Below are 144,179 nucleotides of genomic sequence, written 5' to 3' on the forward strand. Positions count from 1 at the left end.
TGCACTAGAGGCTAAAAAAAAAAAAAAAAAAAGAGGCTAGTGACCCAAAAATGCCACAGTGACCTGGGACTACCAAACTAAATTCAATTAGTCAAGAAAATTTTCTCCCAGAGATAATGGGTCACAGGGGGTATGTAAAAACGGAATCTTTAAGAAAACCAATCTCTGCCTTTTTTTTTTTTTTTTTTTGCCATTTTATAATCTTGTCATGATAAATGAGAAGATAATGATGGATAGGAATTTGATAATATTCACTTTGCAGGGAATTTATGCAAATTATGTGGAAGAGCCAAATAAATATCCATTTTCTCCATGCAGAAACAAACTAGGCAAATGAAAGAATAAACTACAAAATCTATTTTTTTAAGTCGATAGTGTAGGTAATAATTTAACACATTCAAAAAAAACTGGAAATATTAATATTTATCCCACATGAAAAGTTTTCATTTTTATATCAAGTGAGTTTCATTTTCTATTGTCTGTTGTGTGGGACACAGTGCTTGACATTACTCCATACACGGTAATAAACGAAGTATTAGGCACATTAAGAGGACACAAAATTCAACATTTGCTTGTTGTGCAAAATATGTTTTTGTTTTGCAACAGTTTCTGAGTTTGTCTTAAAGAAAGCAACAAAGGACTTTTATCAGACCATTACATTTATCTTTTATCAGAATATTCACATATCTCTGTGTAAAGAAATTGAACAATTCCTCTAGGAAATGAATTAAATGAATATTTAGATAATAAAAGTTAAATTATATAAATGTACTTTATTTTTCTTTTCCTTTCAGGCTAATTTTCTTTTAAGAAATTGAATGATATTATGTCTCACAAAACAACCTTGCTCATCATCAAGAAGTGGTGCTATTGTAACATTGATTGTGTACATCTACAAATATGGGAGTTAAACAATCCCACAAAGAAATAAAATGTACATTTTATAAGTTTTGTATATGATAACAATTATGTTTTCCTTTTCATTTCGAACCCACCGAGTATAAACTCACATTCAGCTCTGTCTCATGGTTCCACATAAGAACGCACCAGCAGCACTGTAATCACATGACTCGTGACGTATCTGGTCCTGTCCAGTGCAAAGGGAACCAAGATATGTCCTCAGATTGAGCATACTGTTGTATTTGCAGTGTGCTCTTTGGGATCACTCTTGCCCTCGCCAGGTATCAGGCATGAACTGTGCAGCCGCAGCACAAAAGGATGGAAAGTAAGTGCACAAGTTTTAAATATTATTTCAAGGCAAAAACTAGTCATGGAGATCTTAGAAGGGCCTGCCAAAAAACGTCAAAAGACAAACGAATAAAATTATTTTGGACCGCCTTATAAGTTTTTTTTATAAGTACTATTTCTTTTGACGATCTCAGATCTGAAGAAAAAATTACATGTTTCAAATCAATTTTTTTTACTTACTATTTTCAAATATAAATTTTTGTGCTAATGTCCAAATTTTAATGTAAATTTTATATTATAAATTTTACTTGTTTCATAATTTTATTTATTTTCGATTATTCAAATTTCTATGGTAGAACCAAATTTAAAGAGTGACATAATTTTCTATCCAGGTAAAATGAAACAGCAACAACTAAGCAGAGCTCAAAAACAAAATCTCACAGAAGATTAAAAGAATTTGTAGTCCCTAAAGACAATTCCAAAATTAACTTCATTTTTAAAACATAATAAACCGGAAGAGATTTCTTCCATTGAATGCTCAAGTTTATTGGGTGCGAATCATTGTACTAGCACTGCTAGTGCTGAAGTTGCTAATAGCAATACAAACATAACATAATTTGTTCCAGATTATGCATCCATTTCTTGCTGTAGGAAAAAAAATAATAATGGTTTAGAAAGTGAATCTGAAATTGTTGCCTCTGCAGACCCCATAAGTAACAGAAATACAGATCTTCTTTTGTGGAATAATTTTTCTTCAAATGATGTAAATTATTGGATCTAAAGAGGGCCAAGTGACTGTTAGCATTACAGCGGAGCATTTGAAAATTTGTGTCAAAAATTTCTGAATGGTAAACAAGCAAATTTCTGTTGCCAGAATATATTTCTAAGGTGCAAAGATAACGGTGAGAATTATAAAAGGAAGTGGCTACTCTATTCTCCATCAGTTGGCTTTGTATATTGTTTTGTTTGTAAATTATTCAGTCCTAAATCATTTAATTCTTGATTTGCTATGCATGAATTTAGCAATTGGTGCAACTCAAGTATGATTGATAAACATGAAAACAGTTCAATTCACAGATATTGTATGTTGTCATATTTAAATTAAAGACGTGGTTTTGGCTTAACTCATGAACTTCTTTCTTTTTTACATGAACTAGAAACAAAAATTAATGAAGAATGTCAGTACAGGAGAGCCATTTTGCAATGGCTTATTGTTGTCCTTATAACAATTTCTTAACGTGGTATACCCTTTCAAGGAAGAAGCGAAGCGTTTGGGTCCCCACAAAATGAAAATGTGGGAGCTTTACTTGAACTTGTTGCTGAGTGTGACCCATTTTTCGAAGGTCACATCTCAAGATGTGGTAATGCAGGAAAGAACAATCCATCCTATATATCTAAAACAACATGTGATGAATTAATAAACTTAATAATGGTAAAGTTCGATCAACTATTTTCAGTGAAATATGTGTAGCTCGATATTTCAGTTTGTTGGTAGATTCCACTCCTGATCTTTCTCATACAAATCAGCTAAGTGCTGTTTTAAGATATGTATCTCCGACAGATGGAAAAACCTGTAGAGTGATTTATCACATTTACCAACTGAAAAAGTCATACTAGTGAAGAAATTACAAACCAAGTACTTCACTATTTAGGTGAAGTTTGCAAAATTGATTTTTATAAGTGCAGTGGCCAAGCCTCTGATAATGTTGCCAATATGTCAGGGCATTATAAAGGCATGGAACAGAAAATTTTAGAACATAATGAATATGCAATTTTCAAACCATGTGCTGCACATTCATTTAATCTTGAAGGATGTAGCGCAATAGATTGTTGTCCGGAGGCAGCTGGTTTTTTTCCCTACTCTTCAGTCACTCTACAAATTTTTGCCACTTCTACTCACCAATGGGCAGTTATTAAAACATATTTAGGCAATGATCAAGTATTAAAATACCTTTCTAATACGCATTGGAAAGCGTATGCTATAACAATGAGTGCAATCCTGGAATCATACACTGAAATTCTAGATGCCTTAGAAAATATTGCTGAAGACCAGACTCAAAAAGGAGGTACCAAAAAAGAAGCTGAAAACATCGACAACAAAGTAGAAACACTAGAGTATGTATTTATGTTGGTTATGTGGAAAATACAGCATTTTCATAGAATGAGCCAAGCTCTCAGAAGTAAATTTAAAGACACGCACAAATTTCTACCTGTCATTAACAGAGTATTTACATAATTTAAGAGAAGATTTTGAAAATGCAACAAAACGAATACTATCAAATACTGATTATCAAGCAGTTCAAAATCACAGACACATTTGAAAAAAATAAGTAGATGATAGAAGTGCTCCAGAAGTTTCACTGAGTGCCAAAGGTCAATTTCGCATAACCACACAAAACATCACCATTGACACACTTGAATCTTGCATTGAAAGAAGGATAAAAGTATATGAAGTTCTTTCAAAAAGATTTTCCATCTTAAACAATGTGGCTATACCTGATGAATTATCCTTGAAGGCATCCAAGAAATTAGTGCAAGCTTATCCTGATGATAATTACAAATCTTTACAGAGAAGTGAGAGAATTTCATTCTTACAATAGAACTAAGTTTACAGAATCATGAATGACAAATTTTACTCATGTAGGCACATGTTGTTGTTGCTGTTGTTGTTAGGTGCCGTCGAGTCTGTTCCAACTCATAGTGACCCCATGCACAACAGAACAAAACACTGCCTGGTCCTGCACCATCCTTACAATCGTTATTATGCTTGAGCTCATTGTCGCAGCCACTGTGTCAATCCATCTCGTTGAGGGTCTTCCTCTTTTCCGCTGACCCTGTACTTTGCCAAGCATGATGTCCTTCTCCAGGGACTCATCCATCCTGACATGTCCAAAGTATGCAAGACGCAGTCTCACCATCCTTGCCTCTAAGGAGCATTCTGGCCGCACTTCATCCAAGACAGATTTGTTCGTTCTTTTGGCAGTCCATGGTATATTCAATATTCTTCGCCAACACCACAATTCAAAGGTGTCAACTCTTCTTCAGTCTTCCTTATTCATTGTCCAGCTTTCACATGCATATGATGCGATTGAAAATACCATGGCTTGGGTCAGGTGCACCTTACTCATCAGGGTAACATCCTTGCTCTTCAACACTTTGAAGAGGTCCTTTGCCCGTGATTTGCCCGATGCAATGTGTCTTTTGATTTCTTGACTGCTGCTTCCATGGCTGTTGATTGTGGATCCAAATAAAATGAAATCCTTGATAACTTCAATCTTTTCTCCGTTTATCATGATGTTGCTCATTGGTCCACAAGTGAGGATTTTTGTTTTGTTTGGGTTGAGGTGTAATCCATACCGAAGGCTGTGGTCTTTGATCTTCACTAGTAAGTGCTTCAAGTCCTCTTCACTTTCATCAAGCAAGGTTGTGTCATCTGCATAATGCAGGTTGTTAATGAGCCTTCCTCCAATCCTGATGCCCCATTCTTCTCCATGTAGTACAGCTTCTTGTATTATTTGTTCAGCATACAGATTAAATAGGTATTGTGAAAGAACACAACCCTGACGCACGCCTTTCCTGACTTTAAACCAATCAGTATCCCCTTGTTCTGTCCGAACAACTGCCTCTTGATCCATGTAAAGGTTCCTCATGAGCACAATTAAGTGTTCTGGAATTCTCATTCTTCGCAGTGTTATCCATAGTTTGTTATGATTCACACAGTGGAATGCCTTTGAATAGTCAATAAAACACAGGGAAACATTCTTCTGGTATTCTCTGCTTTCAGCCAGGATCCATCTGACATCAGCAGTGATATCCCTAGTTCCAAGATCTCTTCTGAAACCAGCCTGAATTTCTGGCAATTCCCTGTGGATATACTGCTACAGCTGCTTTTGAATGATCTTCAGAAAAATTTTGCCTGTGTGTGATATTAATGATATTGTTCTATAATTTCCACATTTGGTTGGATCACCTTTCTTGGGAATAGGCATAAATATGGATCTCTCCCAGTCAGTAGGTCAGGAAGCTGTCTTCCATATTTCTTGGCATAGTCGAGTGAGCCCCTCTAGCGCTGCATCTGTTTGTTGAAACATCTCAATTGATATTCCATCAATTCCCGGAGCCTTGTTTTTCGCCAATGCCTTCAGAGCCGCTTGGACTTCTTCCTTCAGTACCATCAGTTCCTGATCATATGCCACTTCTTGAAATGGTTGAACATTGACTAATTCTTTTTGGTATAATGACTCTGTGTATTCCTTTCATCTTCTTTTGATGGAAAAGAGACAATGGAAAAGCTCAATATCATAGTCAGAACAAGGCCAGGGGCTGACTGTGGAACAGACCATCAATTGCTCATATGCAAGTTCAAGCTGAAACTGAAGAAAATCAGACCAAGCCCATGAGAGCCAAAATATGACTTTGAGTACATCCCACCTGAATTTAGAGACCATCTCAAGAATAGATTTGAAGCATTGAACACTAGTGACCACAGACCAGACGAGTTGTGGAATGACATCAAGGACATCATCCATGAAGAGAGCAAGAGGTCACTGAAAAGACAGGAAAGAAAGAAAACCCCAAGATGGATGTCAGAGGAGACTCTGAAACTTGCTCTTGAGCATCGAGCAGCTAAAGCAAAAGGAAGAATTGATGAAGTGAAAGAACTGAACAGAAGATTTCAAAGGGCCTCTCTAGAAGACAAAATAAAGTATTATAATGACGTGTGCAAAGAGCTGCAGATGGAACACCAAAAGGGAAGAACACCCTCGGCGTTTCTCAAGATAAAAGAACTGAAGAAAAAATTCAAGCCTCGAGTTGCAGTAGTGAAGCATTCCATGGGGAAAATATGTAGGCATGTAGGATTCCATAATAGAAGTGAAAATAAAATGCATAGTTCCCAAGGTTGAAATTGCACAAACTGCACAACAGAATGCTTGTTTTCATACCTAACGAGACTCAAAAACCCTCATTGTACAACAGTGATTCAAGAAAGACTCAATTCATTATCCTTATTATGTATGGAAGCACATATTGTTCAGCAGTTTAATTGTGATTAAATCGTTGAAGAATTTGTAAGAGCAAAGAATAGAAAGAAATACTTTTAATTATATTAGAGATGAAAGATCTAAACATAAAATACAGTAATTTGATGTAATATTTGTTTTCTGATCATTAAATTTTCTTTTAGGACATCTTTTCATTTGTTCGCTTCTAGTTATAGCATTCATTATTTATAAACAAGCATCAGAATTGAAGAATGAACTCTTTAAAGCAAAACTGGTGAAAGTCAAGTTTTTGTTGTGAGAGATCAACAGTATTTTACATTGATTATTGAAACAACTAAGTTCACTGATTCATTTTCTTTGTTGTAGAATATGTGGAATATTCTTTTTGTAGAGAATGTGGTATATATATAGCAAAAATCTTTGTACCTCACATCCACTAAAAATTCTATAATTCAGCTCATCTCATTCTGCTAAAATGACACATGCCACTTTTGAGTTCAATTGCTAATATTATAGTTACATTCAAAAAGAAGTTACAACATGGATAGCTAAGACTCACACACATACACACATGTATATGTATACATGTATGTATACATACAGCTTACATATCGCATTTGAATGTATGAGTAAGCAGTGAAGGGGGCACCACAGATTATCATGTTTAGGGCCTTCACATGCTTTAATCTGGCCCTGCCCCTTTGCCAAGTTTACCTCATCGCTTAAGTGGATACTGAATCTGTAGCCATTATGTTCACGCTCCTGCTAGCAGAAAGAAAGATGGAAAAAAAACTACACTCTTCCATTTTAAGGAGAGATTTTATAGATTTCATACACCACTTCTTTTATGTACCATTTACCAGAACTTGGAGTCACCAGGTGACACAAAAGGTTAGCAGTCAGTTGCTAATCAAAAGGTTGGTTGCTTGAGTCCACACAGTGGTGCATCAGAGGAAGGCCTGGGAATCTACTAAAAAATCATTCATTGAAAACCCTATGGAGTACAGTTCTAGTCTGACATACATGGGGTCATCATGAATCAGAATCAACTCGACAGCAACTGATTTCCCAGAATTTAATCACATGGCCTCACCTAGCTGTAGAGCTGTAGAGAAGGATAGAAAATGTATTAGACAGCCATGTTCTTAGCTAAAGCTTTGGGGTTCCATAACTAAGGAAGACAGGAGAAATGGTGTATTGCAGAACATCTTGTAGTTTCTGCCCCATGGGTAAAATGACATTTTTTAGACATGATAAACCTGTGGTGGCTCAAAAGATACAATATTCTGGTGGGTTGAATGAGATTAATACTCACGAACCACCAGTTTTGCTCAAGGTAAGTGGGAGGGGAAAGTAAAGAGTAGCCTAAAACATGAGGGATGCTTCCTGTCACTTCCTTTTTCACTCTCCAAAAGTGTTCATCCCATCTAATTAGCCACTGCATTTTCATATATGCCTGAAGATGAATTTATTTTATACCTGAGAAAGGATCTTTTCTGAAATGCTTCCTTAGGACAACAGAATTTAACTGGAACGATTGACTTCTGAATATTAGGCAAGTTGCCTTGCCTGATGACTATGACAATGGCTAGCCCAAGAAACAGAAAGGGCCACATAAACCAGAGATTCCATCAGCCTGAGACTGGAAGAACTAGATGGTGCCTGACTACCACCAGTGACTGCCCTGACAGGGAACACAACAGAGAATCCCCAAAGGAGCAGGAGAAAAGTGGGATGCAGAAGTCAAATTCTAGTAAAAAGACCAGACTTAATGGTCTAACTGAGAGAGAGGGATCCCAGAGGTCATGGCCCCCGGACTCTCTGTTAGCCCAAAACAAAAACCATTTCTGAAGCCAGCTCTTCAGACAAAGATTAGACTGGACTATAGGAAATAAAATGATGCTGGTCAGGAGTGTGCTTCTTAGCCATGAGGCTATGTGGCAGCTTCTGTCTGGAGGTGAGATGAAAGGCAGAGGCGGACAGGAGCTGGTTGAATGTACAGGGAAATTACAGGGTGGAGAGAAGGAGTGTGCTGTCACATTGTAGGGAGAGCAACTAGGGCCACATAACAATGTATGTATAAGTTTTTGTATGAGAAACTGACTTGAACTGTAAACTTTCACTTAAAACACAATAAAAAGACTTATTTTGTGCTTATATATCTGAGATTTTAGTGTACTTTCCCTCTTTCTACATCCTCAATATATTTAAGAGATTTTACTATAATTCACAAACAGCATGCATAGTCTTTGCATTGCTGTCTTCATCTCTTTATTCCTGAAAGTATAGATGACTGGATTTAGAAAGGGAGTGAGTATTGCATCAAAGATGGCAAGGAATTTATCCAGCTGTGATGTGGGAAATGGCCATATATAGAAAAAGATCAATGGCCCAAAGAACAAAACCACCACAGTGACATGAGCTGACAGGGTAGAGAGGGCCTTGGATATACCACCTGAAGTTTTTTTCTGTATAGTCACCGAAATAAAGATGTAAGAAATAATCAGAATCAAAAAGGAGACTACAGAAATCAATCCACTATTGGCACTAACCATGAATCCCAACATGAAAGTCTCTAAGCAAGCAAGTTTGATAAATCGAGGAAGGTCACAAAAAAAGCTATCTAATTCATTTGGACCACAGAAAGGCAAGTCTACAACAAAAGCCAGCTGAGCCACTGAATGAATAAGGCCAATAATCCAGGAGGCAAATAAAAACCAAATGCACTTTCGTGGGCTCATGATGGTCAGGTAGTGGAGGGGCTTACATATGGCCACATATCGGTCAAAGGCCATGGCTACGAGCAGCACAATTTCCACGCCCCCAACTGCATGGATAAAAAAGACCTGAACTACACAGCCTCCAAAAGAGATGGTTTTGCGCTCTCTGAAAAGGTCATAAATCATCTTGGGAACTGTGGTTGAGCAAAATATCAGGTCAATGATGGAAAGGTTAGCCAGCAAGAAGTACATAGGAGACTGCAAATGAGGGTCAGAAGTCACAGTTAGCAGAATGAGGAGGTTTCCCATCAGGCTTGCCACATAAAACACGGTGGAAAATAGGAAAAGGAGAAGCTGGATCTCCCAGGAATTGGAGAGTCCCAGGAACACAAACTCAGACACAATAGAGCGGTTGGCTCCATTCATGGCTTAGGTCATCAGTGACAGCTCTCATGCTACCTGAAAAAGGAGAGCAAGGACAAACTCTGATTCAGGAGAAATGGCACTGATCTTGGCAGATTCACGGGCAATTCAATAGTCGTCAGAAAACTAGGCAACACCTTCTCCCCCACCCGCCCTTGGGAGACAATTTCAGCCACAAAGCAATTCATATTCCCCTGTTTTATATTCTATTGCCAAAAATGTATTGCACAGAATAAGGACCCTTTTACTTATTTGGGTGAAAAGTTCTGTTGTATTTTTAAGTGGCATTATTTCATAGTCATATCTCCTACACACGGCAGTAAATTAAAAAGCTTTTTATAAATCATTTAGCTATGTGAAATACTTAAGTGACAGTGGATTTCATAACTTGGACATCCCTCAGCATAACGATGCCATTTTTATAGTCACATTGGCAAGGACTTTCAAAATCCTTAAACATGTTTTTTAAGGCCTGGAAGTGTAAATTTCTCATATTGGGCAGACATGAGTTATTCTGAGGAGGCAAGAAAGATAAGAGTATTGTCCCATGGAGGAAAGATAAGTGCTAGAGAAAGTGACCAAGGAGTAGATTCTGGGTGGAAGCTCTGAGGAGGGGGATGTGGGACATCAGGTAAAAGAGGCCACCAGAATGAGAGTGACAAGACATAAATCCCAAGGAGAAAGAATAAGAGTGAACCTATCACAGGATTTACAAACAGCCCTGTTTACTTGAATAAAAAAAAAAAAAATGCTTGGCCTCATAAATAAACAAATGCATACTAAAATAACAAGGTACTAGTTTTTTAATCAGATGAGCAGAGGTTTCAACATGTGACAAAATTCAGGGTTTGTGGGAAATGGGAAGTCTCATAACTGGTGGTAGGAGAGTAAACTGATTAAACATTTTCCAATTTGGCAGTATTTTCCAAAGGTGTACATGCTCATACACCGTGACCCAGGAAAAAAAAAAAAAAAGCCTGACTATGAGTATGTGTGCATGTAAACGAGGACAAAGAAATAGATACAAAGATGGTTACTGAAGCATTGTTTAAATGAGCAAAAACCTGAAAATAACTTAAATGCCACAAAAGGGGACTAGTTAAATAATTAATATCAGGTCCCTTCCATGGACTACTGTGCAGCCATTTATAATACTAAGGTCAACGTAAAAGTTCTTACACAGGATAGATAGGAGTAGAAGGTGGCTGTTCCTATACTCGCCTTATCCCATTGGGGTTTAAAATAAAATTTAACAAATAAAATAACAGGTACAAAATGTCTTTGTTGCTACACACACATACACACACACACACAGAGACAAACCTGTTAATAATTATCTCTAAATAATTTTTACTGTAAGCATGTATCGATTTCACTTCTACTATGAGGTAAAATGTACGTGAACTTGGAAAATTACACAGTTCATGTCTTCGGATAGTCAAAGCTTCCAAAGATATAACCAGAAACTATTTCACAAATTAAAACAAAGATCAAAGCTATTCCAAAGATGTCCACTCACTTTGTTACTCCACTCCTCCCTAACCCCTACACTGTAAGCTATACTGCTTCCTTTCCCTGGCCATGCCCAGATACAAACATTCTCCCCTCATACAAACCCTCAAATATTTCAGCTCATGTATTCACTCCACTTTCTTCACCCCGCTTGCAATGCTCTTGCCCTCATTATACCTCTCTAATTCCTCCTATCCTTCACCACCCCAACCTGAAAAACTTCCTTCATCAAGTCCTTCTTAATAACCTTACCTTAATACATGATCCAAACCAAAAATAAACCCATTGCCATCGACTCGTTTCTGACTTAAATGACCTATAGGACAGAGTAGAACTGCCCCATAGGGTTTCCAGGGCTGTAAATCTTTACAGAAGCAGACTGCCACATCTTTCCCTCATGGGGCAGCTGGTGGATTCCAAATACCAACATTTTGGTTAGTGATGTATGGTCACAGTGAAGATAAATTTTACCTTTATTGTGGTAACCAAATCAAGAAACACTAATAATAATAGTGTATGATAGTAATTTATTCTTTCATTGTAAATGATGGCTTTTAAATATGTTTTTTAAAAGTTTTTTTCAGTACTTAGTTATGTTAATAGTACAAATGATATTCACCTTCATAAAGAGTAGCTTAGTTTGTAATCAATTATGTTCCTTTCACAGGAATTATCATCGCCACCCTCCACACTGATAAACAATTTATCCAGGCTGGTGACTGAATTCTTAATTACTCTCCTGAAAGCTGAAAATTACTCTAGCAACACTCACATTTCCCACTCAATTCCAAGCCCTTTTTAATTTTTACATATGACTTTTTTTATCTGCAAAAAAAAAAAAAAAAAGGATGACATTTTTAAATATCAGGATATCAGAGATTTAAAAAATTAGATAATTCCTTGTGTTGACAGAGTTGTGCACTCACTGTTGGTGCCACTGCTTCAGAGCAGTCTTTCATATTTTGTCTGTACTAAAGAACTGAGGTCTTTAGGAGCAACCCTCTGCACTAATCCCCATTAAATATCTGCCCTTTCATAAAAAGGGCAGAAAACTAGTTTACATCTCATCTTTCCAGTGAAGATATAAATGAAGCTGTCCACTTAAGACACGACTATAAAGGAAAACAGGTGATGAATGGTAGCTATTCACTAAATTCCAGCATGCATTTAAGTATGTTGAATCCCATAATTGTATTTAACCCATAGCCCCAACATATGCCCACACTCTCCCCACTAAGCATAGAATGTAAGAAATGGGAGATACCTCAGAGATCCTCTGCTGATCAGTTCCCTCTCTCCTCTGCTTGAGTCTGCTCATCCTTGTGCTTGTCAACACAACAGGAAAAGAATTATAAATCATATGGGCTTACCAACAAGTCAAGTAAGGCTGATCAGTAACTTTTAATTTTTTTTTAAGTAGGTCAACCCTTGGGAATGCACAAATGAATATACCCTCCACTTGAAATTTTTTTTTTTTTCTAAACTTTAGCCTGGAGTTACTAATAAAGTTTGAGTTTAACTTGGAGTTACTGGGAAAAAATAAAATTTGCAGAGAGACATCTCAAAATCTAATCATGCTAGAAGGCTATCCACTAGATTGTTCTTACTAATATGGATAGAAAGAACTCAGGACACTATTTATAATACTAGAAAGATGTACAAGAATGGGCACTGGACCACAGAATGCAGAGCTCTGGTCTATGAAACGTTATTATCACGTGGCATGAAAAGCTATATATACCTTCATAGTGAGAAAGGCAGCTAATTAGCTGCACTCAAAATTAAGATCCCTAAATAATGCTGTAGAGACCTGGGGCTGCCATTCTCAGTACATTTGCCCAAGAGAATAGTTTTCTAGGATCACAGAAATTTGGCCAGAGTAAAAAAGAAAACAGCCAGTAATAGCTCACTTGAGGAGAAAGGAGGGAGGGAGACTAGAGATGGTTTTGGTTTTGTTTGCTTTTTCAATTTAGCTTTTAATCTATTTTCCTGCTTATTTTGCTTATTACTGGGTGAATAAACTCCATGCGAATGAAAATAGCTACTTTCAAAAAGTGATATTAGGGAGGCATAACCAACGTGATGCTATAGACAGAAGCACTATGCCGTCCATCTGTAGCAAAGACCCAAAAAACTAAGTAAAACAGATACAAGCATCAATTCTGGGACCCTAAATACCAAATGAAGGAATATAGAACTCAATCAAGCACCAAATGGAATAAGAAACTGACAGAGAACAGAGAACAAGAGAGCTACAAAGTAGAGGTCCTATACCAGCTAACATGGCTGGATTCACCATCTTGGACTTCAACAGCCAAAAAACTCAGACAGAGATTATCAAGAAGGCAACTTCATGGAGCACCCAACAGGAGATAGGTCACCCAGTAGCCAGAGATACACCATTTCCCACCACCCATCCATCTAACCTCTGTGAGGTCACCGCTGCTTGCCAACGGGATGCTGTTGCTCAGAGGGAGAGACACTAGCTCACTGCTGCTGGGGTCCACCCCACTTCCCACTAGCCAGACGTATGTTTGCTTTTTTTTCTTTCTTTTGGTTTATATTTTTGTTTGGGTTTTTTTTTTTTTTGGCTTTTTGTTTTTATTGTTGCTTCTCTAGCCCCAAGTGCCATCCCCTGCCCTTCTTGACAGGCTGTGATTTTTTGGTTCATTTGCTTTGGTTTTTTTTTTTTTTTTTGGTTTGTTTGTTTTGGCCTTTTCTGTTGCTTCTCTCTCTCTCTCTCCTGTCCTTCCTTTCCTTTCTCCCACTCTGCTAGCTTTGTGTGCCATCCCATCCCCTTTTTGACAGGCTGTAAAATTTTGGTTTGTTTACTTTGTTCTTTTTTTCTTCTTCTTCTTTTTGTTTCTTCCCTCCCTCTCATTTAGTCTTTTCCCTTCTCTCACTCACCCAGACTTGGGCACTACCCCCACCTCTTCTGGAGGGGCTGGGCTGCACAGCTCGATTGAAGAGTCACCGTGTACAGCCTCCCTAGGTCTGTACCACCATCAATGACCAGCTTTCTCAGCACCATTTTATTGATTTATTTATTGCTTGTTTGTTTGGCTGTTTTTTTTGGTCTTTTCTTTCTGGATTTTTTTTGTTGTTGTTGTTTCTCCTCTCCCTCTCCCTTCCTTCCTTTCCTCTCTCCCATACATCCAGTCTCATGTGCTGCCCCCAACTTCTTGGCAAGCTATATATACTGTACCACTTGGCTGGAGATCCTCTGGCACATGGCCTTCCCATGTCTAAGCTATCCCCACATGCCAGCTCCCTCAGCACCGTATTTTATATTTTTCCTTTATCTGTCATCGTCTCCTTTTCCTTCTCCCTCTCACCTAGGCCCTTCACTGCCTCCACCCCTTCCTGACAGGCCATGCAGTGCCACCCAGTGAGAGACATCAACTCGCCGCTACCCCAATTCCACCCCACCACCAATGGTCAGCGCACCCACCACCATATTTTTTATTGTCATTGTTGTTTTTATTTTTTTATTTGTTTGTTTGATTGTTGGTTTCCTCTCTCTCTTTCCCCACTTTCCTTTCCTTTCTCCCAACCAACTAACTCTATGGACCATCTATGCTGCTTCTGGACAGGTCTAGCTACACCACTTGGCTAGAGAGCCACCAGCACATGGCCTCACCAGGTCTGACCCCCCCCACCAGCTGAATCCTACTGTACTACCATTTTATTTACTTTTGTCTGATTATTTTACTTCATTTTTTGCCTTTTTTTTTCTTTTTTGCCTTTGCTTCTGGCTCTTCTTTCTCTTCTTCGACCCACCCACTTAGATAGGCACATCACATCCTCTCCTTTCCCTCCTGCTTATCTGTACCACGCACCAAGTGCTATGCCCCTGAGTGGTACCGATGCAGTTCCCTGGACCCACTCTGTACCACACCCTGCCCTATCCCATTGCTCCCAGTTCATACCACAAACTACCTATTCTAACCCCTAAATCACCACTGGACGTTCCCTACTGCACCATAGCTAAGGGATCAACCCTACTCACTTGGACAAAGTGATGAGAAGTATCATGCCACAGGCGAGCAAGCAACAAAACACACCCAGCCTGCCTGCCCAGACATAACCAAATAAAACAAAAAAGCAGTATGGAACAATCAAATCTACAATCAAATGAAGAAAATAATTCTTTAGTGTCCTGGAGACCACAAACAATATCCAAACATATAAAAAAAAAAGAGGGAGAGAGAGAGGATGGCTCCAGAAAGTGACTAAAATAAAATACCAGGTGACCTTCTACTAGAAGAAAAGTTGCTGGAACTACTCAATAGGGAATTCAGTACTCTAATATTCAGGGTTCTCCTACAGATGAAGGAAACTGCAAACAAAGATAGGGAAAAAATGGAAAAAAAATCATGGAAAATACGGACAAAATCATGAAAAAGACAGACAAAACAATGGAAGAATTCAGGAAAGTAATACAGGAACAAAATGTCAAAATAAATAATTAGAAATTACACAAAAACAGCAATTAGAAATCCAAAAGACAAATAAGATTTCAGAAACGGACAGTGCTATAGAAGGTTTTAGGAGCAAATTTGAAAAAATGGAAGACAGGATCAGCGAAATAGAAGACAAATACTTGGATACCATTTTGGTTGAGGAAAAATCAGAGGAAAGAACAAAGAAAAAACCCTGAGAATAATGTGGGATACAATGAAAAGGAAAAATTTGTGTGCAATCAGAGTTCCAAAATTGAGGGAGAAAATGGAAAACACAGAAACAATGATTGAAGATTTGCTGACAGGAAACTTCATTAATATCATGAAAGATGAAAAACTGTCCATCCAAGAAGCTTAATGAATCCCATATAGGATAGACCCCAAAAGAAAAACACCAGGACATATTATAACCTTACACTAAAACCAAAGACAAAGAAAGAATCCTGAGAGTAACTTGAGAAAAAACAAAAAGCCACATACAGAGGGAAACAATAAGACTAAACTTTGCTTACTCGGCAGAAACCATGCAGGCAAGAAGACAATGAGATGACATATGTAAAATCTTGAAAGAAAATAACTGCCAACCAAGAATAATATACACTGCAAAACTCTCACTCAAATATAATGGTGAAATTAGGACATTTCCAGATTAGCAGAAATTAAAGGAATACATAAAAACCAAACCAAACTTATAAGAATTATTAAAGGAAGTCCTTTAGTTAGAGAACAAACAACATTAGACAACAAGCACAATCTAGCACATAAGACAGCATCAGCCAGATACCAATCTAGATAATGAGCTCTCAAGGGTAAAACAAAACCAAAAATTTTACAACAGGGAACCAGAGACAGCAATCTGTAAATGACAACAGCAGAAAAATAAAAGAGGGAATAAACAGTATAGGTATAGATCTTTCAAAAGGAGAAGAATTCAAGGTGTTATCAAGTAATAAATGACTGGTTTAAACTTAGGAAAACCAAAAAAAAAAAAACAAACCCAGTGCTGTCTAGTCAATTCCAACTCATAGCGACCCTATAGGACAGGGTAGAACTGCACCATAGAGTTTCCAAGGAGCGCCTGGTGGATTCGAACTGACGACCCCTTGGTTAGCAGCCATAGCACTTAACCACTATGCCGCCAGGGTTTCCATAAACTTAGGAAGATAGGGGTAAATTTCAAGATACCCACAAAGAAAGTTAATGAACCTACTCATCAAAATAAAGAAGAAAAACACAAAGTAAACACAAAATCTACAAAAAACAAAAGAAATGAAAAAAATGCACAAACAAAGGGATTCAGCACAGAAGAGTAAGAGGAACAAAGAAAACATCAGATCAGGACCACACACACACACACACACACACACACACACAAAAGAATTACAAAATGTCAGCAATAAACTCTCACCTATCAATAATTACACTGAATGTAACTGGCTTAAAAAAAAAATTAAATGCACCCAAAAATAGACAGAGAATGATAGAATGGTTTAAAAAAAAAAAAAAAAATCACGTTCCATCAATATGCTGTCTACAAGAGACACAAAATCCACCATGAAAGACAAAGGGCCTTATATGCTGATTAAAGCAACAATCCACCATGAAGACATAACCATAATAAATATATATGCACCCAATGGCAGGGCTCTAAAATACATAAAACAAACACTAATAGCACTGAAAAGAGAAACTGACAGTTCCACAATAATAACAAGAGACTTCAACACAACACTCTCGGTAAAGGAGAGAACATATAGAAAGAAACTCAACAAAGATTCAGAAGATCTGAAGGCCACAATCAACCAACTTGACCTTATAGGCATACACAGAACACTCTACCCAACAGTGGCAAGGTACACATTCTTTTCCAATGCACATGGAACATTCTTCAGAACAGACCACATCTTAGGCCACAAAGCAACGCTCAACAAAATCCAAAACATTGAGATAGTACAAAGCATCTTCTGTGATCACAATGCCATCAAAGTAGAAATTAACAACAAGAAGAATGAGAAAACAAACCAAATACATGGTAAACCGAACAGCATCCTGCTTAAAAAACACTTGGTAATAGAAGAAATCAAAGATGGAATCCAAAAATTCCTTGACTCGAACAGCAATGAAAACACATCATACCAAAACCTTTGGGACACAGCAAAGGCAGTGCTCAGAGGTCAGTTTGTAGCATATAGGTGCACACATCAAAAGAGAAGACAGGGAAAAAAATCAAAACATTTGTTACACAACTATAACAAATAGAAAGAGAACAGCAAAAGAAGCATACAGACACCAGAAGAAAGATCAGAGCAGAAATAAATGAAATAAAGACTGGAAAAACAATAGAAAGAATCGACAAGACCAAAAATTGATTCTTTGAAAGGATCAAGAAAATCAGCAAACCATTGGCCAAACTGACTAAAGAAAAACAGGAGAGGACGCAAAAAACCCAAGTAAGAAATGAAATGGAGAACATTACACAGACTGAACTGAAATAAAACGGATCATAACAGAATACTATAAAAAACTATACTCCAACAAATTCGAAAACCTAGAGGAAAAGGACAAATTTCTAGAAATCCACTACCAACCCAAGTTAACACAAACTAAAGTTGAAAATCTGAACAAGAGAAAAGATTGAAAGAGTAATTAAAAAAAAAAAAAAAAAACTTCCCCTCCCAAAAAAACCCCTGGCCCAAATGGCTTCACTGCAGAATTCTACCAAACATTCAAAGAAAAGCTTACTCCAGTATCACTCAAACTATTACAGAACACAGAAAAGGAAGAGATACTTGCAAATTCATTCCATGAAGCCAGCATAACACTGATACCAAAACCAGGCATAGACACCACACACATACCAAAAAAAAAAAAAATTACAGACCAATATCTCATGAATATAAATGAAAAAATTATCAACAAAATTCTAGACAATAGAATTCAGCATCCTTATCAAAAAAAAAAAAAAAACACCACAGCGAAGTGGGATTCATACCAGGTACGCAAGGATGGTTTAATATTAGAAAATCAATCGACATATTCCAGCATATAAAGAAAAGAACCACATGATCATCTAAATTGACACAGAAAAGGTATTCAACAAAGTCCAACACCCACTCCTGATTAAAAAAAAAAAAAAAAAACCGCTCAATAAAATAGGTATAGAAGGGAAATTTTTCAATATAATAAAGAGCATCTACACAAAACCAACAACCAACATCATTCTTAATGGAGAGAGGCTGAAAATATTCCCCTCGACAACAGGAACAAGGCAAAGATGCCCTTTATCACCACTCCTATTTAACATTGTTCTGGAAGAGACCTATATAAATGGAAAAAAATAGCAAGCTCATGGATAGGTAGAATCAACATTGTGAAAATGTCAATTCTACCCCAAAAAATCTACAAATAAGTGCAATTCTGATCTAAATACCAACAGTATTTTTTAAAGAGATGCAAAAAAAAAAAAAAAATCATTAGCTTTATATATAGGGAAAAGAGGCCCCAGATAAGTAAAGCATTACTAAGAAGAAGAATAAAGCAGGAGGACTCGCACTACCTGATCTCAGAACCTATTATACAGCTACAGTAGTCAAAACAGCATGATGCTGATACACTGACAGACACATTGACCAATGGAATGGAAATGAAAACTCAGATGTAAATCCATCCACCTACAGTCACCTGATCTTCAAATGGGCCCAAAGCCCATCCAATGGGAAAAAAGACAGTCTTTTTAACAAATGGTGCTGGCAAAACTGGATGTCCATCTGCAAAAAAATGAAACAAGACCTATACCTCCCACCATATAACAAAAATTAATTCAAAATAGATCAAAGACCTAAACATAAAACCAGAAACTATAAAGATCATAGAAGAAAAAATAGGACCAACTCCAGAGGCCCTAATACACAGCATTAACAGGATACAGGCCATAACTAACAACATACAAACTCCAGAAGATAAACTAGATAACTGGGATCTTCTAAAAATTAAACACTTAGGCTCATCAAAAGACTTCACCAAAAGAGTAAAAGAGAACCTACAGACTGGGAAAAAAAAAATTTGGCTGTGACAAGTCCAATAAGGGTCTAATCTCTAAAAAATCTACATGAAAACCCAATAGCTCTACAACAAAAAGACAAATAATCCAATTAAAAATGGGCAAAGGAAATGAACAGACATTTCACAAAAGAAGACATTCAAGCAACTAACAGACACATGATGAAAAGTTCATGATCACTAACCATTAGAGAAATGCAAATCAAACCCATAATGAGATACCATCTTACCCAGGCATTATTGACACTAATCAAACAAAACAGAAAATAACAAATGTTGGAGAGGCTGTGGAGAGATTGGAACTCTTGTGCACTGCTGATGGAAATACAAAATGATATGACCATTTTGTAAAACCATATGGCACTTCCTTAGAAAGCTAGAAATAGAAATACATAATCTAGCAATTCCACTCCTAGGAATATATTCTACAGAAACAAGAGCCATCACACAAATAGACATATGCACACCCATGTTCATTGCAGCATTGTTCACAATTGCAAAAAGATGGAAATGACCCAGCTGCCCATCAACAGATGAACGGATAAATAAACTAGGGTACATGCACACAATGGAGTACTACGCAATGATAAAGAACAATGATGAATCTGCGAAGCATCTCACAACATGGATGAATCTGGAGGGCATTATGCTGAATGAAATAAGTCAATCACAAAAGGACAAATATTGTATGAGACCACTACTATAAAACCTCGTGGAAAGGTTTACACACAAAAAAGAAACAATCTTTGACGGTTACCAGCGAGGGGAGGGGAGACACAGAAAAACACTAGACAACAGATAAGTGGTACCTTTGGTGAAGGATAAGACAGTACACAATAGTGGGGAAGCCAGCAAAACTCATCCAAGGCTAGGTCATGGAAGTTCCATAGACACATCCAAACTCCCCGAAGAATTGAATTACTGGGCTGAGGGTTGTGGGACCATGGTCTTGGGAAACATCTAGCTGAACTGGCATAACATAGTTTATAAAAAAGTGTCCTCAATCCTACTTTGGTGAGTAGTGTCTGGGATCTTAAAAGCTTGTGAGCAGCCATCTAAGATGCTCCACTGGCCTGATCCCATCTGGAACAAGGGAGAATGAAGAAAACCAAAGACACGAGGGAAAGATTAGCACAAAGGACTAATGGACCACAACTACCACAGCCTCCACCAAACTGAGTCCAGCACAACTAGTGCCCAGCTACCACCACCGACTGCTCTGACAGGGATCATGGCATAGGGTCCCAGACAGAGCTGGAGAAAAATACAGAATAAAATTCTAACTCACACACACACAAAAAGACCAGACTTACTGGTCTTACGGAGACTGAAGAAACCCCAAGCATATGGCCCAGAGACACGCTTATAACTCAGTGATGAAGTCACTACTGAGGTTCACCCTTCAGCCAAAGATTAGGCAGGCCCATAAAACAAAATGGGCACACCAGCCCAGGGGCAAGGGCAAGAAGTTTGGAGGAGACAGGAAAGCTGGTAATGGGGAACCCAAAGGGAGAGAAGGGGAGAGTGTTGACACGTCATGGGGTTGGCAATCAATGTCATAAAACAATATGTCTGTTAATTTTTTAATGAGAAACTTGTTTGCTCTGTAAACCATCATCTAAAGTACAATAAAAATAAACAAATAAAGTTGTTAAAAATAAATAAATAAAGGACTAGCATAGGGACCAAAGTTTATTAGTGGTTATCAGTGGCAGGTAGGCCGGAGGGAGCGGAAAGGCTGATGCGTTGCTTGGAAAAATTTGGAAATGGAAGATGATGATGGTTGGATAAGCATAATTCATGTCACTGAATTGTGAAGAACGTTGAAAGGACAAAAGTTTCTTACATACTTACCACAATAAAATAAATATTTTTTTAATTGATAATAATGCTTATCATCTCCAGAAAGAAGGAAGAGAAACTGAGAGGGAGGGAGAAAGAGAGGTTTTTATGTGGCATCTAGAGTGTGATCCATGACCCATTAGAAAGGACAACTAAATTAGAGGTAATAAACAGTTGGTCAATCATCTCTTACTGCTTTATGTATGTGTCAAGTGAAGAAATGAATAAGGTATTACAAGAGTAGCATAGAGGATGAATGCCAGTGGAGCAGAGATGAGGCAAATCACCTAATGGTGTTAATCTCTCATGTTGTTGTTTTTCGGTGTCGTCGAGTTAGCTCCAACTCATAGCAACCTTATGCACAACAGAATGAAACACTGCCCGGTCCTGAGCAATCCTTACAATCGTTGTTATGCTTCAGTTCATTGTGTCAATCCACCTCGTTGAGGGTCTTCCTCTTTTCTGCTGACCCTGTACTCTGCCAAGCATGATGTCCTTCTCCAGGGACTGATCACTCCTGACAACATGTCCAAAGTACAGAAGACACAGTCTCACCATCCTTCCTTCTAAGGAGCATTCTGGCTGTACTTCTTCTAAGACAGATTTGTTCGTTCTTTTGGCAGTCCATGGTATATTCAACATTCTTCACCAACACCGTAATTCAAAGGCGTCAATTCTTCTTCAGTCTTCCTTATTCATTGTCCAGCTTTCACATGCATATGATACAATTGAAAATACCATGACTTGGGTGAGGCACACCTTAGTCTCCAAGGTGACATCTTTGCTCTTCAACACTTTAAAGAGGTCCTTTGCAGCAGATTTACCCAATGCAATGCATCTTTTGATTAATCCCTCATAGGTCAGCTTTTTAAAAAGAAACAAACACTAATAGGACAGGACATCTCCTCTAGTTATGTGCAGAGTGCAAAGAACAAATGAAAGGGCAGTTGAGTATTTATTCAGAGTATAAGTACTATATCGGTTGTCTATTGCTGTATAACAAAATGGATTAAAGTAATAACATTTTACTTTCCCAAATCCATTGCTGTAAAGTTGATTCTGACTCATAGCGACCCTGTAGGACAGAGTAGAACTGCCCAGTAGAGTTTCCAAGGAGCACCTGGTGGATTTGAACAGCTGAACCTTTGGTTAGCAGCCTTAGCACTTAATCACTACGCACTAGGGTTTCCTTTACTTACCCATGAGTATGCAATTTAGGCTAAGTTCAGTGTCTTAGTTATCTAGTGTTGCTATAACAGAAATACCACAAATGAATGGCTCCAACAAAGAGAAATTTATTCTCTCACAGACTGATAGGCTACAAGTCCAAATTCAGGGTGCCTGCCCCAAGGGAAGGCTTTTCCTCTCTGTTAACTCCTTGTCATCAATCTTTTGCAGTAGGAGTTTCTCCATGCAGGAACCCCAGGTCCAAAGGGCTCACTCTGCTCCCGGCACTGCTTTGTTGGTTGTATGAGTGGTATGAGGTCCCCCGTCTCTCTGATTGGTTCTCTCTTTTATATCGCTTGTAAGATAAAACATGATGCAGGCTACGCTCCAGGGAAACTCCCTTTACATTGGATCAGGGATATGACCTGAGTAAGGGTGTTACATCCCACCCTAATCTTCTTTAACATAATCTAATCTTGCCTCATTAACCACAGGCAACTATAAAGAACAATGATGATTCTGAGAAGCATCTCACATGGATGAATCTGGAGGGCGTTGTGCTGAGTGAAATAATTCAACCACGAAAGGACAAATATTATATGAGAACACTACTATAAAAACTCATGAAAAGGTTTACACAGAAAAAGAAACAATCTTTGATGGTTACAAGCGGGGGGGGATGAAAGCAGAGATTAGGATTTACAACACATAGGAAAATTACATCAACCACAAAATGGATGACAATCACACAATACTGGGAATCACGGCCTAACCAAGTTGACACATATTTTTGGTGGACACAATTCAATCCATGACACTCAGCGCATCAAGTGATTTTAAATACTGTTTAATGGTTTTAGATATTGAAATTATCAAACTAAATCCAGCCTTCTAATTATAATCTAACTTTCTACATCACTATTTCGAGAGACAGAGAATGGACTAACCAGAGGCCTCTAGCATAGGATCTCCTTTGGAATTTTTTTCTTAATACAAATTAATACTATAAATTATGGGTTATACATTAATACCTTATCAGTTTGATTATCAGAAGTTATTCTCTCCAAGAGAGGTTGCTTCTGAATAAGCTGAGAAAATTAAGGTTCTAGGCAAGCAAGTGGAGATTCAGTTATTAGATTGTAATGAACCACCGAAGTCCACGCAGAATTTCTAGATAACTTTCCCATCTCCCGACACTGTAATGTTAGATCCAGTTAATTACTAATGAGAAATTTCTCGTCTCCCCTCAGCTCTTTCCATTCATACATATTTCAGGATTCACAAGACAAATAAAAGCAGTGATAAATATTACTCTGTCTCCTATTTTTTTCTCTTTACTACATTCTGTGTAATTGGGCAGTTGTACTCTGTCCTATATGGCTGCTGTGAGTCATAGTCGACTCGGTGGTGATGAGTTTGGTGTGTGTGTATATATATATATATATATATATATACATGCATAGTCAGGAGAAATTGGATCTCTGCCATTATTATTGAAATCATAGGTTCCATAACATACAATGCTGATACAATTATACCGTGGTCACCTTGGCCAAAATAGTCCTCTAAGGTTAGTCTGTCACAGTGGAATACTAAAAGCATCTTCTCTGAACCATTTGATACTCAGCTCTCAGCTGTACTCTTGAAAAGCCAACAGATGCACAAAGCTAAATAAGTAAATCTCTGTTCAGAAGCTATTGAAATATAGGCCTCTATTATTTCAACACCTATGATGCTAATATGATGCAGAAACCACCTCAGAATAAGTTCCTACTAGTTAACTGTATTATCTAAGGAGGAAGGAGTTTGCATTTGCCAGACAGAGTTGTGCTTGAAGCTTAGTGTTCGTTTTATCTGTAAGTTTTTGTTGGAGTACTTTGGAGGAGCTTAATGGTATAGAAATGAGGCATCATTTGTTCAATCATTTTCAGCTGTCAATAAAAGAGTATTATTAAAGTGGCTCGAGCTCTTCCTGGAATGAGAGAACCCCATAAGACGTCTGCTCAGGCTTCGATCTTCTTCGATAAATAGCTTTATCTAGGACTAAAATCTCCAAGGAGTCGATGACATGCTGTTCACCATTAACGCAGACCTCTGCTGAACATGAGAAGGTTGTAAGATTATTTTTTACATACATTTCTTCTGAGTCTTTACCCCTTTGAATGGAAAATAAATGACTATTTTAATGATACACTACAATGACAGAACTGAAATCTTGAATAGCATTATATTTTATTTAATTGATGCATGTTTTGTGCTTATTATTCTATGCTGTTTAATGTAGAGAGAAAAAGATTTTCATACTTTAAAAATACAGGTTACAGGGATCCACTAGATTTCAGAGGTCGTGGTGTGTGGTGATTAAGAGCAGGGATGCTGGTGCACAGACTGCTTGTAGCCCTATCCCAGCTCATCCATTAACAAGCTTGTGTCACTAGGCTAGATACTTAATCTTTCTGTGCCTCAGTTACCTCATTTATAAAATGAGAGTATTACCTACTTGATTGCTATGAGAATTAAATACATATAAAGTTAATATATGTGAAGAGCTTGCATAGTACCTATCAAACCATAATCAATACATCTTCATGGTGGTGGTGGTTGGACAAAAGAATTGAATAGGCTTTTAAAATGCTGTGAGAACCCTGATAGATGAGAAAGGAGCTATATATAGAAGTTGCAACTGGGCTTATAAAGAAAATGTTTAAGAGTAAGCAGAACCCACTGCCGTCAAGTCAATTCCGATTCATAGTGACCCTACAGGCAGAGTAGAACTGCGCCATAGGGTTTCCAAGAAACAGTTGGTAGATTCAAACTGCCAACCTCTTGGTTACCAGCTGAGCTCTGAACCACTATACCACCAGGGCAACAGAGCAAGCGCAGTGATGATAAATCTGACCTGAACGTGCCAAATTTGATTTGGAATGATTGCGCTTCTAAATTTCCAGTTGTTGAATAGAAAGTCAGAAAAACACAGGATGTTGGTAAGGCTATCCAAAGAGATTCTTTCTGGATTCATCAGGAGAAAGAGAAGCATAAATAAAGCTTACCAACAGGGAAAAGGAACAGTTTGATACATAGGACAATCCTTAGAAAAGTCTGGTTTTGCCAAAAAGAAAATTTTCTGTCTGATTAAGATAATGTAAGGATAACGTATAATTTTTCTAAGAAATATTTACTTTACAAATGATTTAGCAATTTTTAAAGAAGTCTAAATAAAGTAGGGAGAAAAATTAATATAAAGAAGTAAAATAACTTCATAAAAGAAATCTGAAATCTGTCAGTAACTTAAGAATTGATTTCAAAGATCTGTCGAAACCATTAATCTACTAGGATATGAGTATATATATATATATATATGTGAAAATTTTCAATAATTTTTAAAATAAGTAATCATTAGTATAATTTTATAATGGTTTTATTAGTTTATCAATAGTTTGTCAATAGCTTGTTTATAGAGCAGAATGATTTTGTCTCTGGCTTATATTATCTTTGAGTTTCCAAAAGTTCTAAAGTGCTCCAGCTATTCAGTCATGGATACCATAAGCCACAAATAGAAGTAGATAAAATAATATAGAAATGTTCATGCTGAAACTCTTGAAGTTTACTTAAAATAACTGCCAACCTTGGTATCAATAAAAAAAGTGACCGTGAATGCCATTTAGGGTGTTCATTAAAGCAGAAAGCAATATAAACAGAGAAATATGGTTTAATTGTGGATATTGTGGGAAGTGACATCAATAAAATTCATGAATGAAAAGTTCAGGAAGTGTTTGTATAATCACCTGGTATTAAAATAACCAGGACGTGGTTCAAGAAATTTCTTGTTGGACTGAAACTTGGAAACAGTAAATAAGCATAAGAAATTAATGCCAATAAAATGACACCTCACTGCTGTCACTTCTGCTTTAATGAGTCAAGAACATAAAGGCAATCAAAGATGCAACCTTAGTACAAACTCCAAGAATTCAAATCAACAAGTGAGCCTAGCAATTTTTTTTTTAATTTATTAATCTAAAAGCAAGGAGACCTGATTCTCATCCTGAATCTATCATTTAATATCTCTGTGCCTGAGTATTATCATCTTTAAAATTCCTGGATTGGAACAAGTTGTCTCTCCAATTCCAGTTCTAAAAATTCACACTCCTATTATATTCCGATTGTTCCTCAGTAACCCAAGAATATATAGGGCAATAGGAAACAATGGACACTAAACTAAGAGGAAAAAAAATGAGATATTACAGCAGTTTAAAAAATAGTTTGAGAGAAGTAACTTTAACCCATTCAAAGCAAGTTAAGTGTCAACACTGAATTGTTAAATACATTCTCTGTTTGGCACCATTTGAGGAATAAAACAATTAGAAGTGGTGACTAAGATGAAAATCAGCTTTGGTTTCAAGTTTTAAGTATTAGCAATAAAGCAGAAAGAATTTCCTAATTTAAGAAAAATATTTATCAACATAAAATACTCATGATTTAAAGTTATTATGAATATTGAACAAAATAATATATATAAAACCCCCAGAAAAGAGTCTGAAACATAGAAGTTTCCAATGTTAGCTCCCTCTGTCCTTACATATTATACTACTACACAACAACATGGTAAATATCTAAAAGTAAACTAGTACACAAAATTAATAGAACTCTAAAATTTTCATTATTTTTTTCCAACATCATCAAATAGAGTGTAGACCAATATATTTTTTTTAATCTTTAAAGTATTTAGGACAACTTCCTGTAACTCACAAGCTGATGGCACAGTTTTTTCATTGCTGCCTTCATCTCCTTGTTCCTGAGTGTGTAGATGACTGGATTCAGAAAAGGAGTGAGAACTGCATCAAAGATAGCAAGAAACTTGTCCAAGTGTGATGAGGGGAAGGGACATGTATAAAAGAAAATCAATGGCCCAAAGAATAAAACCACCACAGTGACATGAGCTGACAAAGTGGAGAGGGTCTTGGATAAACCACTTGAAGAGTGTTTCTGAACAGTGACCAAAATAAAGATATAAGAAATGACCAGTATAAAGAACTGTTGGCTGTGACTATGAATTCCAGTCTATTGGTGTCTGTGCAAGCAAGTTTAATGAGCTGAGGCAGGTCACAGTAAAAGCTGTCCAATACATTGGGGCCACAGAAGGGCAAGTCTACAACAAAAGCCAACTGGGCCACTGAGTGGATGAAGCCAAGGATCCAAGAAGTAATCAAAATCAAAATGCACATTCGTGGGCTCATGATGGTCAGGTAGTGGAGAGGCTTACATATAGCAACGTATCTGTCAAAGGCCATGGCTGTGAGCAGCACCATTTCTGTGCCTCCAATGGCATGAATGAAGAAGATTTGGGTTATACAGCCCTCAAAGGAGATCACTTTGGGAGTTCTGAAAAGATCGTAAATCATTTTGGGGGCTGCAATAGAGCAAATTCCCAGATCAAGAAAGGAAAGATTGGCCAGCAGGAAGTACATGGGGAAGTGCAGGTGAGGGTCATAGGTCACAGAGAACACAATGAGGAGGTTTCCCATCAGGCTTGCAACGTAGAACATAGAGGAAAAGAAAAAGAGGAGAAGCTGGATCCCCCAAGAATTGGAAAGTCCTAGGAACACAAACTCAGACACCACAGAGTGGTTGGCTCCATCCATTGCCTCTGACAGCAAAGCTGAATATAAAAATTACCTGGAAAAGAGAGAAAAGAGGAAAACAAATTTTTTCGAGAGTCACTGGCAGCATAAGTTTAAAGTTTTAAAGAAAAAAATATTACCTTACCATACACAGCCAGAAAATCCCTGTATAACCCCTTAACCCAGAGTTGTAGAAAACAGGCAATAACTCACTGCCACAAAGCACTGCTTCTGACTAACTCCCAGCCTCTCTAAAATTCTCCAGGTTTTGATAAGAGAAGACTATGCAAAAACAAATCCCGAATCAGAAAAAGGGTTATAGAGGCAGTCTAGAAAAACCCTGGAATAACATGAGAAAAGAAGGAGGAAATAGGAAAGAACTCATTGATTTCTCCTTCACAGCTTGTTACTCCTGCCCATGGAGTTCCACAAACCTCAGGCAATTTCTGGTGACTTTATTTTTCTGACTAGTTTATTGCCTCCTAAATGCAACACTATCAATTTCATTAATACTATCATATTTAGCCTCAAGCTAGTGCAATTTTATCAAATTGTAGTCACCTTTATCCCAAAAAAAAAAAAAAAGATAATGCACAAACTCTAAATATATCCAGCTTTTGCAGCTCAGCCCAGGGAATGGAAGCAATCACAAAACTGGACCTGTGACAGAATTATGGTAGACGAAGGACAAGACCAGAAAAGAGATTTAGGCTGCAGAATCTAAACATGGGTAAGGCTAAAGTAATATAGCAAACAAAATTCTATTTCATTGGTATTTTTAGACCATTTACCATGCCATGTAAACTTTTCATGGTTCCTGGAAAGGTGGAAAGAAAACCGCACTTGGAATCAGAAGAGTTGTGATCAAGTCCTAGCCTTACACCAGTGTGAAATTAAGTCATTTCACCCAATCCTTCCACACACCACTCACTACTTGAACTCAGTTTCATCATTTGTAAACAGGCTGAGGTAAGTGATAGTAAGTAATCCCTCCAAGTCTAACATTTCTATGATTTTATAACACAGTGATAGCCCAATATGTAATACAGCTCACCGTAATGATGGTATTCTCTACATTGGGTTCCTGTCATATTCACCTTCTTTTCCCCAATCTGTGGTTGGTTATAAGTTCCATATTCCCATGAAAGCCCTCTCTTTACATTAATCTCTCTCTTCACTAATTCCTTTTGTACTACTTAAGTCATTCAACTAGCATATAAATGTAAATTCATGGTTTCGTTACTTTCCCTTTGCCATAACCATCTTTAATCAATCAACAAACATGTATTCAGTGCATACCATGCATAGTGCATGGTTTCAGGACTTCTCGAAGTATCATTTAGAATCACAGGACTTGTTGAAGTACTCAAATATTTGCTATCTTAAAGCTTTAACATTTTAACACATAAAAAAGCTAATTAATTAAAAACTTGCTATATAAAGAATCTCAAATAAGTTGTATGAACATAGGACTTTTGAAGCAGAAAATATACCTACGAGCCAGGGTATCAGGGCTGTCTTCAGAGAAAAAGTAGAACTTATGATATACTTTAAAAGATAGATATAATTTACTTGAGGAGACAGCTTCCTGTCTCAGATCAAAGAACTATGGAGACATAATCAGGGAATGTCTTCCAGTCTGGAGCAGCGATTAGTGAGCTATCTCTGGAAACAATTGATAACACCAAAGACAAAACAAAAAATGTGGCTACCATGTGCAGTATAGCATGATAACTCCTTTATGCGTACCATCTTGTTTGATATTGAAAAAAACACTGAGAAGTTGGTATTACTACCTTCTTTTTACAGTTGACTAAATTGAGACCAAGAGAGAGGAAGTCAATTATGCAAGGTCACAAGCTTGACCAGTAATTTGCTAAGCTATTGGTACTCAGGTCTGCCTCTTAACCAGTTATGTAGGGAAGATTGCTTTTTTCTCATGACTTTCTGATTGTATGATACACACAGACTTAGTTCTTTTATGGATTCCCATGTTCTACTCTCATCACCTTAGACAGATCTAAGTAAGAGAGAAGAAGACAGCTTTGTCCTCAGATGTTTACAAGCTTCTGGGATTATAAACTACATCAAAAACATCCACAATTTATCCAGGATATTTAAATGACGGTGGTAGAAGAAGGCAAATTCATGTAATACCTGCAGCTCAGACCATCCTGGTTGAGTTCCTGGACTGCCGTTGTCTGGATTCACATGAAATCCTTTAGCTTCCAATAGAAGAGACTCAGCTCTTACCATTCTCTAATGGAGAAACCAAGGTGTTCTCTCTTCACGTCAAGAAGTGAAATAAAGCCCACAACTAAACCAAGTCAGGTATTATTCCCACATATAAGTCTGATTTCTATCCATTCTAATTCCTTTATCTTAGATACAAACCTCGGATTGCAATGGTTTATTAAAATAAAAAATAAAGTAATTTCAGTTTCTGACTGCAGGCCCTTCTCATTTGTATTGATTCTTGCTCATTATGTTCAGGCAGAGTAACATTAATTGATTTCTACCCAGAACAATTCTGTCACGCAAAGTACCTGTTCAATACTGGACCTTAGGAATCTCAGTAACGTATACCAATATCCCTAAACTATTTCTATATTTACCACCTACTCACTTATTCAAAGACCTACAATGTGACTGTTTCCGAAGTGTAAACCTCATTCAACATTTCCCTGGTTAGAACCAACATTACTTCACGCACAAACAGCTCTAAGAATACTAATGTTGTAGGAGATGCAGCTAATTAGGACACAGGAGAGTACTGACCAAATGGTGCTGCAGAGACGTGGGTCGCCAATGTGAGTTCATTTTTCAAGGGAATTGTCACCTGGAATCCTGGCAAACCAACGAATAAAGCTATTAATGAGTCACAAAAGGAGAAAAAAAGGGAACAAAATTTTTCCTAAGGAAGCACCATTTTCTTCCCTTAATTTGAAATATTTATTTATGAATAAGGTTAAAAAGGGGTCTTCAAGGAACTTTCTTATATTTATATTAAATCCACTCTATCAAAGCACCTTGGTAGTTAAAACAGATAACTACATAGAAATCCTCAGGATTTGTGTGGTTGTTTGTATGCTTGTTTTAATTTCTGTAAATCTATTTTTCTGCTCTATAATAAAAAAACTAGCATATTCATGATCCTCATGGAATTACTTAGCTATAGATTCTATAACACGACCCACAACTTAACTAAAAATATACTCAGAAACAAGGATACCCTTTGCTGTTGAGTCAATTCTGACTTGTAACGGCCCTATAGGACAGAGTAAAACTGCTCCGTAGGGTTTCCAAAGAGCACCTGGTGGATTCAAACTGCCAACCTTTTGGTTAGCAGCCGTAGCTCTTAACCACTAAGCAACTAGGGTTTCCAAGAAACAAGGGTAGTGTGCTAGAGTTGGTAACATTAGGATTCATAAGAAACCTTCAACTCCAGTTCAATCGGTAACTTACTCTGTAGCTTTGGGTAACTCACTTTATATCTCTATGGACTTTTTTTAATCTGTAAAATAAGTAGGCTATTGAAATTATTTTCATAATGCCTTCCAGTTCCAAAATTTCCTATATCATATCAAGCACTAATATTCTTATTAATTTAAGAGAGACAGTGAGTACAAAAAAAACAAATAAACATTAAATAACAGCATTAGATATGACTTACTTTTGCATACATGGCCTAGTAAAAAGAAAAAGACAATTTAGAAAAGTAACCACAATTCAATCATATTATTTCTTACTACTTATCATAGAAGTAGTAATTTGTGTGATCATAGAAGTGGTAAGTATAATTAGATAACCAAGTAATTTGAATGAGAAGAAATAAGATTTTGCGTAAGGACTTTGCAGTCAGAATAAGTGGATCTGGAGATATTATAGAAAGAAATCTCAGGTGATAGCTTGGAAATGCTACTCCACTGCCTAAAATCCTTCACTGGAAAGGTAAAGTTCAACTTTACCATGACCAGCATGGCACAAAAAACAAAAATATGTCTTGACTCCTGGTATTAGCACTTGCTGTTCCTTCCTCCTGGAATGTTCTCTCCCTAATCCGTGTGTTTGTAGTGAAGCCTAAACAGATAGTTTTTGAAGAACATAGAAGACGATTATTAAAAATCAGATTGCACCATGACTTAACTACCTGAATAAAGTCATTCGATGCAACAGTTGTATAGAAAATATTTCCTTCAATTCTCTACTCTACAGATGATTTTTAGCTCAACAAAATGTATTGAAATTCTCCTGTGTGCTGGGTCCCTGCTAGGTTACAGGCTATACAGAAATCTGTAAACAGTCAAAACAGAAAGAAATAAAAAAATCTGTAAACAGTAGAAACAGAAAGAAATTGTAGGAAGAAAATCCATCGCAGATATTAAGGTAAAACTGGAAAGAGAACGGGGAAAACAGACACTGCTGAAAACACATTAAGAGAGATAAAGGTCAGTGATACACATGGGCCTAACCCATGAGGAACTTACAACCTAACTGGGGAGAAAGCCATATAAACAGATGCCTTTAAGGTTTTGAGTTTTTTTTTTTTTTTTTTTTTTAGGGTAATATAATTAAAAGCAATATGTCAGTAGGTACAGCATGCTATGGGAACACAGAAAAAGGAATCCTTAGCCCAATCTGGGGATTCGGGGAAGGATTATTCAAAGCCATGATACATGAGTTGAGTTTTGAAGGATAAGTAAAAGTTAGATAACTGCATATTATATTGCAGAGAAAGGGAATAGCAACATCATAAACATGGAAGTGTTAGTGTGATGTATGGAGTGGAGCAGGGGGAAGGAGTGCAGGACACCAAAAAAGTTTGCGGGAAAGCAAGGATGAAGAAGGGGCCCTACAGACGGTCTAGTATTATTAGATTATAAGGGTCAAGAGGGAATCAAAAAGAAGGCAGAAAGGCAGAAAAAAAATGTTATTAATTATTTGTAAATTTATAACATTAAATGTATAAAAGTGGAAAAAGAGTAATGTCTAAATAAATTATTTCAACTTCCACCTTAAAAATCAGATGAAGAAGAACAAATTAAACCCAAGTAAGCAGTTTTTTTTAAGCAGTAGGCAGTGGACAAGTAATAGCACAGAGCAATACAGAATGAAATAAAAAAGAGAAAAACAACACATAAAATCAAAAGCTAGTTCCATGGAATGATCAACAAAACTGATAAACTTCTCAACAGACTAATCAGAAAAAAAAGAAAAGAGAAGAAAAATCGTTATTGTTGTTTGTTGCTGTCTAGTAACCTCCTACTTAGGGCAATGTTATGTATAATAGAACGAAACATTGCCCTGTGCCATCTTCATGACAGTTGGTATGTTGGAGTCCATTGCTGTGATTCCTGTGTTACTCCATCTAACTGAGGGTTTCCCTTATTTTTGCTGACTACCAAACATGATGTCCTTTTCCATTGATTGGCCTTTCAGATGATGTTCCCAAAGAAAGTCAAAGTATCGCCATCCTCATTTCCAAGGTACTTTCTTCTTGTACATTCAGGTTGTTTCAAGAAGGAAGATGAGGAGGCAGAGCCAACATGGGGCCTTAGACAGACGTACCATGCCATCACTCTGCAGCAAAGACCCAAAAAACTAAGTAATACAGATACAACCATCAATCTTGGAAACCTAAGCATCAAATGAAGGGATAAAGAATTAGGTCAAACACTGAATGGAAGAAGAAATTGATGGAAAACAGAGAATGAGGAGAGATATGGAGTGGAGGTCCCCTGCCAACTAACATGGCACAGATTTACCATCTCAGAACACAGCCAGTAACTACCCCAGACAGGGAAGGTAACTTCACATAGCTCCCAACAGGAGACAGAGCACCGCCCTGAATGGCACCTCCACCTACCACCACTGAAATCCACAGCACTGCCATAGCTAGAGAGCCACTGGCCCGCCACCTTCCTGGGTCTGCCCTGATCCCTCCCCCAGCCCCACTGGCTTCCACCATGCCACCATTTTTTCTCTCTTTTGTTTCTTTCCCTTCACACCAAGCCCAAGGAGCCATGTTCCCTCCCTTCTCACCAGACCCAGGGCCACCTGCCCTCCTTGCTGGCACCCACTGTACCACCATTTTTTTCTCATTTTCCTTTCTTACTTTTCTTTCACCCTTCCATCTAGCCCCATAGGCCACCTCCCCCATTCCCTCCAGCACCTGCCACACTGCCACAGATAGAGTGTTACCAGTACATCGGCCCACTGCTGCCCAGGGTCTGCCACACACCTATCTACTGGCTACTCTTTTTTTTTTTTTTTTCATTTCTCTCTGTTTTCTATTCTTTCTCCCCCCAACCCAGCCCCTGACACCACCCCTCTTCCGAAAAACGCGCCACCATGCAGCCACAGCAAAATCATCCCCAACGCATAGTCCCGTCACTGCATCAAACCTTTACCACCCCTCCCCTACCACCACTCAGCAAACGGCTGAATGATGGGAAACGAGCCCATACTATGCCATGTCTGACAACACTGGTTATCTGATGAAGAGCTGTGAACGCACCCACGCCACTGGACCAACATCAGAAGGCAGAAAATGCCCACCTGGACAGCCCTAAGCCACCTAGCCAAACCAGTGTACGGTGAAGCTGGTTTGCACTGCCTGTTATTGCCCTGCACACGTGGGCAAGGCAGGGAGAACTATTGCACCCACAGGTGAGCAAGCAGCAAAGCACACCTGGCCTGCCCGCCCTGACAAATCAAAACAAAACAAAAAAGCAGGATGAAATAAATGAACATAGAATCAACAAATAGGAAAAAAAAATAACACCTTAATGTCAGGGAGACAGGATACAATATCAAAACATATAAAAAAGCAGGGTTAGATGGCTGTAGCAGGTGACCAAGATAAAGAATCAGATGATTTTCCAATAGAAGAAAAGGCAGTGGAACTACCTCATAATGGAACTCAGAAGACTAATATTTAGGGCTCACCAAGAGAAAGGGAATGGGATCAGAGCAAACCAACAAAAAAATAGGCAAAATCGTGGAAAACATGGGCAAAATCAATGAAAAATAGTCAAAATGAAGGAAAACAGACAAAGCAATAGAATAATTCAGGAAAATAATATAAGAACAAAATGTAAAAATAAATGAACAACTAGAAATCATATAAAAAGAGCCACTAGAAATCCAAAAGATAAAAATATTTTCAGAAATAGATAATTCAACAGAGGTTTTAGGAGCAAAGTTGAAACAATGGGAGACAGAATCAGTGAAATTCAAGAGAAATCCATGGGCACCATTTTATTGAGAAAAAATCAGAGAAAAGAGTGAAGAAAACCTAATCATTATATGGGACAAAATCAAAAGTAAAACTTTGCATGTGAATAGAGGGTCCTGGAAAGAGCAGGAAAAAATGGAGAAAATTCAAATTCGCAAACATACACATACACACACACAAACACACACACACAAAGAGCAGGCTTGCTGATCTGACAGAGACTAAACAAATCCCAAGAGTATGGCCCCTAGGCACCCTTTTAATTCAGTGCTGAACTCAGTCCTGAAGTTCAGCCTTCATTCAAAGATTAGACAGGTCTATAAGTCCAATAATAACACATGTGAGGAACGTGCTTCGTGGTTCAATCACATATACAAGACTAACTGGCACACCAGCGCAAAAGCAAAGATGAGAAGGCAGGAAGGTTCAGAAAAACTGGACAAATGAAAATAGGAAACCCAGGATGGAGAAGGGGAAACTATTACTCCATCATAGGGTTGGCAACAGAAGTCACATAACAATTTGTGTCTTAACTGTTTAATGAGAAACTAATTTGCTCTGTAAACTTTCACTTAAAGTACAATAAAAATAAATAAAGGGAAACAGGTGAAAAAACCGCACATGATCAGAGCTCCAGAAAAAGGGGCGAAAATGGAAAATACAGAGAAGATTGCTGGCAGCCTCCAGGCACCACCGTGCACTGCCCCCCAGGCCTACCCTGTCAGCCCCAGTATGTGCCACTAACTACCCATCCCAAACCTCTGCCTCCACTGGACCTGCCCTGCTGCACCATAGCTGAGTGGCAGGTCTTGCGCTCCTGGACAAAGTGGTGAGAAGTATCAGGCCAACAGAGAAGCAAACAACAAAGAACACCCAGCCAGCCTGCCCAGACATAACCAAATAAATCAACAAAAAAAGCAGAATGAAAAAAGCAAATTTACACTCAATAAACAAACAAAATAATTCCAGAATGTTAAATATCAAAACATATTTAAAAAACAGGATAGGATGGCTCCAGAAAGCATCCAAAATGAAACACCAGATGACCTTCCAGTAAAAGAAAGTTGCTGGAACTACCTGATAGGAAACTCAAAGTTCTAATATTCAGGGCTCTCCAAGAGTTAAAGAAAAACAAACAAAAATAAGGAAACAATAGAAAATATCATGGAAAATACAGACAAAATCATGGAAAAGACAGACAAAACAATGGAAGAATTCAGTAAAATAATACACAAACGAAACGTCAAAATAAACAAACAACTAGAAATCGTACAAAAACAGCAGTTAGAAACCCAAAGATAAACAAGATTTCAGAAATGGACAGTGCCATACAAGGTTTTAGATCAAATTTGAAACAATGGAAGAAAGGATCAGCAGAATTGAAGACAAATCCTTAGGTACCACTTTCTGAGGAAAAATCAGAGAAAAGAATGATGAAAAATGAAGAAACTTGAGAATGATGTGGGATACAATCAAAGCAAAAATTTGCATGTGATTGGAGTTTCAGAACGGGGGAGAAAATGGAAAACACAGAGAGGATCATTGAAGATGTACTGATAGAAAACTTCCCCAATATCATGAAAGATGAAAAGCTGACCATCCAAGAAGTTCAACAAGCCCCGTATAGGATAGACCCCAAAAGAAAACAACAAGACATATCATAATCACATTCGCTAAAACTAAAGACAAAGAAAAACCTTAAAACAGCTCAAGAAAACGAAAAGTTACATACAGAGGGGAAACAATAAGACTAAGCTCTAATTACTTGGCAGAAACCATGGAGGGAGGAAGGCAATGGGATGACATATAACCTTGACAGAAAAAGATTTTTCACACAAGAATAATACACCCTGCAAAACTCCTGCTCAACTATTAGAGTTTGAAATAAGGACATTTCCAGATGAACAGAAATTAAGGGAATATGTAAAAACAAAACCAAACTTAAAATAATTATTAAAGGGAGTCCTTCAGTTAGAGAATCAACAACATCAGACAACAGCCTGAATCTAGGATGCAAGACCACGTCAGCCAGATACAAACCTAGGTAACGAACTCTCATAGACATAACAAAACTAAAAAATTTATAACAGAGAACCAGAGAGGTCAATCTGCAAATCACAAGAATGTTAGAACAATAAAAGAGGGAATAAACAGTATAGGTATAAAACTTTCAAATGGAGAGGAAGTCAAGGTGAAATCAAGCAATAAAAGACTGGTTCAAACTTAGGAAGAGAGGGGTAAATTTCAAGGTAACCATAAAGAAAGTTAACAAATCTACTCATCAAAATAAAGAAGGAAAACATAAAGTCTCAGTAAACACAAAATCTACGGAACCAAAAGAAACAGAAAAAAATTAACAAACAAAAGGAATTCAGCACAGGAGAGTAGAGGAACAAAGAATAGGTCAGCAACACACACACACGCACACAAAAGCTACTACAAAATGACAGCAATAAACTAACACCTATCAATAATCACACTTAACATAAATGGCTTAAAGCCACCCATGCATTCATAAAGAGACAGAGGGTAATGGAATGAACAGAAAAACAGATTCATCAGTGTGCTGTCTACAAGGGTCACACCTTAGAAACAAAGACATAAATATATTAAAAATCAAAGGATGAAAAAAAATATATATCAAGCAAATACCAATCAAAAAAGATCAGGAATAGCAATACTGATCTCAGATAAAATAGACTTTAAAACAAAATTCACTTTAAAAGACAAAGACATTATATAATGATTAAAGAGACAACCCACCATGAACACATAAAAAAAAGAGAAAAAAAGTTGCTATAGAGTCGATTCCAACTCATAGCTACCCTATAAGGCAGAGGAGAACTGCACTGTAGGGTTTCCAAGGAGTGGATGATGGATTCAAACTGTTAACCTTTTGGTTAGCAGCCAAGCTCTTATCTGCTGTGCCAGTAGGGATACACATATCCATAATAAATATCTACACACCCAATGACAGTGCTCCAAAGCACGGAAATAAAACTCCAACAAGACTGAAAAGAGAAGATGACAGTTCCATAATAATAGTAGGAGACATCAATACACCACTCTCAGCAAAGGACAGAACACCTGGAAAGAAACTCAGCAAAGATACAGAAGATCTAAAGGCCACAACCAATCAACTTAACGTTATGGACATACATAAAACACTCCACCCAACAGCAGCAAAGTACATATTCTTCTCCAATGCACATGGAACATTTTCCAGAATAGACCACATATTAAACCACAATGCAACCCTCAATAAAATCCAGTACATTGAGATAATACAAATCATCTTCTCTGATCAGAATGCCATCAAAGTAGAAATTAGCAACAGGAAGAACAAGGAAAAAAAAAAATCAAATACACGGAAACTGAACAACACCCTGCTTAAAAACCACTGAGTTATAGAGGAACTCAAAGATGGAATCAAAAAATTCCAAGAATGAAAACACGTCATAACAAAACCTTTGGGACACAGGAAAGGCAGTGCTCAGAGATCAATTCATAGCAATAGATGCACACATCAAAAAATAAGAAAGGGACAAAATCAGAACATTAGCTACGCAACTCAAACAAACAGAAACAAAACAGCAAGAGAAGCCCACAACCACCAGGAGAAAGGAAATAATAAAGACCATAGCAGAGATAAATGAAATAGAGACTAGAAAAACAATAGAAAGAAACAACAAAACCAAAAGATGCTTCTTTCAAAGGACCAACAAAATCGACAAACCAGCGGCCAAACTGACAAAAGAAAAACAGAAGAGGTCAGAAATAACCAAATAAGAAATGAAATGGGGGACGTCACAACAGACCCAACTGAAATAAAAAGGATCATTACACAGTACTATGAAAAACTATACTCCAACAAATATGAAAACCTAGAGGAAAGGGGGAAATTTCTAGAAACACACTACCTAACCAAATTAATACACACTGAGGTTGACCATCTGAACAAACCTATAATAAGAGAAGAGACAGAAAAGGTAATAAAAATGAATACAAATTTTAAAAATCCAACCAAAAAAAGCCCTGGCCCAGATGGCTTCACTGGAGAATTCTACAAAACATTCAGACAAAACCTTACACCAATACTACTCAAACTATTTCAGAGCATAGAAAAACAAGGGATGCTTCTGAATTCATTCTATAGAGCCAGCATAATGCAGATATGAAAACCAGGCAAAGACACCACAAAAAAACAAAATTACAGACCAATATCTCTCATGAATATAGATGCAAAAGCTCTCAACAGAACTCTAGCAAATAGAATTCAGCATCATATCATAAAAAGAACACACCGTGACCAAGTAGGATTCATACCAGGTATGCACGGATGGCTCAGCATTAGAAAATCAATCAACATAATCTACCACGTAAGAAAAAGAATCGCAGAATCATCTCAATCAGTGCAGAAAAGGTATCCAACAAAGTTCAACATCTATTCCTGATAAAAACTCTCAATAAAACAGGTATAAAAGAGAAGTTCTTCAACATAATAAAGGGCATCTACACAAAGCCAACAGCCAACATCTCTCCTAATGGGGAGAGGCTGAAAACATTCCCCCTGAGAACAGGAGCAACACAAGGCTGCCGTTTATCACCACTCCTATTCAACATTGTGCTGGTAGGCCTAGCTAGAGCAATAAGACAAGAAAAAGAAAAAAAGGGCATCCAAATTGTAAGGAAGAAGTAAAACTGTTCCTATTTGTGGATGATATGATACTATACATAGAAAACCCAAAAGATTGCACAAGAAAACTACTGGAACTGATAGAAAGATTCAGCAGAATAGCAGGATATAAAATGAACATGCCAAAAGCAGTTGCATTCCTATACTACAAAAAAAAGAACGACAAAAAGGCAATCAGGAAAACAATACTATTTACAATAATAGCCACTAAAAACATAAAATACTTAGGAATAAACCTAACCAGGGATGTAAAAGATCTATACAGGGAACACGGCAAAACACTACTGCAAGAAACCAAAAAAGATTTGCATAAATGGAGTAACATACCATGCTCAAGGATGGGTAGACTCAATATTGTGAAAATGTCAATTCTACCCAAAACAATCTACAAAAGCAATGCAATCCCAGTCCAAAAGCCAACAGCATTCTATAAAGAGGTGGAAAAACTAATCATTAACTTTATATGGAAAGTTCCAGATAAGTAAAGCACTAATAAAGAAGAAAATAGGAGGACTCACACTACATGACCTCAGAACCTACTATACAGCCGCAGTAGTCAAAACAGCCTGGTAGTGGTATGACAGACACATTGACCAATGGTTAGTAGAGCATCTGGGGGTCATAGTTTCGAGGGTTCCTCCAGCCTCTGTCAGACCATTAAGTCTGGTCTTTTAATGGAAATTTGAATTCTGCTCTATCTACCTTTATCTCCTGCTGTGTCTGGAACTCTCTGTTTTGATTCTTTTCAGGGCAGCCTTTGGTGGTAGCTGGGCACCATCTAGCTCTTCTGGTCTCAGGTTGGTGGAGTCTCTGGTTCATGCGGTCCTTTAGTCCTTTGGGCTAGTATTTTCCTGTGGTTTTGGTTTTCTTCATTCTCCTTTGCTCCAGGTGGGATGAAACAGATAGATGTGTCTTAGATGGCTGAAGACAAGATTTTAAGACCCCAGATGCTACTCACCAAAGTGGGATGTAGAACAATTTCTTTCTAAACTATGTTATGCCAGTTGGCCTAGATGACCCCCAAAACTATGATCTCCAGGCCACAGCCCCAGCTACTTGGTCCCTCAAAGTGTTCGCATGCGTCTAGTAAAATTCTGTGCTTTTGCTTTGGTCCAAATATGCTGACTTCCCCTGTATTGTGTGTTGTCCTTCCCTTCACAGAATTTGACACTTGTCTACTATCTAGTTATGTATTTCTTCTCTTCCTCCCTCCCCACCCTCATAACCGTCAAAGAATGCTTTTTTCTGTATGTAAACCTTTCCCTGAGTTGTTATAATACTGGTCTCATACAATATTTGTCCTTTGTGACTGACTTATTTCACTCAGCATAACGCCCTCCAGATTCATCCACGTTGTGAGATGTTTCCAGAACTCATCATTGTTCTTTATCATTGCATAGTATCCCATTGGGTGTATGTATCATAATTTGTTTCTCCTTTCATCCATTGATGGACATTTAGGTTGTTTCCATATTATTTTTAATGCGAATAGTACTGCAATGAACACGGGTGTGCATATGTCTATTTGCGTGATGACTCTTATTTCTCTAGAGTATATTCCTAGGAGTGGGATTGCTGGATCATATGTTATTTCTAATCCTAGCTGTTTAAGGGAGTGACATAACATTTTCCAAAGTGGTCGTACCAATTTACATTCCCATCAGCAGTGTATCAGAGCTCTAACCTCCCAACAACCTTTCCAATGTTTGTTATTTTGTGTTTTTCGGATCAGGGCCAGCATTGTGAGAAACCCTGGTGGCATAGTCGTTAAGTGCTACGGCTGCTAACCAAAAGGTTGGCAGCTTAAATCCACCTGGCACTCCTTGGAAACTCTATGGGCAGTTCTACTCTGTACTATAGGGTCACTAGGAGTAGGAATCGACTCGAAGGCAGCGGGTTTGGTTTTGGTTTTTTGGTGGCCAGCATTGTAAGGATGAGATGGTATTTCAATGAAGTTTTGATTCGTATTTCTATAACAGCTGAGGATCATGAGCATTTCATCATGTGTCTATTAGCTGCCTGAATGCCTTCTTTGGTGAAGTGTCTGTTGATATCTTTTGCCTATTTTTTAATTGGATTGTTTGTCTTTTTATTGTTGAGGTGTTGCAGTATCTTGTAGTCTTCAGAGATTAGAACCTTATCAGATATGTCGTAACCAAAAATTTTTTCCCAGTCTGTGGGTCCTCTTTTTACTCTTTTGGAGAAACCTTGATTAGCAAAAGTGCTTGATTTTTAGGAGCTCCCAGTTTTTTTTTATACTAACTACAGAGAAACTCGTCAGGAAACAGTTGCAATTGTTTAATATTGGTGCCTGAAAATGGCTTAATAATGGTTTGTGTTGCGACTGTACTATATAAAAAAAAAAAATTATACACAGGTAGATATTGTCACTACTGAACTATCAATATAGATATAGATAGGTACATACATACAGATATTCATTGCTTATGGCATTTATCATGCTATATTGCAATAATTAGTTTCCATGTTCCTCTTTCTTCTACCAGACAGAAATCTGGTATTATATGTTGTTCATCTTTGTATCTCCATCCCTAACTGACATATATCAGGTGGTTTTGCATACTGCTTAATGCCTTTAGTTATTGAGATTATCAAACTAAACCCAGCCTTCTGATTATAATGTTTCTACATCACTGTTCCAAGAATGAGAGAAAGAACTAGCCAGAGGCCTTCAGCATAGGATCCCCTTTGGCATTGTTTTCTTATTACAAATAAATAAAAATAAATAATGGGCTATACATTAGTACCCAATGAGTTTGGTTATCAGAAGTTATTCTCTCCAAGAAAGGCTGCTTCTGGACATGCTGAGAAAATTAAGCTTCTAGGCAAGCAAGTAGAGATTGTCTTCTTAGGTTGTAATGAACCAAAAAAGTCCATGTAGAATTTCTAGATAACTGTTCTGTCTTCCAATAGAGTAATGTCAGCTCTAGTTAATTATTAATTAGAAATTTCTCAAGTCTCCTCTTACCTCTTTCTATTCATACTTATTTCAGGATTCACAAAATAAATAAAAGCAATAATAGATATTACTCTGTCTCAATGTTTTTTGTTCGTTTCTCTTTTTTTTGGCTGTGTACTATGTATTTTTTTTTTTTTTTTTACTATGTAATGGGGCAGTTCTATTCTGTCCTATACGATCAGTAAGAGTCAGAATCAAACCGGTGGCAATGGATTTGTTTTATTGAAATCATGAGTTTCATATCATACAAAGTTGATACAATTGTACCATTGTCATGTTGGCCAAAACATTTCTCTAAGGTTAATTTGTCCCAGTGGAATACTAAAAGTATCTTCTCTAGAACCATTCGGTTCTCAGCCATACTCTTGAAAAGTCAACAGATGCACAAAGTTAAAGAAATAAATTCCTGTCCATAAGATATTGGAATAAAAAAAAAAAAATTACACCCTTTGGCATCTAGTCAATTCTGACTCACAGTGACCCTATAGGGCGGAGTAGAACTGCGCCATAGAGTTTCTAAGGAACCGCTGGTGAATTCGAACTGCCAATGTTTTGGTTAGCAACCACTTAGCCACTGTGCCACCAAGACTCCACCATCTATTATTTCAACACCTATTACTGGGTTAAGATGATGCTAATATGATGCAGAAACCACCTCAGGAAAAGCTCCTACTAGTTAAATATATTTTCTAGGGAGGAAGGGTTTTGCATATGCCACATAGAGCTGTGCTTGGAGCTTAGTGTTCATTTTCTGTAAGCTTTCGTTGGAGTACCTTGGAGGAGCTGAACAGTATAGAATCAACAAGCAGTGCATCATTTGTTCAATCATTGCCAGCTGTCAATAAAAGAGTACTATTAAAGGTGGTTCATCCTCTTCCTGGAATGACAGAACCCCGTAAGATGTCTGCTCAGGTGTCCATCTTTTCCAATAGATAGCTCTATCTGCGACTAAAATCTCCAAAGAGCAGATGACACACTGTTCACCATTAATGCAAAATTGTGCTTGAACATGAAAAGGTTGTAAGATTATTTTATTATATGAATTTCTTCTTTGAATGGCAAATAGAGGAATATTTTAATGATATACTGGTGGCGTAGTGGTTAAGCGCTATAGCTGCTAAACAAAGGGTCGGCAGTTCAAATCTGCCAGATGCTCCCTGGAAACTCTATGGGGCAGTTCTACTCTGTCCTCTAGGGTCGCTATGAGTTGGAATCGACTCGATGGCACTGAGTTTTAAGTTTTGGTTTTTTTTTTTAATACAATGACAGAATTCAAATCTTGAATAGCATTATATTTTGTTTAATTGATGCATGCTTTGTGTTTCTTGTACTATGGTGTTTAATGTACAGAGAAGAACATTTTCATACTTTAAAAGTACAGGTCACAGGGATCCAATAGGTTTTGGACGTAGTGGTGTACAGTGGTTAAGAGCAGGATGCTGGTGCACAGACTACTTGGACTCCTATCCCAGCTTTTCCATTAACCAGCTTGTGTCACTAGGATAGATAGTTAATCTTCCTGTACCTCAGTTACCTCATCTATGAAATGAGAATATTACCTACCTGATTGTTATGAGAATTAAAGTTAATATATGTAAAGAACTTGGATAGTACCTATCAAACCATTATGAATAAATACTCATGGTGGTGCTGGTGGTGGTGGTTGGACAAAAGCACTGAATAGGTTTTTAAAATGCTGTGAGAACACTGATAGATGAGAAACAAGCTATATATAGAAGTTGAAACTGGGCTTATACATGAAAAGGTTAAGAGCAAGCAGAGTGATGATAAATCTGACCTGAATGTGCCAAATTTGATTTGGAATGATTGTGCTTTTAAATTTCCATTTGTCAAAGAGAAAATCAGGAATCCACAGAATGCTTGTAAGGCTATTCAAAGCAGTACTTCCTGGGTTCATCAGGAGAAAGAGAAGAATAAATAAAGCTTACCAATTGGGAAAAGGAACAGTTTGATACATAGGACAATCCTTAGAAAAAGTCTGATTTTGCCAGAAAGAAAATTTTCTCTCTGATTAAGTTAATGTAAAGATAATATAAAATTTTTCTAATAAATATTTACTTTAAAAATTATTAAACAACTTTCAAAAAAGTCAAAATAGGAAGAAAAATTAATATAAAAAGTAAAATAACTTCATAAGTCTGAAATCTGTCCGTAGTTTAAGAAAAAGATTTTATTTCAAAGATCTATCAAAACAATTAATCTACCAGGATATGGTATACATGTGAAAAATTTTAATGACTTTTTAAAATAAATAAGCATTAGTGTAATTTTATAATGTTTTTTAATTAGTTTATCAATAGTTTGTCAATAGCTTAATTTGTTTATAAATCAGAATGATTTTACCTCTGACTTATATTATCTTTGAGTTTCCCAAAGTTTTAAAGTACTCCAGCTCTTCAGTCATGGATACCATAATCCACTAATAGAAGTACATAAAGGGATACAGAAATGTTCATGCTGAAACTCTTGAAGCTTGCTTAAAAAACTGCCTTTATTGGTTATTAATAAAAGTGACGATGAATGCCCTTTACGTTCATTAAAGCAGAAAGCAATAAAAACAGAGGAATATGGTTTAATTATGGATATTGCAGGAAGTGACATCAATAAAAGCCAGGAATGAAAAGTTCAGGGTTTGATGGTATAATCATCTAATATTAAAATAACCAGGACCTGGCTCAAGAAATTTCTCATTGGGCTGAAAATAAAGAAAGAACTTGGGAAGAGCAAATAAGCATAAGAAATTAATACCAACAAAAAGGGCACCTCTCTGGTGTCACTTCTTAGTGGAAACTTCAAGAATCCAAATCAACAAGGGAGCCTAGCAATTTTTTCAAAAATGTATTAACCTAAAAGTGAGGAGACTTGATTCCCATGCTGAGTCTATCGTTTAATATCTCTGTGCCCAAATATTATTATCTAAAAAAATGAATGAATTGGAACAAACTGTCTCCCAAATTCCAATTCTAAAATTTCTTGATTCTATTATATCATCAATTGTTCCCTAGGTAACCCAAGAATGTAGGAAAATAGGAAACAGACACTAAGCTAAGAGAAAAAAAATGAGATATTATGGCAGTTTGGTAAATAGTTTGAGAGAAATCTGATTAATCCATTCAAAGCAAGTGTTAAAGGGCATAATATGCTAACATACAACACTGAGTTGTTGAATACATTCTCTGTTTGGCACCACTTGAGGAATAAGACAATGAGAAGTACTGACTAAGGTGAAAATCAGCTTTGGTTTGAAATTTTACATAATTATTAGGAAAATAAGTACAAAGCATTTCCTAATTTAAGAAAAATATTTATCAAGATAAAAATACTCATAATACAGAGTTCTATTGAATACTAAATAATGTACACAAAACACACAACAAAGTGTCTGAAACATAGAACGTTCCTGTGGTAGCTCCCTCTGTCCTTAATTATTACAGTACTACACAACATGGTGGAAGCCTAAATGTAACCTCACACATGAAATTAATAGGGCTCTAAAATTTTCATGATTTTTTTTATCATCATCAAATACAGTATATACATATATATCTTTAGAGTATATATATATTTTTAGAGTATTTAGGACAATGTCCTGTAATTCACAAACTGATGACAAAGTTTTCTCATTGCTGCCTTCATCTCCTTGTTCCTGAGTGTGTAGATGACTGGATTCAGAAAAGGAGTGAGAACTGCATCAAAGATAGCAAGAAACTTGTCCAAGTGTGATGAGGGGAAGGGACATGTATAAAAGAAAATCAATGGCCCAAAGAATAAAACCACCACAGTGACATGAGCTGACAAAGTGGAGAGGGTCTTGGATAAACCACTTGAAGAGTGTTTCTGAACAGTGACCAAAATAAAGATATAAGAAATGACCAGTATAAAGAACTGTTGGCTGTGACTATGAATTCCAGTCTATTGGTGTCTGTGCAAGCAAGTTTAATGAGCTGAGGCAGGTCACAGTAAAAGCTGTCCAATACATTGGGGCCACAGAAGGGCAAGTCTACAACAAAAGCCAACTGGGCCACTGAGTGGATGAAGCCAAGGATCCAAGAAGTAATCAAAATCAAAATGCACATTCGTGGGCTCATGATGGTCAGGTAGTGGAGAGGCTTACATATAGCAACGTATCTGTCAAAGGCCATGGCTGTGAGCAGCACCATTTCTGTGCCTCCAATGGCATGAATGAAGAAGATTTGGGTTATACAGCCCTCAAAGGAGATCACTTTGGGAGTTCTGAAAAGGTCATAAATCATTCTGGGGGCTGCAACAGAGCAAAGTCCCAGATCAAGAAAGGAAAGATTGGCCAGCAGGAAGTACATGGGGGAGTGCAGGTGTGGGTCATAGGTCACAGAGAACACAATGAGGAGGTTTCCTATCAGGCTTGCAACATAGAACATGGTGGAAAAGAAAATGAGGAGAAGCTGGATCCCCCACGAATTGGTAAGTCCTAGGAACACAAACTCGGGCACCACAGAGTGATTGGACCCATCCATTGCCTCTGACAGCAGAATTGAATTTAAAGTTACCTGAAAAAGAGAGAAAGGAGGAAATCAAACTTTGTGGAGAGTCACTGACAGCTTAAGTTCAGATTTTTAGAAAAAAAATATTACCTTACCACACACAGCCAATACACCTCTATATAACCCCTTAACCTGTAGTAGTAGAAAACAGGCAATAACTCATTGTCACAAAGCACTAATTCTGACTGATTCTCTGCCTCTCTAAAATTCTCCAGGTTTTGATAAGAGAAGATTATGTGAAAATAAATGCCGAATCAGAAAAAGGATTATAGAGGCAGGCTAGGAAAACTCTGGAATAACATGAGAAAAGAAGGAGGAAATAGGAAAGAACTCGTTGATTTCTCCTTCACAACTTGTTACTCCTGCCCATGGAGTTCCCCAAACCTCAGGCAATTTCTGGTGACTTTCTATTTTCCTTACTAGTTTATTGCCTCCTAAGTGCAACGCTATCAATTTCATTAACTCTCATGTTTAGCCTCATGCTGGTGCAGTTTTATCAAATTATAGTCATCTTTACCTCAAAAAAGAAGAAGACAGTGCAGAACCTCTAAATATATCCAGCTTTTGCAGCTCAGCCCAGGGGATAGAAGCAATGACAAAACTGGATAGGATTATGGTAGAATAAGGACAAGACCAGAAAAGAGATATAGGCTGCAGACTCTAAACACGGATAGAGCTAATGTAATATAGCAAACAAAATTCTATTTTGTTGGTATTGGTAGATCATTGGCCATGCCATGTTAACTTTTCAGGGTTCATGGAGTGGTGGAAAGAAAACTGCACTTCGAATCAGAAGAGTTGTGATCAAGTCCTAGCCCTAAGCCAGTGCAAACTTAATTCCTTTCTCCCATTTCCCTCCAAACACCACTCACTACTTGAACTCAGTTTCATCATTTGTAAATAAACAGGCTAAGGTAAGTGACAGTAAGTAATCCCTCCAAGTCTAACATTTCTGTGACTTTTTAACACAGTGATAGCCCAGTACGTAAGGCAGCTCACCATAATGACGGTATTCTCTACATTGGGTTCCTATCACATTCACCTTCTTTTCCCTAATCTGTCATTGGTTATAAATTCCGTATTCCTATGAAAGCCCTCCTTTACATTAATCTCTCTCTTCACTAATTCCTTTTGTACTACTTAAATCATTCAATTGGCGTATAAATGTAAATTCGTTGTTTCATTTCTTTTGCCCTTTGCCATAACCATCTTTAATCAATCAACAAACATTTATTGAGTGCTTACCATGCACAATGCATTGTTTCAGGACTTGCTGAAGTATCAACTAGGATCATAGGACTTGTTGAAATATTATACTATTTACTACCATTACGTCTCTTACATTTTAATATGAAAAAAGCTAAATAATTAAAAAGGTACTATATAAAGAATGTCAAATAAGTGTAGGATTTTTGAAGCAGGAAAGATACTCATGAGCCAGGGAGATCTGGGTTGTCTTCAGAAAAAAAGCAGGACCTTTGATATAATTTAAAAGATGGATATAATTTATTTGAACAGACAGCTTCATGTCTCAGCTCAAAGAACTACTGAGACAAAATCAGTCTGCAGTAGTGGTCAGTGAGCTATGTCTAGAAATATTGATAATACCAAAGATAAAGCAAAAAATGTAGCTACCACGTGCAGTATAGCATGATAGCTCCTTTATCTGTACCATCTTGTTTGATATTTATAAATACACTGAGAAGTTGGTTTTACTACCTTCTTTTTATGGTTGGCTAAATTGAGACTGAGAGAGGAAGTAAATTACTCAAGGTCACAAGCTAGACTAGTAAGTAGTAGAGCTATCGCTACTCAGGTCTACCTCTTAATGTAGGGAAGATTGCTTTTTTCTCATGACTTTCTGACTGCATGATACACACAAACTTAGCTCTTTTATGGATTCCCATGTTCTACTGTCATCACCATAGACAGATCTAGTAAGAGAGAAGGCAGCTTTGTCCTCAAATGTTCACAGGCATCTGGGTTTCTTAAGCTGCAGCAGATGCATCCATAATTCATCTTGGATGTTTAAACAACCAAGGTAGAAGGAAAATTCATATAATACCTGCAGTGACCATCCTGATTGAGTTCCCAGGCTGCCATTGTCTTGATCACCTGAAATCCTTTAGCTTCGAGTAGAAGAGACTCAGCTCTTACTATTCTCTAACGGAGAAACCAAGGTGCTCTGTCTTCTGGTAAAAAAAATGAAATAAACTCTACAACTAAACCAACTCAGATGTTATCCCCACTTATAACTCTGCCTCTTAACCATTCTAATTCCTTATCTTGGATACAACCTTGGATAGCAATGGTTTAAGAAAAAGGGGGGCAAATTCAGTTTCTGACTGCAGGCCCTTCTTCTCATTTGTATTCTTGCACATTAAATTCAGCTGACATTGCCTCTACCGTAGAGAGCAACATTTAATTGATTTCTACACAGAACTATCCTGCCACCAGAAGCGTCTATTCAATACTGGACCCTAAGGAAAAAAAAAAAAACAAACCCATTGCCGTCCAGTCCATTCCGACTCATAGCGATACCCGACCTTAGGGATCTCAATATTGTATATCAATAAACCAAAACAAGTTAAGAGCTATGGCTGTTAACCAAAAGTAGGCAGTTTTAATCTATCAGGTGCTCCTTGGAAACTCTATGGGGCAATTCAGCTCTCTCCTATAGGGTCACTATAAGTAGGAATTAACTTGACGCAGCAGAGTTTTGGTTTATTCCTATATTTACCACCTACTCGCTTATTTAAAGATCTACAGTGTGACTGTTTCCAAAGAGTTAATCACATTCGACCTTCCTTTGGTTAGAACTATCACTACCTCATGCACAGCTGTAAAAATACTAAAGTTGTAGGAGATATGGTTATAGAATTATATAGGTTATAATTAGCACACAGGAGAGTACTGACCAAATGATACTGCAGAGATTTGGGGTCACCAATGTGAGTTAATTTATCCAAGGGAATTGTAACCTGGAATCTGGCAAACCAACAAAGGAAGCTCATAATGAATCACGAAAAGAGAAAAAAGAGATGAAAATTTTTCCTAAGGAAGCACTATTTTCTTCACTAAAATGAAATATTTATTTATGAATTAGATTAAAAAGGGATCTCGAAAGAACGTATAAACTTTCTTATATTTATATAAAAATCAACTCTCAAAGGTCCTTGGGAGGTAAAACAAAATTACATAGAAATCCTCAGGATTTGTGTGGGTAGTTGTATGTTTGTTTTAATTTTTATAAAGCTATTTTTCTGCTCTGTAATCAAAACTAGTATATTCATGATCCTTATGAAATTATTCAGCTATAGCTTCTATAACATGATCCACAATTTACCTACTCAGAAACAGGGGTAGTGTGCTGGAATTGGTAACAAATTAGGATTCAGAAGACAAATTCTACTCCAGGTCAGTCAGTAACTTACTCTATAGCTTTGAGTAACTCACTTTATAGACCTATGGTCTTATTTCTCCATCTGTAAAATGAGTAGGCCATTGAAATGATTCTCATAGTGCCTTCCAGTTCCAAAACTTTTAGGTTATATTTAGCTGTAATACTCTCATTGATTTAGGACAGACAGAGAATACCAAAAGAAGAGCAAATAAGCATTTAGAAATAGCATTAGATATAGGACTCATTTTTGCATACATGGCTTAGTAAAAAGAAAAAGACAATTTAGAAAAGTAAATATAATTCAATCATATTATTTTTTACTATTTATTATAGAGATTTTTTTATTATAGAGGTGGTAATAATAATTAGATAACCAAATAATCCAAATGGGAATAAATAAGGTTTTGCATCAGAACTTCACAGTCAGAAATAAGCAGCTTTGGAGATATTGGAGAAAGAAATCTCAGGTGATAGCTTAGAAATTCTACTCTACTGCCTGAAATCCCTCACTGGAAAGGTAAAGTTCAACTTACCATGACCAGCATGACACACACACACACAGGGACACACACACACAAAAAATGTGTCTTGACTCCTGGTATGAACACTTGCTGTTCCTTCCTCCGGGAATGTTCTCCATAATCCATGTGTTCGTAGTGAAACCTAAACAGATAGTTTTTGAAACACATAAAAAAAAAAAAAATTTTTTTTTAAACAGATAGTTTTTGAAACACATAGAAGGTGATTATTAAAAATCAGATTGCTCTATGACTTAATTACCTGAATAAAATCATTCGATGCAACAAAGTTGTAGAGAAAACATTTCTTTCAATTCTCCACTATATACATGGTTTTTAGCTCAATAAAAATGTATTGAAATTCTCCTGTGTGCTGGCCCTTGCTAGATTCTAGGATGCACAAAAACCAATAAACAGTAGAAATAAAAAGAAATAGTAGAAAAAATACTCATCACAGATATTAAGTTAAAAACACTGCAACCAAAAAAGGGTAGGAGTGGCAATACTAATCTCAGATAAAATAGACTTTAGGCAAAATCAACCACAAAAGACTAGGAAAGACATTATTTAATGATTAAATGCACAATTCACCAAGAAGACATGACCTTAATAAATATCTATGCACTCAACAACAGGGCTTCAAAATACCTAAACAAAATCTAACAGCACTGAAGATAGAAATAGCTCCACAATGATAGTAAGAGACTTTAACACACCACTCTCTGTAAAGGACAGAACATCAAGAAACACAACAAAGGTACAGAAGATCTAAAGGCCACAATCAATCAACTTGACCTCGTGGATATATATAGAACACTCCACCCAACAGCAGCAAAGTATACATTCTTTTCCAAGGCACATGGAACATTCTCCAGGATAGACCACATTTTAGGCCACAAAGAAACCCGCAATAAAATCCAAAATATCAAAATAATACAAAGAATTTTCTCTGACCACAACACCATAAAAGTAGAAATCAATAACAGGAAGATTATGGGAAAAAAAATCAAATACATGGAAACTGAATAACATCTTGCTTAAAAACAACTGGCTAATAGAAGAAATCAAAGAGGGAATCAAAAAATTCCTAGAATCAAATGAGAATGAAAACACGTAACACCAAAACTTCTGGGACATAGAGAATGTAGTGCTCAGAGGCAAATTTATACCAATGAAAACACACATTAAAGAAAAAGAACAAGCCAAAATTCAAAACATTAGCCCTACAATTTGAACATGAAAACAGAAAATGGTACAACCACTATAGAAAACAATATGGTGCCTCCTTAAAAAGCTAGAAATAGAAATACCATAGGACCCAGCAGCAACCCCACTCCTAGGAAAAATCCTAAAAAAATAAGAGCTGTCACACAAATAGACATATGCACACCCATGTTCATTGCAGCATTATTCACAATAGCAAAAAGATGAAACAACCTAAGTGCCCATCAACAAACTATTAGATCAATTACAGTACATACACACGATGGAATACTATGCAAAAATAAAGAACAATGATGAATCTTTGAAACATCTCACAACATGGATGAATTTGGGGGACATTATGCTAAGTAAAATAAGTCAATCCTAAAAAGACAAATATTGTATGAGACACTATTATAAAAACCCAAGAAAAGTTTTACATGCAGAAAAGAAACAATCTTTGATTTTTATGATGGAAGGGAGGGATGCAAAGGGGAAATCCCTAACTAGATAGTAAACAATTGTTGATTTTGGTGAGCGGAAAGACAACACACAATATAGGGGAAGTCGTACAACATGACCAAGACAAAATCATAAAAGCTTCCTAGACATATCCAAACACCTTGAGGGACCTAGTCACTGGGGCTGAGGGCTAGGAACCATGGTCTCAGGGAACATCTAGGTCAATTGGCACAAACTACTTCAAAAAGAAAGTATTCTCCATCCTACTTTGATGAGTAGCATCTGGGGCCTTAAAAGCTTTTGAGCAGCCATCTAAGATACATCTACTGGTCCCATTCAGTAAGGAGCAAAGGACAATGAAGAAAACCAAAGACACAGAAAAATATTAGCCTGAAGGACTAATGGACCACATGAACCATAGCCTCTACCAGCCTGATCCCAGAAGAACTAGAGTGTGCCCAGCGACTATCACCAACCACTCTAACAGGGATCACAGAAAAGAGTTCCAGACAGAGCAGGAGAAAAATGCAGAACAAAATTCAAATTCACAAAAGAAGACCAGATTACCAGTCTAACAGAGATTGGAGGAACCCCTGAGACTATGGCTCCTGTACACCCTGTTAATTTAGAACTGAAACCAATCCCAAAGTCCACCTTTCAGCCAAAGATTATACAGGCCTAAAAAACAAACTTTAACACACGTGAGAAACATGCTTTTAGCTCCATCAAGTATACGAGACCAATCAAAAACAAAGATGAAAAGGCAGGAAGGGACATACACACAATGGAAAACTGAACGAATGGACACAGAAAACCTGGGGTGAAAAGGGGAAGGGGGAGGGTGCTAACACAGTGTTACAAAACAATCTGTGTATAAATTTTTGAATGAGAAATTAATTTGCGCTGTGAACTTTCACCTAAAACACAATAATTATAAAAAGTAAAAAGAAAGGAAGACAAAATCCCAGAGACTGCCTCGTTTAACATGCTCAGTGCTACAAAGCACAAGATCTGGCTTTTGTTTTTGTTGTTGTTACGTGCTCTCGAGTCAGTTTGGACTCATAGCGACCCTATGCACAACGGAACGAAACACTGCCTGTTCCTGCGCCATCCTTACAATTGTTGTTATGCTTGAGCTCATTGTTGCAGTCACTGTGTCAACCCACCTTGTTGAGGGCCTTCCTGTATTCCGCTGACCCTGTACTCTGCCAAGCATGATGTCCTTCTCCAGGGACTCATCCCTCCTGACAACATGTCCAAAGCATGTAAGACGCAGTCTCACCATCCCTGCCTCTAAGCAGCATTCTGGCCGCACTTCTTCCAAGACAGATTTGTTCGTTCTTTTGACAGTCCATGGTATATTCAATATTCATCACCAACACCACAATTTAAAGGCGTCAACTCTTCTTCGGTCTTCCTTATTCATTATCCAGCTCTCTCATGCATATGATGGGATTGAAAATACCGTGGCTTGGGTCAGGCACACCTTAGTCTTCAGGGTGACATCTTTGCTCTTCAACACTTTGAAGAGGTCCTTTGCAGCAGATTTGCCCTATGCACTGTGTCTTTTGATTTCTTGACTGCTGCTTCCATGGCTGTTGATTGTGGATCCAAGTAAAATGAAATCCTTGACAACTTCAATCTTTTCTCCATTTATCATGATGTTGCTCATTGGCCCAGTTTTGAGGATTTTTGTTTTCTTTTTGTCGAGGTGTAATCCATAATGAAGGCTGTGGTCTTTGATCTTCATTAGTAAGTGCTTCAAGTCCTCTTCACTTTCAGCAAGCAAGGTTGTGTCAACTGCATAATGCAGGTTGTTAATAAGTCTTCCGGCAATCCTGATGCCCCATTCTTCTTCATATAGTCCAGCTTCTCATACTATTTGTTCAGCATACAGATTAAATAGGTATGGTGAAAGAATACAATCCGGACGCACACCTTTCCTGACTTTAAACCAATCAGTATCCTCTTGTTCTGTCTGAACAACTGCCTCTTGATCCATGTAAAGGTTCCTCATGGGCACAATTAAGTGTTCTGGAATTCCCATTCTTCGCAGTGTTATGCATAGTTTGTTATGATCCACACAGTCGAATGTCTTTGTATAGTCAATAAAACACAGGTAAACATCCTTCTGATATTCTCTGCTTTCAGCCAGGATCCATCTGACATCAGCAATGATATCCCTGGTTCCACATCCTCTTCTGAATCCAGCCTGAATTTCTGGCAGTTCCCTGTTAATATACTGCTGCAGCCATTTTTGAATGATCTTCAGCAAAATTTTGCTTGCCTGTGATATTAACGATATTGTTCTATAATTTCCACATTGTTTGGATCGCCTTTCTTGGGAATAGGCATAAATAAGGATCTCTCCCAGTCAGTTGGCCAGGAAGCTGTCTTCCATATTTCTTGGCATAGACGAGTGAGCGCCTCCAGCGCTGCATCTGTTTATTGAAACATCTCAACTGATATTCCGTCAGTTCCTGGAGCCTGGTTTTCCGCCAAAGCCTTCAGATAAGCTTGGACTTCTTCCTTCAGTACCATCGGTTCCTGATCAAATGCCACCTCTTGAAATGATCAAATATCAACTAATCCTTTTTGGTATAATGACTCTGTGTATTCCTTCCATCTTCTTTTGATGCTTCTTGCGTCATTTAATATTTTCCCCATGGAATTCTTCACTATTGCAACTCGTGGCTTGAATTTTTTCCTTCAGTTCTTTCAGCTTGAGAAACACTGAGCATGTTCTTGCCTTTTGGTTTTCCATCTCCAGGTCTTTGCACATGTCATCATAATACTTTACTTCATCTTCTCCAGAGGCCCTTTGAAATCTCCTGTTCAGTTCTTTTACTTCATCAATTCTTCCTTTTGCTTTAGCTGCTCGACGCTCAAGAGCAAGTTTCAGAGTCTTCTCTGACATACACCTTGGTCTTTTCTTTCTTTCCTCTCTTTTCAGTGACCTCTTCCTTTCTTCATAGATGATGTCCTTGATGTCATTCCACAACTCATCTGGTCTGCGGTCACTAGTGTTCAATGCATCAAATCTATTCTTGAGATGGTCTCTAAATTCAGGTGGGATATACTCAAGGTCATATTTTGGCTCTCATGGACTTGCTCTGATTTTCTTCAGTTTCAGCTTGAACTTGCATATGAGCAATTGATGGTCTCTTCCACAGTCAGCCCCTGGCCTTGTTCTAATTGATGCTATTGAGCTTTTCCATCATCTCTTTCCACAGATGTAGTCAATTTGATTTCTGCGTGTTCCATCTGGCCAGGTCCATGTGTATAGTCACCATTTATGCTGGTGAAAGAAGGTATTTGCAATGAAGAAGTCGTTTGTCTTGTAAAATTCTATCATTCGGTCCCTGGCATTGTTTCTATCACCAAGGCCATATTTTCCAAATACTGTTCCTTCTTTGTTTCTATCTTTCACATTCCAATCACTAGTAATTATCAATACATCTTGATTGCATGTTCAATCAATTTCAGACTGTAGCAGCTGATAAAAATCTTCTATTTCTTCTTCTTTGGCCCTAGTGGTTGGTGTGTAAATTTGAACAATAGTCGTATTAACTGGTCTTCCTTGTAGGTGTATGGATATTATCCTATCACTGACAGCGTTGTACTTTAGGATAGATTTTGAAATGTTCTTTTTGACGATGAATGCAACACCATTCCTCTTCAAGTTGTCACTCCCAGCATAGTAAACTATATGATTGTCAGATTCAAAATGGCCAATACCAGTCCATTTCAGCTCACTGATGCCTAGGGTATTGATGTTTATTCATTCCATTCCATTTTTGACCATTTCCAATTTTCCTAGATTCATAGTTTGTACATTCCAGGTTCCGATTATTAATGGACGCTTGCAGCTGTTTGTTCTCATTTTGAGTCACGCCACATCAGCAAATGAAGGTCCCGGAAGCTTTACTCCATCCACATCATTAAGGTCAGCTCTACTTTGAGGAGGCAGCTCCTCCGCAGTCATCTTTTGAGTGCCTTCCAACCTGGGGGGCTTATGTTCCAGCACTATATCAGACAATGTTCCACTGCTATTCATAAGGTTTTCACTGGCTAATGCTTTTCAGAAGTAGACTGCTGGGTCCTTCTTCCTAGTCTGTCTTAGTCTGGAAGCTCAGCTGAAACCTGTCCTCCATGGGTGACCCTGCTGGTGTCTGAATACTGGTGGCATAGCTTCCAGCATCACAGCAACACACAAACTCCCACAGTACGACAAACTGAGAGACACATGGGGGAGATCTGGCTGAATATGAGCTATATAATGATCGCCCTGACAGTGGCAAGATGGATCTTTATGGTTATTGAAAGTAAGAAGGCAGTCAAAAAAAAAAAAATTTAACAAGACTGAACTTAGAAAAGAAAGTTCATCTGAGAAAGGAGGCAGCTATGAAGGCCAAAACAATATAGCAGCAGTATCCATGCTGGCTGGATTTTGAAAATCCAGGAGTGATATGGTAGCAACAAACTTGTATTGAAAAGAATGTGGTATGAGGATTCTTTTCATAAAAGTATGGTTTGCACAAATGTACCCCATTTACCTATTTCTGCTCCAGAGTGCAAATAAATTTTCTTAAAGAATGATTTGTCTATGTTCATCTTTGACATGATGTTGTACGTGTAGTCTGGCCAGCTCTCAGTATAATGGGGTTCTAGCTGCCTTGATCTAGCTACCTTGTTCTGTTTACAAAGATAATAGCTAAGATGCTCTTAATTTCTCAAGCTGCTATATGGTTTGGATTACAATGTAATTTTAATAAAAATCAATTTCAGTTTTAAAACAATATAAATATTTACACTAACCATTATTTTATGATTTATATAATAATCTGAGCAATTTTTTAAATCGTTAAAAATAACTAGTATTTAATGTTCATCCAGAATCAATTTGAGGGCACTGGGTGGGTAATATAAAAGTAAAATGCTAAGTCTAATAAAGCCAGCAGTATTTTCATCTTCCAAAAAAAAACTATTTTAGCTGTTAATAACAGTGTCCACTACATCACAAAGTGGATGAAATATATTTGCTCTAAAACTTTTCTTTAGCTTTTGGTCTTGCTAGAGCTGTTAACCATCTTTAAAGAGGAAATGTGTATTTCTGATTTTATTCTTCCTCAAGTTGAGAGCTTTGCACATTCCTTTTTGCCGCTGGTCCTTGATAAAAATATTGCTCAGATATACCCCAATTTTTCTGTATATTTTTCTAATTTTTGTCAATATATTTGTCTTGTTTCATAGTCAGAAAAAAATGCCACAAAAAAATAAAAATCCTCCAAAAAAAAAGCAAAATCCCTCTGAGATACACCAGTGGGACTCTACTGAATTTTATTATCCAATTTGCAGTTTACAGCCTTGTCTATAAAAATATCTTGAGAAATTTTGTCATAAAACCATAAACTCAGGCTCTTAGGATTGAAAAATGTTAGCAATCTTGAAATTCCTTTTCCTCCAAGAATCATGATGTTCCTCAAGTCACAGAGCAAAGTAGCAAAAACAGAATTTTACAGATTCTCAGATGACATAATTGACCTCATGATGTCTGCCAGTGGCATCAATGTGGATGTTAGCTCAAGCTCAGCCCAAAGTAACAGGTTTACCCAAACCCTTCTCCGCTAAGAAGCATACCAAACACCCTCCTAGATTAGCAGCCCACTCACCCAACATCCACGGTGTTGCAATATTGCACAGTAAGCAGTAAAGCTAGTTTTCTTTGTTAGTCTTCCAGAGTCAGTGGTAGTGTAAATATTTATGATGTTTTAAAAATGATCCCTGCTTTGCTATAACATGTACCGGAAGCCTATAAGATTCACATTTGTGCCAGAGATATCAGTTTACATGTTTCACCAAAATACAATACCAAGTTATGACAAACACCAAGATTTTATCAACCCTACAAAAGAAATGTGAGAATTCCAACTCTATATGGTAGATACTCTTATTATATTCACTTTACAGATGTGTACAGTAAGACAAAGAAAGTTTAAACATTTTTCCCAAAACCTCACAGCTAAGTTCTAAACTCAGGCAGACTAATTCCAGAGAGTGCACGCTCTTCACCCACAAAAGGAAGACACCAACAGTCACAGAAATAGTTTTTGGCAAAGCAAGGGTAAAATCTAGGTTCCTTGCCGATATATCTGCTATCATGTCACCAAGTGTATAATAACCAAATGAGGCACCCTAGAGAAGCAGAATTTTCATAGGAATGCAAATCTGGTGGCCACCTGAGGAATTCTAAAACCCCTAAAATGGCTGTCGAGGACAGACGACATTGACATCATGCAGGAATTTCAGTCATTTTCTCAAAGGATAGCCAAAAATAGAGAAAATGAACATAGAGATCATAGTATTAGTTAGCATTTATTAAGCACTTAGTAGGAGTCTCTGTAATCATATTTAAATTTTTTCAGCAAAAATTTACTTGTGTGTGATTCTAATGATATTGTTTGATAATTTCCACATTCCATTTGATTACTTTTCTTTGGAATGGACACATATATGGATATCTTCCAGTCAGTTGGTCAGGTAGGTTTTTTCCAAATTTCTTGGCATAGACAAGTGAGCACTTCTGACGTTGCATCCATCTGTTGAAACATCTCAACTGGTATTCTGTCAATTTCTGGAGACTTGTTTTTCACCAATGCCTTCAGTGTAGCTTGGACTTCTTCCTTCCGCACCATGGGGTCTTGATCATATGCTGCCTCATGAAATGGTTGAACACCCACCAATTCTTTTTGGTACACTGACCTGTATTCATTCTATCTTCTTTTGATGCTTTGTGTGTTATTCAATACTTTGCCCAAGGAATCTTTCAGTACTGGAAGCTGAGGCTTCAATTTTGTCTTCAGTTCTTTCTGCTTGAGAAATACAAAGTATTTCTTCCCTTTTGGATCTCTAATTCCAAGTGTTTCCATATTTCATTATAACACTTTACTTTGTTTTCTAGAGCAGCCCTTTGATATTTTCTGCTCAGTTCATTTACTTCATCATTTCTTCCACTCTCTTTAGCTATTCTACAGTTAAGATGAAGGACATCTCATTTGGTATACTAGAGGGTCAGTGAAAAAGAGGAAGGCCCTCAACAAGATGGATTGACACAGTTGCTGCAATAATGGGCTTAAGCATAGCAATAATTGCGAAAACAGCATAGGATCAGGCAGCATTTACTTCTGTTGTACACAGGATCACTATGAGTCAGGACTGACTAGATGACACCTAACAACAACAACAAAGGAGTCTCTGGGAGCACAAATGGTTAAGTGTTCAACTACCAGCTGGTTCAAACCCACCCAGAAGCACCTCAGAAGACTGGCATGGCAACCTACTTCTGAAAGGTCACAGCCTTGAGAACCCTGTGGAGCTGGTCTACTCTGCACATGTGGGGTCGTCATGAGTTGGAATCAGCCCCACCACAACTAACACAATAAAAATTTCAGAAAATGTACTTGGCATTGATGGCAAAGATGAAAGATATGGTCATTACCCTCAGAGATAGGAAGGAAGTTGTTGTTGTTAGGTGCCATTGAGTTCATTCTGAGTCACAATGACACTATGTACAACAGAATGAAACACTGCCAGATTCTAGACCATTCTTACAATACTTGCTATGTCTGAGCCCATCGTTGCAGCCACTGTGTCAATCCATCTCATTGAGGGTCTTCCTCCTTCGCTTATCCTCTACTTTAACAAGCACGATGTCCTTCTCCAGGGACGTCTACTACAGGGAATGGTCTTTCCTGGCAACATGTCCAAAGTACATGAAATGAAGCCTCACCATGGTTGCTTCTTAGGAACATTCTAATTGTACTTCTTCCAAGACAGATTTGTTCATTCTTTTGGCAGTCCGTGGTATATTCAATATTGCTTGCCAACACCACAATTCAAAGGCGTCAATTCTTCTTCGGTCTTCTTTATTCATTGTCCAGCTTTTGTGTGCATATGATGTAATTGGAAATACCATGGCTTGGGTCAGACGCACCTTAGTCTTCAAGGTGACATCGTTGCTTTTCAATACTTTAAAGAGGTCCTTTGCAGCAGATTTGCCCAATGCAATACATCTTTTGATTTCTTGACTGCAGCTTCCATGGGTGTTGATTATAGATCTAAGTAAAATAAGATCCTTGACAACTTCAATCTTTTCTCCATTTATCATGATGTTGCTTATGGGTTCAGGTGTGAGGATTTTTGTTTTCTTCATGTATAGGTGTAATCCATATTGAAGGGTGTAGTCTTTGATCTTCATCAGTAAGTGCCTCAAGTCCTCATCACTTTCTGAAAACAAGGTTGTATCATCTGCATATCACAGGTTTTAATGTGTCTTCCTCCAATCCTGATGCCCTGTTCTTCATATAGTCCAGCTTCTCGAATTATTTGCTCAGCATACAAATTGAATAAGTATGGTGAAAGGATACAACCCTGACACAAATCTTTCCTGATTTTAAACCATGAAGTATCCTCTTGTTCTGTCGGAATGACTGTCTCTTGGTCTATGTACAGGTTCCTCATGATCACAATTAAGTGTTCTGGAATTCCCATTCTTCACAATGTTATCCATAATCCATTATGATCTACATAGTTGAATGCCTTTGCATAGTCAATAAAACACAGGTAAACATCTTTCTGCTATTATTTGCTTTCAGCCAAGATCCATTTGATGTCCACAATTACATCGTTCATTCCACGTTCTCTTCTGAATCTGGTTTGAATTTCTGGCAGATCCCTGTCAATGTACTGCTGCAACCGCTTGTGAATGATCTCCATTAAATTTTACTTGTGTGTGATGTTAACGATATAGTTTGATAACTTCTGCATTTTGTTGGATCACCTTTCTTTAGAATGGGCAAATATATGGATCTCTTCCAGTACTTTGGCCAGGTAGCTGTCTTCCAAATTTTTTGGAATAGATGAGTGAGTGCTTCCAGTGCTGCATTCATTGGTTGAAACATCTCAATTGGTATTCCATCAGTTCCTGGAGCCTTTTCTTTTGCCAGTACCCTCAGTGAAGCTTGGATTTCTTCCTTCAATACCATCAGTTCTTGACCATATGCTACCTCCTGAAATGGTTGAAAGTTGACAAATTCTTTTTGGTATGGTGACTATGTATTCTTTCCATCTTCTTTTGTTGCTTTCTGCAGCATGTAAATAGTGACAATTCAGGACAAAACATGCAATAATACAGGTAAGAGAATATTACAGCAGGGTGACACCAAGCAAGGGCTTGGGAGTCAATTGAGCCCAGTTTGAATTCCAGCTCCACCCTTATTAGCTGTGTGGTCTTGGAAAATTTACTCAACCTCCCTGAGCCTGTTTTTCTCATCTGTAATGTCAAAATGATAATACCTATTTGACAAGATTTTTCTGAGGATAATCCAAAACATAAGTATTTAATACAGTGCCAACCCATAGCAAGTTCTCAGTAAATTTTAGCATTATAATAATAAAATATTTTGACTATTTGTTAGGTTTAACTAAGCAAAGATGAAGACTCTGTCTTCAGGAAGGAAAAGGCAATCACACCTAACAGTGTTGAGATTAATGTCCTTAAAAATTCTTTGTCAGCCAAGTAAAGCTCATCTGCAGACTGGTATCAGCCTACAAGAATGCCAGTTCATGGCCACTGACCAAGAGATAAATTAGGTTAAATTGGAACATGGAGCATGAAGTTCAAAGGAGTAGAGGTAGAAGAGACAAGCAAGTGCCAGATCACAGACACAGATGCAAATTAGTTCAGACTTGATGCTTTCCAGGCACCTAGGACCCAGTCAAGGGATTTACTAAGGGCAGCCACATTATCAGACTCACATTATATGAAATATCTTTGGTGACTCCATGCGGGAAGCACTGGAGTGGGAGGAAGGCTCAATGCCAAGAAATCAGTTAGGAGGTGAGGAATGAAAGCGTGGAATAAAGAAATGATACTGAAAGGGAAAAAAAAAGAAAGGGAAAGCGGGGGACAAATATATATAATATTAAAACATAAAATAGACAAGATTCTACTGGATGACAAAAGAATCTAAACATCTCCCAGGAGTCTAGCTTAAATGACAATGGGATTGCCAATTCAGGAAGAAATACAGCAGAGCCAGATTTCTAGAGGAAGTAGACAAGTCTAATAAAAGGTACCCACGGAATTTTTCTTTCAAGTGTTGTTGTTTAGAACTCAAGAAATAAGTCAGGAGTGGGGAAAGGTAGAGCAAGATGGCAAAGTGACTGGACACCTTCATGTACTCCCCCAGCAACCAACTCACTAAACAACGGAAAAAAAAAAAAAAAAGCATATACAGAGATTGGAACTCCAGACTGCAGCTGAGGAAGTGGAGAATTGGGGTGAGACCAGGGCAAAGGAGAGGAGGGATGGGGTCAGAGCAGAAACTAAGAGATCCTACTAGCTAACATAGGTACCACTTGCCCAGAGCAGACGTTATGGACTGGGTAACACCCCAAACAGGGAACACAGAATCCTTGATTTTTTTTTTCCTGTGTGTAAACATTTTCTTCAGTTTTTATACAAGTGGTTTCATACAATATTTGTCCTTTTGTGCTAGATTTACTTCACTCACCATAATGCCTTGCAGATTTATCCATGACATGAGGTGTTTTACAGATTCATCATTGTTCTTTATCATTGCATCGTATTACATCGTGTGTATGTACCATTATTTGTTTATCCATTCGTTGCCTACATATCTTCAGTTTGTCATACTGTGGGGGCTTGCATGTTGCTGCGATGCTGGAAGCTATGACACCGGTACTCAGATACCAGCAGGGTCACCCATGGCAGACAGGTTTCAGCTGAGCTTCCAGACTAAGGCAGACTAGGAAGAAGGAACTGGTAGTCTACTTCTGAAAAGTATTAGCCAGTGAAAACCTTATGAATAGCAGTGGAACATTGTCTGATATAGTGCCAGAAGATGAGCTCCCCAGATTGGAAGGCACTCAAAAGATGACTGAGGAAGAGCTGCCTCCTCGAAGTAGAATCAACTTTAATGAAGTGGATGGAGTCAAGCTTTTGAGACCGCAGATCTTTCATGAAGCAAGATGGGTAAGCATTCTGTTGATGGTTTCCTCCTGGAGACTGGTTTTCAGAAACATACACCCTTCCAGAGCAATCTGACACTTCTCCAGGAAGCTTTCATTCTGTATACCTGAATTCTACTTTGAGTACTCAAGATTTATGCTTAAATGACTGTGACTTGATAAGAGAAAAGTGCTGCATTTTTCCATCTGTGACCTGAAAATGTAATGGATGTACATATATTAAGTGTATTCTTACAAATATCCAGGTCATGTTTACCAGCTGGAATTCCTTGACTTTATTTGTGGGTATTTTGTGATACTTAATCAAGACATTAACATGAGCGGAAGGTTGTTGATTTAAGACAAGTTTGAGATCCACTAAAATTAATTGTTGTACGTTTGTCCTTCTGGTGGCTGTGGAAACTTCGTATTTTTCTTTGGACATCATTAGTTATCTTAGCTCTTGAAGTACAACTTTAATGCTATATGAATTTTGCCATTTTGCTAACGCTGATATGCTCTGTGCATCCACCGTTCCACTGGAATTATTTATTCCATTCACATTAATTTTTGTTATCGTTGTTACAAATCTAACTGATGGAGGAACTCCTGGATATTCAGGTCCACAGTCTACTTTCAGGTTATATATTCTGTTTCTATAATTTGTCTGTAGAGTCTGCCATCTTCTCCTGCAGCCCAATGCAGTCACCCTGCACCAAAAAAGACAGTCTTTCAACAAATGCTGCTGGGAAAATTGAGAGTCCACCTGTAAGAAAATGAAACAGGACTCATACCTCACACCGTATACAAAAACTAACTCAAAATGGATCAAAGACCTAAATATAAAACCTTAAACAGTAAAGATCATGGAAGTAAAAATAGGGGCAATGCTAGGGGCCCTAATACATGGCATAAATACAGTATAAACTATGTTGTTGTTGTTGTTAGGTGCTGTCGAGTCAGTTCCAACTCATAGCGACCCTATGCACAACAGAACGAAACACTGCCCGGTCCTGTGCCATCCTTATAATCGTTGTTATGCTTGAGCTCATTGTTGCAGCCTGTATGTCAATCCACCTCATTGAGGGTCTTCCTCTTTTCCGGTGACCCTGTACTCTGCCAAGCATAATGTCCTTCTCCAGGGACTGATACAAACTATAGCTAACAGTAACACAAACACCAGAAGAAAACTAGATAACTGAGACCTCCTAAAAATTAAATACGTATGCTCATCAAAAGATTTCATCAAAAGAGTAAAAAGAAAGAATCTACAAACTGGGGGAAAAAAATTGGCTATGACATATGTGAGAAGGGTCTAATCTCTAAAATCTATAAAACACATCAACATCTCAAAAACAAAAAGACAAATAATCCAATTAAAAAACGGGCCAAGGATATGAACCAACACTTCGCCAAAGAAGAATAGGTGGCAAACAGACGCAGGAGGAAATGCTTGTATCATTAGCCATTAGAGAAAAGCAAATCAAAACTACAATAAGATACCATCTGTAATGGATTGAATTGTGTCTCCCAATAGGTGGTCAACTTTCCTAGGCCATGATTCCCAGTATTGTGTGATTGTCCATGGTTTTATCATCTGATGTGATTTTCCTATATGTTGTAAATCCTACCTCTATGATGTTAACGAGGAAGAGCTCATTCTACAAGTTTAGGTTGTATCTTGAGTCAATCTCTTTTGAGATACGAAAGAGGTAAGTCAGCAGAGAGACAGGGGGACCTCATGCCACAAAGAAAATAGTGCCAGGAGCAGAGCAAGTTGTTTGGACCTGGGGTCCCTGCACTGAGAAACTCCTAGACAAGGGAAAGATTGATGACAAGGACCTTCCCCCAGGGCTGACAGAAAGAGAAAACATTCTCCTAGAGCTGGCACCCTGAATTTGGACTTCTAGCCTCCTAGACTGTAAGAGAATAAATTTCTCCTTGTTAAAGCCATCCTTTGTGGTACCTCTATTATAGCAGCACTAGATAACTAAGACACTATCTTACCCTGACGTTACTGGCACTAATAAAAAAATAATAGAAAATAACAAATGTTAAAGAAGTTGCAGGGAGATTGGAACTCTTAAGCATTGATGAATGTAACTTGGTACTGTTACCGAACCCAGGAAGGTGGGTCCTTGTCCAGTGCACTCAGACTTGCCAATTGTCCGGACACCGGTCTTTGAGAAAGAGAACGTAACTTTATTGCAACGTGCAGGGCAAAGAGCTCGGAGAAAGCTACTCAGATCCAGCTCCCCAAGCTATGGGTTCCAGACCAAAATACCAAACCTGTTGTCATCAAGTGGATTTTGACTCACAGGAACCCTATGTGACAGGGTAGAACTGCCCCATAGTTTCCAAGGAGCACCTGGTGGATTTGAACTGCTGACCTTTTGGTTACCTCTTAAGGCAGAGCTTATATGTGATTTGGGCAGCAACATGGTAGCCACACAGGTGTACTGGGGAGGGAAAACTCCAGAAGTCAGCCAGGAAATAGGAGGTGGCTGGTTCTTGTCACATTTCTCATTTTTGAATAGGGTCTGAATGATGATTTTCCTCCTGATTCATTCCACCTGTTGCTGCGTCATCTGTTGAGGTCAATTAATGGTCTCATCTGGCCCTCTGCACATGTGAGGTGGGCCATATCTGACTTGGCTACTTTAAGGACTGATGGAAATGTAATGACATTCATAGGGTCAGTTTACAGTGCAACCACTTTAGAAAATGATATGGTGCATCCTTAAAAACATAGAAATAGAAATGCCATATTATCCAGCAATTCCACTACTAGGAATAAATCCTAGAGAAATAAGGCCCATCACATGAATAGACATATGAACACTCATGTTCACTGCAGCATTATTCATAATAGCAAAAATATGAAAAAACTTAAGAGCCCATCAACATCTGAATTTTTTTTTAGGTGCCGTCAAGTCGGTTCTGACTCATAGCCACTATATGTACCACAGAAAGAAACACTTGGGGATCTCTTTAAAGTGTGGAAAGCAAAGATGTCACCTTAAAGACTAACGTGCGCCTGACCCAAGCCATGGTATTTTCAATCACATCATATAAATAGATTAGGATAGACCTTGAAATGTTCTTTTTGACGATGAATGCAATGCCATTCCTCTTCAAGCTGTTATTCCTGGCATACTCGACCATACGGTTGTCTGATTCAAAATAGCCAATACCAGTCCATTTCAGTTCACTGATGCCTAGGACGTAATGCTAAGCGGAATGAGTTAAGCAAGTAAGGACAAATATTGTATAATTCCTCTTTTATGAGAAGACAAGAGTAGATAAATATAGAGAAACCAATGGTCATTGGTAGTTACCAGGGAGAAGAGGAAGGGACGGGAAAGTGTGCATTAGAATGTAGAGACTTGTTACTTTTAGTGACGGAAAAAATGGCATCAAGGGTTGAGGTAGTGAATAGTACCACCATAGAAAAGACAAGTGTATGAGCACAAACAGAAGGGTACAGGCACAATTAAAGAGGCTGCTGATAAATTGTGATCAATGCAACTAATGTCAATGAACAATTTGTGTGGAAATTGTAAAAAAAATTCATTGAAGGATGTATGATTTCTCAACAACAGTAATAACTAAGAAATACATGTATAGTTACATAGATAGACGTGTATGCATTTATATGTACAGGAAAGCATATATGAATATATGGAAGTGCATGTATGGGTGTAACTGTAGACATGTATATATGTGTTTATGTGTGCTGAATATAGTTTCAAATATAAAATAAAGCACATAGGGGACACAGTTACAGATACTTACTAGACAAAACCAAACACCTCATGGGATTGATTTACTGGGTTTGAAGGCTTAGGACTACAGTCTTGAGGGGCAGTCAGTTGGTACAATATAGTCCATTAAGACAAATGTTCTACATCCTAGTAGCATCTGAGGTCTTAAAAGCTTGAGAGCTGACATTTAAAACAACTATTAGTCTCTACTCATCCGGAGAAAAAGGGAAAAAAAGACTCAAAGAAGAAACTAGTGTGAAAAACTGATAGTCTACACAAACAATGACCTCAACTATCTTGAGAACAGGAAAATTAGATGGTATCTGGCCACCACTACCAACCATTCCAACCAGGGATTCAATAAATGGCCTCGGATAGAAAGGGAGAAAAATTTAGAACAAAACTCAAATTCCTAAAAAAAAAAAAAAAAAGGCCAGACTTACTGGATCAGTAGAGACTGGATGAGCCCCTGAGATTATCACCCTGGGATGCCCTTTAAACTTGGAACTTAAACCACTCCCAGAGATCACCTTAAAGCCAGGTTACAGATCAGCCCATAAAATAAATAATATCACCCGTGAGTACCGTGCCTCTCTAAATAATCACCTGGATGAAACCAAGTGGTAAACATTTTCCCTACGCCACACATGAGAAGGAAAGGGGACACATGGAAGCTAGATTAAGGGAAACAGAGCAACTGCAATGGAAATAATGAGAATGTTAATATATTGTGAAAACTGTAACCAATGCCACTGAATAACATGCATACAAATTGTTAAATGAGAAACTAATTTGCTGTGTAAACGTTCACCAAAAACACAATAAAATAAAATAAAATAAAATAATATAAAATAAAAAGAAGTCAGGACTGGGGTTAGAAATTTGGGAAGATAGTTCAGAGGCAAGCAACACTTAGCATGAAATTTTTTCATGCAGAAATTCAAGAACTACAAAACTCAAACTTTAGGGCCTCTAATCTTTTAGCTGAGGTTCAGTGGCACATTTTTTTCAGGACAAAGGGTAAAGACTTGTCAAAAACATAAATTTCAGCCTTGAGCATTATTCTTCCAATCTTTTACTAAGGGTCTATTGTTACCATTACAAGGATCATGCCTGGTCACTTGGGTGCTCATGAATGGTAGGCCAGCTTTGTAATAGGTTGCCTAGCCCACACTTGAATAATGTGATCATGCCATATTTGTTCCTACTTACTTGGTAACCCAGAGAGAACAATGAGATATCCTCTTTGAATAGCTGTTTATACTCTTTCTGAATAGTACATTTTTTAATAAATTTATGTATGTTTTATCACAAGGAAAGTTTAATATATTTCATTATAGCTTTATGTCTTCTGTAATAAATTTTCTTTTGTAATTTCTACATTTATTTAGTTCTAAGCCTGGTTCACATGAAATAGAAATCTTTTGCATTTTTATTAATTTATTCATAAACCAGTGTTCTTTTTAGCTCTGAAATATTCAATCCATTTTATAATCTTTTAATTTTCACATATTTTCTTTGCTATATAAAAATAATGATTATTGTTTAGGAAACAATTGGGGTAAAAAATAATTATCATGCACACTGAGCAGTATAAGAATTTAGAACTTCTGGTCTCAAAACATTTGATTAATTAGTAATATTAAAGTTTCTTGAATTGTCTCTCTATGATTTAACCCAAATTTCACCTTCCAGTTCTAACTAAATCTAAAATCTTACTACTAACTAAATTTAAAAGTAGATGGGCAAATCCAGATTTTAAAAGCCTCAGATTCTCAAAGTTACCTAGGTAATTATTTTCATTTTGTTTATTCCTCCAGATGTATACATAAAAAAAAAAATGAATATAGGTGCATATGCAGATAATAGGACATATGTCTTTAAGAATCACTGCCTAAGAGAAGGACATCCAACATTTTGTTTTAGTGAAAAATGTGCCCAGTATGTGAGATTTTGGCCATCTCTAAAGTCTTCAATAATAAACAAGGAAGACACTACACTACAAGACTTGATTCACTCCTCCTCAATATTTTCAGGGTTCTTACAGCAAGTGTTTCCCATGAAGAACTGACCAGGTCAGAACAGGGTCCTTGAGGAGAGATTTCACAGTGGATCTTGAAAACATGAGTTAAACTGAAAAGATTTGGGAAAAGTTTAATTAAAGAGGTTAATATCCAAGAATAGTCAAGAAGAACTTGAATTTCCTAGTCTGTGCATGAAAGAACTCTTCCTGAGACTTAAAACTTTACCAAACAGTCTCCTCATTGCCACCTTCATCTCCTTATTTCTAAATGTGTAGATGATAGGATTCATAAAAGAAGTGATAAGGGCATCAAAGATGGCTAAATATTTATCTATAGGCAAGGTAGGGAATGGCCACACATAGACAATAATGCAAGGACCAAAGAAAAAGACCACCACTGTGATGTGAGCTGAGAGAGTGGAGAGAGCCTTGTATGAACCACCTGAAGAATGTTTACGAACAGTGGCCAGTACGAAGATGTAGGACACAATCAAGATGAAGAAAGTGCCCATGGAGATGAAACCACTGCTGGCAGTGACCAAAAATTCTAGTCTATATGCATCTGTACAAGCAAGTTTGATGAACCGATGAAAATCACAATAAAAGCTGTCCATTTTGTTGGAGCCACAAATGGGTAAGTTTACAACAAAAGCCAGTTGGGCCACAGAGTGAGTGAGGCCGATGGTCCAAGCAACAGCCAAAAGGAAAATGCACATTCTCAGGCTCATAACGGTCAGGTAGTGGAGGGGCTTACAGATGGCAACGTATCGATCGTAGGCCATCACTGTGAGAAGCACCATCTCTGTACCCCCAACTGTGTGAATGAAGAACATCTGGGTAATGCAACCTTTCAAGGAGATAACCTTACATTTTCGGAAAAGGTCATAAATCATTTTTGGGGTTGCAATACTGGAAACACCTGTATCAGTGAAGGAGAGATTTGCCAGTAAAAAGTACATGGGGGAATGTAAGTGATGATCTGAGATGATTGTGAGCACAATGAGAAGGTTCCCTAGCATACCTGCTACATAAAATATCGTGAAAAACAGAAAAAGAAAAATCTGCATCTTCCAAGAACTGGTAAGTCCCAGCAACAAAAACTCAGACACCACTGGACGATTTCCTCCATCCATCAACTTCATGTGCCCGGCTGAACCTGGAGTTACCTGAAGAGCGTGAGGAAGAAAAATATAATTTTTGAGTTGAAAGGGTAGGTCCTGACTACAAAGTGACACAATTGTCAAAAGTTGAGGATCACCTTGCCGTTTTACACAGTTGCTTAGAGTTCACATAGTAGAAGATCCACAGAGCCAGCGCCAGACCTTTCTGCATGCCTAGATCTGTGGTACTATCTCATTATGTAACCTCACGTTTAGTTTAGGCTTGAGAATATAATAAAAAAGGGAAAGTGGAGAAAAAAGCACCTAAAAATTTAAGGAGAGGCTATCAAGAAGTATAGCAATTTATGCTGCCTGATTTCTACGCTGAAAAATGTCACCGAATGGAAACATGGGCAAAAAGGCACAGAGAAGTCTGGAGAGGTACTTGAATTTATTCTTTTTAATGACTGCCTAACATTCACAGTGTGAATAGGTCATTATTTATTAATTCCTGTACTAATAGACATTTTTCTTATTTCTTTTTTTTTCTTCTACAGATAATGCTATAAATAAATATTCTTACACCTATATCTTCACATATTAATGATTTTCTTTTAATGGCATGACTTTCCAGAAGTGAAATTGCTAGATCAACATGTATATGTACTGTGCTTTAGATGAAGGTTTACAGAGCAAATTAGTTTGTCATTAAACAATTAGTATACATATTTTTTTTGTGTGGCATTTGTTGCCACAACCACGATGTGTCAACGCTCTCCCCTTCTCAGCTTTGGGTTTCCTATCTCCATTTGTCCTGCTTTCCTGTCCCCTCCTGCCTTCTCATCCTTGCCCTTGGGCTGTTGTGCCCATTTAATCTGGTGTATCTGGTTGAGCTACTTGTATTATTGTTTTATGGGCCTATCTAACCTTTGGCTGAAGGGTGAAGCTCAGGAATGACTTCAGTACTGAGTTAAAACAGTGTTTGGGGAAATACTTTCAGGGTTTCTCCAGTCTCTCTCAGACCAGTAAGTCTGGTCTTTTTGTGTGAGTGAATTTTCTTCTATATTTTCTTCCAGCTCTGTCCAGGACCTTTTATTATGATCCTTGTCAGAGCAGTCAGTGGTGGCAGCTGGGCACCATCTAGTTGTGCTGGACTCAGTCTGCTGGAGACTGTGGTAGGGTGGTCCATTAGTCCTTTGGTCTAATCTTTCCCTGTGTCTTTGATTTTCTTCATTCTCTCTTGCTCTCGATAGGGTGGGACCAGTGAAGTATCTTAGATGTCCACTCAGAAGCTTTTAAGACCCCAGGCACTACACACCAAAGTAGGATGTAGAACATTTTCTTTATAAAATATGTTATGCCAATTGAGCTAGGTGTCCCCTGAGACCATGATCCAGCCCTCAGCCCAGTATATCTGTCATCTGGGGAGTCTGGATGTGTCTATGAAGCTTCTATGACCTTGCCTTGGTCAAGTTGTGCTGACTTCCCCAGTATTGTGCACTGCCTTACCCTTCACCAAAGTTACCAATAATGTTAGTTCAACACATATATATATTTTTTAGTAGAATTGCCTGATTGTTTTCCAAATGACAGTAACATATATTTCCACAAGAATAAGTGTTTTCCTGGGTGGCACAAACAGTTAAGCACTCAACTATAGTGGAAAGGTTCAAACCCACCCAGAAGTACATCGGGAAACGTGCCTGACCATCTGCTTCTGTAAGATTACCCTATGGAGCAGTTCTACCCTGCACGCATGGGGCCACTATGAGTCGGAATCCACTCAACAGCAACTAACAACCACTACATAGTGAGTATAAAGTGATATCTTATTGTTACTCTGATTTTCATTTCCCTGACAACCAATACGTTTGAACATCTTTACATGTGTTTGTTTACAATTTGGAGTTGCTCTTCTGTGAATTGCCTGTTCATGTTGTTTCCTATTTCCTTCTCTGCTGTCTTTTTCTGGTCAATCTATAAGAGCTTTATTTATATTATAGATATTAATCTATAGATATAGAGATTAAAACTTCATCATAAGTTACATGTATTGTTTCCTATTCAATTGCCTCTTAACCTGTTTAGGGTCCATTTTGCTATACCCAAGCTTTCAACTGTGACATAATTAAACACAGCTATTATTTCTTTTATAGCTACTGAGTTTTAATCTTAGTTCAGATCTCTCCTGCCTCAGGAATGTACATGTACACTCTCAGATTTTCTTTCAATATTTTATTTTTTCATTTAGGTCTGTGAGCCATTGTTTTTGTATATGTTATAAAAGAGAAGTCCAATTTTAATTTCTTCCTGGTAAATAGAATCATGACATCACCACATATTAACTGACCCATTCTTTCCCTATTGAACTTAACCACTACCTTTGTCATATGTTAAATTCTCAAACATTTTGTGTTCTGCATATGGATTCTCTATTCTGTTTCCATTGATCTATTTGTCCATTTCTGTGCAAATGTTATAGTGATTTGATAACAGTGACTTTTCTTACTGTATCTGGCAAGGCAAATTCCTCTTTCACTTTTCATTTTCATACTTTCTTAAATATTCTTGAACAGGTATTGCTCCATATAAACATTATGATCATTTTACTCAATTCCCCCCAAAAAATTCCATTAGGATTCTGATTTGAATTGCTTGAAAATTATATATTAACTATGGAAGAAAAAGCATGGTTATGACTTAAGTCTTCCCATCCAATAATATAGTGCATCCATATGTTTGTTCAAACCTTTTGCTTGTCCTTCAATAAAATTTTATCATTTCTTTTTCATGTATTCTATGCTTTCTTTGTTAAAATTATTGTCATGTAGTTCATAGCATTTTTCTTGGCATTATAAATAGAATACCTTTTCATATTACCATTTTTAGATTCTTCTTGCTAGAATGTAGAAAAGTTTTTGTTTTATGTGTATTTGTTTGTTTTCTTTTGTATATAGCCACCTTACTGCATTCTGTTATTGGGCCTAATCCTTTTTTTTAACTGAAGTTGCTTGTGTTTTCTAGGTTTACAATCATGACATCAGCACAGAGATAATTTGGTTTATTTTTTTAATTTTTGCTGGTTTGATTAAGATACTATTCATTTCACCACACACACAAACATGATTATTAATTTGGAGGTCCTATTATACTTTTCTATTCTTTTCAGGGCTACCTACTCTTAATTTAAAATAAGATGCCAAGTATTTGCCTTAGGAATATGTTCTATTTCCCATCTACTTTTCTAAACATTACTGAAATCCTACAATATACGACATCAGACCTCACTCCATCTAGTCTGAACATGGCTAACAGATTGCTCTTCCTAAGAAGCGTCTTGATTATATAACTAGCCTGACCAAACATGTTCAGGGATTCCCATTGCCTCTGAAAGTGCAAAGTTCTTGTCTAGAATGTACTTCTATAACTTGTCTCCATACTATCTTTCCAGTTGTATCTCCCTCCATGCCCTTACCGTCAAGAAATATTCATTCCCCTTTAATATCTGCTCTACTGTCCACCAGTGACCCCCTCCTGAACTCCTTGCTTTCCTGAAACTGGTCCAGTGAAGATCACCAAATACCTCAGTGTAGCTACATCTTCATTCTGATGGTTTCTGCATCATTTCAAACTCTTCACCATTTCTTACCTCTTAAGAAATAATGTGGATAGTAAGATGTGAAAAGACTTTGTCATCTTTCCCTATTAGCAATTTCTCTTCTATGAGCTGAACCTAAAGAGATACTTCTTCAGATAAGAATTCTGACTAGACTCATTAACCTAGGGAAGGAAATAAATCATTGTAACTTAGAAGTCAAACGGCAGATCATGCCCTAAATTCAGAACGCACAACTTAACTTTAAATATATCCAAATGTATAAATTCTACAACCTGTTTTGGACATTCTCCTCAGCATAATTTACTTAGGATAACTATTTAGGACCATTTACTTCTGATGAATCTTCAGTGGAATTGGATATTGATCTTCTACACGTGTGAAGAGATGCCAAAAGAGCCATTAACTAAATCCCCTTAATCTTATGGTATCCAGAGTAAATAACGTTTTATTATTATTAATGGTGTTTATTTTCTCATCCTTTTTTAACATGTTAGTAGTTCTCCCCTGATCCTCTTCACTATCTACACATCATTTCCTAATGTGCCAACTAATCTTGATTATAAATTTTTAATAAGAACCTGTCTAAATTAAATATTTTACAGTTATTTCCTGAATCTTTCAGGTCATCCTTCTATTAATTCTGATATCTTATTTGCTTTAAGAAAGAAGCATATTATAATATAGTTGTCCTATATCATATTACTACTACTACTATGCCACTACGCTAGTGGCTAAGTGCTACGGCTGCTAACCAGAGGGTCAGCAGTTCGAATCTGCCAGGCGCTCCTTGGAAACTCTTCTACTCTGCCCTATAGGGTCACTATAGGGTCGCTATGAGTCAGAATTGACTCTACAGTGATGGTATTTTTGGGGGGTTTATATTATATAAAGTTATAAAGTTGACTGAAATAAAGTTATCATAAGTTAGAATGATTAATCCTGATGATATTGCTCGCAGTCATATGGATTACATACTCATCTGAATTGATAATTTTCTTATTCTCTCACATAATTGTAACTAAGACTGTTTCTTCAAGTTCTGTCTTACCATAAATGTTGCTCTTTATTTTTATCTTTTTTTGTTAATAATCTCTTCTAGGATAGAAACACTGAAATTAATACCATTACGTAGCTTTTCAATTAGCTTTTTTCCTCTAAAAACCTTTCACAAGCTTTCCTATAGTGGCACAAAAGCCAGCAAAGTATGTAGTAAAGATAATATGATCCATATTATACATATTTAAAAACAAAACCTCAAAGAGGTTAAATGAATTCACTAATTGTGCACAGCTAAGTATCAAATGCAAGCCTAATTCTTGCAATTGTTTAGAAAGATACAAATAAATAGAAAAGAGTACCTGAAGAAAATGTCAAAAATGTTAACAGTTTCTGCTTTTTTATAGGCTGTGGGAGTTTTTTCTTCTTCTTCTTTCTACCTTTAATTTATAAATTTTCTATTGTGTACATGTATTACTCTTTAAAGAAAAAAAAATTAATTTTAAAAAACAAGGTAAGTCCAGATTCTTGGTTTTCTTCACTACTTTGTCACTGACAATCTAAAGTCAAAGATAATTTTCCGAGCCATGAGGAAGTAGCGTTTAATTTACCAGATACTCAATAGAATTTCATAGAAAGCAAAGTGGGTCTTCCATGTTCAACCACCTCATCTCCACATCCGTCTATCACCTCCAGTCATACCACCATCTACTGTGGCTCAGGTACCTACTACCTTCATACTGTCCTCTGGCTGTTCAGAGACTTCCACTATTCATTCTCACCAACATCTAGTCTTCTCTAAGTTCCTAGCCTCCAGAATTATCCTTCCAGACTTCTTCAATTAAACCGTTTAAATGCTGAGCCAGCACTACATACATAACATATTGGGAGGAAAGCATATTATTGAATAAATATCTGACAAATATAACCCTCATGGTATTTTTATATTAATTATATATGTACTTGACTGTGCTTATCCTCCTGACTATTCTTGGCTGCTGCAATTCTCCCATCCTTAGCTTGTCTTCCTTGCACACCAGAAATAGAAGCATCAATAACTTGGAACACATGAAACGTTGCCTCTACCTGATCTTAGCTCTCTATGGCGAAGTTTTCATATGAGAAGTGACGTTTACTGCATCCCACTGTGTGTTCCTGTGTCACTGCAGCAAGAACAACACAGAGGAATCTTCTCTGAGCCTGAGAAACGACTCATGCTCAATGATGAAAATGTCATTAATCTCGTAGATTCACAGATTGATAATTAAAAAAAAAAAAAGACAGTGGGAACCAGAAATCCCCCTTACTTGAGTTAGACCAAAGAATCTATCCTCTTCAGATGGTAGAGCAATTCTCTTCAAGTGTTCTGAGAATAAAAGCTTTAACTGTATGAGACCTATAATTCCTAAAAGAGAAAAATAAGAATTAGTTTGAATGATGCTGAGAAACAAATGGCGAAACTGGGAGTTTAAAAAACACATAAACTGAAAATGTCACTTAGGAATTTATCTACCATGAAAAGCTAAGAGAAGATGTGAAAAAGAAAATGCTGTATGTGAGAAAGGATACAAATAGGCCATTTCCTCCTCCTGGAACACACTGCTCCCCAGATTTTCTGGTACTTATATTACAAGTATGTTGAATAAGAATTAAATTGTAGTTGATGAGGGGAAATAATTACTAAGCATTAGTTGAAGAGAGGCCCAAGGACAAGTTGAGTTAATATTTAGTCAGTTACAAATGTTTTACATACCTATTAAGTATGAAATAGGAGCATTTTTCTAGGTTCAGGGGAATGCAATTTCACATTCTGACTGAGAGTGTAACAATTCCCAAACAGAGAGCTTTATGTTGTTTTTCACAAGTAAAAAAGATCTTAATTAGCAACCTTGATTATCAGTGACCAAATGATGGTGCTGAGTCTCGGGAATAGTCAACCCTTCCTTGATTGGTTTTTCTTGGGATTTATACCTCAGAGTCCACACTGATTTTCACCCAGGGAATAAAAGGGACAAGAGAACAGATGAAAGAAAAGTAGCTTCTGAGCACTAGATTTAATGGTGTCTTAGATGGATGTAAGGTCCCTGAGTGGCACAGTTTGCACTTGACAATTAACCTAAGCGTTGGCAGTTCAAACTCACCCAGCACCTTTGTAGAAGAAAGTTTTGGTGATCTGCTTCTATAAAAATTACAGATGAGAAAATCCTATGGAGTAATACTATTTTATAACAGATGGGGTCGCCATGAGTCAGAATGAACTCCAAAACAACAGGTTTGTTTTTTTTAATTTACATAAATGTACAGAAATATTTTTGTTTTAAAATGAGTCAATAGAAGTAGCTGACTGAAAAACCTGACATTTCAGAATTCTTGAAAAGCAGAACTAAAAAAAAAAAAAAAATACATATATATATATATATATATATATATATAGTAACTACCCTACTGCTAACTAGATATTTTGTGGCAAAAATAACCTCCTCACTGAGAAAAAGAAGGGAACAAGAAATGAGAAACTACAGAATATGAAGCTGTTGTTGCTGTTAGGTGCCATTGAATCATTACTGACTCGTAGTGACAGAAGGAAACAGTGCCAGATCCTGGGCCATCCTCACAATCTTTATGCTTGAGCCCATTGTTGCAACCACTGTGTCAATCCATCTCATTGAGGGTCCCCCCTCTTTTTCGCTGGCCCTCTACTCTCCTTCTCCAGGGACTGGTCCCTCCTGATAACATGTCCAAAGTATGTGAGACGAAGTCTAACCATCCTCACTTCCAGTGAGCATTCTGGTTGTATTTCTTCCAAGACAGACTTGTTCATTCTTCTGGCAGTCTACGGTATATTCAATATTCTTTGTCAACACCATAATTCAAAGGCATCAATTCTTCTTCAGTCTTCCTTATTTATTGTCCAGCTTTCACATGCAAATGAGACAATTGAAAACACCATGGCTTGGGCCAGGCACACCTTAGTCCTTAAAGTGACAGCTTTGCTTTGTAACACTTTAAAGAGATCTTTTGCAGCAGATTTGTCCAATGCAATGAGTCATTTGATTTCTTGACTGCTACTTCCTTGGGTGTTGATTGTGGATTCAAGTAAAATGAAATCCTTGACAATTTCAGTCTCTTCTCCATTTATTGTGATGTTGCTTATTGGTCCAGTTTGAGGGTTTTTGTTTTCTTTATGTGAAGGGGCAACCCATACTGAAGGCTGCGGTCGTTGATCTTCATCAGTAAGTGCTTCAAGTCCTCTTCACTTTCAGCAAGCAAGATTGTGTCATCTGCATTTTGCAGGTTGTTAATGAGTCTTTTTTTTTTTAATGAGTCTTCCTCCAATCCTGATGTCACATTCTTCTCCACATAGTCCAGCTTCTCTGATTATTTGCTCAGCATACAGATCGAATAAGTATTGTGAAAGGATACAGTCCAGACATACACCTTTCCTAACTTTAAACCACGAAGTGTTCCCTTATTCAGTTCAAATGACTGCCTTTTGGTCTAAGGCTTTTTAGACGCTTTTCGGTCCCCAAAGATCAGAAACTCAAGACCTTACACTACCGGAATGTTTCATCAGAGAGCTCTGTCAAATTATAAAATGTTAATTATTGGAGCATAAGAGGAATTGTTATAACAGAATGTCTTAAAATAGATATCTCTTTCCCATAAAAACCTTCACCGATCACATTTAATAAAAGTGTTTCTTATGATTTTCTTTCACAGGCTCATGTTATTTTCCTGTGTTTATATTACCATCATTCTTCTGGATTATTGTCTCATATTAACTCTTAAAAAGGATTATTAGAAATAGAGTGTTGTTACACAATGATAAAAGGTTCAATTCACCAGAAACGTTTCTAAATTTATATGCAACTAATGTAATGGTTTCAAAATATATGAAGCAAAAATTGATAAAATACAGAGATTTTCTTCCAGTATAATAGAATAAGTTGGTATATTTATTACACCACTGTTACAGATTGAATTATGTCCCCCAAAATGCATGTCAACTTGGCTAGGCCGTGATTCCCAGTATTATGTGATTGTCCTCCATTTTGTGATCAGATGTGATTATCCTGTGTGTTGTAAATCCTAACCTCTATGATGTTAATGAGGCAAGATTAGAGGTAGTTATGTTAATGAAGCAGGACACAATCTACAAGGTTAGGTTGTCTCTTGAGTTAATCACTTTTGAGATATAAAAGACAGAAGTGAGCAAAGAGGAAAGAAATCTCATTACCAACAAGCAAGCAAGAAGCGCCAGGAGCAGATTGCATTCTTTGCGCTCAGGGTCCCTGCACTAGAAAGTTCCTAGACCAAGAGAACACTGGTGACAAGGACTTTTCCCCAGAGCTGACAAAGATAGAAAGCCCTCCCCTGGAGCTGGCACCCTGAATTTGGACTTCTAGCCTCCTAGACTGCAAAAAAATTCATTTCTCTTTGTCAAAGCCATGTACTTGTGGTATCTCTGTTATAGCAGCACTAGATAACTAAAACAACCACTTATGTAGGTCAAACAGAAAAAAGAAAAATAGCTATGCTATAGAAGATTTGAACAACACAATGATCATGTTCTAATTAAAATAAATGGAACACTGAACCCAACAATTAGAGAATATACTTTTTTTCTCAAACACACAGCAATACAGAAACTGACCAAGAACAGAGCACATAGTAAGTCCTAACGTATTTCTTAGAATCAGTATAAGGTAGACCTCAATTTCTGATCACAATATATGGACCTGGATTTCTGACCACAGTACTAACAAGTTAAAATCTTATAAAAGAGATAAATTTTTAAAATTCCTGTATATTTGTAAATTTTAAGTCTTCTAAATAATTCCTATTTCAATAAATAATTTGTGAAAATTTTTAAAATACTTAGAACTGAGCTTCTGGGTTATGAAAACCTACAAGTACTTCAATAGAAATACATATATGAGAAAAGAAGAAAACAAAAAAAAATCTATGTTTCAAATTTAAGGAGGTAGAAAAAGAACAAAATAAATTCAAAGAAAGCAGAATAGATAAGAGCAGAAATCAAAGATGCAGAAAAAATATAAAATAGAGAAGACCAACAAAACCAGATATTGGTCCTTTGAAAAAACTAATTAACCAGACAATTCTCTGGTTAAACTGATCAAGCAAAACAAAATTATACAGCCACATGAGAGACAGAGGAAGAGTGAGGAAAAAAAAGGGGGGGGGGGACTATATCTACATGATATAGCAGCTGTTTTAAAAAAGACAAAGAAAATGCTTTTTAAAAAAAACTTCATTTCAACGCATTTTAATACTAAGGTGAAATTCCTAGAGATATTCCTAAAAATATACGGCTTATCAAAATTTACTCAAGAAAAAAAAAAGTAGAAATTCTGGCAAAACCTATAGCATTAAAGAAACTGAATGAACAATTAGAAATATTTCCACCAGGAGAAAACCAGGCTCAGGTAGTTTTACTAAACAGTTCCAGGAAACATTCAAGAAACAGATAATTCTAATCTTATGTAAACTCTTTCCAGTAACAAAATATGTATATATTGTATATATTTTCTATGAGGCCAGTGTAAATTTGATTCCAAGATTAGCCAAAGATAGTACGGGAAAGGAAAAATATAGGACAATCTCAATCATGAAAATGTATAAAAATCCCAACTAAAATATTACCAAACTTTACGCAGTAGTGTGTTTTATGTGTGTATTCACATGTATACAACAGGTTTTGAGTTTATTCTAGTTTAAGATTGATTTAAAATTTGAAGATGTATTAATGTAAGTAAATTTATGTTATGGATTGAATTATGTCCCCCTAAAGATTTTTTTTTTTTAAAGATTTTTTTAAAGATATGCCGAGGTCAAAATTCCCTGGTATCCATGAACATGACTGGCTTGAAAATAGAGTCTTTGAAGATGTTAGCAGTCAACATGAGGTCATACTAGAGTATAATGGGTACTAATTCAATCTGATTCATGTCTTATAAAATAGGAAAAGAGACACACAGAAACAGACAAAGGGAGTACAGTATAAAGCCATGTGAAAATGCATCTACAGGCCAAGGGACAACTGTGGCTACCAGAAACTGGAAAAAAAGGAGAAAAGATCTTTCCTTAGCGGGGAAGCATGGACCCTCAGAGGGAAGATGGCCTAGTTACATGTTGATTTGGACTTCCAACCTCCAGAATTGTGAGGTATAACCACCCACTTTGGGATATATTGTTATGGCAGTCCTTAGGAAACTGATTAAAGAAAGAAATATGATCATCCCATAAATGTAAACCAAAATCATTTGATAAAATCCAGCACCCGTTCATGATTTAAAGGAAAAATAAAATATCTAGTGCTGCTATAACAGAAATGCCACAAGTGGATGGCTTTAATAAACAAGTTTATTCTCTCACAGACTAGTAGGCTAGAAGTCCAAATTCAGGGCACCAGCTCCAGAGGAAGGCTTTCTCTCTCTGTCAGCTCTGGGGGAAGATCCTTGTCATCAATCTTCCCTTGATGGAAGTGAAGGAGCTTCTCAGCATAGTGACCTCAGGTCCAAAGAACTCACTCTGCTCCTGGCACTACTATCTTGGTGGCATGAGGTCCTCCTGTCTCTCTGCTCGCTTCGCTCTTTTATATCTCAAAAGAGATGGACTGTAAATACAACCTAATCCTGTAGATTTAGTCCTGCCTCATTAACATAACTGTCTCTAATCCTACTTCATTAACATGTTGGAGGTAGGATTTACAACACATAGGAAAATCACGTCAGATGACAAAATGGTGGACAATCACACAATACTGGGAATCATGACCTAGGCAAGCTGACACACATTTTGAGGGGACACAATTCAATCCATGACATAAGGTATACAAGGGAATTTCCTTAGCCCAAAAAAGGTATCTACCAAAAATCTACAGCAACATCATCCTTAATAATGAAAAAAAATTATGAATAATGAGGGAAATAAAATGTCTGCCTTGAGCCTTATGCTTTTTTAAGATCTATATGGGACCAGTTTCATAACACCAGCTTGAAACATTAGATAAAAAATTTAGGGGCAGTGAATTTATGTTAATGGAGGAGGAACAACTCGGAAAGGGACGGTGAGAATGGTTACACAACTCAAAGAATGTAATCAATGTCACTAAATGGTACATGTAGAAACTGTTGGATTAGTGCATGTTTTGCTGTGTATATTCTCAACAACAACAAAAAATAAAATTAAGTTTTAAAAAATGAGGGAAATGCAAATTAGAACTACAATGAGATACCATTTTATATTCAGTAAAAAAAAAAAAAAATATTCAGTAGCTTGGCAAAATTAATAAACCTTATACTGGAAAGCTTTGGCAAGAATGCAGAAATCACTAGAAATATAAATCAATGCAAATACAACCACGCTGGAAAATAATCTAATAGTATTATGTAAAGTGGAAAGTTGTCATTCCCTGTGTCCCAGCAATGTTAGTCCTGGGAATATCACCTGGGAAAAACTCTAGTACGTGAACATCAGGAGACACATACAAGAATGTATACTGACATGTTAGGGGGAAAATCTGCAAAATAGCCATCTTGAGAGAATTAATAAATTGTGGTATATTCTCACAATGGAATATTAAACAGAAGTACAATGAATAAAGTACATGTACAACAATCTGAACAAATGTTAGAAATGCAACGTTGAGGAAAAGAAGCAAATACCAAAAGTGATCATACAGAATGAAACTATGTATATAAACTTTACAAATAAACAAAATTATAGAACATATTATTTATGGATTTCTATTGAATAATAAAACTCATTTTCAAAAATGCAAAAAAAAAAAGGCATAAACACAAAATCCAAGATAGTGGTTACTTCTGGGTGGAAAGCAAAGTAAAGGAATAGCAGATGGGAGAATACCGTCAATGATGGACCAGCTCAGCAGTGTTTGTTACGCTTTTTAGTTCAAATATATGTTACATATTTTGAAGTATCAAATATTTCATAACAAAAAGGAAAGGTTTTTAAATTAGATCAGTGAGATAACATTTTACTTTCACATTTGCAAATATTAAAATAAGTTATATACCCATTACTTAAAAGGTGGAGTCAACTAATGCTCTAATTCACTGTTGGGGCTTGCCTCGGGCTGGGTACTCTAGAGGCTCAAAACCAGTGAAGCATGTACATATATAAATATATACAGAGGGACATTATTTCAAGGAAATGGCTCACAGTTTTAAAGGCTGACAAGTCCTAAATTCTTCGGTCAGGCATCAGGCTTGAGGCTTCTGACTCACGTGGTTGCAGGGGCTGATGAACCCAAAATTGGCAGGTCAGGCTGCGGGCTCACAGGGTTGAGGGAGCTGGTGAATCCCAAAATCTGCAGGTCAGATGGCAGGCTGCTGGCTCATATCCCAAGAACTGGAGGTCAGAGGATGTCAAGTAAGATGTAGGATGGAGAGAAGGTGAGCTTAACCAGAATATCCATACATATTGAATGCAGGCTACATTCCCAAGGAAACTCCCCTTTCAAATGATTGGCTGCTCACATCGGATCACAGAATGGAAGATGATTACATAATATCTGCAAACCACTGAGAAATATGATCTAGCCAAGTTGACACATACCCTAAACCATCACAGTCCATCCCTTGTCATCTTGGCACCTGCACATATCTCCTTAAACCATACATAATCTCTACATAAGGACGATTAAAAAACCATACTGGTGCCTAACATCATACAACTAACATGCATGCAACCAAAAGCACACTAGCTCCGTTTACACTTATGTTTTATAATAAGTAATAGAATAAGGGAAGGAAGAAAACTAAGATATTTGCTATATGTATATATATATGTATTTACACACACACACAAAACAAAACAAGGAAGAAATACTAAAAGCAATTACATTCCTCTTTTCTGCAACTGATCACATGGTCATAGCTGTTGTTTAGAACTACCTTCTCCCACCAACCATGTTCCCTTTGTCCTTAGCAAACACCTCAGCTGGTTGTGGTTCTTTGCCTGGTGGAATGACCCAGACCTTCACTGCTGAAGGGTTTGGGCCATTAGTAGTCATGTCGAAATTGAGGTCTGTAGTTTTCTACTGACTTTAATCACAGGGCTAGTCTAAGAGATGTCCTAAGGGATCTCCTGTATTCCAGGCATGCTCTCCCTTATCTCCATTATGTAATATCAAACAAAATTCTCCTTGGTAATCAAGATCAATTACACCAGTCTATACAGTAACCCTATTCTTTGCCTGTTGATCCAGAGGCATGAGGAGTCCAAAGTGGCCAGTTGGCGTTCTTAACTTCCAGTTCAATGGAATCAGTGTTGTCACTCCTGGTAGGAGCATTCCTCACTTTGGACCTGAGACTTCTAGACCCTCAAAGCATACGGTTGCAAGGACAGGAAGCAAAAATTTTGAAAGCAGTTGACTATGGGTAATAGCGAGTGGTACCACTTCCATTTCCACCCCTTGATTCCTGGACCTATGAATCCTGGCTGTGGGAGAAACAGCACTATAGTTTGGATGTGAGCTTAGGGCACATACAGCCTCCAGGAGAACATTGCCCCAACCATGCAAAATGTTGCCACCTAGTTAGCACTGTAATTATGTCTTTGTGAGGCCATTCCACCATTCTAACAAGCCAGCTGCTTCAGGTTGATGGGGAACATGATAAGACTAGCGAATTCCATGAACACAGGGCCATTTCCACACTTCATTTGCTGTGAAGTGAGTCCCTTGATCTGAGGTGATGCTGTGTGGGATACCCTGGTGGTAGGTAAGGTATTCGGTAAGTCTATGGATGGTAGTTATGGAATATGCATTGTATAAGTGGAAGGCAAATCCATATCCAGAGTGCGTGTCTATTCTAGTAAGAACAAAATGCTGCCCTTTCCATGATGGATGTGGTCTAATGTAATCAACCTGCAACCAGGTTTCTGACTCATCACCTCGAGGAATGGTGACTTCGGGAACACAATGTTAGTCTCTGCTGTTGGCAGGTTGGGCACTCAGCAGTGGCTATAGCCAAGTCAGCCTTGGTGAGTGGGAGTCCATATTGCTGAACCCATGCATTATCTCCAGCCCTGCCACCATGGTAACTTTGTTCATGAACCCACTGGGCAATGACAGCAGTGGCTAAGGAAAGAGAATGATTGGTTTCCACAGAAATAGTCACTCTATCCACTTAATTGTTAAAATCCTTTTCTGCTGAGGTAGCCCTTTGGTGACCATTCAAATAGGACACAAATTTCTTCACTTCTTTGGCCCATTCAGAGAGGTCTATCCACATACCTCTTCCCCATACATGCTTGTCACCTATTTTCCAATCATGTTCCAAGTCCTGACCATCTAGCCAAACCATTGGCCACAGCCCATGAATCAGTATACATTTGCACATCTGGCCATTTCTCCTTCGAAGCGAACTGAACAACCAGGTGCACTGCTGGAAATTCTCCCTACTTGGAGGATTTCTCTTTACCACTGTCCTTCAGAAAGGTCCCAGAAATGAGCTATAGTGCCGCCACTGTCCACTTCCGAGTGTGCCTACATATCGCACAGAATCATCTATAAACCAGACACAAGTTTTCTCTTCCTCAGCCAGCTGATCATAAGGAACTCCCCATGAATTCATAGTTACTGTCTGGGAGAAGGAAGGTAATGTGACAGAAGTGGGGACCATGGGCATTTGGGCTACTTCCTCATGTAACTTACTTGTGCATTCGGGTCCTGCTTAAACCTGATCTTGTACATACCACTTCCATTTAATGATGGAGTGCTGCTGTGTGTATCCGACTTCATGACCCTGTGAGTCAAGCAACACCCACTTCATGATGGGCAGCTCAGGCAGCATAGTTACTTGGTAGCCCATGGTTAAATGTTAAGTCTCTACTAAGACAGAATAACATGCAAAAAGCTGTTTTTCAAAAAGAGAGTAGTTATCTGCAGAGGATGGCAGAACTTTGCTCCAAAATCCTAATAATCTGTGCCATGATTCACCAATAGAGTCCTGCCAAAGACTTCAAACAGCATCTCTCTTTGCCACTGACACTTCACGAACCTCTGGATCAGCTGGATCATCTGGCCCAAGAGACAGAGCACCTTGCACAGCAGCCTAAACCTGTTGCAGAGCCTTCTCTTGTTTGGGACCACACTCAAAACTAGCAGATTTTCAAGTCACTTGATAAATAGTCCAGAGTAGCACACTCAGATGAAGGATATGTTGCCTCCAAAATCCAAAGAAGTCCACCAGGCATTGTGCCTCCTTTTTAGTTGTAGGAGGAGCCAGATGTAACAACTTATCCATCACTCTAGAAGAAATATCTCAACATGTCCCACACCACAGGACCTGTAGAAATTTCACTTAGGTGGAAGGTGCCTGAATTTTTGTCAGATTAATTTCCCACCCTCTAGCATGCAAATTTTTAACCAATAAGCCTAGAGTCGTTGACACTTCTTCCTTACTTGGTCCAATCAGTATAATGTCATTAATGTAATAGGTCAGTGTGCCGTCTTGTGGAAGGGAAATGTGATCAAGATCCCTGCTGACTATATTATGACATAGGGCTGGAGAGTTTTTATATCTCTGAAGTAGGTAGGACACTGAAGGTGTATTGCTGGCCTTGCCAGCTGAGAGCAAACTACTTATTGTGTTCCTTCAAAACCAGAATGGAGAAAAAGGCATTGGCCAGATCAGTAGCTGCATACCCAATACCAGGATACATATCAATTTGCTGAAGCAATGAAATCACATCTGGAACAGCAGTTGCAGTTGGAGTCACCGCCTGATTAAGTTTACCATAGTCCACCTTCATTCTCTAAGATCCATCTGTTTCTTGCACAGGCCAAATAAGTGGCTTGAATGGGGATGTAGTAGGACTCACCACTCCTGCATCCTTCAGGCCCTTGACAGTGACAATAATCTCTACAATCCCTGCAGGAATGCAGTATTTGTTTACTATTTTCCTAGGTGGGGCAGATCTAAGGCTTCCACTTGGCTTTTCCTACCTTAATAGCCCTCACTCCACGTGTCAGAGATCCAGTGTGGGGATTCTGCCAGTTGCTAAGTATGTCTATTCCAATTCCGTATTCCGGAACTGAGTAAATCACTACAGGATTCGTTCAAGTACCTACCAGACCCACTGTGAGATGGACCTGCAACTCCATTAATAAGCTGATCTCTATATGCCCCTACTCTGGTTGGCCACAGTGACATTTTGGATCTCTTGGAATAAGTGTCAATTCAGAGCCAGTGTCCAGTAATCCCCAAAAAGTCTGATTATTTCCTTTTCCCCAGTGAGCAGTCCCTCTCATAAAACGCTGTAGATCACTTTGGGGAAAGCTGGTAGAAAGATTAATAGTATAAAATTTTGGCAGTGTACTGAGGTCCTTCCTCGAGGGGACTTGGCCTCCCTTTCATTCAAGGGGTTGTGTGTTTGTAAATGCACTCATATTTGGGAACTGATGAGGGCTTTACTCTCTATTCTGGCAATTTGAGTTAGATTGCCATTCGCTTGACCTAGAATTCTCCCACTTGTACAGAGGAGGTAAATATTTAGTAGATTTCCCATCTACTTCACTTCTAGGGACACCTTGACTAAGTAGCCAACGTCATAAGTCCATATGAGTCAGAGTATTCTGATTACTGCTTTGATTCTGATATTCATTACAGTAACCACACCTACCGTGTCTTTCTCAAGTGCCATTGATTCTCCCCTCCCCCACCATAGGGTTCAATAAGTCTCATTGTACTTAGGTGTCTTAATCAGTCAGGGTAGTTCCCATTGTCAAATCTGACTCACACAAAATAGCAATCACGGCAGGGAGCTGGGCTCCCTTCACAAATGTGTTCCTTACAGTTGTGGTAAAATGTGTGTCCTCTGGGCACACCATGGGTGTGTCTGTGTCTCCAAACTGATAAATGCACTCTAACATGCCAATTTCCTTAAATTTTTGGACACCTTCTTATACAGTATACCAAGGCAGATCTGGCATTTCAACCTGATTTAAGGTAGACTACCACTTTTTTTTTTTTTTTTTACCACTTAATCCATGCTTCAGTGAGCCAACAAAATAAACTATTAGATCCTTTTCTAACCTCTTAAGGTGAAACACTGAATGGAGAATCTGTGCTTAATGGGCCCATATCAATAATTTCAGACTGATCCAACTTTATGTTCCTTGCATCATTATCCCACACCCTCAATAGCCATTCCCACATATATTCCGCCAGGTTTCTGATTGTATATATTAGAAAAATCAAGCCATTCTTTTGAAGTGTAGTGTATCTCCTCCTGAGTCACACTTAAGATTTTACCTCTTGAAGCTCGCTGGGACTTAAGTCTAGTTATAAGTCTAGAAGCAAAATTGGGTGGCGGGGATGAGTTCTTGGGACATTCAGCATTGCCTTCTAAGGCATCTGCCTCGGTGATGCTCCAGGCAACTCTCAGGTGCCACACCAGGCAATGACTCAGACAAAGACTCTTCAGGCACAGATGGGTTAATCTCTTCAGTTGGGGATGGAAGGGATAATGATTTTACTGAGGAGGGTGGTTTAGCATACAAAACCAAAAAACCAAACCCAGTGCCGTCAAGTTGACTCCAACTTATAGTGACCCTATAGGACAGAGTAGAACTGCCCCATAGAGTTTCCAAGGAGCACCTAGCAGTTTCAAACTGCCGACCCTTTTGTTAGCAGCCATAGCACTTAATCACTAAGCCACCAGGGTTTCCTTAGCATGCAAAGATGAAGTAATCTCTTCAGATGGGAGTAAGAGGGCTGGTTCTGTTTGCAGGAGTGATTCAATCAAATTAAGGGGCTCAGTGTCCCCAGCTCCCAGATTTTCTGCCCATATATGTCCCCTGTCTACAGTTTCAGGATCCCATTTCTTCCCAATCAATGCACTCACTTTAACTTCAGACAACATTTGAGGCTGGGAATTCAACTGGAGATATAACTCAGGCACTCTTATGTTACAACTCTGGGTTTGGTTTTCGGCAATATCAGCTCTGTTACTACAAGAAACAAAGCTTTCTTTCAGGGCAAAAATGGCAAATTTCAGATCTTGTATGCAGCACTTGAGCTGTGACTCTGGAACTTTGAGCTCCTCCTTTTCTTTCCCTATTTTATCTACTGAAAGTAACACCAACCAATCAGCTTCTTTATATTTCTCATTCAGAGAAATTGTAGAGAACTATCACATATGCAATCACCCAGAGCCTTGTCTCTCTCAAATATTTGATCCATTGATAATGATATTTTGCTTATTCCAATTGCCACTTCATGCCATGGATTAACAGTGTCCTCTTTACTACTGAAAGCAAAGTCATCAGTGCCTATAAGACTAGCCAAATTTGAAAACCAATTCAGAAGATTGATCCTTACTATTTTGTTCCTCTAGAACCACTCTCAGTACCAAATGTTTAGTCTGGGTCGTCCAGCAGAGTGAAACCAGTGAAGCATATATATATATAAATAGAGAGAGAGAGATTAATTTCGAGGATAGGGCCCACAGAATTGCCAAGGCTGGCAAGTCTCAAATCCATGAGACAGGCATCAGACTGGAGGCTTCTCCAGATTCACATGGTTGCAGGGGCTGATAAACCCGAAAACTACAGGTCAGATGGCAGGCTACTGGCTCACGGAGCTGCAAGAGCTGGTGAATCAAAAAATATGCAGGTCAGCCAGCAAGCTGCTGACTCATGTTCCAAGAACTGGAGGTCAGAGGACGACCAATCAGATGATTGATCAAGAGAGGGCAAGCTTAACCAGAACATCCATATATATCAGATGCAGGCCACACCCCCAAAGAAACTCCCCTTTCAACTGATTGGCTGCTCACATCAGATCACAAAATGGAAAATGATAACATAATATCCACAAAACCACTGAGAATCATGGCCTAGCCAAGATGACACATAACCTTAAGGATCACAGAGTTGGAATTTTAAGTTGGCTCAACCATTCTAAGGGCAGTTTTGCAATATTTAATCAAGCTTGAAAAATGCATTTCACCTAGCAATTTCATTTCTATTAAGTTTTCATGAGAAAGTAATCAAAGCTGTTTGTCTAAAAGGAGATATAGCAAGAGTTTTCATACCAGGAATGTTTATAATTAAAACTCGGAAATAAATGTCCAGCAATGAAGTATTGCTTAAATTAATACGGTTACATCTATAATATAGATTACCATACAGCCACAAAGAACTACACACTGAAAGTATATTTACAGTATGGAAAGACTTATATATGATAGTTAGATGGCCAAGGAGGTTGCAGGGCAATTTGATTCTATTTTAAATAATATAATTTTTTAAATGCAGAAAAAAAAATGTATCAAAAGTTTCAGAGAGTTGAGAGAAATTATGCTCAGAGTTTTTTTTTTTCTCCTTCCTTGTACTTATCTGAATGAACAAATATAATTTAGACCCCAGTAGTCTATTAATCCTGAGAAAGTTTATTTTAACATTTTATGCTAAATCTGCCAGATTTTCCCATTCCTTTCTATTCCCTGAGATTCATGAGGAAAGAGTTGCTTCTTTCTCCCTCTCAGATTTCATTTGTCACTGATTTTTTTCAAAAACAAATTATTTTTGACTTCTTACTGTGCCAGATATCCCTCTAGTTGCAATTAACAAGAAACCATGGTCCCTGTTTTATTCCTGTGGAAAGAAGTAAAAAGAGTTAATAAAACAACCCTAAATAATCTTTCAAATAGAGATAAGACTTGTGAAGCTATTACAACTCTTATCTCTATTCGAAGTATGATAGAGAATGGCTGGGATAGGAAGGCAAGAGGGAACATCTTTAGACAGAAATTCTTCTCTTGAAGGTGACATACCTGAATAATGAGAAAGAGTCAGCCCTGCAAATATCCAGGCAAAGTGTTCTGCATTTAGAGGGAAGGGCCAGCGTACAGGCCTTGAGAGGCCGTGAGCTTGGTGTATTCAAGTAACTAAAAGTTCAAAATGGCTGATCAGTGAGCAGGAAAGAGAGTGGTATGAAAATGGTCAGTAAGGTTGGCAGAGTCAGATCTTGTCAGGCTTTGTGGATCCTGGTTAGGCAATAAGGTAGCCTAGATGTCCATTCCCTATTCATGCTGTGATGTGTGGTATCAACCTGCTCTTAGCCTCCAGTGCTTTCCATGAACTCCTCTCTTTCTAGGACACCTGTTGCCTCAGAAGACTGGGCAGAGTGGGTTCCAGCCCCATTCAGTACTATTCACAAATCCCCTCTACTCACACATTTTCTTGAATCTGTCCACTTTACCACCCCTCTAACTTACTTGCACTGACTGCTCACCTCAGGGATCCACGGTCCATTCCTAAAATCAGTACTATTCATAAATCCCCTCTACTCACACATTTTCTTGAATCTGTCCACTTTACCACCCCTCTAACTTACTTGCAATGACTGCTCACCTCAGGGATCCACGGTCCATTCCTAAAATCAGATTGTATACTTCTAGCATATTTTTTCACAGTGGCTGGAGCAGGAATGAGAACATGAGTATTCAATACTATTTTTTTTTCTAACTGAATTACTACGTATTTCATTTTTTGTAAGCTACGAGCTTGGTAATTTCTTCCAGCACATTGAAAAGCACTAACACATAGCCAAAATAAACTTCATAAAATTGTTGTAACATACAAGAAGACAGTCGAAATATGAGAAGTAAGTGCAAAGAAAATATAGAAAGTAAATTGAATTGTGACAATCTGATGTCTCTATATTTGAGGAGGACACCCTGGTGTCCTAGTAATTAAGCGCTATGGCTGCTAACCAAAGAGTTGGCAGTTCGAATCCGCCAGGTGCTCCTTGGAAACTGTATGGGACAGTTCTACTCTGTCCTATAGGGTCGCTATGAGTCAGAATCAACTCGACGGCACTGGGTTTGGTTTTTTTTTGTTTTTTTTTATATTTGAGAAATTTTATCATTTAAAATTGTTGAAGAATCCTGTAGTCTTATTAGGAAAGCAACAAGTTCTAGATCAAGGACTAATGAATGGAGTTAGAAGGGAGAGGAACAATCTGTAGAAAGCATGGGAGAAGGTCATTAAAACTGAGAAGTGGTTTCATGTTTTATTCCATTTTGTTTAAGGTACATATATAATACCACAGACTAAGAATTGAATAAAGTGTATTTTACAAGTATCAATTCACTTGATCCTTGCACACTTATGAAAAAGGCATATTTGAACAATAAGGAACAGCCATTTTTGTAAGTCAAATGTCAGGAATGTCAGATGGTTTAACCTACTGTCCTTGTTTTACAGATGATGGAACTTATACAGAAGTTAAGCAATTTGAGAGTCAGGAAAAACTAAACTGAAGCTCAGAGTAGCTTGACTCAAGCACTTGTAACCATGTCACTGTAAATAGGGACAGATTATCCAAAACTCAAGGTAAGCACTGTGCTTACCTTGCTTACGAGATCATCTGCAGTGAACAATTTCACATTTTTTTTTTTAACCACGTCATGGATTCTGTTTGTAGGTATGACTGGCATCTACCTCTCTCCCAACCCCACAGCACCTTACTACAGGACCAAAGCTTCTTCTCAAATTTACAGCTCCTTTTTTTTGAGAGGGGGGATTACCCAGTCAACAAGGTAAGCATGGCTTTACTTGTGCTTACTTCTTTATCGTAGCGAACAATTTAACAAGGGTTTCACCACATCTTTGCTAATTGGGTAATTTGCCCCTGATGGTCTGGAAAAGAAAGGAATTAACCTAACTCTGAGGAAACACTATTTATTTCATTATGGTTAGGGCAAGGATTAGCACCAGTTGGAACAGAATAATTAAATACATCATTTGCCACTTACTCATCTCCCATTGTTCAAGTCCTCCAGCAGAACAGAAAAATAGCTTTTAAAAGAACTGTAGTAATTATAAAAGTTTAATTCATAGTTATCATACACACAACCTGAAATGCTTGTGAAACCATAACCCAGTGATACAATTTCACATTCATTGCTGTAACCAGAAAATTGCAGCCAGGTATCAAAAATAATTTCAAAATAACTTTATCTATTTACAGTCATTTATTGAATGGAAATATATATTGAGGAACAAGATGTAGGAAAAACAACGTGCCTTTAAAATCCCTTTTTTATCTTGTTTTCACACATTAGAGTTGCTCCACAGGTCTCAGCCCAGAGTCTCCCCTAACCAAAATCCTCTATCTATAATAGTTGCAAATAACTCCAAAGCACCATCTTCCGATTCTGAATGACAAAAATCAATCTGACAAGGAAGGACACTCTCCTGAATATAGAACAGGGAAAGAGACAGAGTAGACCAATCTAGAACCCTCTTTATCAGGGAGAGACAAGAAAAAGGGAGAAACTGGTGTATATTAATACATGTCTATAGTATGGGCAGAAACACTGGTGGCATAGTGGTTAATTGCTACTGCTGCTAACCAAAAAGTTGGCAGTTTGAATCCACCAGGTGCTCCTTGGAAACCCTATGGGGCAGTTCTACCCTTTCCTGTAGGGTCGCTATGAGTCAGAATTGACTCAACGGCAATGGGTTTTTTGGAAGTACAGGTAGGGAATGTCAGAGAGGCTTGTCTTTGTTGATACCAACATCACTTAAACCAGATCCCTAAAACTCAATATCTGACTTAATAATCTCCTCATTGCCACCTTCATCTCTTTGTTCCTAAAAGTGTAGATGGCAGGGTTCATAAATGGGGTGATAAATACATAAAAAATGGCGAGGAATTTATCCACTGGCACCGTGGGAAATGGCCACAAATACACAAAGATGCATGGACCAAAAAATAAGACCACAACTGTGATGTGAGCTGACAGTGTAGACAGGGCCTTAGACAAGCCACTGGAAGAATGTTGCCAAACGGTGATCAAGATGAAGATGTAAGAGATAATCAAAATGAAAAAAGTTCCCAACGAGATGAACCCACTGTTGGCAGAAACCATGAGCTCCAATCTGTAGGTGTCTGTGCAGGCAAGCTTAATAAATCGAGGAAGATCACAGTAAAAGCTATCCATTTCATTGTGGTCACAAAATGGTAGATTTACAACAAATAATAGTTGGATCAGAGAGTGGATGATTCCAATGATCCAGGCAGCCACCAAGAGTAAAATACAAGTTTGGAAGTTCATGATGGTCAGGTAGTAGAGAGGCCTACATATAGCAACATATCGGTCAAGGGCCATGATTATGAGCAGCACCATCTCAGTTCCCACAGCAACATGAATGAAGAATATCTGAGCAATACAGCCTTGGAAAGAGATTGCTTTTCTCTCCTTGAAAACATCAGAAATCATCTTTGGAACTGCACTGGAGGAAACCCACATATCAATAAAGGAGAGGTTGGCCAGCAAGAAGTACATAGGGGAGTGCAACTGGGACTCAGAGACCACTGTGAGCAGAACGAGAAGGTTTCCTAAAATACCTGCTACATAGAACACAGAGAAAAGTAGAAAGAGGACAAGTTGTATCTCCAGGGAACTGGTGAGTCCCACCAACACAAACTCAGACACCACTGAGTGATTTTCTTCCCTCATGGTTTCGTTCACTTCGGAATCCAAATTTCCCTGAAAGAACAAGAGAAATAACTTTGAATTACTGGATATATCAGGCAGAGTTCCATTACAGAAGCAGAATTACTAGACAATCATATAGAAAGATATTTGTTTTGAAGATTTGACCTTACATATTCATGGAAGCTTCTTCAGCAGTATCTGTAAAAATATTCTCTCCATATCTGATACTGTAGATTGAAATCCACGTGACAGGCAGTAAGGAAGGGAAGGTGGATACAAAGTGGGGGAGAGAAAGAATAAACTGGAACCCACTAGCAAGAGCTAGAGCCCACAAGAACAGACTGAAACCTATGTAAGTTCTCAATCACTCCAACCTTGATGGTGTGGGTGTTCTGCAGAAGCCAAGGCCCTTCATCAAGAAGCTAAACACACACCCAGGCGAGGACTTAGAGAAGCTAAAGGAGGATCCCAAGGAAGGTGGCACAGTTGCAGGTCCATCCACTGTCTTTCACCAGTAAGATGAGCCAGCAGATAAGTAACAACATGTGTGAGCTACCAAAATGGCTGCTGCTTCTCTTCTGCCCTCCAAACTTTTCACAAGTATGTCTCTTGAAGCCTAACTTAATTGGACACGTACAAGGAAGGAAATTCACCGACACATCTTGGAGCTTACTAACAAAAGGTCCAGGTAAGAAAGAAAATATACAAATTTTGAAATTTAACAATTATCTCTTTTTCACTCAGTAAAAGCTTGACCATACAGGTACTTAAATCTTTTTTGACAAAGGCCAGAAAACCACAGCCCCTAATCTCACCCCATCTTCCAACAAATTCCCCTCCTTGTTTACCAGCTCTGTGAAAATTTCACAATGGAATTTCTTCTGGTGTCAAGGAACCACCTCAAGTGAAAATATCAATAGAGTTTGGTGATGAAAGGAAAACGAAGGTACTATGTATTATGTGGCAATAAATTGTTGCTTCTCCTGGTCCACAGGGACATCAAAATGTCAGAGAGTTTGGGGGTTGACCTTTTTTTCTCCCTGTCCCAAGTATTTTGACAGGGTTTCTGGAATTAAGAATTGGTCTAAAGACAATCTAGGCATTCCAATGATGGTTTAGGAATCAGGAATCAGTTTAGTGAGGTTCCTTTCAGGCCACCCTATACATATTTCAAATAGGATTCCCATGTGAAGGAAATCAAAAACTAATCTGATTTCCAAATTTTACATCCAGGACTAGTCCTAAAGAATGTGAAAGTTGATCTAAGTTTTCAGTTAGCATGCTGGAGTTCTCAGAAATTAATACAACTGTTCAAATAAAAAAGAAAAGAAAAATGTACCTTGTTTTCTAGCCATTGAATATCCAGGATGTCCCAGGGACCCCACAAAAATATTTACCAACCCAGAAGATATTTGTGTTCACCAACATTTCTAGTGGATAGAAAACACTCAATAAATATTGTTGAGTGGATCATTGGATGGTTAAATAGTTCTATGCATAGAAAACATGGGTTAATAGGTGGATCAATGAATGTGACATTTTATTTGACTGGTTGATTTTCAATATTTATTTTCTTTCATCAAATTTACTCTGCAATTTCCTTTCTCTTTTTAAAGAGACCTATAAAAAAATTTTTTTTTTTTTTTATTCTCACTCGGAAACCCTGGTAGCATAGTGGTTAAAAGCTATAGCTGCTAACCAAAAGGTCGGCAGTTCAAATCCACCAGACGCTCCTTGGAATCCATATGGGGCAATTCTACTCTGTCCTATAGGGTCACTATGAGTCAGAATCGGCTCCATGTCAACGAGCTTAATTTTTGGTTTTTTGGTTATACAGCTACAGTAAGTAATCAAAACAGCCTGGTACTAGTATAACAATAGACACATAGACCAATGGAATAGAACTGACAGTCCAGAAATAAACCCACATGTCTATAGTCAACTGATTTTTGATAAGGGTGCTAAGTCCATTCGATGGGGAAAGAAGAATATCTTAAATAAATGGTGTTGGCAAAATTGGATTTTCACATGCAAAATATCAAATATGAACCATGCCTCACACTGTTCACAAAAACAAATTCAAAATGGATTAAGGACATAAATATGGAAATTAAAACCATAAAATTGTTAGAAGAAAATGTAAGGGCAAGGCTGTTAGGCCTAGCGTTTAACAATGGATTATCTAATATAATAAGAAAACCTGCAAAAGATACAATAAATAAATGAGACCTCATCCAAATTTTAAACTTTGGCTTATCAAAAGACTTTACCGAAAATATGAAAAGACAAGCTAACTACTGACAGAATATCCTCAAAAACAATATATCTGATAAGAATCTAGTAACCAAAATATACATAAAACTTTGACAACTAAACAACAAAAAAGACAAATAATCCTATCATGAAATGGGCAAAGGACTTGAATACACATTTCACCAAAGAGGAGATTGAAATGGCTAAGAGACATTTGAAAAGATACTCAGCTTCATTAGCCATCAGGCAGATGCAAATCAAAGATGTAGCAACATACCATTTCCCTTTTTTTTTTAAGATGGCTAAGACTGAAAAAAAACAGAAAACCACAAATGTTGGTGAGGATGTGGGGAATTTGGAACTCTCATCCATTGCTGGTGGGAAGGCAAAACGGCACAGCCTTTGTGGAAAACAGTATGGTGGTCCCTCAAAAACTAAAAATAGAACTATCAGATGACCCGGCAATTCCACTCCTAGCTATATAGCCAAAAGACTTGAACCTGGAGACTCAAAAAGAAGCTTGTACACCAAAGTTCATTGCAGCACTACTCATTATAGGTAAAAGGTGGAAACAACCTAAATGCCTGTCATGGATTGAATTGTGTCCCCCCAAAATATGTGTCAACTTGGCTAGGCAACGATTCCCTGTATTGTGTGATTGTCCACCATTTTGTTATCTGATGTGATTTTCCTACGTATTGTAAATCCTACCTCTACGATGTTAATAAGGCAGGATTAGAGGCAATTATGTTAAAGAGGCAGGATGCAATCTACAAGACTAGGTTATATCTTAAACCAATCTCTTTTGAGAATAAAAGAGACAAGTGAGCTGAAAGATATGGGGACCAATCTCACACCACCAAGAAACAAGAGCCAGGAGAATAGCACATCCTTTGGACCCAAGATTCAGACTTCTAGACTTCTAGCCTCCTAGACTGTGAGAGAATAGACTTCTGTTTTTTAAACCCATCTACTTACCGTACTTCTGTTATAGGGCAATAGATAAATAAGACAATGCTCATCAACAGGTGAGTGGATAAACAAATGTGGTACATGCATACAATGGAATATTACTTAGCCTGTAGGAGAAATGAAGTCTCAATACATGCTACAGTACGAATGGAGCTTGAAGACATTACATTGAGCAAAACAAGCCAATCGCGAAAGGACAAATACTGTATGACCTCACTTGTAGGAAAAAGAAAAGGCAAATGTACAGACCAAAGTTTATTAGTGGTTACCAGGAGCTAGAGGGAGGAGGGGAAAGGAGGGTTAACGGTGATGGAAAAATTACATTGTTTAAGGTTAGGGTTGCATAGCTGATTATTTTAATTGCTGTCAATAAGTTCTACAGCTGTAAAAAACTGAATTGGCAAAAGTTGTGTGATAAATATATTTAAAACAACAACACACACACAAACCCAAAAAGTAAAAACAAGTAGCTGTTGAGGCTGCTTATGTACAACCAAACACCTCACGGGATTTGATTCCTTGATTTGGAGATTTAGGGTCATGGTTCCATTGGACATCCCAGTTAATTGGCCTAATAATGTGTTTAGTGCTTCTGTTCTACCTCCTAGTTTGTTGATTCATACCTGGGATCCGAAAAGCTTGCAAGTGGCCATTCAAGGCACAACAATTGCTATCTATTCACCTGGAGCAACAGAGCAAGGAGAGTCAGGAATAGAAGGAGGATATGAAATGTGTGGCTAATTGCCTCCATGAACAACTTCCTCCTGTGCAATGAGACCAGAAGAGCTGATCTTTATCCAATGCCTCAAAGAATTCCCACAGTTAAAGTTTCAAGGAAGAAATAAAGAAGCTGATAAGTTAAACTTTAAATAGGCAAAAAAAAAAAACAAAACTAAGAACCGTAGAGAAAACAAGTAGAAGAAAGAGGGAGGGAGAGAACAGAAAGAAACCTTCAATGTCTTAAGATATTTGAAATCATCAGACAAAGAATTAAATAACAATGTTTAATAAGTCTAATAAAAAGGTGGAAATACGAATATGAGCAGAGAAAAAGAAACTATGAGGACTGAAGAAACAGTCTAAAAAGGAATTAAATAAAATTTTTAGAATTTGAAAATAAAACTTAGAACTCAATAGAGAGCGAGAAAATTGACAGCACAGATGATACAGTTGAAAATAGAATTGGTTGAGTTAGAAATTAGATCTGAAAACACGACATAGGCAGAGTTGGAAAATATAGAAAAATAGACTAAAACACATGGAGAAAAGAGTGAGAAAGCCTAACATAAATCTAACTGGAGTTATAGAAGAAGAGAGAAAATGAGACAGAGACAATATTTGAAGAAACAATGACTGAGAATTTTCCAAAATGATAAAAGGCGCCAGTCCTCAAATTCAGAATTCCCAATAAAACTTAATAAGAGTAACAAGAAGAAAGCATACCTAAACAAAGTATGTGACACTACCAGAGTTGCTATATTTAGCAAATAAAAACTTTAGTTAGGTTTTTAAGCAGATAAATAAAATGATTTCTACCTATTACTGTCCCTTTGTCTATTTCAATATGTCTCCATCAAATGAAAAAAGAGAAAACCCAGAAGACCAGGAAAAGATCATCAGTTATCTTGGAGTTTGAGTGAGAAAAAAGAAAATCAAAATTTTCCGTAGGTTGTCTGGAATCTGGTCAGAATGCGGTGGGATCCAAAAGGCCAGGGAAAAGACACAGAAATAAGAAATATCACAGAATGAACCACTCTATGAGAACTTCAAGATGATACAGTACTGAGGCATAGCCAGACAGACATAGGAAACACGGGGGTCCTACCAAATTCAAAGTTCTCCCAGTTCCCAGCCTCTGCACTCCCCAACTCATTATACAACAGACTAACATACCAAAAATAACACTAGTTATATCTCTCTCCTATCAAAATCATCAATGACTCCTCACTGACTAAAGCACAACCATGATATTCGAGGGCGCTATGTTTTGGCCCCAGCACTATCTCACCCCATCTTCAGCCAAATCTGTCCCCTCACCATCTCTGAAACTTTCTTTTCTCCTTTTGTTCAAACCACCCACTCCACATAAATATCTTGCCCCATCAATCTTGAAATACTGTGCCATTACAGCCCAGTTCACCAGTAACTTAAGAAGGAAGAGTCTTTTCTTTTTCCTCTGTATCCCCAGCACCCAGCACAATGTTAGAAATATGATAAAAGCTGAAAAAGCATTTTTTGTTGACTGAAATAATGAATGTACAAATGACCAAATGAATAACCCTAACTCAGATATTAATGTTCTTTGAATATTTCAGGATGATTGGGCTCCAGTTCAGTAAATTAGAGGGAATATTTGTTCTCAGCAATCACTTCAGATTTGTTCTCCCCAGTCAATTACTATAAATATGTATTAAATGGTCGGTGGGGGGGATATGCAATTCCTGCTTTTTTTGGCAAACACTGCCTTAATTGCATACTTCTGTTTACTTGATCCACTTAGAAGTTGTCTTCCACAACCAAGATCAAATACCATTACCAACTCTGGAGTGAATGGGGGCAAAAAGTAGCAAATTATTGCCAAACTAAACTGAACCCCCCCCCAAAAAAAACTCCATTGCCGTCAAATCAAAGTAACCCTATAAGACAGAGTAAAACTGTCCATAGGGTTTCCAAGGAGTGGCTGGTAGATTCAAACGGCCAACCTTTTGGTTAGCAGTCGAGCTCTTAACCACTGCACCACCGATCAGTGCTCTTAAACTGAACCAGTAGCTAAATCTAAATATCTCATATGCATCCTAACGTTATTTATACTCTGCATGCCTCTTGGCTCGTGCCTGTCTCTCCCACATCATGGTTCTTAAACTGGAGTAACTGAGACCTTCGTGGTCCCTGTTATACAGACTAAGGTGGTTTGCCTGAAGAGCAGTTTTCAAACCCTGCCTGTTGACTTAATTATTCCCAACTCTTTCTCCTCTGCATGTCTTCACCTCCTATACCCAGTGCTAACCTCAAACTGTGATTTAGTCACCAGAAAAACATCTGAGTCAGCAAAACACAATGGTCTGATTAAACCTGTTCTGCCATCCTTCTCACCCACCTGTTCTGTAGCAGATCTGAAATAGCAGCATCTTCAGAGAAATCACTCTTGGCACATGAACTACTTGAAATTCCCCCCGAGTGGAAAAGAGATAGCTGATTAGCAACACAGAGGGTAGTAAAAAGTGGTAGCAAATAGAACAGGGAAGGTCAGTATGATTTGAGCCACTGCTGGGAGCAGTCTCATATAATGAAGTTGATTTTCCCAGGGCAACTTAGGAGGAGGCAGTTAATGGGTCACCTAGGGAGTAAATAAGCTTCTTCAGGTTATTTTCCTCCATGAACACTTGAGGCTAAAAATGATGTCCTCATTCATGAAAATATAATTTGATTTTTTTTTTTTTTTTAATGAAAGCCACCCTTAGTGTGCTTCCCATATACACAAGCAGAGAGACAAACACACATGACTGGGTAATTGTTTTCTGGATTCATGAATTTTGGGCAGATCAGAAAAAGAAAAGTAAGCATATTCTGGAATTTGGCAGATACAATAACAATCTAAGAAAAAGAGTTACCAAAAATATGAAGCCCTCTTGTTCTTGACCCTATCCTGAATTTATCTCTTGATCTATCAAAGGGTATTCTTCAATGGTCTTAACTCTAAATGCCGTGACAATGAAATATTTATAAGATTTTTATGGGATGGTGTGTATTTTGTTTTGTTTGTGACTTTTGCAGTGTCTAGCACAGTGCTCTTGACAAACTATTTTTTCATTAAATATCCATAGAATATTGAACAAAACGGTGGAGAAAAGAGTGAGATAATATGGGTTCAAAACACTTCTACAAGTACTAATTGAATCTCTGATATATAAAGCTCTGTTACACATGAGGAGCCCTGGTGGCACAGTGGGTAAAGCATTCAGCTGCTAACCAAAAAGGTTGGCAATTTGAGTCCACCAGCTGCTCCTTGGAAACCCTATGGGGCAGTTCTAATGTGCCGTATAGGGTCACTATGAGTTGGAATCAACTCCATGGCAATGGGTTTGAGTTGGTGATACATGATAGTTATAAAGAAGAAGAAAGAGAAGTAGAATAAAAAGAAGACGTGATGACACAACTTGGACTCTCCCTCAAAGGTTTCAGTCTAGCAGATGAGAGAAAGGTAGAAAACATTTAAAATAGAGTAATAAGTACTGTATTAAATGGCCCACACAAAAGACAAAGTGATAAACTCTGAAAAGGATAAAGAAAGCTTCTTGGAAGAGAAGATAGCTAGGACATACCTGGGCTCTAAACAGTGACTAAGATTCTCTAGTCTAGCAGACAGATAAGGACGCTTGAGTACAAAGGCATAAAAAATCTTAGCATGGTGCATCGAAGGACTTGTCTCCAGTTTGTGCACAGATGGCTACGGTTTTGTGAAAAGAGCTGCAGATTCTTAAAAATAACTGTAGTCACCTTGGGTTAATGAGAGAAGACATGAAGAAAATCACAGACCAGATTGTTGACAAAGAGCTCAGAGGGTGGTCTACAGGAAGGTCATTGGTCACTTGGTAAACCACAGCAAAGTGGGATTGTGGTTCCCTTGTTTTTTATTAGACAACTCTGTCTTTATAATTTCCCTTTATATAGTTTTGAAGGAAACCCTGGTGGCGTAGTGGTTAAGTGCTACAGCTGCTAACCAAGAGGTCAGCAGTTCAAATCCACCAGGCGCTCTTTGGAAACTCTGTGGGGCAGTTCTACTCTGTCCTATAGGGTCGCTATGAGTCGGAATCGACTCAATGGCAGTGGATTTGGTTTTTTGGGTTTTATAGCTTTCAAAGAAAGAACACTTAATTGTGCTCATGAGGAACCTTTACATAGATCAAGAGGCGGTTGTTCGGACAGAACAGGGAGATACTGATCGGTTTAAAGTCAGGAAAGGTGCTTGTCAGAGTTGTATTCTTTCACCATACCTATTTAATCTGTATGCTGAATGAATAATACGAAAAGCTGGGCTACATGAAGAAGAACGGGGCATCAGAATTGGAGGAAGACTCATTAACAACCTGCTTTATGCAGATGACACAACCTTGCTTGCTGAAAGTGAAGAGGACTTGAAGCACTTACTAATGAAGATCAAAGACCACAGCCTTCAGTACGGATTACACCTCAACATAAAGAAAACAAAAATCCTCACAACTGGACCAATGAGCAACATCTTGATAAATGGAGAAAAGATTGAAGTTGTCAAGGATTTCATTTTACTTGGATTCATAATCAACAGCCATGGAAGCAGCAGTCAAGAAATCAAAAGACGCATTGCATTGGGCAAATCTGCTGCAAAGGACCTCTTCTAAGTGTTGAAGAGCAAAGACGTCACCCTAAAGACTAAGGTGCGCCTGACCCAAGCCATGGTATTTTCAATCACATCATATGCATGTGAAAGCTGGACAATGAATAAGGAAGACCGAAGAAAGGTTGATGCCTTTGAATTGTGGTGTTGGCAAAGAATATTGAATATACCACGGACTGCCAAAAGAATGAACAAATCTGTCTTGGAAGAAGTGCAGCCAGAATGCTGCTTAGAGGCAAGGATGGTGAGGCTGCGTCTTACATACTTTGGACATGTTGTCAGGAGGGATCAGTCCCTGGAGAAGGACATCATGCTTGGCAGAGTACAGGGTCAGCGGAAAAGACGAAGATCCTCAACAAGGTGGACTGACACAGTGGCTGCAACAATGAGCTCAAGCATAACAATGATTGTAAGGATTGCGCAGGTCTGGGCAGTGTTTCGTTCGATTGTGCATAGGGTCGCTATGAGAACCGAATCGATGGCACCTAACAACAACAGCAACAACCATTCTAAGGGCACTTTTACAAAATGTAATCAACCCTTACAAATACATTTTGACCTAGCAATTTCATTTCCGCTAAGTTCTCACGAGAAAGTAATCAAAACTATGTATATAATAGGAGATAAAACAAGAATTTTCAAGAAGGGTTCTTTATAACTAAAACGTAGATATAACTTAAATGTCAAGTAATTGTTATTTAAAGCACTATGGTTACTTGTATAATACAGATTAATATACAGCCACCGAGAACTACATGCTAAAAGTGTATTTACAGTGTGAAAATACTAATGTACTGTATTTAAATAACCAAGGCCAATTGCAGGACAATTTGATTCTGTTGCGAATAATACAATTTATTTTTATATTTGAACAAATTTTAATTAAAAATTGCATTAATTATAAATGATTTAAACCAAGTATTGGCAAACTTGTTCTTTTTTTTAATAATTTTATTGAGCTTTAAGTGAACGTTTACAAATAAAGTCAGTCTGTCACATATAAGCTTATATACACCTTACTCCATACTCCCACTTATTCTCCCCCTAATGAGTCAGCCCTTCCAGTCTCTCCTTTCGTGACAATTTTGCCAGCTTCCAATTCTCTCTAACCTCCTATCTCCCCTCCAGACAGGAGATGCCAACACAGTCTCAAGTGTCCACCTGATACAAGTAGCTCACTCTTCATCAGCATCTCTCTCTTAACCATTGTCCAGTCCCTTCCATGTCTGATGAGTTGTCTTCAGGAATGGTTCCTGTCCTGGGCCAACAGAAGGTTTGGGGACCATGACCGCCGGGATTCCTCTAGTCTCAGTCAGACCATTAAGTCTGGTCTTTTTATGAGAATTTGGGGTCTGCATCCCACTGATCTCCTGCTCCCTCAGGGGTTCTCTGTTGTGCTCCCTGTCAGGGCAGTCATTGGTTGTGGCCGGGCACCATCTAGTTCTTCTGGTCTCAGGATGATGTTAGTCTCTGGTTCGTGTGACCCTTTCTGTCTCTTGGGCTCATAGTTATCGTGTGACTTTGGTGTTCTTCATTCTCCTTTGCTCCAGGTGGGTTGAGACCAATTGATGCATCTTAGATGGCCAGTTGTTAGCATTTAAGACCCCAGACGCCACATTTCAAAGTGGAATGTAGAATGTTTTCATAATAGAATTACTTTGCCGATTGACTTAGAAGTCCCCTTAAACCATAGTCCCCAAACCTAGCCCTCGCTCCGCTGACCTTTGAAGCACTCAGTTTATCCTGAAACCTTCTCTGCTTTTGGTCCACTACAGTTGAGCTGACCTTCTGTGTATTGAGTATTCTCCTTCCCTTCACCTAAAGTAGTTCTTATCTACTAACTAATTAGTAAATAACCCTCTCCTTCCCTCCCTCACTACCCTCCTAGTAACCACAAAAGTATGTGTTCTTCTCAGTTTATTCTATTTCTCAAGATCTTATAATAGTGGTCTTATACAATATTTGTCCTTTATCCTCTGACTAATTTCACTCAGCATAATGCCTTCCAGGTTCCTCCATGTTACGAAATGTTTCACAGATTTGTCACTGTTCTTTATCAATGCATAGTATTCCATTGTATGAATATACCACAATTTATTTACCCATTCATCCGTTGATGGACACCTTGGTTGCTTCCAGCTTTTTGCTATTGTAAACAGAGCTGCAATAAACATGGGTGTGCATATATCTGTTCGTGTGAAGGCTCTTATTTCTCTAGGGTATATTCCTAGGAGTGGGATTTCTGGATTGTATGGTAGTTCTATTTCTAACTTTTTAAGAAAACGCCAGATGGATTTCCAAAGTGGTTGTACCATTTGACATTCCCGCCAGCAGTGTATAAGAGTTCCAATCTCTCTGCAGCCTCTCCAACATTTATTATTTTGTGTTTTTTGGATTAATGCCAGCCTTGTTGATGTGAGATGGAATCTCATCGTAGTTTTAATTTGCATTTCTCTAATGGCTAACAATCGAGAGCATTTTCTCATGTATCTGTTAGCTGCCTGAATATCTTCTTTACTGAAGTGCGTGTTCATATCCTTTGCCCACTTCTTCATTGGGTTGTTTGTCTTTTTGTGGTTGAGTTTTAACAGAATCATATAGATTTTAGAGATCAGGCGCTGGTCGGAGATGTCATAGCTGAAAATTCTTTCCCAATCTGTAGGTGGTCTTTTTACTCTTCTAGTGAAGTCTTTAGACGAGCATAGGTGTTTGATTTTTAGGAGCTCCCAGTTATCTGGTTTCTCTTTGTCATTTTTTGTAATGTTTTGTATTCTGTTTATGCCTTGCATTAGGGCTCCTAACGTTGTCCCTATTTTTTTTTCCATGATCTTTATCGTTTTAGTCTTTATGTTTAGGTCTTTGATCCCCTTGGAGTTAGTTTTTGTGCATGGTGTGAGGTATGGTCCTGTTTCATTTTTTTGCAAATGGATATCCAGTTATGCCAGCACCATTTGTTAAAAAGACTATCTTTTCCCCAATTAACTGACACTGGGCCTTTGTCAAATATTAGCTGCTCATATGTGGATGGATTTATATCTGGGTTCTCAATTCTGTTCCATTGGTCTATATGCCTGTTGTTGTGCCAATACCAGGCTGTTTTGACTACTGTGGCTGTATAATATGCTCTAAAATCAGGTAGAGTGAGGCCTCCCACTTTCTTCTTCTTTCTCAGTAATGCTTTACTTATCCGGGGCTTCTTTCCCTTCCATATGAAGTTGGTGATTTGTTTCTCAATCACTTTAAAAAATGTCATTAGAATTTGGATCAGAAGTGCATTGTATGTATAGATGGCTTTTGGTTGAATAGACATTTTTACTATGTTAAGTCTTCCTATCCATGAGCAAGGTATGTTTTTCAACTTAAGTAGGTCCTTTTTAGTTTCTTGCAATAGTACTTTGTAGTTTTCTTTATACAGGTCTTTTACATCTTTGGTAAGATTTGTTCCTAAGTATTTGATCTTCTTGGGTGCTACTGTGAATGGTATTGATTTGGTTATTTCCTCTTCGATGTTCTTTTTGTTGATGTAGAGGAATCCAAGTGATTTTTGTATGTTTATCTTATAACCTGGGACTCTACCAAACTCTTCTATTAGTTTCAGTAGTTTTCTGGAGGATTCTTTAGGGTTATCTGTGTATAAGATCATATCATCTGCAAATAGAGATAATTTTACTTCCTCCTTGCCAATCCGGATGCCCTTTATTTCTTTGTCTAGTCTAATTGCTCTGGCTAGGACCTCTAGCACAATGTTGAATAAGAGCAGCGATAAAGGGCATCCTTGTCTGCTTCCCGTTCTCAAGGGAAATGCTTTCAGGCTCTCTCCATTTAGAGTGATGTTGGCTGTTGGCTTTGTATAGATGCCCTTTATTATGTTGAGGAATTTCCTTCAATTCCTATTTTGGTGAGAGTTTTTATCATAAATGGGTGTTGGACTTTGTCAAATGCCTTTTCTGCATCAGTTGATAAGATCATGTGGGTTTTGTCTTTTGTTCTATTTATATGGTGGATAACATTAATGATTTTTCTAATATTAAACCAGCCTTGCATACCTGGTATAAATCCCACTTGGTCATGGTGTATTATTTTTTTGATATGTTGTTGAATTCTACTGGCTAGAATGTTGTTGAGGATTTTTGCATCTATGTTCATGAGGGATATAGGTCTGTAATTTTCTTTTTTTGTGATGTCTTTTTTTTTTTCACCTGGTTTTGGTATCAGGGATATGGTGGCTTCATAGAATGAGTTAGGCAGTATTCCGTGATTTTCTCTGCTTTGAAATACCTTTAGTAGTAGTGGTGTTAACTCTTCTCTGAAAGTTTGGTAGAACTCTGCAGTAAAGCCTTCCGGGCCAGGCCTTTTTTCTGTTGGGAGTTTTTGATTACCTTTTCAATCTCTTTTTTTGTTACGGGTCTGTTTAGTTCTACTTCTGATTGCGTTAGTTTAGGTAGGTAGTGTTTTTCTAGGAATTCATCCATTTCTTCTAGGTTTGCAAATTTGTTAGAGTACAATTTTTCATAATAATCTGATATGATTCTTTTAATTTCAGTTGGGTCTGTCGTGATGTGGCCCATCTCATTTCTTATTCATGTTATTTGTTTGATTTCCTGTATTTCTTTAGCCAGTCTGGCCAATGATTTATCAACTTTGTTAATTTTTTCCAAGAACCAGGTTTTGGCTTTGTTAATTCTTTCAATTGTTTTTCTATTCTCTAATTCATTTAGTTCAGCTCTAATTTTTATTATTTGTTTTCTTCTGGTGCCTGATGGATTCTTTTGTTGCTCACTTTCTATTTGTTCAAGTCGTAGTGACAGTTCTCTGATTTTGGCTCTTCTTTTTGTATGTGTGCGTTTATCGATATAAATTGACCTCTGAGCACTGCTTTGCTACGTCCCAGAGGTTTTGATAGGAAGTATTTTCATTCTTGTTGCATTCTATGAATTTCTTTATTCCCTCCTTAATGTCTTCTATAACCCAGTCTTTTTTCAGGAGGGTATTGTTCAGTTTCCAAGTATTTCATTTCTTTTCCCTGATTTTTCTGTTATTGATTTCCACTTTTATGGCCTTGTGGTCTGAGAAGATGCTTTGTAATATTTCAATGTTTTGGATTCTGCAAAGGTTTGTTTTATGACCTGATATGTGGTCCATTCTAGAGAATGTTCCATGTGCGCTAGAAAAAAAAAGTATACTTTACAGCAGTTGGGTGGAGTGTTCTGTATAAGTCTATGAGGTCAAGTTCTTTGATTGTAGCAATTAGGTCTTCGTGTCTCTCTTGAGCTTCTTACTGGATGTCCTGTCCTTCTCCGAAAGTGGTGTGTTGAAGCCTCCTACTATAATTGTGGAGTTGTCTCTCTCACTTTTCAGTTCTCTTAAAGTTTGTTTTATGTACCTTGCAGCCCTGTCATTGGGTGCATAAATATTTAATATGGTTATATCTTCCTGGTCATTTGTCCCTTTAATCAATATGTAGTGTCCTTCTTTATCCTTTGTGGCAGATTTAACTTTAAAGTCTATTTTGTCAGAAATTAATATTGCTACTCCTGCTCTGTTTAGCTTATTGTTTGCTTGATATACTTTTTTCCATCCTTTGAGTTTTAGTTTGTGTCTGTAAGTCTAAGGTGTGTCTCTTGTAGGCAGCATATAGACGGATCGTGTTTCTTTATCCAGTCTGAGACTCTCTGTCTCTTTATTGGTGCATTTAGTCCATTTACATTCAGTGTAATTATAGATAAGTATGTGTTTACTGTTGTCATTTTGATGCCTTTTTATGTGTGTTGTTGACAATTTCATTTTTCCACTTACTTTTTTGTGCTGAGACATTTTTCTTTGTAAATTGTGTGTTCTTCATTTTCATAGTATTTGACTTCATGTTTGCTGAGTCGTTATGTTTTTCTTGGTTTTTATTTTGAGTTATGAAGTTGTTATGCCTCTTTGTGATTACCTTAATATTTACCCCTATTTTTCTAAGTAAAAACCTAACTTGTATTGTCCAATATCGCCTTGTATCCCTCTCCGTATGGCAGTTCTGTGCCACCTGTATTTAGTCCCTCTTTTTGATTATTGTCATCTTTTACATAACGACTTCAACGATTCCCTGTTTTGAGCGTTTTTTTTTTTTTTTAATTAATCTTAATTTGTTTTTGTGATCTCCCTATTTGAGTTGATATCAGGAGGCTCTGTTCTGTGACCTTGTGTTGTACTGGTATCTGATATTATTGGTTTTCTGACCAATTTCCTTTAGTATTTCTTGTAGCGTTGGTTTGGTTTTTGCAAATTCTCTAATCTTGTGTTTGTCTGTAAATGTCTTAATTTCACCTTCATATTTCAGACAGAGTTTTGCTGGATATATGATCCTTGGCTGGCAATTTTTCTCCTTCAGAGCTCTATATATGTCATCCCATTGCCTTCTTGACAGCATGGTTTCTGCTGAGTAGTCTGAACTTATTCTTATTGATTCTCCTTTGTAGGAGACCTTTCTTTTCTCCCTGGCTGCTTTTAAAATTTTCTCTTTATCTTTGGTTTTGGCAAGTTTGATGATAATATGTCTTGGTGATTTTCTTTTTGCATCAATCTTATATGGGTTTCGATGAGGATCCTGGATAGATATCCTTTTGTCTTTCATGATGTCAGGGAAGTTTTCTGCCAACAGATCTTCAACTATTCTCTCTGTGTTTTTTGCTATCCCTCCCTGTTCTGGGACTCCAATCACATGCAAGTTATTCTTCCTGATAGTGTCCCACATGATTCTTAGGGTTTCTTCATTTTTTTTAATTCTTTTATCTGATTTTTTTTCAACTGTATTGGTGTCAATTCCCTGGTCCTCCAGATCTCCCACTCTGCATTCTAATTGCTCTAGTCTGCTTCTCTGACTTCCTATTGCATTGTCTAATTCTGTAATTTTATTGTTAATATTCTGGATTTCTGAATGCTGTCTCTTCATGGATTCTGGCAACTTATTAATTTTTCCACTATGTTCTTGAATAATCTTTTTTAGTTCTTCAACTGCTTTATCAGTGTGTTCCTTGGTTTTTTCTGTAGATTGCCTTATTTTATTTCTGAGGTCATCCCTGATGTCTTGAAGCATTCTGTAAATTAGTTTTTTATATTCTGTATCTGGCAATTCCAGGATTGTACCTTCTTTTGGGAAAGATTTTGATTCTTTAGTTTGGGGAGTTGTAGAAGCAATCATGGTCTGCTTCTTTATGTGGTTTGATATCGACTGCTGTCTCCAAGCCATCTCTAAGATATTGTAGTGATTTATTCTATATTTGCTCACTGAGTCTTATCTTGTTTTGTTTTCTTTCAATATATGTAGATGGGCTACTAGATTTCGCTGTCTTGATTGTTGTAGCCCTTGAATCACTTATGTCCTATTACCAGCTGGTTTGGGCTGTTACCAGATATATAAGCCTGAGTCCATTCACTATTCTTGAATAGAATCTGATTTTGGGTCATCAAGTATGTGGTGCAGACTGTTACCTATCCACCTAGAGAAGTAGTGGTGATAGTTGTGTGCACCAGATTCTAGTAGCAGCAGGGGGTCACACTCCGGGGGGGGGGCAGGATGCTGACAGGCTTCCCCCAAGTGCCAGTGAGGTAGGTGTGTCTCTATTCCTAAAGCACCTTGGTGGGTTGGCTCTGCAGGTGTACCTTAGGCTCCCAATGCAAGTACTTCTACAGATTGTTAGGCGTCACCCTCCTTAGACCCCTAAGGCAGGAGGCTAGGTGGTCTGGGGGGAGCTTCAGCCCTCAGTTCCCTGTTGTGGGTCAGTGAGGGCTCTGCTGAATATGCAGAGATATCAGACTTGGGGAACTTGTCTTTCCAGTAATCTGCTAAAACAATTGCAGTCAGATCCCTATCAGAAATGCCTTTGCATTATAATAGCCACCTTGTTCCCTGTAGGGATGAAAGCCCAAGACTGTGGATCACATATGCTTGGCTGGAGCTGGTTCTGTGTTTTTAGTCCAATTAGGGAAGGATTTTTGGTCCCTGGGTTTTTTGTAGCTGCTTCTCTCAGGCCAGGGGAATGGGTTAGGAAAAGACCAAAAAAAAGGGGGGGGGACAAAAGAAAGAAAGAAAAATCGCAGGGCAGTTCACTCTCTGGCTCAGGAAATTCCAATGTTAATGAAGCCGCCTGGGAAGGGGAGGGAAGTGTTCAGATAAATCGGAGAGAGTAGCACCCCGGAATATAGACAAAGTTACTTATCTTGCTTGGGATGACTGTTTTATCTGAGATTCCCGAGGGGTGCGTCGACTGTGCGTGCTGGCTGGGTAGAGATTGCCCCCGAGGGTCAGACCCGCGTCCAGTGTTTGCACTGTCTCAGAAGCCATGGTTAGTCCCCCGCTCCCAATCCAAAGCCCAGAGCCAAGGTTCCCTGGCTGGGACGCCGCACTCCCAGCTCCAAAACCAGTCGCTGCCTCCCGGTGACTTCTCCTCCTGTCAGCCACGTCGCTGCGCTGCCTGCGTGCACTGACTTGGCTTCCCCCGAGGTCAATTCTGGGGGGTAGGGCTGCTTCCTGTGTTTGCGTCGTCACAGGAAGCCCTGCTCAGCTCCCCTGTGCCCAGTCCAAAGCCTGGCGCCAAGGTTTCTTGACTAGGACGCTGGCTCCAGGCTCCAAAAACAGTTGCTGCTTCCACGTGGTTGTTCATTCTCGGTCTCTGTCACTCAGGTCAACTCTTTAGATCTGTGTTTGATGATCAGGGTTTGTAGATTGTCATGTATGTGATTGATTCACTTGTTTTTCCGAGTCTTTGTTGCAAGAGGGATCCGAGGTATCTTCTACCTAGTCAGCCATCTTGGCCCCATCCCCAAATAATACAATTTTTTAACGAATAAAGAAAATTTCAAAAATAAATGCATCAAAAGTTTCATGGATTTGAATGAAATTATTTTCAGAGTTTTTCTCCCTTGTTGTGCTTATGTACATGTAACCTACAAATATAATTTAGACCCCAGCTGTTTGTTATTCCCAAGTAAGATAATTTAACAATTTTTGCTAAATCTGCCATAGTTTTCCATTCCTTTCTATTCCTTGAGATTCACAAGGAAAGGGTTGCTTCTTTCTCCCTCTCAGCTTTTAAGTACCACAGATTTTTTCAAATATATATATATATATATTATTACTGACTTCCCACTATGTGCCAGGCATCCCTCTAGTTGCAAGGAACAAGAAATCATGGTCCTTGCTTTATTCCTGTGGAAAGAAGCAAAAAAGAGTTAAGTCAACAAAACAATCCCAAATAAGCTTTTAAATAGAGATGAAGGTTAAGAAGCTTTTATCCCTGTTTATAATACGACAGAGAATGTCAGGGATAGGGAGCCAAGAGGGAACATTTCCAGATAGAGGTGACATGCTTGAATGATGAGAAAAAGTCAGCATTGCAAATATCCAGGCAATGTGTTCTGCATTTAGGAGAAAGAGCCAGTGTACATGTCTCAAGAGGCCATGAACTTGGTGTATTCAAGTAACTGAAAGTCCAAAATGGCTGATTACAGTCAGCAGGGAAGCGAGGGGTACGAAAACAGTAAGTAAGATTGGCAGAGACAGATCTCGTCAGGCTTTGTGGATCCTGGTTAGGCAATAAGGGAACCTAGTTGTCCATTCCCTATTCATGATACGGTGCGTGGTATCTACTTGCTCTTAGCCTTCAGTGCTTTCCATGTGCTCTTCTCTTTCTAGGACACCTGCTGTCTTAGAAGACTGTGCAGAATGACTCCAACCCCATTCACTAATATTCACAAATCCACTCTACTCACACATTTTCTTGAATCTACCCACTTTACCACCCCCTCTAACTTACTTGCAGTGATTGCTCACCTCAGGGGTCCATGGTCCCTTCCTACAATCAGATTGTATACTTCTAACACAGTTTCCCACAGTGGCTGGCACAGGAATGAGAACATGGTGAGTATTCAATACTTTTGTTTTTTCCTGACCGAATTACTACATATTTCATTTTTTGTAAGTTACAAGCTTGGTAATTTCTTCCAGCACACTGAAAAGCATGATAGATAGCCAAAACGAGCTCCATAAAACTGTTATATAAGAAGACAGCTGGAATATGAGAAAAAAGTCCAAAAAAAAAATGTAGGAAGTAAATTGAATTGTGACAATTTCATGTCTGTATATCTGAGCAATTTTATCATTTAAAATTGTGGAAGAATCCTGTAGTCCTATTAGGAAAAGAACAAGTTCTAGATCACGGACTATGAATGGAGTAAGAAGGGAAAGGAACAATATGTAGACAGCATGGGAAAAGGACATTAAAACTGAGAAGTGGTTTAATGTTTTATTCCATTTCGTTTAACATATACTTATATACTACCACAGACCAAGAGTTGATTAAAACATTTTACAAATATCAATTCACTTGATCCTTATACACTTATGGATCAAGCAAAGAAGGCATCTTTAAACCACAAGGAACAGCCATTTTCGTAAGTCAAAAACAGTCAAATATCAGGCATTTCAGATGGTTTAACCTGCTGTCCTTGTTTTACAGATAAGGGAACTTAAATATACAGAAGTTAAACAATTTGAGACTTAGTAAAAAGCAAACCTGAAACTGGAAGTCAGGTAGTCTGACTCAAGCGGTAACCATGTCACTGTACACAGGGGCACATTAACCAAAACTCAAGGTAAGCACTTGGCTTGTCTTGCTTACCAGATCCTCTGTAGTAAACAATTTCACTTTTTTTTTTTTTTTAACCACATCAAAGATTCTGTGTCTAGGTATGACTGGTATCTGTCTCTCTCCCAAGCCCACAGAACCTTCCTATAGAGCCAAAGCCTCTTTTCAAATTTACAGTCCCTAAGAGGGTTTTTTTTTTTTTTTAAGAGGGTAGGATTAAAAGAGGGTTTTTTTTTTTTTTTTTTTTTTTTTTAAGAGGGTAGGATTAAAAGAGGGGAGGATTACCCAGTCAACAAGGCAAGCATGACTTTACTTCTGCTTACTTCCTAATCTATAGTGAGCAAGTCGACATGTGTTTCACCACATCTTTGTTTATTGGGTAATCTGCCCCTGGTAGTCTGGTGAAGATAGGAGTTAACCTAAATCTGAGGAAACACTATTATTTCACTATAATTAGGGCAAGGATTAGCGCCATTTGGAACAGAATAATTAAATAGGCCATTTGCCACTTACTCTTTCCTTCTGTTCAAGTCATCCAGCAGCACAGGAAAACAGCTTTTGGAAGAACTGTAGTAATTAGAAAGTTTAATTCATAGTCATCATACACACTACCTGAAATGTTTATGAAGCTTATAACCCAGTGATCCAACCTCACATTCATTTTTGTGATCAGAAAAATAAAGCCAGGTATCAAAAATAATTTCAAAATAACTTTAGCTCTTTACTTTTATTTACTGAAGGGCAACATATATTGCAAGATTTAGGCAAAAAAAATGTGTCTTTAAAATCCTTTTTTTATCTTGTTTCCACACTTTATAGCTACTCCATGAATCTTACCCCTGAGACCCCCCCAACCAAAATCATCTACCTCTAATAAAAAAAATAGTTGCAAAGAATTCCAAAGCACTATCTTCAGATTCTGCATAACAAACTACCTGACAAGGAAGGACACCCTTCTGAATGCACATCTGGGAAAGAGACATAGTGGTCCAATCCAGAGCCCTCTTTATCAAGGAGGGACAAGAAAAAGATAGAAACTGCCATATATTAATGCATGTCTGTAGTATGGGCAGTGAAGGTTAGAGCAGCTTGTCTTTCTTGATATTGATATCACTTAAAACGGCTTTCTAAAACTCAAGATCTGACTTAATAATCTCCTCATTGCCACCTTCATCTCTTTGTTCCTAAAAGTGTAGATGGCAGAGTTCATAAATGGGGTGGTAAATACATCAAAAATGGCAAGAAATTTATCCACTGGCACCATAGGAAACGGCCACAAATACACAAAGATGCATGGACCAAAAAATAAGGCCACAACTGTGATGAGAGCTGACAGTGTAGAAGGGCCTTAGACAAGCCACTGGAAGAATGTTGCCAAACAGTGATCAAGATGAAGATGTAAGAGATAATCAAAATGAAAAAAGTTCCCAAAGCGATGAACCCACTGTTGGCAGAAACCATGAGCTCCAATCTGTAGGTGTCTGTGCAGGCAAGCTTGATAAATCAAGGAAGATCACAGTAAAAGCTGTCCACTTCATTGTGGTCACAAAATGGTAGATTTACAACAAATACTAGTTGGATCAGAGAGTGGATGATTCCAATGATCCAGGCAGCCACGAAGAGTAAAATACAAGTTTGGAAGTTCATGATAGTCAGGTAGTGGAGAGGCCTACATATAGCAACATATCGGTCAAGGGCCATGATTATGAGCAGCACCATCTCAGTTCCTCCAACAACATGAATGAAGAACATCTGAGCAATACAGCCTTGGAAAGAGATTACTTTTCTTTCTTTGAAAACATCAGATATCATCTTTGGAGCTGCACTGGAAGAAACCCACATATCAATAAAGGAGAGGTTGACCAGCAGGAAGTACATAGGGGAGTGCAACTGGGACTCAGAGACCACTGTGAGCACAGTGAGGAGGTTTCCTAAAATACCTGCTACATAGAAGACAGAGAAAAGTAGAAAGAGGACAAGTTGTATCTCCAAAGAACTGGTGAGTCCCACCAACACAAACTCAGACACCACTGAGTGATTTTCTCCCTTCATGGTCCTGTTCACCCTGGAATCCAAATTTCCCTGAAAGAACGACAGAAACAAGAAATTGGAATTACTGGATATATCAGGAATGGTTCCATTACAGAAGCAGAATCAGTAGGAGATAATATACTAAGGGATTTGTTACAGAGATACCTTATAAATTTACGGAAGCTTTTTTTCTTCAGTAGTATCTGTAAGGCAGTGCTCTTTATATCTAATGCTGTAGCTTGAAATCCACAGGACAGTCAGGAAGGGAAGATGGATACAAAGTAGGGAGAAAAAGAATAAACTGGAACCCGCTAGCAAGAGCTAGAGCCCACAGGAACAGCCTGAAACCTATGTAAGTTCTCAATGACTCCAACCTTGATGGAATGGGTGTTCTGCAGAAGACAGAGCCCTTCACCAAGGAGCTAAACACACACCTGGGCCAGGAGTTACAGAAGTTAAAGGAGGATCCCAAGGAAGGTGGCACAGTGCAGGTCCATCTGCTGTCTTTCACCAATGAGATGAGCCAGCAGATAAGTAACAACATGTGTGAGCTACAAAAATGGCTGCTGCTTAACTTCTGCCCTCCAAACCTTTCACAAGTATGTCTCTTAAAGCCTGTCTTAATCAGAAACATACAAGAAAGGAAATTCACAGAAACGTCGTGTAGCTTACTAACAGAAGGTCCAAGTAAGAAAGAAAATACACCAATTTTGAAATTTAACTATTATCTCTTTTTCACACAGTAAAAAGCTCTACCATACACGTACTTAAATCTTTTTTGATAAAGGCCATAAAACCACAGTCCCTAATCTCACCCCATCTTCCAACAAATTCCCCTCCTTGTTTTACTAACTCTGTGAAAATTTCACAATGGAATTTCCTCTGGTGTCAAGGAACCACCTCAAGTGAAAATTATCAATACAGTTTGGTGATGAAAGGAAAAGGAAGGTACTATGTATTATATGGCAATAAATTGTTGCTCCTCCTGGTCCACAGGGACATCAAAATGTCAGAGAGTTTGGGGGTTGACCCCTCTTTCTCCCTGTTCCAGGTATTTTGACAAGGTTTCTGGAATTACGAATTGGTCTGTGGACAATCTAGGCATTGCAATGATGGTTTAGGAATCAGGAATCAGTTTAGTGAGGTTCATTTCCGGCCACTCTATACATATTTCAGATAGGATTCCCATGTGAAGGAAATCAAAAACTAATCTGATTTCCAAATTTTACATCCAGGACTAGTCCTAAAGTATGTGAAAGTTGATCTAGGTTTTCAGTTAGCATGCTGCAGTTCTCAGAAAAAATACAACTGTTCAAATAAAAAAAGAAAAGAAAAATGTAGCTTGTTTTCTAGCCTTTGAACATTCAAGAGATCCCAAGGATCCCACAAAAATATTTACCAACACAGAAGATATTTGTGTTCACCAACATGTCTAGTGGATAGAAAGCAATAAATATTGTTGAGTAGATCATTGGATGGTTAAATGGTTCTATGCATTAGAGGCATAGGTTAATAGGTGGATAAATGAATGTGACATTTTGTTTGACTGGTTGATTTTTGATATTTGTTTTCTTTCATCAAACTTACTCTGCAATTTCCTTTCTCTTTTTAAAGAGACCTTTTTTCATTCTTTCATATTTGATATTTGCTGTATGGTAATCATCCACTTCAGCAAATCTATCATACCTTCTAAAAAGTGTTTATTAAAGTTACATGATTTCAAGTCATTTTACTAAAACTTAATTATAATGGATTTAAGAATGATCATCTACAACTATATTTATAACAGCCTCAGCTCTGGGTAGAATATTGTAGTAGGTTAAAAAAAAAAAACAGATAAATATGAAGCAAGGCTCGTAATCGCAAGGGACTTAGAATCTAAGGAAAGAGGTCAAAGAGAAATAGTGATACACAATGGTACATATTAAAAGCTAAATTTGTGGTTCAGAAATTCATAGAAGAGAGCATCACTAAGAACTAAAGTGAATCATTGGATGTTAGAGAACAGAAATTCCTGCAGGTGGTTGTATACATTCTCCATGAAAAATTTCATTGATGGGCAGCAAACTAGCTCCTGAAGCAACTTATTTCTATCACTGGACATCCATAATTACTAAGAAAGAAATATGACAGAAACTTCTTTCTTTAACTTCAAACCATTCATCCCAGTTCTGACCTTTGAAGCCATGCAGATTAAATTCAATCCATCTTCCATATGCCAATCTTTCAAATCTTTGAAGACATCTCTCATATCTTTCAAAAGTTATTCTTTTCTGAGCACTATCACAGTTATTTTTAACTCTTTATATGCCAAGAGGTCAGCAGTTTGAATCCACCAGGCAATCCTTGAAAACTCTATGGGGCAGTTCTACTCTGTCCAATAGGGTCGCTATGAGTTGGAATCGACTTGATGGCAATGGGTAGTATATAATATTGTATCCAGTCTATTTATATTCCTAGTCAACATTCTCAAGGAAAGTTAGTCTTAAGATGTGATAAAACAAAAATATTTTATTGTAAAATATTATAGAACTATTACTCAATTTAATTAAAAACACTTGTTTTAATTCGAAATTTACATTAGCTTTGGAATACAGTCACAGAGCTAATGATTGCAGAAGTAAGGAATTAATATTTCGATCAGTGCTAGAAATTAGACATGCAGGTGTCAGTATACACATGAATACAACATGCATATATTTACCATTGATTTATCTTAACTGATGTGTTCTAGAATCTATTGCATTAGTGGTTCCTAAGGACATGCAGAAGCCCTGGTGTTACAGTGGTTAGTGTTCAGCTGCTGACCAAAAGGTAGGCAGTTGAAATTCACCAGCCACTCCTTGAAAACACTATGGGGCAGGTCTACTCTGCCCTATAGAATTGCTATGAGTCAATATCGACTCGACCACAACCTGTTTGGTTTTTTGTTTGTTCGTTTGTTTTAAGGACGTGCAAACGACACATTCGTCTCCTACATTCACAATTCTAAAAGAAATTACTAGGTTATAGCACAATTTCAAGCAATAAGATATGTGTCTAAAACAAAAGTTTATTCAAGAGGAAACAAGCCAATATCTCTTATAAATATAGATGCAAACATTCTCAACAAAATACTAGTGAAAAAATGCAACAGCATATTAAAAGAGTCATACAAGACTAACTGGGATTCATTCCAGGAATGCAAGGATGGTTCGACATTAGGAAATCAATTAACGTAATACACCACATCAATAAAACAAAGGAAAAGAACCACATGCTCATCTCCATGGATGCAGAAAAAGCATTTGATAAAATCCAATGCCCTTTCTCGACTAAAACCCTAAGGAAGGTTGGAATAGAAGGGAAATACATCTGTATGATTCAGAGCATATATGAAAAGCCAACATTATACTTAATGGAGAAAGACTGAGAGCTTTCCTCTTGAAGTCAGGAACAAGACAAGGGTGCCCACTCTCACCACTTCTATTCTGTATTGTATTAGATGTCCTAAACAGACCAATAAGACAAGACATAGAAATAAAAGGTATCCAGATTGGAAAAGAAGAATTAAAACTTTCTTTATTCACAGATGATATGATCTTATATATAGAATATCCTGAAGACCTAACAAGAAAACTTCTAGAGGTAACAGAAGAATTTAGCAAAGTTGCACAGTACATGGTCAACAAACAGAGATCAGTTGGGTTTCTACACATCAGTAATGAGAAATATGAAAACAAAATTAGGGAAGCAATTCCACATACAATAGCATCTAAGAGAATAAAAATAACTAGGAACAAATCTAACCAGGGATGTGAAGGATTTATACAATGAAAACTATGAAACACTGCTGAAAGAGATTAAAGAAAACTTAAATAAATGGAAACATGTTCAAGGTTCATGGATTGGAAGATTTAATACTGTTAAGATGTCAGTAGTACCCAAAATGACCCATAGATTCAACACCATCCTGGTCAAAAGTCAACAGCCTTCTTTACAGAAATAGAAAAACCAATCCTCAATTTTATTTGCAATGCCAAGGGACCCCAAAGAACTAAAGCAGTCCTGGCAGAGCCCTGGTTGCACAGTAGTTAAGCATGCAGCTGCTAACCAAAAAAAAAGTCAGCAGTTCAAATTTACATGCCACTCCTTGAAAACCCTATGAGGCAGGTCTACTCTGTCCTTTAGGGTCTCTCTGAGTCAGAATTGACTGGACAGCAACTAGGTTAATTTTTGATTTTTTGGTTATACAGCTACAGTAATCAAAACAGCCTGGTACTATTATAACAATAGTCACATAGACCCATGGAATAGAAGTGAGAGTCCAGAAATAAACCCACATATCTATAGTCAACTGATTTTTGATAAGGGTGCTAAGTTCATTTGAAGGGGAAAGAAGAATCTCATAAATAAATGGTGTTGGGAAAATTAGATTTCCACATGCAAAATATGAAATACGACACATGCCTCACGCCATTCACAAAAAACAAATTCAAAATGGATTAAAGTCCCAAATGTGCAAATTAAAACCATAAAATTATAAGAAGAAAATGCAGAGTCAAGGCTCTGCAGTCTAGCTTTTAACAATGGATTATCTAATATAATAACAAAAGCAAAAACTGCAAAAGACTAAATAAATAGTAAATAGTACCTCAAAAAAATTTTAAACTTTTGTTCATCAAAAGACTTTACCAAAAAAGTGAAAAGACAAGCTAACTACTGACAGAATATCTTCAAAAACAATATATCTGATAAGACTCTGATAACCAAAATATATATAAAACTTTGACAACTTAACAACAAAAGGACAAATGAAATCCTATCATAAAATGGGCAAAGGACTTGAATAGAGATTTCACCTAATAGGGTATTGAAATGTCCGAGAGACACATGAAAAGAAGCTCAGCTTCATTAGCCATCAGGGAGATGCAAAGCGAAGCCACAGTGTCATACCATTTCCTTCCCACTAAGATGGCTAAGATTAAAAAAAAAAAAAAAAAACAAATGTTGGTGTAGATGTGGGGAAATTGAAACCCTCAACCACTGCTGATGGGAAAGCAAAATGGTACAACTGTTGTGGAAAACAGTGTGGTGGTCCCTCAAAAACTAAATATAGAACTACCATCCATCTCAGCAATTCCACTCCTATCTATATAGCCAAAAGACTCGAAACCAGAGGCTCAAAAAGAAGCTTGTACACCAAAGTTCATTCCAGCACTATTCACTATAGATAAAAGGTGGAAACAACCTAAATGCCTGTCATGGATTGAATTGTGTCCCCCAAAAATTTGTGTCAACTGGGCTAGGCAATGATTCCCAGTAAATGATTGTCTACCATTTTGTGATCTGATGTGATTTCCCTATGTGTTGTAAACCATACCTCTACGATGTTTATGAAACAGAAATAGAGGCAGTTATGTTAAAGAGGCAGGACTCAATCTACAAGATTAGGTTGTGTCTTAAGCCAATCTCTTTTGAGAATAGAAGAGACAAATTAGTTGAGAGACATGGGGACTAACCTCACAACACCAAGAAACAAAAGCCAGAAGAATAGCACATCCTTGGGGCCCGGGGCCTGTGCCCTGAGAATCTCCTCGACCAGGGAAGACTGATGACAAGGACCTTCCCCCAAAACCAACAGAGAGAGAAAGCCTTCCCCTGGAGTTGGCATCCTGAATTCAGACTTCCAGACTTCTAGCCTCCTAGACTGTGAGAGAATAAACTTCCGTTTGTTAAACCTACCCACTTGTGGTATTTCTGTTATAGCAAACTAGATAAATAAGACAATGCCTATCAACAGTTCATTGCAGCACTATTCACAATAGCTAAAAGGTAAAAACAACCTAAATGCTCATCAGCAGATGAATGGATAAACAAAATGTGGTATATACAAACTATGGAATACTACTCAGCCAGTAGGAGAAACGAAGTCTCGATACATGCTACAGTATGAATGGAGCTTGAAGACATTATGTTGAGCAAAATAAGCCAATCACAAAAGGACTAATGCCGTATGACCTCACTTGTAGAAAAAAGAAAAGGCAAATGTACAGAGACCAAAGTTTATTAGTGGTTACTAGGAGTGGGAGGGAACGGGGGAAAAGAAGGGTAAAGGTGAAGGAAAAATCACATTGATTAAGGTTAGGCTTACACAGCCGATTATTGTAATTGCTTTCAATAAGTTGTACAGCTATAAAAAGTTGAATTGGCAAAAGTTGTGTGATAGATATATTTACAACAAACACACACACAAAAACAAGTAGCTCTTGAGGCTTCTTATGTGCAAACACCTCATGGGATTTTGTTCCTTGGTTTGGAGATTCAGGGTCATGGTTCCATGGGACATCCCAGTTAATTGGCCTAATAATGTGTTTAGTGCTTCTCTTCTACCTCTCATTTTTTGATTCATGCCTGGAACCTTAAAAGCTTGCAAGTGGCCTTCCAAGGTACAGCAATTGCTCTCTATTTACCTGGAGCAACAGAGCAAGAAGGAGAGTCAGGAATAGAAGGAGGATATGAAAAGTTCAAATCCGCCAGGCACTCCTTGGAAACTCTATGGGGCAGTTCTACTCTGTCCTATAGGGTCGCTATGAGTCGGAATCAACTTGATGGCACTGGGTTTATGAAATGTGTGGCTAATTGCCTCCATGAACAACTTCCTCCTGTGCAATAAGACCAGAAGAGCTGATCTCCTTCCAGGGCCTCAAAGAATTCCCACAGTTAAAGTTTCAAGGAAAAAATAAAGAAGCTCATAAGTGAAACACTAAATCCAAAAAAAAAAAAAAAACTAAGAACTATAGAATAAACAAGTAGAAGAGAAAGAGAGGGAGAGAACAGAAAGAAAGCTTCAAAGTCTTAAGATATTGGAATCATCAGGCAAATAATTAAATAACAATGTTCAATAAGTCTAGTATACACAAGGTGGAAATATGAAATATGAGCAGAGAAAAAGAAACTATGAGGACTGAAGAAACAAGCTCAAAAAGGAACTAAATAAAATTTCTTGACTTTGCAAATACAACTTAGAACTCAACAGAGGGAATTGACCGGACAAAAGATACAGTTGAAGATAGAATTGATTGAATTAGAAGTTAGATCTGAAAATACAACATAGACAGAGTTGGAAAAACATAAAAAATAGATTAAGAGACATGGAGAAAAGAGTGAGAAAGTCTAACATAAATCTAACCGGAGTTCTAGAAGAAGAAGACAGAAAATGAGACAGAGACAATATTAGAAGAAATAAGGGCTGAGATTTTCCCAAAACAATAAAAGACACCAGTCTGAAAATTCAAAATTCCCAGTAAAACCTAAAGGGAGAAACAAAAAGGAAGCACACCTAAACAAATCATGTGACACTACCAGAGTTGCTAGATTTAGCTAATAAAAATATAAGATGTTCAGTTAAATTTGAATAAATGGTGAATAATTTTTAGTATAACTATATTGCATGGGACATACTTATATTAAAAAATCACATATTGTTTACCTGAAATTCAAATATAACTGGGTGTCCTGTATTTTCTCTGACAACCATATACTCCAGAACGCCAAAGAAAAAAAGAGAAGCTTTTAAAAGGAGCCACAAAGGACAGATTGTTACCAAAAAAGCAACAATTACACAGACAAGTGATTTTTTCACTAGCAACAATGATAGAGAACAGAGAAATTGTATTTTCAGTGTAGAATACTGAGAAAAAGTTAACAGTCAGCCTGAAATTTTACATTCAACAAAGCTATCTTTAAAAAATGTGATTAAAATTAAAGTGTTTTCAAACAGTAATGGAATGAGTTTTCTATTAGTAGAACATAACCAAACAAAATAGTGAAGAAATAAGGATGGCAAGTGGGAGGAAAAAATGGAAAGATAGATAGGAAACACATTGTAAAACTTCCTAAAAGCTAAGCTATGGACAATTAAATACTCCATGGTGGAAAAAAGCCACTGGCAGTTTTAAGTTGGGGAAGGCTTGACATATGTAGTGTTTTAAAAGAAGTTAGAAAGATAACTTAGAAGTGATATGCTTAGATATAATTGAAGCCACAAGAGATTACATATTAGAGAAAAGGTCAGATATTCCGTTGGAAAAGGCCTAGAATTAGAGCTTGAGGAAAAAGAAGCAAAAATTGTGATGCAGGCAAAGTGTCAGGGAACAAGGAGAATTCAAAAGCCAGGATATGGGATTTTTTCAAGAAGCTGAAAGGGATCAACAAAGTCAAGATCAAAATGGAGTCAAGGACTATAAGGGTTAATTCAGTGTTTATGAGACCGTAAGTAAGAAAATAGATGTGTAAAAGTTAGACCCTCAACAAGTCAGACTGACACAGTGGCTGCAACAATGGGCTCAAGAATAACAGTGACTGTGAGGATGGCACAGGACCCGACAGGTTTCCTTCCATTGTACATGAGGTCTCTATGAGTCCAAACCAACTCAATGGCACCTAACAACAATGAAAGGCAAGAACGTTGTAGAGTTTCCTCACTGATGTATTTCCAGTGCTTAAAGCATACCTAACACATCATATATGCTTAATAAATGTTAATGGAATGAATGAATGAATAATAGGGGAAGGAATCCAGACTGCCCAGGGTACAGGTGAAGACAAGCTGATCAGAAAGTGAGTCTATTGAGGCTACACAATTGAAAAATGAAAGGAAACAGAGGGATACAGAAAGAGTCCCAAAAAAGACTTTTAAAAACTACAGAAACAGGAGACACTTGAGCATTTCACAGCAGCCAGTGGTGTAGAACATGAAGATGCATGGGGTAATTATTTGATCATAAGGTTCTGTAGTAGCAAAAAGGCATTAAGTCAAGAATAAAGATGGAAAGTTTAGCCTTGCAAAATAAGAGGGCCACATATTGTTCTAAATCATGAGGGGAAAAGGAAAAGATTATTCAAAGATACAAAGAAAAAAAATGTTATACATAAGTGAAAAGAGCAGTAGGTCAGTAACAGGTGAATTTTAACTGAACTAGAAATCAGATGTGTTGCTATGAGTTGGAATCAACTTGGTGGCATGGGTTTGGTTTTTTGACCTGGCTTGTTGGTGTAGCAATATGATTCAGCTTTGGGTGTGAGAGGTCCCAGTTCAAATCCCAAACGGGCCCTATTTTACACTTTGGAAACACTGGTGGTGTAGTGGTTAAGTGCTACAGATGCTAACCAAAAGGTTGTCAGTTCACATGCACCAGACTCTCCTTGGAAACTCTATGGGGCAGTTCTGCTCTGTCCTGTAGGGTCGCTATGAGTCAGAACCCGGCAACGGGTTTCAATGGGTTATACATCAGAAGGTCTGGCTTTAGTGGCTTAAGGGTCAATGAGTTGCATGAACTTTAGTTGAGGTTTTTAAGCAGGTGTATAAAATGATTTCTGCCTATTACTGTCCCTTTATCCATTTCAACATGTCTTCATCAAATGAATAAAGAGAAAACCCAGAAGCCAAGGAAAGGATCATCAGTTAACTTGGAGTCTGAGTATTTAAGAAAATCAAAATTTTCTACAGGTTACCTGGAATCTGGTCAGAATGGGGTGGGATCCAGACAGCCAGGGAAAAGACACAGAAATAAATATCACAGAACAAACCACCAGATTAGAACATCAAGATGATACAGTACTGAGGAATAGCCAGCCAGAAACATGGGGGTCCTACAAAATTGAGAGTTCTCCCAGCTCCCAGTCTCTGCCCACCCACTTCATTGAACAACAGCTTAATATGCCAAAAAAAATCACTAGTTATACCTCTCTCCTGCTCAAAATCTTCAATGATTCCTCATTGACTAAAGAACAACCATGATATTCAAAGGCCCTATGTTTTTTTATGTCTTGGGCCCAGGACTATCTCATCCTATCTTCAGCCAAATCTATCCCCTCACCATCTCTGAAACTTTCTTTTTCTCCTTTTATTCAAACCATCCACTCCACATAAATATCTTGTCACATCAATCTTGAAATACTGTGCCATTTTTTACAGCCCAGTTCACCAGACAGTGAGCTCAAGAAGGAAGGATCTTTTTTTTTTCCTCTGTATCCCCAGCACCCAGCACAATGTTAGAAGTATAATAAATGTTGAAGAAGGGTTTTTTATTGAATGAAAAAATGAATGTACAAATGACCAAATGAATAACCCTAACTCAGATATTAAAGTTCTTTGAATATTTCAGGAAGATTGGGCTCCAGTTCAGTAAATTAGAGGGAATATTTGTTCTCAGCAATCACTTCAGATTTGTTCTCCCCAGTCAATTACTATAAATATGGATTAAATGGTCAGTGTGGGGGGAGGGGATATGCAATTCCTGCTGTTTTGGCAAATACTGACTGAATTGCATATTTTTTGTATCAATTGTTTACTTGATCCACATAGAAGTTACCTTCCACAACTAAGATCAAATACCAGTACCAACTCCAGACTGAATGGGGGCAAATAGCAGCAAATTATTGCCAAACTAAACTGAACCGCCCCCGCAAAAAAATCCATTGTGGTCCAATCGATTCCAAATCATAGTAACCCTATAAGACAGGGTAGAACTGCTCCAAAGGGTTTCCAAGGAGTGGCTGGTAGATTCGAACTGCCAACCTCTTGGTTAGCAGTGGAGCTCTTAACCACTGCACCACCAACCAGGGCTCTTAAACTGAAAAAAAAAAAACTGAAGCAGGAGCAAAATCTAAATATCTCATATGCATCCTAACGTTATTTATACTCTGCATGTCTCTTGGCTCATGCCTGTCTCTCCCACATCATGGTTCTTACCCTTGAGTACCTGAGACCCTCCCAATCCCTGTTATAAAGACTAAGGTGGTTCCCTACAGAATGTAGTTTTCAAACCCTTCTGTTGACTCAACTATTATTCCCAACTCTTTCTCCTCTAGGTGTCTTCACCTCCTATACCCAGTGCTAATCTGAAACTGTGATTTAGTTCCCAGAAAAACATCTAAGTCAGCAAAGCACAATGACCTGATTAAACTTGTTCTGCCATCCTTCTCACCCACCTGTTCTGTAGCAGATCTGAAATAGCAGCATCTTCAGAGAAATCATTCCTGGCACATGAACTACTTGAAATTCCCCCCGAGTGGAAAAGAGATAGCTGATTAGCAACACAGAGGGTAGTAAAAAGTGGTACCAAATAGAACAGGGGAGGTCAGTATGATTTGAGTCACTGCTGGAAACAGTCTCATACAATAAAGTTGATTTTCCCAGGGCAACTTAGGAGGAGGCAGTTAATGGGTCACCTAGGGAGTAAATAAGCTTTTTCAGGTTATTTTCCTACATGAAGGCTTGAGGCTAAAAATGATGTCCTCATTCATGAAATTATATTTTAATTTTTTTTTTATGAAAATCACCCTTATTGTGCTTTCCATATATACACACACAAGAAGAAAGACAAACACACACAATTGGGTAATTGTTTTCTAGATTCATGAATTTTGGGCAGATCAGAAAAAGAAAAGTAAGCATATTCTGGAATTCGGCAGATACAGTAGCAATCTAAGAAAAAGAGTTACCAAAAATATGAAGCCCTCTTGTTCTTGACCCTATCCTGAATTTATCTCTTGATCTATCAAAGGGTATTCTTCAATATTCTTACCTCTGAATGCCATGACAACAAAATATTTACAAGATTTTTATGGGTTGGTGCATATTTTGTTTTGTTTGTGACTTGTGCAGCATCTATCTAGCACAGTGCTCTTGACAAACTCTTTTCATTAAAAGTTCATAGACCGTTGAACAAAATGGTGGAGAAAAGAGTGAGAGCATAGGAGTTCAAAACACTTCTACAAGCACTAATTGACCCTCTAATATATAAAAGTCTGTTATACATGAGGAACCCTGGTGGCACAGTGGTTAAATTGTTCAGCTGCTAAGCAAAAAAGGTTAGCAGTTCAAATCCACCAACTGCTCCTTGAAAACCCTATGGGGCAGTACTACTCTGCCACATAGGGTCGCTACGAGTTGGAACCGACTCTATGGCAATAAGTTTGAGTTGGTTATACGTGATGGTTATAAAGAAAAAGAAAAAAGCCAAAAAACCAAACCCAGTGCCATCGAGTCAATTCTGACTCATAGTGACCCTATAGGACAGAGTAGAACTGTCTCATAGAGTTTCCAAGGAGCACCTGGCAGGTTTGAACTGCCAACCCTTTGGTTAGCAGCTGTAGCACTTAACCACTATGCCACCAGGGTTTCCTAAAGAAAAACAATGAGAGTAGAATAAAAAGGACGACAACAAAAACATGGGCTCTTCCTTAAAGGATTCAGTCTAGTAGATGAGAGAAGGATAGCAAATATTTAAAATAGAGTAATAAGTGCTGTATTAAAAGGTCCACACAAAAGACAAAATCATAAACTCTGGAAAGGCTAAAGAAGGCTTCATGGAAGAGATGATAGCTGAGACAAAGCTGGGCTCTAAACAGTGACTACGATTCTCTAGTCTGGCAAAAAGATAAGGACGCTTGAGTACAAGGATATAAAAATCTTAGATAGCATAGCCCATTCAAGGGCTCGCCTGCAGTTTTTGCACAGAGGGCTGTGGTTTGTGGAAAGAGCTGAGAATTCTTAAAAATAACTGTGGGCACCTTGGGTTAATGAGAGAAGACATGACAAAAAATCACAGACCAGCTTCTTGATAAAGAGCTTGGGGAGTGGTCTACAGGAAGGTCACTGGTTACTTGGCAAACCACAGCAAATTAAGATTGTGATTCCCTTGTGTTTTTATTAAGAAATCCTGAATTTATATTAACTTTGAGGGACTGGGAGTGAGCAACCCCAATATACTTGATTTAACATGAGTTTGCGGCCAATATAATTATTTTTTACTATTTAACCCTAGGAAACCCTGGTGGCATAGTGGTTAAGAGCTATGGCTGCTAACCAAAAGGTTGGCAATTCAGATCCACCAGATGCTCCTTGGAAACCATATGGGGATGTTCTACTCTGTCCTATAGGGTCACTATGAGTCAGAATCGACTCTACAGCAATGGGTTTTGGTTTTTGGATTTAACCCTAACATTTTTTCACTTTTAACATTTTCTGTCTATATCTAAATCACTGGCGAAACTGTTGAAATAGAACAGAGCCAACAGTGTGTTCTTCACTCCATCCAATTCTCCTTTCGTAATGTGTCCCTGAAGTTTCAAATTCATCTAGTTGTGTCTTCATAGAACTCACAGTTTGAGTTTGTTTGCTTTGTTTTCTATTACAATAGCATGAGAGAGACATTGTTGAAATCAAAATATATTTTGTTTTTCTCTTCATCTTTTATGTAATAATAACTAATCCATATTATTAGCTCCCAAAAATTTCAGTCTTGACCTTGAGATCAAAATATCACAGTGAAACTTTACCACTGCTAAAGTTCTCTCAGCACAGGTATATTATCGTTGCATAGTACACACAATCCTTTGTGATATAATTCAATAACAAAATAACCCACACGCCACTGTGGATTATAAATCTACTTAGAAACACATTAAAAGTCTACTTTTCTCCTGTTTTCTAATTGCATAATGATTACGTACTGTACCATCACAGTTCAACCAGAGAAGTAGAACCAGTAGGAGAACTAGATATTAAGAGATTAATTATAAGGAATTGATTTACACGTGAAAAGTTTAATTAAAGAGGTTAATTTCCAAGAATAGTCAAGATGAACTTCAACTTTCTGGACTGTGCATGAAAGAGCTCTTCCTGAGACATAAAATTACCAAATAGTCTTCTCATTGCCACCCATCCAGGGTTCTCCCCCGGAAATATTATTTTCTTTTTATCATCTGTTCCTTAGGCTGTATTCTCTAGAGGAGCAAAGCCAGTGAAACATATATATATATAAAAAGAGAGAGATTTATTTCCAAGAAATTGCTTATGAAGTTGTAGAGGTTTTCAAGTCTCAAATCCGTGGATCAAGTGTCAGGCTGGAGGCTTCTCCCGACTCATGTGGTTGCAGGGACTGACAAACCCAAAATCAATAGGCCAGGTGGCAGGCTGCTGGCTCACTGGGCTGCGGGAGTTGGCAAGTCACAAAACATGCAGGTCGGTTGGCAGGCTGCTGGCTCACATCCCAAGAACTGGAGGTCAGAGATGAGTCAGATGCAGGATCAAGAGAAGGCAGGCTTTGCAAGAACATCCATATATATTGGATTCAGGCCACACCCCCAAGGAAACTCCCCTTTCAACTGGTTGGTTGCTCACATCAGATCACAAAATGGAGGAGGATTATATATCTGCAAAACCACTGAGAATCATGGCCTAGCCAAGTTAACACATAACATTAACCATCATAGAGGTGGAAGTTTAAATTGGCACAACCATTCTAAGGGCACTTTTGCAGTATGAAATCAAGCTTGACAAATACATTTTGACCTGCCAATTTCATTTCTATTAAGTAGAGAAAGTAAATCAAAGCTGTGTATATAAAAGAAGATATAACAAGAATTTTCATAGCAGGGATGTTTATAATTAAAACTTGGAAATAATTTAAATGTCACATAATAAATAAATAGTTATTTAAACCAATATAGTTACATCTATAATACAGATTACCATACAGCCACCAAGAGCTACATACTAAAAGTATATTTTCATTTGAAAAAAGACTTATTGTATATTGTACTTAAATGACCAAGGCCGATTGCAAAACAATTTGATTCTCTTTTGAATAATACAATCTTTTTAATGCATAAAAAGAAAAATTCAAAAATAAATGCATCAAAAGTTTCACAGATTTGAGAGAATTGTTTTCAGAGATTTTTCTCCCATCTTGTACTTATATACATTTAACCTACAAATATAATTTAGACCCTAGCAGTTTGTTATTCCCAAGTAAATTTATTTTAACAATCTGTGCTAAATCTGCCCGATTTTCCCATTCTTTCTTCCTCTCACCTTTAACTTACCATGGGTTTTTTAAAAAAATAATTATTACTATTATTGACTTCCCACAGTGTGCCAGGTATCCCTCCAGTTATAACAAATGGTCCTTGCTTTATTCCTGTAGAGAGAAACAAAAAAGAGTTAAGCCAACAAAACAACCCTAAACAGCCTTTTGAATAGAGATGACAGTTAAGAAGCTATTATCACCCTTTTCTCCATTTAGAATATGACAGAAAATGTCTGGGATAGGGAGGGAAGAGGGAACATCTTTAGACAGAAAGACTTCTCTTGGAGGTGACATACCTAAATGATGAGAAAGAGTCAGCCCTGCAAATATCCAGGCAAAGTGTTCTGCATTTAGAGGGAAGGGCCAGTGCACAGGTTTGAGAGGCCATGAGCTTGGTGTATTCAAGTAACTGAAAGTCCAAAATGGCTGATCAATGAGCAGGCAAGAGAGTGGTATGAAAACGGTCAGTAAGGTTGGAAGAGTCAGATCTTGTCAGGCTTTGTGGATCCCGGTTAGGCAATAAGGTAGCCTAGTTGTCCATTCCCTATTCATGATGTGGTTTGCAGTATCAACTTGCTCATAGCCTCCAGTGCTTTCCATGTACTCCTCTCTTTCTAGGACACCTGTTGCCACAGAAGGCTAGGCAGAGTGGATTCCAGCCCCATTCAGTACCATTCACAAATCCCCTCTACTCACACATTTTCTGGAATCTGCCCACTGTACAACCCCTCTAACTTACTCGCAGTGATTGCTCACCTCAGGGTTCCATGGTCCCTTCTTACAATCAGATTATATACGTCTAACACAGTTTTCCACAGTGGCTGGCACAGGAATGAGAGAACATAGTGAGTATTCAACACTTTTTTTTTTCCTGACTGAATTACTACATATTTCATTTTTTGTAAGCTACCAGCTCTGTAACTTCTGTCAGCACATTGACAAGCACTATAAGTAGCAAAAACAAGCTTCATAGAACTGATATAACATATAAAAAGACAGCTGGAATACAAAAAGAAAGTGCAAAGAAAATGGAGAGTAAATTGAATTGTGGCACTTTGATGTCTCTATATTTGGGGAATTTTATCATTTAAAATTGTGGAAGAATCCTGTAGTCCTTTTAGGGGGAAAAAGAGCAAGTTCTGGATCAAGGACTGATGAATGGAGTTAGAAGGGAAAGGAAAAATCTGTAGACAGCATGGATGGAAGGAGGTCTTCAAAACTGAAAAGTGGTTTAATGTTTTATTCCATTTTAACAGGCACTTGTATAATACTATAGACCACGAATTGATTAAAGCATTTTACAAATATCAATTCACTTGATCCTTATACACTTACGAAGAAAGTGCCTTTGAACCCTAAGGAATGGCCATTTTTGTAACTCAAAAACAGTCAGTGACATCTAGCTCAATTGACATAATATAGTTTATAAAGAGAATGTTCTGCATTCTACTTTAGTGACTAGCGTCTGGGGTCTTAAAAACTTGTGAGTGGCTATCTAAGATACTCCAGTGGTCTCACCCCATCAGGAGCAAGAGATAATGAAGAAAACCAAAGACACAAGGGAAAGATAAGTCAAGGACTGTTGGACCAGAACTACCATAGCCTTCACCAGATGGAGTCTAGCACAACTAGGTGGTGCCTGGCTACCACCACTCACTGCTCTGACAGGGATCACAATAAAGGATGCCAGACAGAGCTGGAGAAAAATGTAGAAGAAAATTCTAACTCACAAAAAATTACAAGAATTACCAGCATGACAGAGACTGAAGAAACCCTGAGAGTATGGTCCCCGGACACCCTTTTAGCTCAGTAATGAAGTTACTCCTAAGGTTCACCCTTCAGCCAAAGATTAGACAGGCCCATAAAACAAAATGAGACTAGAGGTGCGCACCAGCCCAGGGGCAAGGACTAGAAGTCAGGCGGGGATAGGCAAGCTCATAGTAGGGAACCAAGGTCAAGAAGGGAGAGTGTTGAAATGTCATGGGATTGGTAAACAATGTCACAAAACAATATGTGTACTAATTGTTTAATGAGAAGCTAGTTTGTTCTGTAAACCTTCATCTAAAGTACAATATTAAAAAAAAAAAAAAGTCAAGTGTCAGAAACTTCAGATGGTTCAACCTCCTGCCCCTGTTTTGCAGATGATGGAACTGAAACATGCTGAAGTGAAGCAATTTGAGAGTTAGTAAGAAGCAAAACTGAGACTTGAAGTCAGGTAGTCTGGCTCAAGTGCTTGTAACCACGTCATTGTAAACAGGGGCAGATTTTCCAACAGGCCAGGTAAGAATGGGGCTTACCTTGCCTACCAGATCAACTGTAGTGAACAATATCACCTTTTTTTTTAAATACTGCTTTAGGTGAGCATTTACAGCACATATTAGTTTTTCATTCAAAAATTTATACACAAGTTGTTTTGCGACATTGGTTACAATTCCAGCAATGTGTCAGCACTCTTCCCCTTTCTCTCTCCACCCTGGACTCCCCATGTCCCTTCATTTTCATTTCCTGTCCCTGCCTTCATTTTGGGCAGGTGTTGCCCATTTGGTCTTGTATACTTGATTGAACTAAGAAGCATCTTCCTCACATGTGTTATTGTTTGTTTTATAGGACTGTCTAATCCTTGGCTGAAAGGTGGACTATGGCAGTGGCTTCAGTTCTGAGTTACCAGAGTATCTGGGGACCATATTCTTGGGGGTTTCTCCAGTCTCTATCACACCAGTAAGTCTGGTCTTTTTTGTGAAGTTGGATTTTGTTCTACACTTTTCTTCTTCTCTATTCTGGACCCTCTGTTGTGATCCCTGTCAGAGTGCTCAGTGGTGGTAGTAGCCGGGCACCATCTAGCTCTTCTGGGCTCAGCCTGGTGGAGGCTGAGGTTTATGTGGTGCATTAGGCCTTTGGACTAATATTTTCCTGTGTCTTTTGTTTTCTTCATTCTTTCTCTGAGCGTGATGGGACCAATAGATATATCTTAGATGGCCACTCACAAACTTTTAAGACCCCAAACGCTACTCACCACAGTAGGATGTAGAACATTTTCTTTATGAACTGTGTTATGCCAATTGACCTAAGTGTCCCCCAAGGCCATGGTCCCCAGGCCTCAGCTCCAGTAACTCAGTCCCTCAAGGTATTTGGATGCGTGTAGGAAGCTTCTATGATTTTGCATTGGCTAGGTAGTGCTAACTTCCTCTGTATTGTGTGTTGTCTTTCCCTCCACCAGAGTTAACACTTGTCTACTATCTAGTAAGCGATTTTCCCTTCCTACCCTCCCCTGTAGCCTAACTATCAAAGATTTTTTTTTTCTATATGAGAACATTTTTCTTGGACTTTATAATAATGGTGTCATACAATATTTGTCCTTTTGTGATTGTCTTATTTCACTCAGCATAATGTCTTCCAGATTCGTCCATGTTGTGAGATGTTTCACTTATTCGTCATTGTTCTTTACCATTGCATTGTGTGTATGTACCTTCATTTGTTTATCCATTCATCTGTTGATGGGCACTTAGGTTGTTTCCATCTTTTCGTTATTGTGAAAAATGTTGTAACGAACATGGGTGTGCATATGTCTATTCGTGTGACAGCTCTTATTTCTCTAGGATATATTCCTAGGATAGCTGGAGCATATGGTATTTCTATTTCTAGCTTTTTAAGGAGGTGACATGTTGTTTTCCATAATAGTTGTACCATTTTACATTCCTACCAGCAATGCCTAAGAGTTCCAGTCTCCCCACAGCCTTTCCAGCATATGTTATTTTTGGCTTTTTTTTATTAGTTCCAGTAATGGGGTGAGGTGGGCAATGGGTTTGGTTATACGTTTAATGACTTATGATCTCGAGCGTTTCCATATACATCTATTAGCTGCCTGAATGTCTTCTTTGGTAAAGTGTCTGTTCATATTCTTTGCCCACTTTTTTATGGGATTATTTTTTGTTGTTGATATGTTGAAGTATTTTATAGATTTTAGAGATTATTAACCCTCACAGATATGTCATAGCCAATCATTTTTTCCCAAGCATTTTTTTCCTGTACGTTCTCTTTTTACTCTTTTGGTAAAGTCTTTTGAGGACCATAGTGTTTAATTTGTAGGAGGTCACAGTTATCTAATTTATCTTCTGGTGTTTGCACATTGTTAGTTATGGTTTGTATTGCATTTATGCCACGTATTAGGGCCACTAGTTTTGTACCTATTTTTTATTCCATTATCTTTATTGTTTTTTGGATTTTACATTTAGGTCTTTGACTCATTTTGAGTTAGCTTTTTGTAAGCTTGAGGTACGGGTCCTGTTTCTTTTTTCTTTTCTTTTTTTTTTTTTTTTTACATATGGGCATCAAGTTGTGCCAGTACCTCTTGTTAGAAAGACTGTCTTCTGCCCATTTAATGGATTTTGACCCTTTGTCAAAAATTTCACATTTTTCACCACACCAAATATTCTGCTCCTAGCTATGGCTGGCATCTATCTCTCTCCCAACTCCACAGCTCCTTCCTACAGAATTAAAACCTCTTTTCAGATTTATGATCCCTGATGAGAATGACAAAAACCAAAGACACAAATGAAAGAATTAGTCCAAAGGACTGATGGACCACTACTATGAAGAAGAACTGGGCATCAGGATTGGAGGAAGACTCATTAACAACCTGCTTTATGCAGATGACACAACCTTGCTTGCTGAAAGTGAAGAGGACCTGAAACACTTACTAATGAAGATCAAAGGCCACAGCCCTCAGTATGGATTGCACCTCAACATAAAGAAAACAAAAATTCTCACAACTGGACCAATGAGCAACATCATGATAAACAGAGAAAAGATTGAACTTGTCAAGGATTTCATTTTACTTGGATCCACAATCAACAGCCATGGAAGCAGAAGTCAAGAAATCAAAAGGCGCATTGCATTGAGTAAATCTGCTGCAAAGGACCTCTTTAAAGTGTTGAAGAGCAAAGATGTCATCTTGAAGACTAAGGTGCGCCTGACCCAAGCCATGGTATTTTCAATCACATCATATGCATGTGAAAGCTGGACAGTGAATAAGAAAGACCAAGAAAGAAGTGATGCCTTTGAATTGTGGTGTTGGCGAAGAATATTGAATATGCCATGGACTGCCAGAAGAGCAAACAAATCTGTCTTAGAAGAACTACAACCAGAATGCTCCTTAGAAGCAAGGAAGGCAAGACTGTGTCTTACATACTTTGGACATGTTGTCAGGAGGGATCAGTCTCTGGAAAAGGATGCAATGCTTGGCAAAGTACAGGGTCAGAGGAAAAGAGGAAGACCCTCAGTGAGGTGGCTTGACACAGTGGCTGCAAAAAATGAGCTCAAGCATAACAATGATTTTAAGGATGGCACAGGACCAGGCAGTGTTTCATTCTATTGTGCAAAGGGTTGCTATGAGTCGGAATCGACTCGACAGTACCTAACAACAACAACAACAACACCTACTACAGTCTTCACCAGGCTGAGTCCAGCACAACTAGATGGTGCCCGGCTACCACCACCGACTGCTCTGATAGGGATCACAATAGAGGGTCCTGGACAGAGCTGTAGAAAAATGTAGACCAAAACTCAAACTCACAAAAAAATACTGGTGTCAGACTTACTGGTCTAACAGACAATGGAGAAACCCCAAGAGTATGGCCCCTGGACACTCTTTTAACTCAGTACTGAAGTCACTCCTGAGGCTTACCCTTCAGCCAAAGGTTAGACAGGCCCATAAAACAAACAGTAATACACATAGCTCAACCACATATATGAGACTAAATAGGCACACCAGTCCAGGGGCAAGGAAGAGAAGGCAGGAGGGGACAGGAAAGCTAGTAACAGGGGCCCCAAGGTCAAGAAGAGGAGAGTGTTGACATGTGCTGGAGTTGGCAACAAATATAGCAAAACAATATGTATATTAATTGTTTAATGAGAAACTAGTTTTCTCTGTAAGCCTTCATCTAAAGCATAGAAATAAATAATTAAAAATTTACAACCCCTGACAGTGATGGATTACCAAGTCAGCAAGGTAAGCACAGGCTTATATGTGCTTACTTCCTCATCTGTACTTTATAATTTCACATGGGTTTCTCCACATTTTTATTTTTCACCTCATAAAAGATGCAATGAAACCCATGTGACATTGAAACTACAGATTGGGAAGTAAGCACAAGTAAGCAGATGCTTACCTAATCTGCCCCCGAAATTCTGCAAAAGAAAGAGTTTACCTAACTCTGAGGAAATATTTTATATTTAAACAATATATATTTACATTTATATTGCTAATTTCAATATAGTTAGAGCAAGGATTATCACCAGCTGGAATAGAATTATTAAATAGGTCATTGTTTTTGCCCCTTACTTAGCCCCCATTGTTAAAATTCTCCAGCAGGAAGGAAATCATGCTTCATAAAGTAGTTGGTCAGTGAAAAAGAGGAAGACCATCAAAAAGTTGGACTGACACAGTGGCTACAACAATGGGCTAAAGCATAACAACAATTGCAAGGATGGCACACGCCTGAGCAGTGTTTTGTTCTGTTCTAATAGGGTCTCTATTAGTTGGAACTGACTCGATGGCATCTAATAACAACATATATATTAAGCACCTATCTTTGCCAGATGCCATGGATAAAGAGATAAATATCATAACTCCAAAGAATTCATAGTCCAATGATGAAAGCAAGAGAAGAAATGATTATTAAATAAGGTGGTAAGAGCTACACAGGAAAAGATACTAACAGCCATATGGCTTATGATGGGTTTTCAGTTGATACTGTAAAAATCATACACACAGTTCTGAAACATCATGCATACCATCCTCTCCATGTTCCTAGCCCACACCATCAAATTTTACTTGCAGATTTTGTCACTACTCATATCCTCCTCACTGAAAAAGGAAACACATTTTTATAATTCATGACTGATGAATATATTTTGGTATGTTATATTAAAAAACAAGGATACAAAAATAAAAATAAATCCTTCAGCAGCACAGGAACATACCTTTTGAAAGAACTGGAGTAAAAATAAAGTTTAATTCATATTTATCATACACACTAGCTGAAATGCTTATGAAGCCATAACCCAGTGACCCAATTTCACATTCATTGTTGCGATTGGAAAAAATGCAGCCAGCTATCAAAAATAATTTCAAAAAAGCTTTAGCTCTTTTCTTTCATTTATTGAAGAGCAATAAATATTGAAGAACAAGGTGTAAACAACAACATGTCTTTAAAATTCCTTTTTAATCTTTCATCTTTTTTTCACACAGTATAGCTGCACCTATCTTCAGGTTCTGAATAACAAGATGCAAACACTCAATCTGAAAATGAAGGACATGCCTCCAAATGTAGAACAGGAAAAGAGATATAGAAGGCCAATCCAGAATCCGCATTATCAAGGAGGGACAAGAAAAGGATGGAAACTGGTATATATTAATGCATGTCTGTAGTATGGGCAGGGAAGGTTAGAGCAACTTGTCTTTCTTGTTACTGATATCACTTAAAACAGCTTCCTAAAAATCAAGATCTGACTCAATAGTCTCCTCATTGCCAACTTCATCTCTTTGTTCCTAAAGGTGTAGATGGCAGGGTTCATAAATGGGGTGATAAATACATCAAAAATAGCAAGGAATTTATCCACTGGCACCGTGGGAAATGGCCACAAATACACAAAGATGCATGGACCAAAAAATAAGACCACAACTGTGATGTGAGCTGACAGTGTAGACAGGGCCTTAGACAAGCCACTGGAAGAATGTTGCCAAACGGTGATCAAGATGAAGATGTAAGAGATAATCAAAATGAAAAAAGTTCCCAACGAGATGAACCCACTGTTGAAAGAAACCATGAGCTCCAATCTGTAGGTGTCTGTGCAGGCAAGCTTGATAAATCAAGGAAGATCACAGTAAAAGCTGTCCACTTCATTGTGGTCACAAAATGGTAGATTTACAACAAATAATAGTTGGATCAGAGAGTGGATGATTCCAATGATCCAGGCAGCCACGAAGAGTAAAATACAAGTTTGGAAGTTCATGATGGTCAGGTAGTGGAGAGGCCTACATATAGCAACGTATCGGTCAAGGGCCATGATCATGAGCAGCACCATCTCAGTTCCTCCAATAAGATGAATGAAGAACATCTGAGCAATACAGTCTTGGAAAGATATTACTTTTCTCTCCTTGAAAACATCAGAAATCATCTTTGGAGCCACATTGGAGGAAATCCACATGTCAGTAAAGGAGAGGTTGGCCAGCAGGAAGTACATGGGAGAGTGCAAGTGAAAGTCAGAGATCACTGTAAATACAATGAGGAGGTTTCCTAAAATACCTGCTACATAGAAGACAGAGAAAAGTAGAAAGAGGACAAGTTGTGTCTCCAAAGAACTGGTGAGTCCCACCAACACAAACTCAAACACCACTGAGTGATTTCCTCCCCCCATGGTCTTGGTCACTTTGGACTCCAAACTTACCTAAAAGAACAAGTGAAATAAGAAATTGGAATTACTGGACATATCAGGCAAGATTCCATTAGAGAAGCAGAACCACTAGGAGATAGTATACTAAGGTATTTTTTACAGAAATTTGACCTTACATATTCATGAAAGTTTTTTCAGTAATATCTACAAGGCTGTTGTCTTTGTAGCTGATGCTGTAGTTTGAACTCCACAGGACAGTCAGGAAGCAAAGGTGGATGCAAAGTGGGGGAGAGAAAGAATAAACTGGAACTCACCAGCAAGAGCTAGAGCCCACAAGAACAGGCTGAAACCTATGTAAGTTCCTTGATGGAACCCGTGTTCTGCAGAAGCCAGAGCCTGTCATCAAGCATCTGAACACACACACCCCACCCAAGAGTTAGAGAAACTAAAGGAGGATCCCAAGGAAGGTTGCACAGTTGCAGGTCCTTCCACTGTCTTCCACCAATGAGATGAGCCAGCAGATAAATAACAACATGTGTGAGCTACAAAAATGGCTCCTGCTTCACTTCTGCCCTCCAAACCTTTCACAAGTATGTCTCTTGAAGCCCACCTTACAGAAACATACAAGAAAGGAAATTCACAGAAATGTTGTGGAGCTTACTAACAGAAGGTCCAAGTAAGAAAGAAAATATATAAATTTTGAAACTTATTATCTCTTTTTCACTCAGTAAAAGCTTAACAATACAGGTGTTTAAATCTTTTTGACAAAGGCCATAAAACCACAGTCCCTAATCTCATCCGATCTTCCAACAAATTCCCTTGTTTTTACTAGCTCTGAAAATTTCACAATGGGATATCCTCTGGTGTCAAGGGATCACCTCAAGTGAAAATATCTACAGAGTTTGGTAGTAAAAGGAAAATTAATGTATTACACATTATATGGAAGCCCTAGTGGCGTAGTGGTTAAGAGCTATGGCTGATAACCAAAAGGTTGGCAATTTGAATCTACCAGGTGCTCCTTGGAAATCTTGTGGGGCAGTTCTACTCTGTCCTACAGGGTTGCTATGAGTCGGAATTGACTTGAGAGCAACAGGCTTATATGGCAGTAAATTGTTGCTTCTCCTGGTCCACAGGGACATCAAAATGCCAGAGAGTTTGGGGGCTGGCCTTTCCTTCTCCCAGTTACAAGTATTTTGACCCTGTTTCTGGGATTAAGAATTAGTCTAGAGACATGAAGGCATCCACATGGTGGTTTAAGAATCAGGAATCAATTTAGTGACATTCATTTCAGGTCACCTTTTTTTTTTTTTTTTTTTTATAGATATTCCAAATAGATTTCCACCTATGAAGGAAATCAAAAACTAATCTGATTTCCAAATTTTACATCCAGGCTAATCCTAAAGAATGTGAAATCTGATCTAAGGTTTCAGTTAGCATGCTATAGTTCTCAGAAATGTATACAACTGTTCAAATAAAAGAAGAAAAATGTAGCTTGTTTTCTAGCCATTGAACATCCAGAAGTTCCCAGGGACCCCACAAAAATACTTTACCAACATAGTAGATATTTGTGTTCACCAATATGTCTAGTGGATAGAAAACACTCAGTAAATACTGTTGAGTGGATCACTGGATGGTTAAATGATTCAGTTGGTATTTCAATGTTTATTTTCTTTCATCAAATTTACTCTCCAACTGCCTCTCTCTTTTTAAGGGGACCTACTCTCATACTTTCAAAATTGGTATTTGTTGTATGGTAATCATTCACCTTAGTGAGTCTATTGCACCTCCTGAAAAGTGGTTATTTACATAATTTCATGTAATTTAACTAAAACATAGTTATAACGGGTTTAAGAACAGCCACCTACAACTACATTTACAACAGTGTCAGCTCTAGATACAGTATTGTGGTAGGTAAAAAAACAGAAAAACCTAAAGCAAGGTTCCTAATCACAAGAGACTTAGAATCCAGGAAAAGAGGTCAAAGATAAATAGTAATACACAATGGTACATATTAAAAGCTAAATTTGTGGTTCAGAAATTTATGAAAGAGAGCATCACCAAGAATCGAAGTGAATCATTTGATCTTAGAGAACAGAAATTCCTTCTGTAGCATTCTCTGCAGATGGTCATCTGTATTCTCCGTGAAAAATTCCACTGATGGGGAGCAAATGAGCTCCTGAATCAACGTATTTCTATTGTTGGATATCTGTAATTATTAAGAAAGAATTATTAGAGAAGCTGCTGTCTTTAACTTCTAACCATTGTTTCCAATTCTGTCCTTTGAAGCCATGCAGATTTAATTGAATCCATCTTCCATATGCCAACCTTTCAAATATTTGAAGACATCTCTCATATCTATGGAAAGTTATTCTTTTCTGACCAAACTACCCAAGTTCCTTTGACAATTCACCATATAATATTGTATCCGGTCTACTTATACTCCTGGTCAACTTTCTTTTGAAAATTTAGTCTTAAAATATGATAAAACAAATGAGTTGGAATCAACTGGATGGCAATGAATTTGGTTTTTTGGTTTGATTACTCATTTTAATTACAGACACTTTACTGGTTTTAATGATAACTTTATAGTAGCTTTGGAGTACAGACACAGAACTAATTATCACAGGAGTAAGGAAATAATATTTTGATCAATATTAGAAATTAGAAATACAGATGTCAGTACGCACATGAATAGAACATGTATATATTTACCATTGATTACTCTTAACTGACGTGTTCAAGAATCTAGTGCATTAAGGATTCCTAAGGACATGCAAACAATACACTCATCCCCTGCATTCATAATTCTAAAAGAAGTTTCTAGGTTTTAGCATAATTTCAAGCAATAAAATATGAGTCTAAAACAAAAGTTTATTCAAGAGAAGAGGAGACAAGCCAATATCTCTTACGAATATAGATGCAAAAATACTAGTGAACAGAATCCAACAGCATAATAAAAGGGTCATACAAGGCCAAGTAGTATTCATTCCAGCAATGCAGGGATGAATCAACATTAGGAAATCAATCAATGTAATACACCACATGAATAAAACAAAGGAAAAGAACCACGTTCTCATCTCTATGGATGCAGAAAAAGCATTTGATAAAGCCAATGCCCTTTCTTGGTGAAAACTCTAACAAAGACTGGAAAAGAAGGGAAATTCCTTGGTATGATTCAGAACTATATGAAAAGCCAATGTTATACTTAATGGAGAAAAACTTAGAGTTTTCCTTTTGAAATCAGGAACAAGACAAGGGCTCCCATTATGACCACTTCTATTCGATACTGTATTAGATGTCCTAAACAGAGCAAAAAGATAAGAAAAAGAAATAAAAGGTACTCAGATTGGAAAAGAACTAAAATTATCCCTATTCCCAGATAATATGATCATATATACGGAAACTTTGAAGGGTCCACAAGAAAACTTCTCGAGCTAATAGAGAAATTTAGCAGAGTTGCACAGTACAAGGTCGACAAAGAAAAATCAGTTGGGTTTCTATACACCAGTAATAAAAAAATATGAAAGGGAAATTACAGGAACAAACCCATTTAGAATACCATCTAAGAGAATTAAATAGCTAGGAATAAATCTAACTAGGGATGTAAAAGACTTATACAACGAAAACTCTAGAACACCCCTGAAAGAGATTAAAAAGAAGACTTAAATAAATGGAAACGTGTTCCAAGCTCATTGATTGGAAGACTTAATATTGTTAAGGTGTCAATAACACGCAAAATGATCCCATAGATTCATTGCAATCCTGGTCAAAATTCAACAGCCTTCTGTATAGGAGTAATAAAAAAGAAACAATCCTCAACTTTATATGGAATGCCAAGAGGCCCCAAAGATCTAAAACAATAGTGAAAGAAAAGAACAAAGTAGGAGTCTCACACTTCCTGATTTCAAAACATGCCATATAGCTACAGTAATCGAAACAGCCCGGTACTAGGATAAAAATAGACACATAGACCAATGAAATATAATTGAGAGTCCAGAAAGGGTGCCAAATCCATTCAATGGGGAAAGAAAAATCTCTTACATAAATGGTGTTGGGACAATAAGATTTCCACGTGCAAAAAAATGAAATAGGACCCATGCCTCACGCCATTCACAAAAACAAATTCAAAATGGAATAAGGACCTAAATGTGCAAACTAAAATCTTAAAATTCTTAGACAAAAATGCAGGGGCAAGGCCATCAGGCCTAGGTTTTAACAATGTATTATCTAATATAATAACAAAAGCACAAACAGCAAACTGCAAAAAACTTCAAAAAAATGTAAAACTTTCATTCATCAGCAGTCTACGAAAAAAGTGAAAAGTTAACTGCTGGGAGAATATCTTCAAAAACAATATATCTAATAGAAATCTAACAACCAAAATATATATAAAACTTCAACAACTTAACAAAAAGACAAATAACCCAATCATAAAATGGGCAAAGAATTTGAATAGACATTTCACCAAAGACATTTATATGTCCAACATACACGTGAAAAGATGCTCAGTTTCGTTAGTCATCAGGGAAATGCAAATCAAAACCACAATGAGATACCATTTCACTCCCACTAGAATGACTAAGATTAAAAAAAAAAAA

The 144,179-nt window shown here is 37.8% G+C and overlaps 3 protein-coding genes and 5 pseudogenes across 3 annotated transcripts; all 8 read right to left on the reverse strand.

The window, feature by feature from the left end:
• Positions 1-8,398: 8,398 nt before the first annotated feature.
• LOC126084533 (olfactory receptor 4F6-like) lies at positions 8,399-9,337 on the reverse strand. Its single transcript, XM_049899147.1, has one exon. It carries the CDS (start codon positions 9,335-9,337, stop codon positions 8,399-8,401), a length of 939 nt encoding a protein of 312 aa, XP_049755104.1.
• A 17,762-nt stretch (positions 9,338-27,099) lies between these two features.
• LOC126084543 (olfactory receptor 4F3/4F16/4F29-like) lies at positions 27,100-28,016 on the reverse strand (annotated as a pseudogene).
• An 18,489-nt stretch (positions 28,017-46,505) lies between these two features.
• On the reverse strand, positions 46,506-47,422 carry LOC126084544 (olfactory receptor 4F3/4F16/4F29-like; annotated as a pseudogene).
• A 17,028-nt stretch (positions 47,423-64,450) lies between these two features.
• LOC126083571 (ubiquitin-conjugating enzyme E2 variant 2-like) lies at positions 64,451-66,654 on the reverse strand (annotated as a pseudogene).
• A 3,360-nt stretch (positions 66,655-70,014) lies between these two features.
• Positions 70,015-70,986, reverse strand: LOC126083572 (olfactory receptor 4F3/4F16/4F29-like). Its single transcript, XM_049897459.1, has one exon. The coding sequence runs from the start codon at positions 70,984-70,986 to the stop codon at positions 70,015-70,017; it is 972 nt and encodes a 323-aa protein (XP_049753416.1).
• A 23,167-nt stretch (positions 70,987-94,153) lies between these two features.
• LOC126083573 (olfactory receptor 4F6-like) lies at positions 94,154-95,092 on the reverse strand. The gene has a single exon (XM_049897460.1). The coding sequence runs from the start codon at positions 95,090-95,092 to the stop codon at positions 94,154-94,156; it is 939 nt and encodes a 312-aa protein (XP_049753417.1).
• Positions 95,093-115,412: 20,320 nt separating this feature from the next.
• LOC126083574 (olfactory receptor 4F15-like) lies at positions 115,413-116,350 on the reverse strand (annotated as a pseudogene).
• Positions 116,351-138,666: 22,316 nt separating this feature from the next.
• On the reverse strand, positions 138,667-139,605 carry LOC126083575 (olfactory receptor 4F15-like; annotated as a pseudogene).
• Between the last annotated feature and the right edge of the window lie 4,574 nt (positions 139,606-144,179).

This window comes from Elephas maximus, chromosome 10 (assembly GCF_024166365.1).
Source record: "Elephas maximus indicus isolate mEleMax1 chromosome 10, mEleMax1 primary haplotype, whole genome shotgun sequence".
NCBI classification, from domain to species: Eukaryota; Metazoa; Chordata; class Mammalia; order Proboscidea; family Elephantidae; genus Elephas; species Elephas maximus.

Bases quoted from the DNA above. Each gene is read 5' to 3' on its own strand.
- LOC126084533 (XM_049899147.1), bottom strand. From the start codon at position 9,337: ATGAATGGAGCCAACCGCTCTATTGTGTCTGAGTTTGTGTTCCTGGGA.
- LOC126083572 (XM_049897459.1), bottom strand. From the start codon at position 70,986: ATGGATGGAGGAAATCGTCCAGTGGTGTCTGAGTTTTTGTTGCTGGGA.
- LOC126083573 (XM_049897460.1), bottom strand. From the start codon at position 95,092: ATGAGGGAAGAAAATCACTCAGTGGTGTCTGAGTTTGTGTTGGTGGGA.